General features: G+C 53.3%; 3 protein-coding genes across 3 annotated transcripts; 2 read left to right on the forward strand and 1 right to left on the reverse strand.

The window, feature by feature from the left end:
* Window positions 1-34,775: 34,775 nt before the first annotated feature.
* On the forward strand, window positions 34,776-91,875 carry ARHGAP35 (Rho GTPase activating protein 35). The gene is made up of 6 exons (XM_004597039.3): window positions 34,776-38,514; window positions 52,505-52,649; window positions 86,017-86,094; window positions 86,599-86,730; window positions 89,780-89,885; window positions 90,158-91,875. Exons 1-6 carry the CDS (start codon window positions 34,831-34,833, stop codon window positions 90,513-90,515), a joined length of 4,503 nt encoding a protein of 1,500 aa, XP_004597096.2. The 5' UTR covers window positions 34,776-34,830; the 3' UTR covers window positions 90,516-91,875.
* A 7,370-nt stretch (window positions 91,876-99,245) lies between these two features.
* NPAS1 (neuronal PAS domain protein 1) lies at window positions 99,246-108,439 on the forward strand. Its single transcript, XM_004597038.2, has 11 exons — window positions 99,246-99,367; window positions 99,663-99,898; window positions 104,309-104,382; window positions 104,623-104,712; window positions 105,537-105,702; window positions 106,378-106,493; window positions 106,581-106,738; window positions 106,919-107,025; window positions 107,263-107,410; window positions 107,620-107,744; window positions 107,948-108,439. Exons 1-11 carry the CDS (start codon window positions 99,246-99,248, stop codon window positions 108,388-108,390), a joined length of 1,785 nt encoding a protein of 594 aa, XP_004597095.2. The 3' UTR covers window positions 108,391-108,439.
* A 118-nt stretch (window positions 108,440-108,557) lies between these two features.
* TMEM160 (transmembrane protein 160) lies at window positions 108,558-110,369 on the reverse strand. Its single transcript, XM_004597037.2, has 3 exons — window positions 110,117-110,369; window positions 109,099-109,191; window positions 108,558-108,884 (listed from the first exon to the last, which is right to left on the reverse strand). The coding sequence occupies exons 1-3, from the start codon at window positions 110,322-110,324 to the stop codon at window positions 108,619-108,621; spliced, it is 567 nt and encodes a 188-aa protein (XP_004597094.1). The 5' UTR covers window positions 110,325-110,369; the 3' UTR covers window positions 108,558-108,618.
* Window positions 110,370-118,660: the final 8,291 nt, after the last annotated feature.

Consider the following 118,660-nt stretch of genomic DNA (forward strand, 5'->3'; position numbering starts at 1 on the left):
CTCGGGCCACGCTCTGTGCATTCTCCAGTCCCGGGTCACAGGCCAAAGTGGAACCACCACTTCCTGTGCTGTTTAGATGCCCCCAGCCCAACTCCCAGCCCAGCCAGTCCAGGAACCCAGACCCAGCGGAGGGACTCTCCCTGGGGGATATCCTATAATATGTGTCTAGTACCTTTGTTGTACGCTAAAATAAACATTGCCTGTTTTCAGCCATTCACGTGTAAATTATTTTATAATTTGGGGAGGAAGGGGCTGTCCCCTGGCCCGTGAGCTGCAGCCATAGGATGGTGCACTTCTTTTAAAAACAGTGCGGAATTTTTCAAGCTGAGTCATTGTTGACCTAGGCTCTTGAGCAGCAGTGGTTTGAATAGCACTTGAGTTGCTGGTATTAAGAAAAGCAAACAAATCATTCATGTTCATCTTCCCAAAAGTTTATTTCTTTTTAACATTTGGTACAATGCTTTTATCAAGCTTTATCTATGTTGAGTTCTTGAAGATAACTTTTATCATCTGTGGATCTGATATTCCTTCTTTGGCTTCTGTGGTGTGGAGAGACCCCAGCAGGCTGCTGCTTCAGTAGAGGACCAGAGCTTTGAGGCATGAAGTGGCATTACAGGAAAGGAATATTTATTTTAATTGAAAATAGTCAGACTGACCTAACTCCTTCATTTTCGCTTAGTGAAATGAACGTTACTGTTTTATGAAATTTGCTGTGGTTTGTGGCTGTTGTATTATATGTATTCATAGCTATCTCATGCCACTTGGGCGCTCCTAGAGTGTCTCCGTCATTTGCATGCTATTATTTGTCTGTTACTGTATCAGATTGAATTTGACCAATTGAGAGGCAGCATCCTGTAGTGTTAAGAAAATTGAAGAAGGGGCCAGGCCTGATGGTTCAATGGCTAAATCCTCACTTTGTAAGCATCGGGATCCTATATGGCTCATGTTCCGGCAGCCCCACTTCCCATCCAGCTCCTGCATATGGCCTGAAAGCAGTGGCCTGGAAGCTGGGCTGAAAGCAGTCGAGGGTGGCCCAAAGCCTTGGGACCCTGCACCTGCATGGGAAACCTGGAAGAAGCTCCTGGTTCCCGGCTTCCCGTCAGCTCAGCTCAGCTCTGGCCATTGTGGCCACTTGGGAAATGAGCCAATGGATGGAAGATCTTTGTCTTTCCTCCTTTCTGTAAATCTGCCTTTCCAATAAAAATGAATAAATTTTTTTAAAAAGTTGGAGAAGCTCTGGTGTTGGACCTAGCTCTGTGTGAACTAGCTGTGTGACTTTGGCCAACTCATACTCCCATCTGGGTTGTGTTTTTTCATTTGAAAATTGAAGGGGTTATGGTAGCTGTTTTCCCATTCTGCTGTATTCATGCATAAGTGGTACTTGATTTTTTTTTTTCTCTCTGGAAAACTCTGAGGATGGAAAACTGTTTGAGATGGATACTTGGTGGGCCCCCACAACTTATATAGTGATTGAACTGGAAACAAGCATCAGTGCACTTGCAAAAAAGAAGTGTATTTTTACTTATTTGGAAGACAGAGAGAGACAAGAGATTGTTCATCTGTTAACTAACTGCCCGAATGCCTGTGGCAGGCGGGGAGCTGGTAGGGACCGTGGCCTTAGCCAGGCCTTCCTGCCTCCCTGAGTGCACGTCCGCAGGAAGCTGGGCTGAGAAGCTGAGCCAGAGCAGAACTGGTTCCCAGCAGTTCGGGTGTGGGAGGCAGGTGTGCCAAGGAGCCTCTTAACCCCTTTGGGCTTCACTGAGCCGTGTGTGGTCAGCACTGAATCCGCCTGCTTCCACAATGTCCGTGTCCTGACCAGGGTGACACAGCTAGTAAAGTGGTGAAGCAGAATCATGAATCCAAATCTGTCCGATTTCAAAGTTTATGTTTATTTTTATTAGGCTGTCTTGCCTGTGGACCATAAGAGTAAGCTGTGGTTCATACCCGTAAGGAATTTATGGTCAGTAGTGAATAGTTAACTCTGTGTGATGCAGTGATGGAGGGAAGAGAATGACTGGCTGGGCCTGATGCCTGTGGCTGCTTGGCTCAGGCCTGTGCGAAGAACCAGTGTGCGCAGTAGGCGTCTGTCAGAATACTAGCGTCTGCCTGCTCCTTCTAGCTAGTATATTTTAATTTATTTTTGAAAAGACTTAGTTATCTAAAAGAGTTACAGAGAGTGGGAATGAGGGATTCCCCAATAGCCACAAAGGCTGAAGCTGGGCCAGTCTAAAGCTAGGAGCTTTATCCGGTCTCCAGCATGGGTGCAGGGACCCAAGGGAGTTGGGCCAAACTCCACTGCTTTCTCAGGTGTATCAGCAGGGAGCTGAATCGGAAGTAGAGCAGCCTGACCTTGAACCAGCACTGATGTTGGAGGCTGGTGTCATGGGTTGCATCTTGACCTGTGACACATGCTGACCCCAGGCATATTTTTTTTTCTTTTGTTCACTTGGATTCAAACTGAGATATAACAAAACTCTGGCATTGTGTCACCGTAGGTTAAGCTGCCATCTGCAACACTGGTGTCCCCTAGGAGTAGCTGCTTGAGTCCCAGCCACGGCAGCTCCTGGTAACGAGCCTGGGAAGGCAGCTGCCGAAGGCTCACAGGCTTGATCGGGGAGGCCCGAATGGTGCTGGACTTGCTGGCCCAGCCTGCCTGCGGCATCATCCGGGGTGTGAAATAGTAGATGCAAGTTCCTTCTTTCCCTCCACTTCTCTCTTCCCTATGGACTTTGTGTTTTAAATAGACGATGAATTTAAAAAGAATAATAAGATTTATTTATTTTGGGCCCGGCGGCGTGGCCTAGCGGCTAAAGTCCTCGCCTTGAAAGCCCCGGGATCCCATATGGGCGCCGGTTCTAATCCCAGCAGCTCCACTTCCCATCCAGCTCCCTGCTTGTGGCCTGGGGAAGCAGTCAAGGACAGCCCAATGCATTGGGACACTGCACCTGCGTGGGAGACCTGGAAGAGGTTCCAGGTTCCCGGCTTCAGATCGGTGCGCACCGGCCCGTTGCGGCTCACTTGGGGAGTGAATCATTGGATGGAAGATCTTCCTCTCTGTCTGTCCTCCTCTGTGTATATCTGGCTGTAATAAAATGAATAAATCTTTAAAAAAATAAAGATTTATTTATTTTCATTGGTAAGAGAGATTTAAAGAGAGAAGGAGAGACAGAAAGATCTTTCCAACAGCTGGTTCACTCCCAAAGCCACCACAACGGCCAGACCTGAGCCAATCCGAAGCCAGGAGCTTCTTCCGGTCTCCCACATGGGTGCAGGGTCCCAAGGCTTTGGGCCGTCCTCCACTGCTTTCCCAGGCCACAAGCAGGGAGCTGGATGGGAAGTGGAGCAGCCAGGACATGAACCAGCACTCATGGGATCCTGACACTTGCAGAGTAAGACTTTAACTGCTGGGCTATCATGCCGAGCCCAAGTTGCCTTTTTTTTTTTTTTAATGTTGAGATGAATGCATGTTAGCCGGCCACAGTTATTAGCCTCTCAGAGTGTAAAAAAATTAAAAATATATAGTGGGATTTTATTTCTCCTAATCTCCATTTAAAAGAAAGGTCAAAACTCTGGCTTCATCTTTCTTAGCTGCACTACTTACCAGTAAGACAAAAGAAAATGATTACCGTTAATTGCTAGAGGCAAGTAAAAAGGGTTCTTTGTTCAGTAACAAATTGATTGTGTACAAATGAAAGTCGGCAGTGCATTAATACGAGATTATTAGATGCTTGGAATCTGCATCTTCAGCTAGAGCAGCTTGTGCTGAGGGGACAACCTCCCTGTGAAATGCTGGCTGCCCTGGGTCGGTGGGTGGACAGCTGGGTGACACTTGGTGATAGCCTCTTGGTGGCCTCCGATCACTGCGTATGAGACTCTTCCTGCTGCGTCCATCCCTCAGCTGAGAAAACTGACAAACCGACAAATGAGGGAAGGAGGGAAGGGCTTCTGCCTTCCGTGGGGGTGGGGAGCAGCAGCCGTGGGGCTTCACGGGGCAGTTTGGGCCATATTATGTGTGTATGAAAAAAATGTGTACTTTTTAAATTTTGAGAACATTTCAGTGCAGTTTAAAGTTTTGATACAATTTGATCATTTTTTTTCTATTTTTTTTAAGAGTCACTTTTTTTTTTTTTTAATTGGAAAGGTAGATTTACAGAGAGAAGGAAATACAGAGAAAAAGATCTTCCATCTGCTGGTTCACTCCCTACGTGACTGCAATGGCCAGAGCTGAGCTGATCTGAAGCCAGGAGCCAGGAGCTTCTTCTGGGTCTCCCACGCGGGTGCGGGGTCCCAAGGCTTTGGGCCATCCTCAACTGCTTTCCCAGGCCACAAGCAGGGAGCTGGATGGGAAGTGGAGCTGCCGGGATTAGAACTGGTGCCTGTATGGGATCCTGGGGCACACAAGCTGAAAATTTAGGCCACTAGGCTACTGCGAGCCAGACCCACCTCTTAATTTTTTATAAGATTGTTTGAAAGAATCAGAGAATCTTCCATCTTTTGCTTTAATCCCCAAATAATGTCAGTGGCTGGGGGTGGTGGGCGTTATCTGGCCATGGAAGCTGTGGCCCAAATTTCGGCCATCCTCTGCTTTCCCAGTTCCTTACCTAGCATGTTGTGGAGCAGTGAGGCCGCCAACTGGCACCCACATGGATACAGGCTTCAGGCAGTGGCTATCATGCCAGCACCTCTTTTTGTTTGTTAAGATTTATTAAATTAGCTGAATGTGGAGAAGCATATCAATCTTAAATGTATACTTCTGAATTTTTATATGTTAGGCATGTTTTCTATGTTGTGCAAATCCCCTTTTTTTATATAATTCCCTGCTTCCATATAAGGCCTCTGATTTTCTTTTCTGCATAATTCAAATTAAGAAGTGAGGTTGTTTGAGGGCGTATGTGAGGCATTTCACTCATTATTTAACGTGCAGCCGTGAACATGTAGGCTAATGTCTGGTCAGTGTCCTGTCTTCTAAAGCTGAGAATAGGATGGTAGTGAGCTCATTGTGCAATTAACCACCCATCAAAGCATATTCTTTTTTGAATATTTTGCTTGGTTGAGAAGTCAGGCAAAGACAGAAAAAGCCTGTGGAGCGGGCTGGTGAGTTAGAGCGCTCTGTCGCCTGCTGCCAGCCCAGAGAGCCTCCAACTCGGGAATGATAGGGACCCAACTGCCGGTGCCATCACTCAGCACCTGCCACCTCACAGGGGCTGCCACGGCAGCAGGCAAGAACCCAAGTGGAGCTGGCAGTGAGGATTGGATGCAGGGGCACCCGTGCGGTGTCTTCTCATGTGTGCTATGCTTTGAACTTATATTGTTAATTCCAGATTACTTTGGCGTCTCTGCTGGGGATTAAAAAGAAGTTGTTGTTGGTGCTGGCAGGAGCACATTAGAGCAGCTCCTCGGCCTTTTGGGCCTGCACACTGGTGGGAGCTAGGTGGGAGCAATGTGCTTTGAGAGGCAGGTGGCCCTTGTTCTACTTGTAAGAATCTGTATGGGGCCCGGCGGCGTGGCCTAGCAGCTAAAGTCCTCGCCTTGAAAGCCCCAGGATCCCATATGGGCGCCGGTTCTAATCCCGGCAGCTCCACTTCCCATCCAGCTCCCTGCTTGTGGCCTGGGGAAGCAGTCGAGGACGGCCCAAAGCTTTGGGACCCTGCACCTGCGTGGGAGACCTGGAAGAGGTTCCTGGTTCCCAGCTTCGGATCGGCGTGCACCGGCCCTTTGCGGCTCACTTGGGGAGTGAATCAGTGGATGGAAGATCTTCCTCTCTGTCTCTCCTCCTGTCTGTATATCCGGCTTTCCAATAATAATAATAAAATCTTAAAAAAAAAAAAAAAAAAGAATCTGTATGGACTGGGCCCAGTACGGGGCCCTAACGGCTAAAGTCCTCATGTTGTGCACACTTGGGGAGTGAACCATTGGACGAAAAATCTTCCTCTCTGTCTCTCCTCCTCTCTGTATATTTGTAATAAAAATAAATAAATCTTAAAAAATATATATTGCAAATATATTGTACAGTCCTCGCCCCACAGTGACCCTCTTGAGTTCTGTGGTGTTTTCACCTGCTAGACAGGAGCCAAGGCTGCAGATGGTGATGGCTCAGCAGGGTGATACTCCACCTGCAAATGCTGGAGTCCCTTATGGGCACCACTTTGTGTCCCATCTGGCTCCTGGCTTTGCATCAGCTCAGTTCTAGCCATTGCGGCCACTTGGGGAGTGAACCAGCAGGTGGAAGATCTTTTTCTCTGTCTTTCTTTGTCTCTAAATCTGACTTTCCAAGAAAAATAAATACACATTTTTTTAAAAAAAGTTCTTCCATTCATTTAGTCACTCCCCAAGTGCCTACAACAACTGGAGCTGAGCCAATGCAATGCCAGGAGCCAGGAGCTTCTTCTGGGTCTATGTGGATGCAAGGTCCCAAGGCTTTGGGCCGTCCTTGACTGCTTTCCCAGGCCGCAAGCAGGGAGCTGGACGGGAAGTGGAGCAGCTGGGACAGGAACCAGTGCCCATGTGGGATCCTGGTGTGTGCTAGGCTAGGATTTAGCTACTAGGCTATCGCATGGGCCCTAGATATATATTTCTGATTTGCATTGTATGTAGGTTGGGGAACTTTGCTGTAGGCCCACACCAAACCTGTGCACACAGGTACAGAGACAATCAGACGTGGGTTACATCTGGTTCCTCTGTTTCTGTTGCTCCCTGAAGCTGTTACCCAGTTGAGTACTCGTTTTCTTTAAAATTAGGGTACTGCTGTTGCACAGATTTGTGGTGGGCAGCCTAGGCTGTTCCATCCAGTGAATGATGAGTTGATGGATCTGTTACTGTCAGAGCCATGTGGCTGTGGCCGTGGCCGTGCTGTGAAATGCTCTCTGCTTACTGTGGTGCTCCTGAGGCCCCCAGGGAGTACGTGTGTGGCTCCACAGACCCCTCGAGTCACTAGAACAAGAGCTGCTACCATCCCTGCTTGTGGAACCCTGGCCCTGTGAGCTGTCTGCGAGACCAAGTCCACACACATGCACGCAAATTGCAGCCCCTGGAATCCTTGTCAGGCCCGGCCAGGCATTTGGACCTTGTACATGTCCCACCTGCCTACCTCCCCAGCAGTGAGGAGAGCCAGCTCGCTGCCAGGCTTGTAGTGCTGGTTCGTTTGTCCTTCAGCATCGCCTCAGTTGTCCTCTGTGCCTTGAGGTGGTGTGTGCCAGGAGCTTTTTGGTGCTGTTCCATTAGCATTTTGCTGGTGTAGCCTGCATAGGAGCTGCTTCTGCGTAATGATATGGTCCCAGGGCTCTGCCTCAGGCGTCCTGAGGCCCCACGTGCTGTGCCCTCTTCTGTTTCTAGCCCGAGCTGGCCTTCTCAGGGGCCGTAGCGGTTGCACCAGGGTCTTTCTCTTCTCCTTTTAGAAAGAGGTGTTAGGCACTTACAGTGGACAAATGTGGATATGTACAAAGTGCCCCTTCTTTTACATGAGGAGGAACCTGCTTTTGCTTGGTCCCTCTCGGGTATAGTGGGGCCTCCTCCCCTTTCACAGCCAGCCTCCTGGTGTTCCCTCGGGCAGGTAGAGCATCACTGACTTGGCCAGCCTTGGTACTCCACCTTAGGTAGGTTTTCAGCCCTTTGAATTTGCTGTCAGTGCTGTAGAGAAAACTTAAATGGGATCCTTATGCATGTGTGAGATGCCACCTGGAGGACTCCAGGCAGGAGAATCTCATCTCCCACAGCTGGAAGCTGCAGGTGTGTGCTTCTGTTCCCTGTTGCCTGGGTTATCATGGGTGCTTGCGGGGGGCTCGTGTTGGAGGAGGTGGATCCCGGCTCTCCTTGGGCAGTGTCTCGGGACTCTGCAGTGAAGTCCTGCAATGGAGGAGCTTTTTTTTTTTTTTTTTCAGATTTATTTATTTATACAGATATACAGAGAGGAGGAGAGACAGAGAGGAAGATGTTCTGTCCACTGACTCACCCCCCAAATGGCTGGAGCTGAGCCAACTGAAGCCTTGTCGGTGCAGGGTCCCAAGGCTTTGGGCCGTCCTTGACTGCTTTCCCAGGCCACAAGCAGGAAGCTGGACAGGAAGCGGGGCTGCCAGGACATGAATGGTGCTTATATGGGATTCCAGCACATGCAAGGCGGGCCAGAGGAGAGGACCTTGCAGCTGCCCCCTTGATTTTGGGCATTATGAATAATGGCCAAAGGTTGTGGTTGAAAGGCCTGGGATTGGGCTGGACTTTTCAGACCCACTCTTAGCATAGTAGCGCAACATCCCTTTCCCCTGTGAGCCGACCTTAGGAAAATGCCTTTATTTCCCAGCAAGTGAACTAGATCTTCAGAGACAGCCACTCCTCACGTGGCAATAACCAGAGCTTCCTTAATCCTGTCTGCACTCCCGGCACTGAGTTCTGGACTTCTGGTTTGTAATAAGAAATAGCAATTGTCCTTGTACCCATTACTTAGATGAGGAAACCAAGGCAGCCCTTGCTAGATGATGCAGGTGGAAGCTTCCAAGCAAGGAGAATAGAAAATTCTCCCTTTCCTCTTAGTATCAGGCTTGGAGCAGTGGCATGGCACAGCAGGTTAAAGCTGCCGTTGGACACACATTCTGGGTTCGAGCGCTCGGTCAAGCCCTGCCTCTTTGGCTTTCAGTACAGCTTCTCACTCCTGTGCCTGGGAAAGCAGTGAGTGGTGGCCCGCGTGCTTGGGTTCTGTGTGGGAGCCCTGCATGCTGTTCCTCACTCCCAGCTTTGCCAACCCCCGTGCTGACTGTTGAGGGCACCTGGGGATGAGCCACAGACGGGGGCACCCCCTGCCCCTCCTCTTCTGTCTTCTCTGTCTCTCGTGCTGCCTTCACAGTAAGTAAACACAGAAGTGAATCTTAGAGGAAGTCCCAGGCTGGTCTTGTATGGCCACATTCCCCCCTCGCTGCTCGCTTCCTTCTTTTTATTGATGTGCACCTAGTCCCCTGTGATTTCATGTTCTGACCTTGATCATTGGGAAATGTTTCTCCTACTGAAAGGTATTTGGTTGGCCATAGTGCATTCTTTGGTTTGTTCCCTTGTTAAATATTTCCAGAATGATCCAACAGTGAATTCCAGTTCCAGTTCCCCTCCTCCTTTTAAGTGAGATCCTAATTGGACTTTGTAGCATAATTTTTTTCATTTTGCAATACTTTCTCTAGGCTGCTTTCAGCAAAGAACACTAAAGCGTGCCACCCATTCATTTCTTTAGTGCCCTGAGGTGTTTTTCTGCTTCGGCGTTGGAGAAGTGTTCTGGAAGTTGGGTGCTGTGATGGTACACGGTGGCCCAAGTGCCACTTGGTGCCTGTCTCTGGTGCCCCTCGGTTTGCAGGTTGAGCGAGTGGAGAGGGTGCGTGCTGCAGCCCCGTCTCTCAGAGCCGCTCCGTCTCCACTCTGATAGCCACTAGCTGCATGGCACTATTTGAACTGTGAAACAGAATTCCTAATTTTATTCAATTTTGATTATTTTTTGATTTATTTTTATTGAAAAGTCAGATATACAGAGAGAAGGAGAGACAGAAAGATCTTCCGTTTGCTGATTTATTCCCCAAGTGGCCACAATGGCCAGAGCTGAGCCAACAGAAGCCTGGAGCTTCTTCTGGGTCTCCCATGCGGGGAGAAGACTTTGGGTCGTCCTCGGCTGCTTTCCCAGGCCACAAGCAGGGAGCTGGATGGGAAGTGGAGCAGCTGGGATTTGAACCTGTGCCCATGTGGAATCCAGCTTGTGCAAAGTGTGGACTTTAGCCACTAGGCTAGTGCACTGGGCCCACAATTTTCTTTTAAGTTTAAGTGGCTGAAGGACTGGAGAGTGTAGCGCAAATCTCAACTGTGTATTTTCACAAGAGAGAAAGAGGTTTTCTCTTGTTTCTTTCTTTCTTTTTTTTTTTTTTCTTTCCTTATTCTGGTATAAGGCTGTGCTCCTTGTGTGTTTGAGTCCATTGGATAAAGAGCTTGCAGCAGCTGGGAAGGTGGAGCAGCCCTTGGTGCCCGTCCCTCAGGGCTAATTGTCACTGCCAGTTGTGTGTGTGCTTTTTCAAGGTTTACTTACTTACTTACTTGAAAGGTAGGGTGACGGAGGCAGAGGGAGGGATAGTGTTTCCATCCTCTGCTGCCTCGGATGGCAACTGGGGAGGGGGCCAGACCAAACCCAGGAGCCAGGAGCTCCATCCTGCTTTCCCAAGGGGGGGCAGAACCCCAGTAGACAGGCCATCGTTTGCTGCCAGCCAGGCACATGGCCAGGCAGCCTAGCTGCCCTCAGACTGGCATGCTGCTGGGCTGCAGCTGTCCTGAGCAGGAGTAGTCACTGCACTGCAAGGCTTGCTTGCGCATTTGGGGTTTGAATCCTAAAAAGAGCCATTTTTTTTGGCAGACAGAAAAGTTTATTTGGGAAGGGACCAGGTGAGGAGGGAAGGGGAAGGCACTTCTGGAGAGAAAGCCGGGAGGTGGGGTGCTTTTCAAAACAGGAGGGAGAGAGAGACACCCTAAAGATTTATTTTATTTTTATCACAAAGTCAGATATACAGAGAGGAGCAGAGACAGAGAGGAAGATCTTCCATCTGATGGTTCACTCCCCAAGTGACTACCATGGCTGGTGCTACGCCGATCTGAAGCCAGGAGCCAGGAACTTCTTTTAGGTCTCCCACACGGTACAGGGTCCCAATGCATTGGGCCGCCCTCAACTGCTTTCTCAGGCAACAAACAGGGAGCTGGATTAGAACTGGCGCCCAGATGGGATCCCGGTGCTTTCAAGGTGAGGACTTTAGCCACTATGCGATCGCACTGGGCCCAAGAGCCATGTTCTTGAGCATTGCAGGGATTTCTGTGCAGGCCCCGTCCTAGGTTCTAGAAAGGAAACCTTCCTCAGGGCTGCTGTAAGTTGGGAGTTTCTGGAGGAGTCATAAATGTAACAGAAAGAAGAATGACTGTTTAGCTGTAAAGTTGCTTCCTGATGATTGCTGGGGTGGCCAAGTCTGGGAGGAGGCCCCTTCCTGGGGACCTGGCCGAGTTGCACTTCTCCCCTCCAAGCTCCCAGAGGTTTGCCCATGGACTGGGGATTCAGGTGATTTTGTTTTGACTGTGTGGCATGGGTAGGGTGTTTGCAGACATGGGCTCTGCTACTTCCCAGCGAAATGAAGGAACAGAAGCAGGTCTGCTTGGATTTTTGTGCCCCATGATGGACAGCCCTCCCCCCTTAATGTAAACTTGGGAATGATGTTACACATTGGCAAATCAAGATACTTTCCACTTAATCTGCTAAGGTTAGTTTTGAAAAGGGTGTTTGTCCTTATGTGCACATTTTGCCTGTTCTATATTTCCTGGATCCTGAATAGTTTCTGTAATCCAGATACCTGTTTTGATAACTCCTGCTCCATAATGAAAGGTTTTATTTCTCGTCTGAGGATAGAAAGGCGCAGATGGAGCGTGATGTGGAAAAGCTGGGATGCTCAGGACATGTTGCCTGGGGAGGAAGACAGCTTGGTCCCGGGTTCCCCCAGCTCCTGACCGCTTCCTGGTGATGCTCTGGGGACTGGGTTCCTCCCACTCATGTGAGGGTTGGTGATTGAATCAGACTCCTGGCTATTGCGGGCATATGCAGAGGAAACCGGCCGATGGGAACCCCTGTGTGTTGATCTCTCTGCCTGTCAACATTTTTAAAGATTTATTTATTGATGTGAGAGGCAGTTATATATAAAGAGAAGGCAAGATGCGTGCACACCACACAGGGTTCTTCCATCAGTGGTTCACTCCCAAATGACTGCAGGGGTGAGGGCTGCGCCGGGCTGAGGCGCGAAACTTCTTTCAGGTCTCCCACACGGGCAGTAAGGGCCCAGGACTTCGGCCATCCTCCATTGCTTTCCCAGTTGTCTTCCCAAGCGTGTCAGCAGGAGCTGGATTTACAAGTGGAGCAATCAGGATTTGAACTGTTGCCCACCTGCAGTGAAGGCAGCAGCTTAACGTGGACCCCACAGTGCCAGCCCTGGTCCTCAAGTGTGTGTGTGTGTGTGTGTGTCTGTGTGTCTGTGTGTGTTTTGGGTGTTGTTTTTAAGATTTATTTATTTACTTACTTACTTTTAAAGATTTATTTTTACTGGAAAGTCAGATATATGGAGAGGAAAATCTTCCATCTGATAGTTCACTCCCCAAGTTGCCATAATGGCCAGAACTAAGTTGATCCAAAGCCAGGAACCTCTTCCAGGTGTCTCCCACACTGGTGCAGGGTCCCAAGGCTTTGGGCCGTCCTCGACTGCTTTCCCAGGCCACAGGCAGGGAGCTGGATGGGAAGTAGGGCCTCTCGGACATGAACTGGCACTCATACAAGATCCCAGTACATGCAAGGCAAGGACTTCAGCCACTAGGTTACTGTGCTGGGCCCTATTTATTTATTTTTATTAGGCAGATTTACAGAGAAGGAGAGACAGAAAAATCTTCCATCTACTGGTTCATTCCCCAAATGGCCACAACAGCTGGAGCTGAGATGCTAAGCCAGTATCCAGGAGCTTCTTCTGGGTCTCCCATGAGGATGCAGGGTTCCAAGACTTGGGGCCATCCTTTGCTGCTGTTCCAGATCATAAGCAGGGAGCTAGAAAGGAAATGGAGCAGCCGGGACACAAATTGGCTCCCATATGGGATGTTGGACCTGGAAGATGGAGGATTAGCTTATTGAGTCATGGTGGCTGTTTCTGTAAATTTTTAAAGAAAACACACTGGGGGGCCTGGCACGGTGGCCTAGTGGCTTAAGTCCTTGCCTTGAACACACTGGGATCCCATATGGACGTTGGTTCTGATCCCTTCTGCCCTGCTTCCCATCCAGCCCCCTGCTTGTGGCCTGGGAAAGCAGTCGAGGGCGGCCCAAAGCCTTGAGACCCTATGCTCACGTGGGAGACTTGGATGAAGTTCCTAGCTCCTGGTTTCGGATTGGCTCAGCGCCTTTGTGATCACTTGGGGAGTAAAAGAATGGATGAAAGATTTTCCTCTCTATCTCCTCATCCTCTCTTTATATCTGACTTTGCAAAATAAATAAATAAATAACTTTATTTTTTACAATCTTTAGGTAGTTGATTAGGGCACAAAGGGTCAAGGGCTACAGGAAAGTCGGTAAGACCATTGTTTCCAGATTAATATTATTATTTTTTTTCTGTATCTGGAGATAAAGGGGGAGATAAAGGGAGAAGCCCCACCCAGCATCCCACCCATCCCAGGCTCCCAGTGGGGGGCATGAAGGTCCTGCATAGGTGGTTTTGATAGTTCATCAGTTCTGAATTGCTGCCAGTTTTGCCTTTCGAAGCACAATGAACTCTCTCCAGAATCCACTGGTTGACGTAGTCCACCTTAGAGTCTCTGTTTGCCCAGAATTTCACTGCCAGCACATGGCTGGGGTAGTTGATTGATTTCTTCTGTCCTCCGTCCTCTGTTGTGGTACCAGGTGTCCTCTGCAGGTTCCGATGCACTGCCATATCCTCCGTGTGCACCTGGGTTAAGCTGCCACCTGCAACCCCAGCATCCCTGTGAGCACTGTGGGCCGCTGTTTGAGTCCCAGCTGCTCCACTACTGGTGTGGTTTACAATAAAAATAATAAAAAATAAATAAATAAATCAGCACTTAATTTCATTTTTTTTAACAAAATACAACAGTTAAAAGTACTATGGTTGTGTTGTCATTAGCAGAAGCTGAGTGAAAGGAATATAGCAACCCTGTAATACCTACAGGTTTTCAAGGGACCTCAGATGATGACCAACAGAAAGATGAAAGCCGTGACGAGAAGCAGGCTGTGACTGCGCTGAGGGCTTGTGTAGTTGGGTAAGGCTTGGGGAGGGTTTGTAGTGACCGGCCTGCCCTCCAAACCGCAGCGCTCTAGCTGCCCTGCCAGAATGTGGTTCTCTCAGAGACCCTGCTTTGGGCCTTTTGAAATCGGGGTGCTCTCCAGTCCCTAGCCTCCCAGCTGGACTTATGTGACCTAAAATCCCAAAACATACACTGAGCAGTTCCTTTTCTTTCCTGAGGCCTGATCAGGACTCCAGCCTTCTCTGACCGCTGTCAGCAGGTCCGGGGGACCCATTTTGCATCTTGGGCCCCGTGGTGCACTCCCGGAGGGCAGGGCTGTGCTGCTCCCTGTGGCACGCAGAGCAAGGGGTGCAAGCCTTCTCCAACTTCCCCCCAACCCGTGGGCAGCAGTGGCGGCTGTGTGCTGTATGTGTACAGGTGTGCCATGAACGGCCACATTGCTTCCAGAGAGAGTGTAGCATTGTGGGTACTGAGATGATGTGATGGGCCCCCAGGGGACCCACTTAGGAAAGCATGCTGTTTTAAAAAAAAATGTGCTTAACTATGTAGCATTTATAGTCACTGGACTATTTTAAGCCTAGTATTTATAAACCAGTTAATAATTACTAGTATCTAAACCCTAAATGCAATATATAACACTATCAGCCCTGGTTCCTGCTTTTGAAACCGTTATGTTGTAGCAAGGAGGATATAACACCCACAGCCCATGATGTGTTTCTGTGGTTTAATGACATGGATGAGGTGGCAGGAGAAGGAGGGCTGTCGTGGTGGGTGGCAAGATGAGTTGGCAAAGCCATTTCCTCCTTGGTGTTGGTGTGGCCTGTGGAGACCTAAATGGTTGGTACATGTGGGTGGCCACTCGTGTGACATGGTTAGAAAGACAGGGTCTAAGTGGAGGGTATGGATTTGGGGTGCTGTGGGTCCTTAGGGGTTCAGGCGGAGGACATCTTTAATGCGCTCAGATTTTGCAGTGAATTGTGGCTCTGTCTGTGCTGAGAAAGGATCTGTAGTTTTCCTCAAATTCTCAAAGGAATCCGTGACCCAAAAAAGACGAGAGCTGCTGGTATGGGGTATCAGCGAGCCCCAGTGGCCTCGTTTGGGAGTCCCGTAGCTGTGCCCTGAGGGGCTGGCCTGTGCTTTGCTTGTCCCCGGCACTCGTTTGGAGCAGGTGCCTGCTTTTGCGCAGAACTCGGCTGCTGAGCTCGGGAGAAGAAGGGTGTAAGTTGCTGAGGAACTGGTGCGCTGGCTCTTAAACCTGCCTCTCTCTCTCTCTCTGATGCAATAAACATTTTGGCTTTTTGTTGGAACTAGTGGCTGTTGCCTTCGTATGATCACTCGTCCAAGGTTTCTAGCCGGGTGTTGGTCACGGGGAGAGTGTTGGAGCGCTGGCTCCTGGAGGCTGTGCTTTTCTGTGCATGTTTAGAGGAAAGTGTGAACTGTTCATCTCCTTACAGTGGCTTGGCTACTGCCATCGTTGCCAGCAGGCAGGACGTGCAGGGGAGAAGAGGAAGGAAGGAGCTTCCTGGGCTTACTCTGGGCTTTATTGGAATGTCACTGTTGATTTGTCTCATTACCACATTGGTGTGTTGGAAACCTTTGTCCGATTGGAAGCATGACGGTGGCTGAGGCCCTCGCTGTGACCCCAGGTCTTCTTAGAACAGGTCACATGGGATGCTTTTAAAGCTATTGACTCCATTCTGTGCTTCCCTGTGGCCACGAATGTAAGGTTTTCTTTGCCCTTTGTCACTCAGCAGGTATTTATTGGACGCGCAGAGGGTGTGTTGCGCCACGCGGGACCCTTGCACTAGGCTGTTTACTTCCCAGTAGAGTAGGTGGAGGTGGCTGCCTGTGGTTCTTTGGCAATATATTTTGATCTCTCCCAGGGATCAATATGGTGACAAGGTTCTCTCTGGTGGGAGGGGAGGAGATGGCTTTGCACTTCCAGGTGGGTGGTGTTGCTCAGCTCACGGGACACCCTTGAGCCCCAGGTTCCCCGTGTGTACGCTGGGAGGGAGCTGTTACCCTACAGGACCTATACGTCTTAGAAGACACTGTGTGGCAGCTGCTTGGCCTGCCCTGTGCCAGGCCCCGTCAGTGAAAGCTGTGTTGTTACTAGCTTGCGAGGATTATAAATCTGAAAGATCTTACTTATTCATTAAAGGTAATTATTCTGACACTCAAAAAAGAAAGGGGTGTTTTACTTAAAGTGAATGATTGAATTGGGTACTCTAAGCTAGAAAGTACTTTATTCTTTTTCTCACTCTTTTTTTTTTTAAGAATTTAAAATTTTTCATTTATTTGTTTGAAAAACAGAGTAAGAAATAGAGATCTTCCATCTGCTGATTCACTCCCCAAGTGGCTAGTGATTTAAATTGGGTCAGACCAAAGTCAGAAGTCCAGAGCTCCGTTCAGGTCTCCCACATGGGTGGCAGGGACCCAAATACTTGGGACATCCTCTTCCGCCTTCCCAGGAGCATTAGGAGGGACAGGAAGTGGAACAGCCAGGATTCAAACTGGTGCCCATATGGGATGCTGTTGTCACAGGCCATGATTTAACCCATTGTGCCACAGTGCTGGTCCTTGTGAGTGCATGTTTTCTGGGATAATAGTCCCAGATTTGATCAGATTGTCACTAGCAGCATGCTGGGAATTGGTCCCTGGATCTGTCGTGTGCTGTGCACCCACAGTTAGTACCTGGGTCCTGAAAGTGTCATTTGTGGTGAGATCTTGCCGAGATAACTTGGCTAGATTCAAAAGAACATAGTGACGATATGGAAGCAATGTTGCGGTTGTTGTGTGCCCCTTCTCCCTCTTTTTCCCTTTTGGCAAAAGTGGGGGCACAAACAGAAAGGAGAGCTGTCAGAGAGGGCGAAGCTGCTGCAGCCCCAGGGCCAGCCTCTTGCCCTCCTAGGTCCTCCCAGAGCACCCTGGAGCTTTAGCTGGGCGGCCCCGCAGAGTGCTGGCAGGTAGATGGCCATTTGCCTACTCGCACCTGTGTCGGGTTTGTCGGCCTGTGAGGACCCTCTGCCTACTAAGGTCCTTGTGCCATCATGTAGAGTAGCGCTAAACAAAGGGTTGTAGAGCCGGAGTGATGAGTGATGTGCGTGAAAGCCGAATACCTGTGAAAGCAAGGATTATCTGAGTTAGAATTACGGGAAGTCTCCAAGGTTCTCAGATGTCCAGGTGAACTCTGACAGAGAACTCGGGAAATCTGTAGAGGCTCCGTGAGAGCCTGGAGAGGGCAGGAGGACCTGCCGTAGCTGGGAAGCAGGCGTGTGGGAACATCACACCCCTGCACAGGCTGCTGTCCCACAGCTGCTTGGGACAGGCCCGTGGAGCTTGCGGCAGAGGTGATGGCACGGAGCGTTTGTCCGGGTCGGGCTGGGGTGCCTTAGCGGCCGTGGGAGGCCAGGCCTCTGGTGGGTGGAGCCCCGGCGTGAGTGGTTGGTCCTTTCCTGCCTTCAGCTGGAGAGATTCTGTGACCCACAGAGTGGGATGTGTGAGGATTAAATGAGCAGACATCTTAAAAGTTATAAAATGGACTTCTCATTAATTATGAATACTTCCTCCCTCCTTGTTTGGACTTAACACTTAAAACAGGCTAAAAATGTTTAAAATGAAGCAGAAGCTAGCATTTAGCACAGCAGCTGAAGGTGCCTGTATCCCTTAGCGGAGTCTGGTTTAAGTTTTGGCTTTGTGCTTCCTGCTGTGTGCTCAGGAAGACAGTAGAAGATGGCTCAGTCCTGGGGTCCCTGCCCCTGCCTGGGAGAGCTGAAAAGGAGGCCTAGCTCCAAGATGGAAAAATAAACCTGTCTGTTTCTCTCTCTGTCTTTCAAATTAAAGGAAAATAAATGCATATATTTAGAGAAAACTAAAATTGAATATATTTTTTAAGATTTTACAGAGGAGAAGCAGTTCTTCCTGTTAGTTATTTAAAAAGATGGCAGAGTTCTAGTCCATAGGATATTACGATATTATTACGCGCAGCTAATTCCCACAACCTGGTTCTTTACCGTGAGCTAAAACACACCAGACGCAACGAGGTATCTTAGAAGGTTTATTCCAACGGGGCAGGAACAGCAAGAAAGGGGGGGGGGGTAAGAGCGGGATAAGAGCAGGGTAAGAGCGGGAGGGATAAGAGAGCAAGCCGCACTTGGGGGGCCTTTTTGTCGGCCAGGTGTAGGGGGTGGGGATTGGGAGGGATTGAGGCCAGGCCCCCAGGGGATTGGTGCCTGCAGGTGAATGCCTAGGGATGATTGGCGAGTGGGCGGAGTTGGGGAGGGGGCTGGAAGATTGGGGTGGGATTCTCAGGTGGAATGCCAGGTTACATCTGATTGGTGGACGGCTGGACCGGCGCGAACTTCATGAGCTGTGAGGAAGGAATGGCACCAGGTATTGGAATAACTCCTTACACTTCCAACTGCTGATTGAGTCACCAAAGACCGCAATGACCAGAGCTGGGTTGGTCTAAAACTGTTTTTAAGTAAGAATAACTGTGAAAGATAGAATGTCAGAGAGAGCGTCCATCCTCTGGGTCCCCAGATGACCACAGTGGCTGGAACTGGGCAAGACCAAAGCCAGGAGCCTAGAACCCCGTCCTGGTCCCCCGTGTGGGTCATCAGGCAGAGTCCGTGGGCCGACTGTCTCCTCTTCTGGTTGCATGAGCAGGGAGCTGGATCGGAGGTGAGGCCGTGAGGACTTGTGCAGGTGCTCCAGTGCGAGCTGCTGGGGTTTCAGGCCACAGCTGAGTACAGGAGCACAGCTCTCGGGCCCTTAGAATTGTCCCCAGGACTTTGAAAACAAAAGCAGATGATGCAACCAAGCTGCAACCCATTGCCTGTGGGCTTCAAAAAAGGTTGCATTCCACACAGCTTGTAAGCTCCCAGTCAGGTCATGTTTTCATGAGATCTGATGGTTTGTATCAGATTGATTTGACAAGGTGTGATTCTTACCTTCAGATTAGTTTTGAATGTGTAACACTGATGTGAAGTTTCTAAGATAGTCTTTATGAACAGCATGTCACTTATTTTCCAAGCAGTTTTTCAAAAATTTGTTTTGAAACTTTAAAAGGAATCGGTTTTGTCTACACTGTATCCTGGGGTTCTTTTTGTGTGTGAAAGGCATGCATTTTTTCTTGCTGTCTCTTGTCTTAATCTGCTATTTTATGAGCGGTTATTCCTAAAATTGAGATAATAGAGACAGACTTTCGTCAACTTAATTATTTTTCTACATGTATTTTCTTTTTATTTTTTTTAAGATTTATTTGGGGGCCCAGTGCAGTAGCCTAGTGGCTGAAGTCCTCACCCTGCACCCACCAGGATCCCATATGTGCACCAGTTCTTTTTTTTTTTTTTTTTTTCAAAATCAGATATACAGAGAGGAGGAGAGACAGACAGGAAGATCTTCCATCCGATGGTTCATTCCCCAAGTGACCGCAATAGCCGGTGCTGTGCCGATCCAAAGCCGGGAACCAGGAACCTCTTCCGGGTCTCCCATGTGGGTGCAGGGTCCCAAAGCTTGGGCCGTCCTCGGCTGCTTTCCCAGGCCACAAGCAGGGAGCTGGATGTGAAGTGGAGCTGCCGGGATTAGAACCAGCGCCCATATGGGATCCTGGGGCGTTCAAGGCTAGGACTTTAGCTGCTAGGCCACGCCGCCGGGCCCTTGAGCACCAGTTCTAATCCGTGCAGCTCCACTTCCCATCCAGCTCTCTGCCTGTGGCCTGGGAAAGCAGTCAAGGATGGCCCAAAGCCTTGGGACCCTGCACCCGCGTGGGAGACCTGGAAGAAGCTCCTGGCTCCTGGCTTTGGATTGGCTCAGCTCTGGCCATTGCAGCCACTTGAAGAGTGAACCAGCAGATGAAAAATCATTCTCTCTGTCTCTCCTTCTCTGTAAGTCTGACTTTCCAATAAAAAGATAAATAAATACAATCTTAAAAAAATATTTACTTGAAAGGCAGATTTTGTAGAGAGAGAGGTGTTCTATCCTCTGGTTCACCTCCCAAGTAGCTGCAGCAGCCAGGCCAAAGCCAGGAGCTTCACCATGGTCTCCACATAGGTGCAGGGCCAAGGCCTGTGCTTCCGGGGGAGCTGGGTGGGAAGTGGAGCTGCTGGGTCTTAAACTGGCTCCCATCTGGGATGCTGGTGTTGCAAGCAGCGGCTTAACTCGCTCACATCACAATGGATTCTGGTAGTTTTTCTACATAGAGGGAGTTTATGAATTGCTGTGTGCTCTTAGGTTCCTTCCTTCCTTCCTTCCTTCCTTCCTTCCTTCCTTCCTTCCTTCCTCTTTCTCGCTACTGTTTGAAGTTTTACCTCTTCCTGATTTCTTGATGAGTTGGCTTCTTTATGCTACTTTTAGGATATCTCTTGAGGGGGCACAAAAATTTCCTCTGATTATAACAGTTACTAATGCATTTGAAACTTTTGTAGCCTCTGCAGACCCACTGATGCTAGAGGTAATAGTTTTGTTACAGGGGAGTATCATTTTGTTTCTTTAGATACAAAGTTGATGTTTGACTTGACCTGTGTTTGAGCCAGGTGCTCTGCTCATGCTGGAGCGGAACAGATGGGATACCAGGGCCTCCGTTTCTTGGAGTTCATGAGAAACACATTAAAACAAAAAATAAAGCCCAGCCTAGGGCCTGTGGAGACCCACACTGCAGCCCCGTTGCACCTCCTCAGAGGACCCCTTGTCCAGTAGTGTTTATATCCTGCTTCACCTTGTCCTCCTCCTAATTATTCCTTTCCCTGAGTGTGTTTTATACTTTAAAAAAAATACTTATTTATTCTTGTTGGAAAGTCAGATATATGAAGAGGAAGAAAGACGGAGAGAAAGATCTTCTGTCCACCGATTCACTCCCCAAGTGGCTGTAACAGGCAGGAGCTTCTTCCAGGTCTCCCATGCGGATGCAGGGTCCCAAGGCTTTGGGCCATTCTAGACTGCCTTCCCAGGCCACAAGCAGGGAGCTGGAAGGGAAGTGGAGCAGCCAGCTGGGAGCACGAACTGGCGCCCATATAGGATTTCCAGTGTGTGCTAGGCGAGGACTTCAGCCACTAGGCTACTGTGCTGAGCCCTGTTTATACTTTTTTTTTTTAGATGATTTGTTTAGTTTTATTTGAGAGGCAAGAGTTAAGAGACAAAGAAACAGACAGATGTTCCATTTGATCCACTCCCCAAATGACCTCAGTAGCTGGAGCTGAGTGGGTATAAAACCAGGAGTCAGGAGCTCCTTCCAGGTTTCCCCAATGGGTGCAGGGGTCCGAGTACTTGGGCCGTCCTCCACTGCTTTCCCAGGCCATTAACAGGGAGCTGAATTGAAAGTGGAGCAGCTAGAACTCAAACTGGTGCCAATATGGGTTGCCTACACCAAAGACACAGGCATGGCTTGCTAGCCACTGTGATGGCTCCTAGTCTATGCTTGTTTGTTTGCCTCTCCTGTAGTGTGAGCCCCAGGGAGGGACATTATTGGCTGGTGCACAATGTGGCACAGTATCACATTTGCTTAGGGTTTTTTGTTTTTGTTTCATTTTTGTCTAGTATTGTTTTTGTGAATGACAAAGGATGCTGCCCGGCTGGTAAAGCTTCCCCAGCGCTGCCGACATCGCTTATACGCACTGATGAGTCCTGGCTGCCCCACTTGCGCTCCAGCTCCCTCCTGCTAAAGGCCTGGGAGAAGCAATGGAAGGTGGCCCCAGTCACCACATGGGAGACCCCGAGGAAGGGTCTGACTTTGGCCTGGCCCAATCCTGACCACTGCAGAGTGGAGAGTGAATCAGGATGGAAGAGCCGTTTTTGTAATTCTGATGTTCAAATAAATGAACCTTTAAAAAGAAGAAGAAGGAATTTCATCCTGGAGCCAAAGGAAGCCCTGAGTTGCTTTAGACAGAGGTGGACAAGGTCAGGTTTGTTCGGCAGATTTGGTGCTGAGCCGAGAGTGGATTGTGGAGAGCAGGAGGGGCGTGGGTCCACGAGAGGCAGTGGGGCCGGGCGTGCCACTCCCCTGGCAGCTGGTGTGCTGTGTGTCTCAGGGTAGGGCCTGGTTGGTGTCAGTGTGGTTATAATGGCATGCACTTAGGTTATCGTCAGCCACGATCGGCCTGTCTCCTTGAAGAGCATCGCTGTCCACGTTCCTGCTGACAGATGAGAGCTGTCAGGATAGCTTGGCTGTGAGATGCCATTGAACTGGTTCTTATCTACCTGTGCTGCCCTTCAGCTGCAAGACTGGCTAGGGGCAGTGCAGCGCCTCTGGCTACTCTCCAAGGGTCTTACCATGACCTTGTTAATATTACCCTTCTCAGAATTCCTCTAGATCATGTGCCGGCATGGTGGGGGACTTTTTAAACTTTAATTTTGCCATTTTGAGCCAGCTTGTACTGGTGCATCTTGCTGGAGGAATGTGAGCGCCTTTCATTTCTTGTAGAAGGTGTTTGCACTTGCGTGTGCACTCTGCAGGAGAGTTGCGTGTGTTAGGGATGCGTGCCCTTCTTTGCCCTCAGGAGAGCTCACGCTTCAGGAGTGTTAGCTGGGCAGCTAGCATTCTTGTGGACTGATACTGGCTTAGGGCTCTTTTAAAAAAAATTATTAAATTTTTCTTAAAATTAGATGGTCTTTTGTAAGAAGCAAGACAGACAGAACTTCGTGCCTCTAGACTCCACTGACCTTACCATGTTAGATTACTGGAGTGGGCTTCACACCTTTCAAAATGCTGGTTTGGCTGAAGCAGATGGAGACGGGGTGTGGAAGAGCTGTCTGCGTGTGTTGAACCACACCCCTGCCATCTGCCCGCTGCCACCTTGCCAGTGTGGCATGCGGACACACAGCTTTCCTGCTCAGCTGACTGTGGAGTGCCCCGATTGGACTCTGAGCTCTCAGGATTCGACTGGTTGGGGTTGGGTTTTCTATTACATAGTCAGCAAGGAGCGCGAAGCTGAGTCACCTCTGTTTTCTGAACTCCTGTGATGTTGTTACAGCACATACATCTCTTGCCATTTTTTGAAATGGTTCACCTTGCTGTTTTAAATAAGGCGGTGAGCAGAACAACTCTTTACGCCAGAACAACTCTTTACGCCAGAACTCAGGCCTGGGCAGACCTCCCTTGGCTTGTCTGTGTGACTCTTCACGGGATGGAAGCGGTCAGTTCAGTGTGTGTCTTCCTTTGGTGAGACTCATGACATCTTTTTTTTTTTAAGATTTATTTATTTTTATTGGAAAGACGGATATACAGAGAGGAAGAGAGACAGAGAGGAAGATCTTCCATCTGATGGTTCACTCCCCAAGTGACCACAATGGGCAGAGCTGAGCCAATCCAAAGCCAGAAGCCGGGAACCTGTTCCCGGTCTCCCACGCGGGTGCAGGGTCCCAAGGCTTTGGGCCGTCCTTGGCTGCTTTCCCAGGCCATAAGTAGGGAGCTGGATGGGAAGTGGGGCTGCCAGGATTAGAACCAGCTCCCATATGGGACCCCAGCCTGTGCAAGGCAAGGCTTTAACCACTACGCTATCATGCCAGGCCCAACTCATGACATCTTTAATGTCGAGGACTGAAGGGTTATGGTGTCTAACATGGCATTTGACTACAAACATGTTGTAAGTTCACATGCCCACACTTGTTCTTTACTCGTAATTGACATGCCCACACATGTGATCTCGAGTTAATAGCCAAAAGGAATTGGAGTGTTTAGATGACAAGATTAACCACCTGACAGGCTCTCTCATGTAGAGGGTTTTATGGACGTCCCAAAGAAAACGGCTGTGCTGGTCCCAGGGCCGTGTGCTGTACCTTGGGGGTTGGGGAGAAATGAGATCCCTGAGGCTCCGTGTGCGTGTGTGCCTGAGCGGCTTGCCCTGTGGCCCAGCGGGGGCCTGGTCTTGATCGTTGAGACCTGGAGATGTGGAGTTCCGAGTGGCAGCCAGATAGCCGAGGTCAAGGCGATTTCCTGTGGCAGGTGGAGCAACCGTGCGGAAAGAGGAGGCCCTGCCGGAGGGCTGAGGCAGTGAGACGGGATGACTCACTGATCTTTATGAAATTACTGGCCAAGCACTTTCGAAGGAATGGCGGCTGATAAGGAGGAACTAGTTACTATTCTGGTCTGTTATCTAAAGAAAAATCATGAAGCTAGCATTTAGCATAAGATGTCATTTATTAAATTCCTTGTACGATCACAAGTGTTTTCTTAGTTCCCTTTGGACTCGCTGGCAGGACATGTCCATTTTTTTTTAAAGGTTTATTTATTTTTAATGAAAGATTTATAGAGAGAAAGGTCTTCCATCTTTTGGTTCACTCCCCAAGTGAAGACTGCTTTCCCAGGCCACAAGCAGGAGCCAGATGGGAAGTGGAGCAGCTGGGACACGAACAGGCGCCCATGTGGGATCCTGGTGCATGCAAGATGAGGGTTTAGCTACTAGACCATCGTGCCAGGCCCAGGACATGTACGTTTGTAGCTTGAATGTGTCTTGGGTGGTGGATAGGCATTGTGCAGAACAGAATCTCATCAGGGAGCACGTGTGGGGAAGGGTGGGGCTGGACGTGCTGACAGGTCGCTTGTTTTGTCCCCTTCTCAGTCATTCTGATTCTAGAATGGGCCCCACTTAATTTGTGTTGTTGTTTACTCATTTTCTTTTTCTTCCTGTGTCTGGGGGAGGGAAGGAAACAATGGAAGAGACCTCGCCCAGCTTCCCCAGTGCCCGACGGCATCCAGCCCCACTTAATTTTATCTGTCTCCCCCCAGCAGTAGACAGGGATTGGCCGATAGGTGAGGCTCTTTACTGAATCATCTCTTGGTAAGAGCTGGGGAATTAGCCAACTGTTGCCTGAACTTTATTTATTTTATTTTATTTTTTATTTTTATTTTTATTGGAAATTCAGATATACAGAGAGGAAGATCTTCCATCCGTTGATTTACTCCCCAAGCAGCCGCTGTGTGGATCCGGAGTCAGGAGCTTCTTCCGGGTCTCACACGCAGGTGCAGGGTCCCAAGGATTTGGGCCATCCTCGACTGCTTTCCCAGGCCACAAGCAGGAAGCTGGATGGGAAGTGGAGCTGTCGGCACTCATGGGATCCCGGTATGTTCGAGGTGAGGACTTTAGCTGCTAGGCTACCGCGCTGGGCCCAAATAAGTTTTTAAAGAAAAACAATGTTTTTTTTTTTTTTATCTAAATATTAAAGACTATAACCATTTTATGTTAGGATCCCCATCATATTATATAGATAAAGTTGAACTTGCTTCTGTGACGCCACCTGGCCCAGCATGTCACCACCCCTTGACCCTTGACAGTAGCCCTGTGACTTCAGGGCTCCCCACCCTAAAGATGTTAAATCACCTGTTTGGCCGCAAGCACAGGCCTCCCGTGGAAAGAGGGAAATGCTTTGCAGTGCTTGCTTCCACGCCCAGCTCTGCTTTCAGCTGTGTGAATTAGTCTGGATTTCGTTTAGCTGTGCTAGTTCTGTGTTCAGCTGCCTGGGAGAAGCTAGGACAGCCCTGGGGCTTTCGGACGCCGAGCGGCCCTGCCGTGCCCACATTCACCTGCTTGTTCTATTTATACCTGTCCTTTTTTTTTTTGGGGGGGGGGGTCTTCCTTGTTTTCAACTTCATTTGAAACAAAGCAGTTATGTGAGTAAATGTGGAGTCCAGAAAGTGGGAAGGGTTAGTGTGAGTGTTTATTTTGCAGTGTGAATCTTTAGTTCTTCATTCTGTAAAGCGGTTGCGTCTCTTTGTGAAACTGTTGTTAGCTTTGGTTCCAGGTCATTGTAAAATAAAAGCAGACTTTTTTTTTGTTAGCGATTGTGCATGTACTATAAGTTATTACATGTAGCAGCCTATTTTTGGACTGACAATTTGTAGTATAATGCAAATGAATAGTGAAGAGTAATTTGAAATAATGAGCTGAAATGCTCACGTCATCTTGAAGTGCCGCCTGGGGACTTGCGCTGTGCACTGTGAGACTTGACGTGCGGCCGGCCAATTTTTCCCAATCTGCAGAAATACCCGTCTCCGCAGCTCGGTGGGCTGGATGGGACCTCACTCTTCTCGCATATTCCATGGCATTTTCAGAGAACATGCTTTCAAAAGGAACTTTTTTTCCTATTGAGAAGTTTTAAAGAAAAAACCTGAGTAGGTCATGGGTGCTCAGAAGCACCTGCCATTTTAATTGCAGGTATTTTAAATTTAAGTAATCATAAGTTTGAGCGATGATGTATGTTTCAAAACTCAGTGTGAAGTTGGCCTTAATGCCGGGGGTGGTGGAAGCAGAGCTTGCCTGGGTTTTGGTGTGTTGCTTGGAGAACCTGGACTCGCTGCAGTAGCAGCTACTTGCATGCTGAGGCAGCGAAGCTTGTTGGAGTGCCTCCACTTCGGACCGTGCCTTGGCGGGCTTCTGACTGTTCTGTAGGTGCAAGGGTTTCTCCCTGTTCGTCCCCCCTTTCCCTGCCCACCATTTTCCTCAGTATTGTCACAGTAGTACCTTTAGTAACAGTTGCAGGTTTAACATTCTGCACATTGATGTGTGTGGTATAGGCAAAAGTATAAAACCTGTTATCATACTGTCAAGGTGTGTTTAACTCACCTTGGATTCGCATTTCTTTTGGCATGGAATATTTTTACAGGTTATCAGAAATTGTGAGTTTTTGTTCTTTAAGGCAGGAATAAACAAACTCAGCTGGCCATTTAACACCCTTACAGACAGATGCTTTTGCAAATCACTGTCCAGGTCTGCAGGGTGTGGTTCAGCTTTCTCAGCTGGGCTGAGATGGCAGGAGCACCTTCCCAGTGGGCTGCGGCCAGGCCCAGCATGGTTGCCTAGTGGCTAAATCCTCGCCTTGCCTGTGCTGGGATCCCGTAAGGGTACCAGTTCAGGCACAGGCTGCTCCGCTTACCATCCACCTCCCTTCTTGGGAAAGCAGTGGAGGATGACCCAAAGCCTTGGAACTCTGCACCCACATGGGAGACCAAGAAGCTCCTGGCTTCAGATTAGCTTAATTCCAGTCATTGCAAACTTTTGGAGAGTGAACCAGCATTTGGATGGAAGATCTTTCTGTCTCTCCTTCTCCATAAATCCTGTCTGCCTTCCCAATAAAAAGCAAATCTTGGGCCTGGCACCATGGCCTAGTGGCTAAAGTGCTTACCTTGAATGCGCTGGGATACCATATGGGTGCAGGTTCTAATACCATCCAGCTCCCTGCCTGTAGCCTGGGAAAGCATTCAAGGACAGCCCAAAGCTTTGGGACCCTGCACCCATGTGGGAGACCTGGATGAAGTTCCTGGCTCCTGGCTTCGGATCGGCACAGCACCGGCCGTTGTGGTCACTTGGGGAGTGAATCATTGGACGAAAAAATATTCCTGTCTGTATATCTGATTTTGCAATAAAAATAAATAAAACTGTAAAAAAAAAAAAAAAGAAGTAAATCTTAAAATAAATAAATAAGGCCAGACAGGCTGTGGCTAATTAACTGGGAGCAGCCATCCACGCCCCCAGCGGCCTGTTGGTTGGGTAGAGCCATTGACCTGCCCTGTGAAGCTGAGGCCAGGGCCCAGCCATCAGAGAAAAAGGGGGCTGCTGGTGTCTCCTGCTCACTTCTCCAGGCAACAGGATCCACAGAAAGCGTTTCCCCTTCCGCTGGCCTCCCCGGACGCTGCTCCCCCACCACCGTGTGCGCTTGTGGTCTCAGCGTCACAGTGTGTCCTCTGTCCAGGGTCACTCTGGTTGTGCGTGCAATGGGAAGTGTCCCCTGCACCAGGGCAGCTCAGCCCTCAGCGCCGAGGCCCTTCCTGAGAGGTCCATGGAGAGTCCACACGGAGCTGTGCTGGGGGCTAGTCCCACTGGCAGCCCGGCTTCTCTCCACCTGCGCGGACTCAGGCTGTGCTGCTCACGCCTGTTAGCATGTCCACGGCCTGTTGCTGGAAGCAGTGTGCTTACACAACTTGTATTCTGCGTCGCTAGGTGGGCCCACGCCAGGTCAGGTAAGGATGTACAACTGAGCACCGGAAGCATGTGGAAGAAACTCCTTTTTATTTTTTAAAGATTTATTTATTTTTATTGAAAGGCATATTAATAGAGAGGATGAGAGAGAGGAAGATCTTTCATCCGCTGGTTCTCTCCCCAAGTGGCCACAATAGCCAGAGCTGAGCTGATCTGAAGCCAGGAGCCAGGAGCTTCTTTGGGTCTCCCACGTGGGTGCAGGGTCCCAAGGCTTTGGGCCATCCTTGACTGCTTTCCCGGGCCACAAGCAGGGAGCCTAATAGGAAGTGGAACTGCTCGGGTTAGAACCAGCACCCATATGGGATCCCGGTGTGTTCAGAGTGAGAATTTTAACCGCTGTGCTGTCACGCCGGGCCCAACGGTCATTTTCTTATGGCTATTTTCTTAACATATATTTGCTGTATCAGGTTGGTGGTAAGATACTTGTTAACTCCACTCCTAATTATTTAATTTTCTTGTTTGCCTTAGAAATGTGTATTGATACAGCTGGTGAATGCATAGTTCAGTTCTCGATTTTCTGTATATTAGAATAATACAGAGCCGTTTTATTGTCAGCCCTTGGAAGTGGGAAGTCAGGTGGGAGGTCAGCTGCCCTGTGGACGGGGCCGTCAGGTGTGACCTTGCTCTCTGGAGTTAGGGGCTGTGTCGTGCTGGTGGCGTCTGCAGACATTCCTGAGGCGGTCATATGAGAAGGCAGTGAGTAGGATGAGAGTATTGCTGCAGGTTCCAGCAGAAGTCTGGCTCAGAGACAACGAAGACGTCTTCAGTGTCACAGTCGGGTTCAACAAGGTGGTAACTCCTGATGTGTCATTTCTGAATATCACAGTTTCTAATGTTCTCTCAGGTCATCTGGATTTTGCAGAATTAGTTGGTAAAATAAGAACTTGGATACATCTAATTTTTTTTCTCTAGTCAGAAGAGAAAACAATCTTTCAAATCAGACTTCATTTTTTCTTTGGCATGAAAATGAAAGTATTGGGTTTGGAAAAAACTGTTCTGTTGCAATTGCGAGATTCAATAGACTGGAGATGAGTGTCTCTTCTCACTGGAGCTTTCATATCCCTTCCTAGTCCACTTGGAAAATGAATTCTGGGGCCCGGCGGCGTGGCCTAGCGGCTAAAGTCCTCGCCTTGAATGCGCCAGGATCCCATATGGGCGCCGGTTCTAATCCCAGCAGCTCCACTTCCCATCCAGCTCCCTGCTTGTGGCCTGGGAAAGCAGTCCAAGACAACCCAAAGCTTTGGGACCCTGCACTCGCGTGGGAGACCTGGAAGAGGTTCCTGGTTCCCGGCTTCGGATCGGCACAGCACCGGCCCGTTGCGGCTCACTTGGGGAGTGAATCATCGGACTGAAGATCTTCCTCTCTGTCTCTCCTCCTCTCTGTATATCTGACTTTGTAATAAAATAAATAAATCTTTAAAAAAAAAAAACAAAGAAAATGAATTCTGGAAAATTCTTTGAGGAGTTCCAGAGAGGGTGCTTCTTTAAAGGGAGGCAATAGGTGCACTGGTCCATGATTTTTCTTTTCCTTATCCCCAGCAACATCTTATCCCACATCTGCGTATTGCAGACACTCGGGAACAAGGGATGTGATAGTACTCCATAGCTTTGAAAACTCAGAAATTTAAGGTATCAAAATACTACGGACATTTAGAAAATGCTTTTTGTGTTAGCTAGAATGGTTTTCATTCCTTCCCGCTATTGGAATTAAGGACAGTTATGGTAATAGGTATTTTACTGCGTTTGCTGGTGCTCCTATAAATGATTTCCTTATGGTGGTGTTAGTTGGTGGTGTTCTGTGCATGACTGTGTGTGCTTTGGAAGGTGTTGAATATTCTCATGGTGGGAACAGTGACTTTGCTTGTGCATGTGCGAGGCCCATGCCTCACGAGGCATTGCTGATCACTGTTTGCTGCAGCATGGGAGGGCGCCGCCCCCCTCCAGGCATGGTGTGAGCCCTGACAGGCATGGTAACCTGGGATCCCAGTGGTTTTTCTGTGTCCTCGGAAGTATGTGCTTCCTTCGGAATGTGTCCTCCTCTTGCCCCTGGTGTCTTCTGTGGGTGCTATAAAAAGACAGCACTCCATGCCCTGTGTGGTAGCCTAGTGGCTAAAGTCCTCACCTTGCACTCCCAGAATCCCACATGGGCACCGGTTCTAATCCCTGCAGCTCCACTTCCCATCCAGCTCCCTGCTTGTGGCCTGGGAAAGCAGTGGAGGACGGCCCAAAGCCTTGGGACCCTGCACCTGCATGGGAGACCTGGAGGAAATTCCTGTCTTCTAGCTTCGGGTCAGCCCAGCTCTGGCTTTTGTGGCCGCTTGGGGAGTGAATCAACAAAAGGAAGATCTTCCTCTCTGTCTGTCCTCCTGCATGTTTATCTGACTTTCCAATAAAAAATTAAAAATGAATCTCACAAATAAAACAGACCATAAATAAATAAATAAATAGCAGCACTCCTTCTGCCTTCCAACTAAAACTACTCTAGTAGGGAGCCTGAGCCTTAGTTAAACAATTCATAATCCACTCTGGGTGTCTGGTGATAACTTTTTTTTTTTTAAAGACATTATTTTTTTTTTTAAAGATTTATTTTATTTTTATTACCAAGTCAGATATACTGAGAGGAGGAGAGATAGAGAGGAAGTGGAGCTGCCGGGATTAGAACCAGCGGCCATATGGGATCAAGGCAAGGACCTTAGCCACTAGGCCACGCTGCCGAGCCCCAAAGACATTATGTTTTGTTACAGCAGGTATTTTGACAAAGAATTTAAAATATTCCTTAAGTAGTTGACTGGCATGAAATGTGAAACTGTTCTTTATTTTCCAGATGTGCAAAACTATAAAACTTGGAGACACAGGACGCTGCTGTTTTAGTTTTAGCTGTTGTACCTTTTCAGTTTTCAGTGGGTTAGTATTGGGAAGTGATTGGAGACAGTGGTCAGAGCTCCACGAGGCCCTCTTGTTCCGTCAGGTCTCAGCACTGAAGACATCGCGGTCTCCCACATGTCCTGTCTCCCGCTGGCTCTGTGGTCTTCAGGTCACTCCATTAGCGACTCAGCTGATTTTTTTACCCACTTCTTCAAAAAGTTGAACCTGTTTGTGACCAAGTGCTCGGAGTTATTTCCTTTAAACCAAGTGTTTGAGACATTTTAAGATTTATAACAGCCTTTGTTCATCATGCGGCTCTGTTCTGGTGAAGAACCAGCAAAATGGCATTATCCAGACATCCAAGCTGGAGAGGCCGAGACCTGAGGAGCTGGGAGGAGAGTTATCAGGTGCCCGCAGGTTGACTGCGCTCGTGCCAGCTGATTCTTACATGTTGCCGAGTTTTCATTTGCCAGCAGCACTCTGGGTTTGCCAGTTAGATTCTTCATGTTTCGGTGTCCTTCAGATAGCTGTCATACCATTAAAAGAATTGTAATTGCATAAGGATAACATATTTCAGTTTATTTCAGACTTTAGCCAGTCTTCTTTATAATTAATTTTCAGAGAGACAGACCAAACTCCTGTCTATCCACTTACTCCCCCTATGCCCGCAGTAGGCCTGGCTGGATGAAGCCAGGAACCAGGAAGCCATCCCAGGTCTCCCACGTGGTGCTGGTGAGTCATCACCGGGGCTTGCAGTGGCACGAAGCTGGGCCCTGCGTCCAGGTTCCGGAGGCGACACTGACCGCTCCCCAAGCCATTATTTTTATTTCTTGAGTTTCCAGAGCAGCCTGGCTATTTTGCTTATTTCCTTGAAATTTCTGAGAAGTTGCTAGGTTATTATTTTTTTTTAAGATTTATTTTCATTACAAAGTCAGATATACAGAGAGGAGGAGAGACAGAGAGGAAGATCTTCCATCCGATGATTCACTCCCCAAGTGAGCGCAACGGCCAGTGCTGCGCCGATCCAAAGCCAGGAGCCAGGAACCTCTTCCAGGTCTCCTACACGGGTGCAGGGTCCCAAGGTTTTGGGTTGTCTTGGACTGCTTTCCCAGGCCACAAGCAGGGAGCTGGATGGGAAGTGGAGTGCCAGGATTAGAACCGGCGCCCATATGCCACTTCTAAGTTAGTCAAGTGGTGGGTGACCTTGAGAGCTGGCAGACCCCTGATGAGCAGTGGATCAGGAAGGGCTCTGTCAGCTGGGCACCCTTGGCTTCCTTAGGCCTGCGGCAGCAGTCCTGTCTGAGCCTGCAAAACCTTGGTGTTCCCACCGGTTGAGCAAAATGTTCCATGTCTACTGTAGAGTAGTAGTAGGAGTGCTTTGATTCTGTACTCATATTTCCTGTGCAGCTACTTGGTAGGATGCATGCAGGCACGCTTTGGACAGTTCATAAGCATCTTTTCGTTTTGCTTCTATAACCTCACCTGGGCAGTGGAGGCGTAGGAAGGCTGGCGTTCCCTCTTTCCTGTGCTCCTGCTCTGTCCCTGGGCTGCCTTAGGAGGTGGGGGTGACTGGGGGTGATGGCCTGTGGTCAAGGTTTCTCTCTTCCGATAGTCAAGTCTTACCCACTGCAGGCAGGCACGAGGTGTTTCTGCTTGGTTTGAGGTTGTGGGTCACTGGGGAAGGTATGGATGTTTGGAAGCTTTGAGGTCATGACAGGGATACTTGTGCCCTTCCAGTTACTGATCCGCTGTGTCACTCGAAATCCCATGTCACAATCCAATTGCTGGTGACGTTTCTGAAAGGCTCGTGAAAGCAGGTGAAGTTGTGGAGGTTCTAGTTTCTGCCAGACGTAATGACATTCAGAAGAAAACTGTTGATTTTCACTTCTCCTTGGGACCGCCTCGGGAGAGCATCCACGTGGCTGCAGGTGCAGCGGCAGCACAAGTGTGCTTGGGTGTGTGAGTCACGCACAGCCCGGCCGTGGGAAAGGCCCTGGCCGGGAAGCTGTTTACACGGAAGTAGTCAGATGGTTTATTTTCCTTGTTTCAGCTCAAAGGTTGCTAAAGACTTTGTTAAACATCATGACAACCTGTGGGTGCTTCAGCTGTCAGATCCCCATGTGCCACATCTGGATTGCCCTTAGCCTTGGGGGAAGAACCTTGGTTCTCAGAGTGGCTTCATCCAATCTCTGCTTACCTGCTAGAGCTTCTATCTGGTCCTCTCTGTCCACACACTTCCAGCTGCTTTCCCCAGCAATGGCCAGACGGTTCGGGGGAGGAGGATCTGTGCACATTCCTCCCCACCCCCATTCCCTACCCCCGCCCCAAGTCTAGCCTCGCACATTTCCACCCTCCACCCCCAGCCTAAGACATGATCCTTCCAGGTTTCACCCGAGACAGAACTTCCTCCACAGGCTTTGCGTTGTTTTTAAGGCTGGGCTGGGCGGCCTCTTAGGATGTCCCATACTTCCCTTCCTTCCTCCCTCCCTCTCCTATTTCTTTCCTTCCAGCTGTCCGTAGACCTAGGACAAAGAGGTAAACTCCAACAGGGCTGAACCTTTTCCTCTCTGAGCTCAGTTATATTCTTGTCCAGGGAAAAAACCGCACAGTCACATCCTTCAGTGTTATTTTTATTTATGAAGAAGTCAGAAGTAGCAAGGAGGAATGTCCTGTACTCTGCCCAGCTTCTCCGAGTAGTGACGTCTGTCTGTACTCTTACTCTGAATATACTAGTATGTAAATATTAACTTTACTTCTAGGTTAGCTGCATTATAGCCCTTTCCCCAGAAATGCTTCAGTGTGTATTTCCTGAAAGTTTCCAGATATCCTTATATGATCAATTTCATCAGCTTTGTAAATTTGCACTGATAAGACATCCTTTCTGGCCCGTTCTTTTGATATTATTAATGATATCAAATTACTCAAAGTAACTGAATTTAATATACTGAAATTATTTATTGATTTGAAAGAGAACATCCATCTTATATCACTGCTAAAGTGACTTGGGCTAGGCTGGAGAGAAGCCTGTAGCCAGAGGCTGCTTCTGAGACTCCCACTCGGGTGCAGGGACCCAAGGACTCCAGCCATCCTCCCCTATTTTCCCAGGTCATAAGCAGGCAGCTGGATCTGAAGTGGAGCAGCTGGGACTAGAACCAGTGCCCATGTGGGATGCTGGTGCTTGAAGGTGGAGGGATTAGCTGCTCAACCACCTTACCAATCCCAATTGTGTGGACTTAATTTTTTTTTTTTTTTTTTTTTTTGCAAAGGGTTGTCGTTCATCACTAATATCACAAGTATTTTGGTGCCCTGATTGTTCCCACCTTGGCCAGTGGGAGCCCTCTCAAGATGGTAGCAGTGTACTCAGACAACCCGTTGCTTTTTCTTGTACAAGGCGTTTCTGGCCTTTGACCTACCTTGGCCTAGTCTGGAAACCGCCCTTCTCCCAAGGCACTCCCTGCCCTTAATTAGCATTCAGTACACTCTGTCAGGCGAGATCTCTGCTTCTTTATAAGCATATTTAGGTCTCAGTCTTGCTTTGCAGTTGGGGGGAGAGAGAGAGAGAGAGGGAGAGCGAGCTTCCATCTACTGGTTCACTCTCCAAATGGCTGTAGTAGCTGAGCTGGGCCACTCTGAAGCTAAGAGTTAGGATCTTCTGAGTGGGTCAAGGGCCTAAACATTTGGGCTATCTTCTTCTTCTTCTTCTTTTTTTTTTTTTTTTTCCATTTTGAGCTATCTTCTGTTGCTTTCCATGGCACATTAGCAGGGAGTTGGATCGGAAGCGGAATAAACAGCCCAGCCTTGAGCCGGAGCCCACCTGGGATGCCAGGGCCACAGGCAGCAGCTTTACCATCTGTGCCACAGCGATGGCCCCCTTGCTGCTATATCTTTGCCCTTATACTGGTATACATTAGACATATGCTTAATATTTATTGGTTTAAAAAAAAGATATTTTTGTTGTAGTTTAGTGATTAAAATTGGGTTCCAAAATTATACTGATACCTTTTCTTTTTCCCCCTCATCCAGGAAGAAATGGTGGCTGTTCAGCCATGAGAAGTGGTGAAAAGTGACCTCATCCTGGTACACAGCCACCATGGGACCTGGCCTTTCCGCTGCTCGGGCAGCCAGCCCCCACTGATGAGGTCCGGAGGCTGTGAGGCCCAGTGGAGAACACTAACCTGATCTCGGACGTGGCTGATTGTGGCAGGATGTGTCGACGATGATGATGGCAAGAAAGCAAGATGTCCGCATTCCCACCTACAACATCAGTGTGGTGGGATTGTCCGGGACGGAGAAGGAGAAAGGCCAGTGCGGCATTGGGAAGTCCTGTCTGTGCAACCGCTTTGTGCGCCCCAGCGCCGACGAGTTTCACCTGGACCACACCTCCGTCCTCAGCACCAGCGACTTTGGGGGGCGAGTGGTCAACAATGACCACTTTCTGTACTGGGGAGAAGTTAGCCGCTCCCTGGAGGACTGTGTGGAGTGCAAGATGCACATTGTGGAGCAGACTGAGTTTATTGATGATCAGACTTTCCAGCCTCATCGGAGCACGGCCCTGCAGCCCTATATCAAGAGAGCTGCAGCGACCAAGCTCGCCTCCGCCGAGAAACTCATGTACTTTTGCACTGACCAGCTGGGGCTGGAGCAGGACTTTGAGCAGAAACAGATGCCCGACGGAAAGCTGCTGGTGGACGGCTTCCTGCTTGGTATCGATGTGAGCCGGGGCATGAACAGGAACTTTGATGACCAGCTCAAATTTGTTTCCAATCTCTACAATCAGCTTGCAAAAACAAAAAAGCCCATAGTCGTGGTCCTGACCAAGTGTGACGAGGGTGTCGAGCGGTACATTCGGGACGCACACACTTTTGCCTTAAGCAAAAAGAACCTCCAGGTTGTGGAGACCTCAGCAAGATCCAATGTCAACGTGGACCTGGCTTTCAGCACCTTAGTGCAACTGATCGATAAAAGTCGGGGGAAGACCAAAATCATTCCCTACTTTGAAGCTCTCAAGCAGCAGAGTCAACAGATAGCCACGGCAAAGGACAAGTATGAGTGGCTGGTGAGTCGCATTGTGAAGAACCACAATGAGAACTGGCTGAGCGTGAGCCGCAGGATGCAGGCCTCCCCGGAGTACCAGGACTACGTGTACCTGGAGGGTACCCAGAAGGCCAAGAAGCTCTTCCAGCAGCACATCCACCGCCTCAAGCAGGAGCACATCGAACGCAGGCGGAAGCTGTACCTGGCAGCCCTGCCTCTGGCCTTCGAAGCCCTCATCCCCAGTCTCGACGAGGTGGATCACCTGAGCTGCAGCAAGGCCAAGAAACTCTTAGAAACCAAGCCGGAATTCCTCAAGTGGTTCGTTGTACTCGAGGAGACCCCGTGGGACGCCACCAGCCACATTGACAACATGGAAAACGAGCGGATTCCCTTTGACTTGCTGGACACCGGGCCAGCAGAGCAGCTGTACGAGGCCCACCTGGAGAAGCTGAGGAACGAGAGGAAGCGGGCTGAGATGCGAAGGGCCTTCAAGGAAAACCTGGAGAGTTCGCCTTTCGTAACTCCTGGCAAGCCATGGGAGGAGGCCCGCAGCTTCATCATGAACGAGGACTTCTACCAGTGGCTGGAAGAGTCTGTGTACATGGAGATTTACGGCAAACACCAAAAGCAAATTATTGACAAAGCAAAGGAAGACTTTCAGGAGTTGCTGTTGGAATACTCGGAACTGTTCTACGAGCTGGAGCTGGATGCCAAGCCCAGCAAGGAGAAGATGGGCGTCATCCAGGACGTGCTGGGCGAGGAGCAGCGCTTCAAGGCACTGCAGAAGCTGCAGGCAGAGCGCGACGCCCTCATCTTGAAGCACATTCATTTTGTGTACCACCCGACCAAGGAGACCTGCCCCTGCTGCCCGGCTTGTGTCGATGCCAAGATCGAGCACTTGGTTAGCTCTCGGTTTATCCGACCCTCAGACCGCAATCAGAAAAATTCCCTCTCTGACCCCAACATTGATAGGATCAACTTGGTTATTCTGGGCAAGGATGGCCTTGCCCGGGAACTGGCCAATGAAATTCGAGCTCTTTGTACAAATGATGACAAGTACGTAATTGATGGCAAAATGTATGAGCTGTCCCTGAGGCCCATCGAGGGGAACGTGAGGCTCCCTGTGAACTCCTTCCAGACGCCAACATTTCAGCCCCACGGCTGTCTCTGCCTTTACAACTCCAAGGAGTCATTGTCCTATGTCGTGGAGAGCATAGAGAAGGGCAGGGAGTCCACACTTGGCAGGCGGGACAGCCACCTGGTCCATCTGCCCCTGACGCTCATTTTGGTCAACAAGAGGGGCGACCCCAGTGGGGAGACCCTGCACAGTTTAGTCCAACAGGGCCAGCAGATTGCCAGCAAGCTGCAGTGTGTCTTTCTCGACCCTGCTTCTGCTGGCATTGGGTACGGACGCAACATCAATGAAAAGCAAATCAGCCAAGTTTTGAAGGGCCTGCTGGACTCTAAACGCAACTTGAACCTGGTCAGCTCTACTGCCAGCATCAAAGACTTGGCTGACATTGACCTGCGGATTGTCATGTGTCTGATGTGTGGGGATCCTTTCAGTGCCGATGACATACTGTTTCCTGTCCTTCAGTCTCAAACCTGTAAGTCTTCCCATTGTGGAAGCAGCAACTCCGTGTTACTTGAACTCCCAGTCGGATTGCACAAGAAGCGCATTGAACTGTCCATGCTCTCATACCATTCCTCCTTTAGCATCAGAAAGAGCCGGCTGGTTCATGGCTACATTGTTTTTTATTCAGCCAAAAGGAAGGCCTCCTTGGCTATGCTACGTGCCTTTCTCTGTGAAGTGCAGGACATTATCCCCGTGCAGCTGGTAGCACTCACTGATGGCGCTATCGATGTCCTGGACAATGACTTAAGTCGCGAGCAGCTGACCGAGGGGGAGGAGATTGCGCAGGAAATTGACGGAAAATTCACAAGCATCCCCTGTAGCCAACCCCAGCATAAACTTGACATCTTTCACCCATTCTTTAAAGATGTGGTTGAGAAAAAGAACATAATTGAGGCCACTCACATGTATGACAATGTCGCCGAGGCCTGCAGCACCACGGAAGAAGTGTTCAACTCCCCCCGGGCAGGCTCGCCACTCTGCAACTCCAACCTGCAGGATTCGGAAGAGGACATCGACCCCCCATCTTACGGCCTGTTTCGAGAAGACACTTCCCTGCCCTCCCTGACCAAGGACCACTCCAAGCTCTCCATGGAGCTGGAGGGGAACGACGGGCTGTCGTTCATCATGAGCAGCTTGGAAAGCAAGCTCAACAACAAGGTACCTCCGCCAGTCAAGCCAAAGCCACCTGTCCATTTTGAAATGACAAAGGGGGAGCTGTCCTACTTAGATCAAGGCCATCGGGATGGACAGAGGAGGTCTGTGTCTTCCAGCCCCTGGCTGCCTCAGGATGGCTTTGACCCATCTGACTACGCTGAGCCCATGGATGCCGTGGTGAAGCCTAGAAACGAGGAAGAAAACATCTACTCGGTGCCCCACGACAGCACCCAGGGCAAGATCATCACCATCCGTAACATCAACAAGGCCCAGTCCAACGGCAGCGGGAACGGCTCCGACAGCGAGATGGACACCAGTTCTCTGGAGCGAGGCCGCAAGATGTCGATGGTGAGCAAGCCCGTGTTGTACAGGACCAGATGCAGCCGGCTGGGCAGGTTTGCGAGCTACCGCACCAGCTTCAGCGTCGGGAGTGATGATGAGCTGGGGCCCATTCGGAAGAAAGAAGAGGACCAGGCGTCCCAGGGCTACAAAGGGGACAGTGCTGTCATTCCGTACGAGACAGATGAAGACCCGAGGAGGAGGAATATTCTCCGCAGCCTGAGGAGGAACACTAAGGTAAGGCACCTCGCGGGAGAACCGCACGGCGTTTCCCGAGAGTTGGTTGATATTAGTGTTTAGTTTTTGTTTTTAAAGATATATTTGTTTTTATTGGAAAGGCAGATTTACAGAGAGAATGAGAGACAGAGAAGAAGATCCTCTGTCTGCTGCTTCACTCCCCAAGGGGCCGCAACAGCCAGCGCTGAGCTGGTCAGGAGCCAGGAGCTTCTTCCAGGTCTCCCACGTGGGTGCAGGGAGCTGGATGGGAAGCAGAGCAGCCAAACCGGCTTCCGTATGGGATCCCAGTGGATGCAAGGCGAGGATTTTAGCCACCAGGCTACTGTGTCAGACCCTTATTTTGGTTTTAAAGAAAAAGCTTGTATGGACTTTCTGTGCTGGCGTAGAAGTGCTAAGCAGTATCTCCGATGCTTCACTGACAGCCTTCAGATAGTTAGGGCCTTAGGTGGGATGGATAGCCTGGTTTGTCCTTGTCTAAACAGTAGTTATTCATTACCAAAGTGCACATAGTTCAGAACTTGCCAGCATCCTGACACGTGGCTGAGTCAGTGGCAACACATTTGCTCTTCCTTCCTCTGAGCCCCAAAGTGCACGCCTCACTCTCTTCCTGCTGAATTTGCGTTTCCCCATCTGTCTCTGAAATGCCTCTTTCCCCTTGCTCTGTAAAGGTGCTTGAATGATGATGATTATTGACATGCACAAATCAGAAAAGTCTTTGAGTCCATGGATGAAAAAGAGCCCTGCCACTGAGTTATAAACCGGTTTATGAATTTGGATTGCCATCAGCTGCACCATTTTCTCCTGACATGACTCATGCCTGCTGTCACTGGGAGGCCAGATTTTATTTAGGAGATTCCCAGATTAAGAGACAAGAGGAGCAAATAAAGTGTCTCGTAGCGTTACATTGTACAGGGGCCATCCCGCACCAGCAACACTGGCATTGTGTATCACAGTGCAGTCCTGTCCCGAGTGGAGCTTCCTGCTTAGTGAGCTCAGAAGGCAGCGGGTGGTGGCCCAGGGGGCTCAGGACCCTGCCACCCACATGAGACCAGGATAGAGCTCCTGGCTTCAACCTGGCCCATGCCTAGCTATTTCTCTGTCTCTAACTCTACTGTTAAAGGAAACAGGTAAGTCTTTAAGGAAAAAAACAATTACTTCCTAAATCTTTTCTCCCTATTTGGAATAGGGGACAAATACTGTTTGTTTACAGAGAAGGACTTCCTGGTGAGACACCCCCCCAGAACTATGCTCCTTCAGTGATTGCTTCATGTTGCAGCGTGCCTCTCCCTCCCAGGAATCCCTTGGACACACAGTTGCCAGAAACTAGGCAATTACCAGACATACCCAGCTTGAATCAAGAATACGGAGTGCAGGTTATCTTGAGAGCTGACACTTTCGGTGTAAAATACCCACCATGATGGAAGGATGTGGTGTCCTAGAAAGTCCAGTGCGTCCCCTTCGCATTCCCTCCTAGTGCAGAGTGTTCCCCAAGGGTGTGCTTCCCGGTGCCGGGGCAGGCAGGTCCCAGAGCTTCTGTCCCCTTTCCTTCTCCCTGATCATCAGCTGTTGCAGGCGAGCTCCTGTTTGCCCCGCATGGGTTCTCCACGTGAAGGCCTTCATAAGCTCCAGTGCTTTGTTCTCCAAAGCTTGGTAGGGCGCAGACCGGTCAAAAGCAGCTTTTTGTTAGAAGCCAGGGAATCACCTCACCTACCTCCCAGTATTTCCCCACCTCTCCCCTGTGTGGTGATGCTAGAATGTAAACATTTGAACATTTGGGGTTTCTCTTCCTCCTCCTCCACTTGCAGGGAGGACTGTTGTCAGGACAGCACGTCTCAGCACCGCCAGCCCTCTGATGGTCGTGGCGTCTGCTCCGGGGAGCTCAAAACAGGGTGTAACAGTGCACTGCACTACAGTTTTTTTCCTGACTTCTGGCTCCATTTTTCATCCTTACTAAAAATGGTGCTTTTAAAGCACATGCCTGAACAAACCTTGCTGTAGAGCGCAGACGCTGCGATGCAGACTCAGCAGGACAGGCCGTGGGCACACACCTGTGAGGTGGCCTGTCCGCGCTGCAGTACGCACAGCCTGACCAAGGACCTCCCTTTGCTGGCCTGCTGGATCAGAGTATTCCATTCGGGCTTCAGTTCAGCAGGCCACACCTGTTTGAGTCAGATACAAATGACGCTTGTGGCCCAGGCACAACTGAATGCCACAAGTCACTTCAGAGGTTTCCTTTGGAAAGAGTGAAAATGGTGCTGGGAGAGGCGCGAGGCTGCTGTGTCATCCCAGCAGCGAGGAGCGCAGCCGCTGCTGCCAGAGCATTCCTGTTCACACTGCTGTGGCTAACACAGACAGCACTTGCTTCACCGGAAAAGCAGGATACCATCAGGGCCGAGAACGCCAGGCCAACCCCACCAGGGGATTTGGCCTTTGATTTTTATTAGCATGACAAAGCAATTCAGTGTTTGTTGGAAGGGGGCGTGGCTAGGCACTCTGATTTCAGTTGGTCGTAGAGAATGTTCCCTGCCGGGCACCACCCAAAACACAGCCCGTGTCCTTGTGCAGCCCTCGGCGCCCGGACGGGCATCAGACCCACACAGCCCGTGTCCTTGCACAGATCTACGAGGCTGTCTGGGGAGCCTGTGGGTAGACGGCAGAACTGCTTGTGTGCCCTGTGGCAAGAGCCCTCAGGCCATGGGAAACTAGGGGCTGCAGTTGGACCAGGGCCACTCTGCTTCCTCACTGTGGCCTTGGAGATGTGCAGTAGCAGTGCAGGCTGGGTGAACCCTGGCAGCGGTTACCATGAAGCTAGCCCTGGGAGGGAGGAGCGGAACAGCAGCATGAGGTGAGGGAAGACCTGCAGGCCCAAGCTGCGTGCTGCCTTCAAGAAAGGAGAAGCTGGTCCAGCTGGAGCTAGGGAGCTGGGAGACCGACATGGTCCCTCTGCTTGTGTGGCCGTTTTAACCCTGTGTGTTACTAAGCTCCTTTATCAGGACTTGCCCTAGCAACCACCAGGACAAGAAAGAAAAAAAAAGCTGTGCTCTGGGTACTGATGGGAAGAAGAAAAACGCGCCCAACACCCTTGGCTGACTCGCTGGACGAGTTGTTTCCTGTACAGTTGGAGTCGGCGTGAGGCACTGACTGGCTTTCATGTCTCCTGATGAAAGTGCGGACTGTAACCCTGGCTCTCACCCGGGCCCTTTCCCAGCTGAACCATTCAGCGCCCTCTCTCAGAGGGGGAGCCTTCCGCACTCGGCTGAATGAGACTGAAAATCTCCGATTGCACTTCAGTGGGGCTGTGAATAGCTGCTTTGTCTGGAAGGAGTTGTTGTTGCACATGGTCTCTGTCTCCCAGTGCCATGCGTTTGCGAAGACGAGATCGGGATCCGCCAGAAAACGGGCCTGGGCGCTGTGCCTCACAGACCGCGCCTGGGGCACCTCAGCTGGCTAAACCCGCTGGGTCCGACCTCAGGCTGCCAGAGATGATATTATTGCCTGTTTACCCTTCGAACGGACATGCTCTTATTTTTATGTTAAAAAAGGATGATAAAGAATATCTTTCACTCACTGTATCTACCACGTGACAAGACCACCTATTGAAAGCTAACCAGTTCAATCACGCATTGTTTGGTCTATAAGGCACCAAGTAACCAGTTTGACAGTTCATGTCCCCCTCTGCATCCAGTGAATTGGCCTGTTTCATTGGATTCAGTGAATTGGCTGGTTGTTGTGGCTTTGTGTGGACACAGCTCTTATTTTGTGAGGTCTGAGGCAGAGTCGGAGTTTCTGGTGTGAATAAAAGCCAGCTGGGGGATCGCGCTGCCCGCTCCCCTGGGAGAGACATAGCTTTTGACAGGCACACTGAATGCTGAGAGATGGGCTCTTTGTCACCTGTCCCTGGAAGGACTCGGTCTGTGCACCCAAGAGGCTGGCCCCACCCACTGAGCCTCACGGCCACAGGCCGGGGCCGATGTACCAACCTGACCTCAGGCATCTGATTTTTGAAACATTTTTATGTTTTACAAGAAGCACTTTGGTGGCAAGCTCGTTCATTCTTCCTGAAAGGAAAAATTTACATCATGGTGTTTAATGATCACTTGTTTTGGCCTGGTATTGTACTAGGTGCCATAGGTGTAGTAGTTCATTATAGTTTACAGTCTTCCAGATAATGGGGCTTGACATGTGCTTGCAATTTGAAAACTAGCAGATGGTAGGCTCAGGGTACTAAGACACTGCTTTCCCAGGAAATATAACCTTTTCCTTGGATATCCGGGAAAGCTCCCTGAGGATGTGTTATTTAAGGCTGGGACTTTTGAAGGAGGAGGGGGAGACAGGTGGGATTACGAAGAAAAAGGCTTCCTTGGGATACCTTGCAGGAAACTGCAGGGAACTGGACACTGAGAAAAGTCGACCTTCAAGGAGTGGTCAGTGTGGCACTGTGTGAGGTGAGGGAGAGACGGAGTGGGCAATGGAGGCTGCAGACAGCTCGGCAGGGCTCCTGTGCGGATGCATGGGGCAGCACCAGGCCCTCCCACGGCAGGTTCTCCCTGGTGACTCTTCGTCATCCTCATTTTAGGTCGTCCTCATGAGGTTCCAAGAGGTGGACGCTTTGCCCAAGTTGGCAGAGCAACCGAGGGGAAGAGCCGCACTGTGTGAACCCCCGGCCTCTCACTTCCTGTGCAGTGGGGTTTATAGTTGCTGTCTGCAGGGAAGAGGCTCATACTCCAGCTCGTGGTGAGACCTCCGTGTGTGTGTAGTGGGTGGAGTCACTAGACAGATGATTGAGGGTATCTAAAAAAGCCCGTTGCCCCACATGGCCCCCCAGGAAAAGCTGTCTGTGACTGCAGACAGAAGAGGCGTGAGGACACTGCTGTAGCCGCCAGAACTGGGAGAGATGGTTGCGGACTGGTGTCACTGGAGTCTCAGTTATTTTAAGCCGGAAGAACTTTTAGTGTGTTTTGGGGGATAAAAATACACTATCTGCCTTAGCTTACAGTACACCTGTTCCTCAAAAATAAATAAGTAACAACAGACAGCTCAGATCTGGTTTTCAAAGAACAGAGAATTCTCTGGTGCTTCCCTAAGCCAGTGTTTTCTGCCACAGCCTGGTGACGTTGGAATGTCTTGTGGAATGGAAACTCAGGGTTGTTTTAGCTCTCATGAGGACCACCTGTGCTGTCCAGGGGCCCTGCCTGCTGGTGTGTGCGGGGTAGAAACTGACCCAAGGTAGGGGGAGTCCTGATTCCATGTGAGGGGTGTTTTAGGCAGTTATCAAAGTGTACCTGACCTGTTGCCTGCGGCAGCACTTCTTGACCAAGACCAGCCATATTCCAGGCATTTCTTTGTTCCCCATGATTTCAGCAGGATTAGGGATGGTAGGGAAACCACGACTTGATGATCCGAAGTGCTGAGTGGCTGGGTCAGGCTAGTCTGATGGGAGACCTGACGGTCAGGTCAGGCTGAAGGAAGCCAAATCTAAGCATTTGTGCTTTAACACTAGACTTTGCCTGCAAGAATAAATCTGCCTTCAAGTTTTTTGCTGAAATGTGGGCTTGTGTTGTTTTGTTTTTTTTCCAGCCTAAAGAGGGAGTACCAGTTAGTTTAGAATACATTTGCAACATAGCCTAGTAACTTCATAGGGAAGACCTTACTGAAGCTCTGTTGAAAACAAAAAGTAGTAATTGGGCTGTTGCTATGGCTCAACTGGCTAATCTTCCATGTTTAAGCGCCAGCATCCCTTATGGGCACCGATTCGTGTCCTGACTGGTTTACTTCCCATCCAACTCCTTGCTTATGGCCTGGGAATACAGTGGAGGACGGCCTAAAGCCTTGCAACCCTGTACCATGTGGCCAACCAGGAAGAAACTCCTGACTCCTGATCAGCTCAGCCCCAGCCGTTGCAACCATTTAGGGAGTAAACCAGCAGATAGAAAATCTTTCTCTCTGTAAATCTTACTTTCCTAAAAATAAATATATCTTTTTTTTTAATGAAAGAAAAGAAAAGAAGATAATTGGCAATTAGAAAGGTGCAGAAACCTGGGGGGCGACTCAGAATGTCCACTGTGGAGTGTGTCAGTATCCCTGGGGCTCCTACGAGACAGTGTCACCCACAGTTCATGTGACCCTCTTGGCTTGGCTGACAACAGTTTCACTCTTGTCCTCATCCAGATGACACTCTCCCTGTTCCAGGCCACATTCTGTGACTGGGGTTCCCCTTCTCTGTGTCTCATTCACAGTGTATTCAGAAGCCTGAATTCTGCCTTTTGTGTCCTTTATTAGATGTGTGACCAAGCATTTCAAAGACTCTGTTTAGTGCTGCAGCTCGAGTGACCATGTTTTCCAATCGTGAAATGTGGAGAAAGGATGTGACCTGTACCAGGGCATGTGTGGACACTAGAAGACCCTGTGGACACTGACTTGTGCTCAGTGAGGGGCTGTCCCTGCAGTTCCTCCCAAGTACTTGGTCTCTGGGGAGCTGGACCACCCCACGTGCGCCTGGCACGTCCCCAGGTGCTGCCTGCAGCAGTGTGGTTGTCCCTGTCTCTCCTTTGACCAGTTCATTGAGAGTCCTTTGATCCTATATTAGCTTGGCTGCTAGCTCGCTGTTTTTGCCTTGGGTAATTAATTTTTTTAAAAAAGCCAGAATTCTTGCCTTCTAGGAACTTAACCCAGTCTAAAATAGTTGTTTGTAGAAACATGACTGTGGTGATTTCAGTGGTGTAGAATGGCAACAGGCTGGCAGTATATTTAAGGAGTCCGTGGTACAGTAGCTGTCCTGTGACAGCAAGGGCTTCACAGCCTCAGACAGTGTGAGATGAGAGCAACTTTTTTCTTTTAAAGACTCATTTTATTCAAAAGTCAGTCCCAGAGAGCACGAGCGAGCAGGTGGGTGGTTGATCTTTCATCTGCTGGTTTGTTCCCCAAACGGCTGCAGCAGCCATAGTGGGGCATGTGGAAACCAATAGCCAGCAGCTTCATATGGGGCCCAGGTACTTGCACCATCCTCTGCTGCCCTCCCAGGCACCTTAGCGGACAGATCCATTGCAAGTGGAGCAGCTGGGACTTGAACTGGAGCCCCTATAGGATGCTGTGTCTGCTGTTGGAGGCTTAACCCACTTTGTGCAGTGCTGGCCCTGAAGAGATCATCTTTATCCCAGCTACGTTTGGAAACATAGAAAGGCACACTGGCCAAGTGTGTGCTGGAACGTGTGTTCTCAAATGTTGACGAGTCTTTACTGCACTGCAGCCTCTGAATGCAGCTGTCCACGCGTGATTACTAGCACCAGCCTCCTCCTGGCTTAGGTGGACTTGTGGGGCTGGAGAGGGGCTCCCACCCAGAAGGAGCGGAGTAGGAGGTGGCTGTCCCTGCGGGCCAGAGTCGGGCACTGGCTCTTTAGGCCCTTGTCTGTGAAAAGCCCTGAGGACAGTGGTCGATGCCTGTCACCACTTCTCCCCAGGGCAACACGTACCTCAGCTGTTTGTGAACTTTTCCACGTGCTTAGTAACAAGACTAAGAATTACTTTTTTGGAAACTTACCATAATTTTTCATTGTCTTAAAAAAAAGTTTTTGTTGGGCCCGGCGGCGTGGCCTAGCGGCTAAAGTCCTCGCCTTGAACGCACCGGGATCCCATATGGGTGCCGGTTCTAATCCCGGCAGCTCCACTTCCCGTCCAGCTCCCTGCTTGTGGCCTGGGAAAGCAGTTGAGGACGGCCCAATGCCTTGGGACCCTGCACCCGTGTGGGAGACCTGGAGGAGGTTCCTGGTTCCCAGCATCGGATCGGCGCGCATCGGCCTGTTGCGGCTCACTTGGGGAGTGAATCATTGGACGGAAGATCTTCCTCTCTGTCTCTCCTCCTCTCTGTATATCTGACTTTGTAATAAAAATAAATCTTTTAAAAAAAAAGTTTTTGTTAAAAGTGAGGAAGACAGGAGCCAGCACCATGATGTAGTAGACTTTTGCCTGTGTTCCTGGCATCCTATGCGGGTGCTGGTTTGAGTCCTGGCTGCTCCATTTATAATTCAACTCCTGCTCATGGCCTGGAAAAGTAACAGAGGATGGCCCAAGTTCTTAGGATCCTGCATCCACACGGGCGGCATGAATAGAGCTCCCAGCTTGGAACCAGTCCAGCTCCGGCCATTGTGGCTGTTTGGGAGGTAAACCACCAGATGGAAAACATCTCTAGCTCTCCTGTTTCTGTAACTGCCTACCTTTCAAGTAAAAATAAATATTCCCACTCCTGGTTCACCCTCCATATGCCTGCACTATCTAGGGCTAAGCCAGGCTGAAGCCAGAAACTGGGACCCACATATTTGAACCGTCAGTTTTTGCTTCCCAGGATGTGCTTTAGTAAGAATCTAGAATCAGAAACAGAGCAAGGTTCTGACCGTAGACACTCCGAGATCAGATGTAGACATCGTAAATAATCAACCATGGCAGCAAAGGCCCACCTCTCCGGGGTTTCCTGACTAGCAGGCCCCTGCAACCACCAAGGGGGTGAGGCGATGGTGTGCAGCCACAGCAAGAACCACGGGAGACAGTCTGATCAAGCATGTCCACTTATTGTAATGTGAGCACAAATGTACATAGACTAAGAAAGGGGAAGGCAGGGAGGCCTCTGCTACAGTCCTGCCACCCAACAATGGCACTGTAGTTGGCTAGAAGGCACACCTGTTTAAACCCTCCTCTAGTGATGTCATAGGTCACATACAACACTCATGGCTGGCAGGTAGGCTGTGGATCATGTATACCAGGTAGGCTGGCAGGTAGCGTGGAACACACCTGATTTCTTAGAATTGCTTGTCAAGGAAGCCAGCACAGCTCGTCCAAGGACAGAGAAGAGAGACCGGGGTGCAGCCCACCGCTCTTGCCTGTGTGACCAGGTTGAGGTCTCAGCTGAGACCGTTGTCAGGGATTCCCCCGGGGACATGGTGTGCTATGTGCCTATGGCCTCCCATGTGGGCCAAGCAGGCAGATATCCAGGGGTGATCTCCCATACCCCAGAGTCAGGCTTGTGTTCAGGAAACCATGTGGAACACAGCAATGCAGTGTTACTTATTAAATATATATGTATATAAAAGGACCGAGTGAAGGTGCTGCTGGCTGTGCAGGCCCTTGTCTGTGTCCAAGCCTGTCCTTCCAGTCGCTCTTTTCAGGGAATGCGAAGGCTTTGGCATTCCCAGAACACAGCTCCCTTGAAACGGTGGGACTCCGAACCTCCATTTTCTGGAGTGTGAAATGGGGCTCAACCCCTCCTGGTGCAGGGTGGTTGTAAGCTGGGGGGAGTGTGTGGAGCACCCGCCCCTTGGAACCAGTGGGCTGGGCGGATGTGGCCGCTGCTTTGAGGCCCAGTCTCCTCCGGCTGGAAGCCCTTTTCAGCAACGTGCCAAGCGAGTGCCCCCAGAAGAAGGCAGACGTGGGGTAGTGCTGCTTCCTCCTCTGTGGGGGCCCGCCACAGAGAGTGCTCCGGGGCACGCTAATGAGTGACACATGTCTGACAGGGGACACGAGACATCTGGTGAGGCACTCAGGAGATGGCATTTCCATCTGGAATGTGCCCAGTGGCCCTTCAGAGGCCTAAAGTATTGGTAGTTACATCAGCAGTCTGGCGCAACTCTTGGCATGCACCACAAATTGATTTTCTTACTGGGAAGGTTTAGAATTAGTTGTGCAAGAATTCGCTGCCTAATTTTGTGACACCCTAGGGAGGCTTCAGCTATTTCAAGAAGGAACTCTGTAAACTGGAATTTGTTGAAATCTTAGCATGAGCAAGATCACATCCCTATCACTCAGCAAGGGCAGGGCGGGGGGAGGTGGGTTGCTGCCCCCACTTTTCCTGCTTTTTAAATTTAAAAGGGTTGGACTAGACTGGGAGGTCTTTAAGGTGAAAAAGGTGCTGAGCTGAGCCTGATCCCCCGTAGCTGCTATCCTCCCTCCTCACCTGACCCTCGGAGCCATACCAGCCATACCGAGAAAGCACTGTGGGGCACCCCAACAGGGTAGGTACCCAGCAAAAGTGGCCTGGGTGGGTGCGTGTGCATTGCATGTGGAAGTCATGATCACTGCACCCTCATTTATTCAAGCAGCCATGCAGTGGTTCTGAACATCCTGAAAGCTTTCATAGGTGGCAAAGGCCAAAATCCTCCATCCAACAACCCTGACTTGGCAAGCTATTGAACTTCTGGGAGTCAGTGTCCCCATGTGTAACATGGCATTCTTTTTTAAAAGATTTGTTTATTTTTATTTGAAAGATTTTCAAAGAGGAAACACAGATCTTCCGTCACTGATTCACTCCCAAATGGCTTCAGCATCTAGAGCTAAGCCAATCTGAAACCAGCATCTCGAGCTAGGCCAATCTGAAACCAGCATCTAGAGCTAAGCCAATCTGAAACCAGCATCTAGAGCTAAGCCAATCTGAAACCAGCATCTCGAGCTAAGCCAATCTGAAACCAGCATCTCGAGCTAAGCCAATCTGAAACCAGCATCTCGAGCTAAGCCAATCTGAAACCAGCATCTCGAGCTAGGCCAATCTGAAACCAGCATCTCGAGCTAAGCCAATCTGAAACCAGGAATTTCTCGATCCTCCCACATGGGTGCAGGGACACGAGGGCTTATGCTTCCCAGGCCAAAGGCAGAGGGATGAATAGGAAGTGGACAAGCCAGGAAAAGAACCAATGTCCACCTGAGTGTCAGCATCATTGGCAAAGAATTAGCCTGTTGAACCACTGTGCTGACCTCTAATTGACACCTACCCTGCAAATCAGTTGTGACTCTGTAGTGAAATGAATCATAGAGAAAAATAAGCGAAGATCTGGGCCCAACGCGATAGCGTAGTGGTTTAAGTTCTCGCCTTGCATGCGCTGGGATTCCATTTGGGCGCCCGCTTTCCTGCCTATGGCCTGGGAAAGCAGTCAAGGACAGCCCAAAGCTGTGGGACCCTGCACCCGCGTGGGAAACCTGTAAGAGCTCCTGGCTCCTGCCTTTGGATTGACTCAGCTCCAGCTGTTGCGGCTGCTCAGGGAGTGAACCATCAATGGAAGATCTTGCTCTCTGTGTCTCCTCTCTGTATACCCACCTTTCCAATAAAAATAAATCTTTAAAAAAGAATAATAAGCAAAGATCTGGGAGATTCCCTCGAGGGAAGCTGTGTTTTCCAGCTCCCCGAGATGGGTAGAACACTCCTGCCTCGCCTCATCTCGTCTGGTTCTAGCAGAGACATGCCCAGCTGAAGCCTAGGCACTACAAGACCTCCTAGCACTTCCCTTTTAGCTCAGCTTGTATGGCTTAGCAGCTGGTGTTTGGACGTCTCAGTTTAATCATAGAACAAAGTTTTTATGTTAATTTTGACAGGCACGTTCTGCAGAAGTAGGACTGTTGCATCATACCTTGATGGAAGAATGTGTGACCGTCAACAGTCTCTGCGCGTCCTGTCCCTCAGCTCTCAGCACCCCCAAGAGCAGGGAGCTGGCTCTGAGGCCCTGTCACACACCTTGGCAGGCCAGTCCACACAACACCTGTCAGATCTCGAGACTGTAAAAAGGCTTACATTCTTTTATTTAGTTATTTTAAAATTTTATTTCAAAAGGCAAAGTGACAGAAATACCTCCCATCCCACTGGCTGTCTCTCCCAGTGCTCACAACAGCCATGGCTGGGCCAGGCCAAAGCCAGAGCTCCATGTGGGTTCCTATGTGGGTAGCAGAAATGCACATCCTTGGCTTTTTTTTTTTAATTTAAAGATTTATTTATTTTTGTTGCAAAGTCAGATAAACAGAGAATGGAGACAGAGAGGAAGATCTTCCATCCAATGATTCACTCCCCGAGTGAGCGCAACAATCAGTGCCAGGAGCCTCTTCCAGGTCTCCCACGCGGATGCAGGGTCCCAAGACTTTGGGCCATCTTCGGCTGCTTTCCCAGGCCACAGGCAGGGAGCTGGATGGAAAGCGGAGCCACTGGGATTAGAACCGGCGTCCATATGGGATCCCAGCACGCTCAAGGCAAGGACTTCAGCTGCTACGCCACAGTGCTGGGCCCACATACTTGGCTTTTTAAGCCAATGCCTCTCCATTGTATTAATAGGAAGCTGAATCAGAAATTGGGATTATCCAGGAATTGGAGAGACACTCTAACATGGCATCCAAGAGGCTGCTTGACCCACTGCACCGTGACACCCACCTCTTGGGCATTACGTGTTTCTGTGGGAGGCGATCCCAGAGAGATAGCCTAGATTGGTTCCGTTGCCTTGGCCCTGTTGGCCTCAGCAGTGTGTCCAGTCAGCCGAGCAGTCAGGCATGCTGTGAAAGATCAGCCTCCCTGCCCTGGCTTGTTAGCCAGTAGGTACAAGTGGACTTGATGTTTTCTTTGGTGTGCGTCTTCCTCTCCACGGGTCCCCCACCCTCACCCCGCCCCCCTCCACTGAGTTGCACAGGAAGTCCTCAAGGAATCTCCGACAGAACAGGAAATGATGTTTCCCCTATGATGGGTGCTGCGAGGAAGGAGGAGGGGCAGGAGAAGGAAGGGGTAAATGACTTGTGATTTGGCAGTTTGCTTCCTTCAGTGAATTTGATGTAAATAAAAGTCTGTGAATCCCTCAGAGCCATAGGCTGTGCGCGTTTCCAAGCACACCTGCCCTTCTGAGCTGGCCTCACCAACGCAGAGGTGAGACCTGGCCGCTGAGATCCGCCTGAGGCTGTGTACCATGATTCTGCTTGTTAACCTTCTCCTTGGACTAAATATTCTCACCAAAGATCAAAACTTCTTTTTTTATATATATATTTATTGTATTTTTATTGAAAAGGCGGATATACAGAGGAGAGGAGAGACAGAGAGGAAGATCTTCCATCTGCTAATTCACTCCCCAAGTGGCTGCAACAGCTGGAGCTGAGCCATTCCAAAACCAGGAACCAGGATCCTCTTTTGGCTCCCACAAGGGTGCGAGAACCCAAGACCTTGGGCCATCCTTGACTGCCTTCCCAGGCTACAAGCAGGGTGTGCAAGGCCACCAGGATTAGAACAGTGCTCATTTGGGATCCTGGAGTGCAAGGCGAGGACTTTAGCCAGTAGGCTACTGCGCTGGGCCCAAGATCAAAATTTCAAATTCAGTTGTTTGACTTCAGGAAATTCATTTGTTTAGAGCATGTATTTTTCCCCCGTGTGAATTCCAAAATACAATGGCTGGCTGCATGTGGAGCAGAAACCCCGAGTGGTGGTAGGGTAAATGCAACTGCACCATGATGACAGCTCGGCTGGGGTTGAACAGAAGGATTCTGACTCACTAATCACGTCACTTAGGTACTGCAGACTGTCCTTGGGGTTTGAAAGAAATGGCAGCCATAGCTCGTGGGTGCCTGGGAAGATCTCACACAGTGCTGCCGCTGCCTGAGGATGGTAGCTCCGGGGAAAGAAAAGACAAAGCTGTTTTATTTACGTGGTCTGGTGAGTGGGCCTTGCCCTTGGCCTGTGTGGGACCAGTGGGAAATAACCGCCCACTAGTGTATCCAAGAGGACCCTCACTGGGGCTGGTGGGCTTGGGGAATGCATGTTCTTTTCTGGAAAGAAGCAGATACTAATTTTACTTTCCTCCTTTTTACCTCTGTAGGGTTTTAACCATCTTTCTGTCTGTAGCATCTGTCACGCGTGTGGCGTGTTTGGAAGGGTTCCCGCTTAGCCTCGTGTATGCCTGATAACGGATGTGGATAGCCATCTCATTGTTGGTGATTACATAAACATGGCTTGCTGCTTATAAACATCTTTGTTCTGACAGTGCAGCCTCGCACCCAAGGTGTGACTGTGGCCAGTTTCTGGCATCTTATGTGATACTCGGAGGCCAGCAAATATAAAATCAGTGAGACGAACAAGTGAAGCTCTCTTTATTCAGCCAAAGAGCGGGAAGTGTTTCCAGCAGTGTGCACAGCGCTGAGCTCCCTGCCGGGAGCCGAACTGGCCCATGTTGATACTCACTTGCTTTTGTGCTTCCTTCTCTCTTCTGTGCAGAAACCAAAGCCCAAGTCCAGGCCATCCATCACCAAGGCAACCTGGGAGAGTAACTATTTTGGGGTACCCCTAACAACCGTCGTGACTCCAGAGAAGCCAATCCCCATTTTTATTGAAAGATGCATTGAGTACATCGAAGCCACAGGTAAGAGCGCGTTGGCGGGTCTGTGCTTTCTGGAGTCAGTGCGGTTGATTGGTTGTGTGGTGGAAGACTCTTCTCGGGGAAGGAGCTGGGGACAGGACAGCTGTCACACTGGTGACTGCTCTGTCCTGAGGCCATCTTGTGGCGTTGATTGAAGGTCTGGGGGCAATCCAGCCTTTGGAGCCATAGCTGTTGTGGGTCAGGCACCGCCTTGAGCTCACAGCAACCTGCCTGCCTGTGCTGCAGCCCTAGAAGCAGCCTGAGGGCACGTAGAGGGCACACGAGAGCCCTGGCCTGGGTCCTGATGCCCTGGATTTCTTAGAGCACGTGTGCAGTTGGGCCTGCGCCAGTGCTTGCTGTGGGACAAGTGCTGGAGACCAACGTGTTGATGGAGTTTTCCCTGTGGTAATAAAGCGGCTACAGTGATCAGACATCTGGTTATGCCACTGAATTTCAGCTCCACTGTCAGTGTGGTTTTACCACAAAGCCAGACTGTTGAAAATTTTCTGCTGTGTTCCTAAAACGACAAAGTGCTGTTTGTGTTAAAAACTTCTGTTTCAGTCACTTAGAACTCCATTGTATGTCTTTGTTTCTGGTTTCGTGCTGTTGTTTCCCGTGGTTATCTGCTAACTCCTTCCATGGGTATTTGAGAAGGTGCTGTAACAAGCAGATCCTAATGTGGAGTCCTGAGCATCAAAAGCTCGGCTTAGGAATGTAGGCCTGTGGGCCTGTGTCGTGGCAGAGTGGGGAAAGCCACGGCCTGTGACACCAGCATCCCGTATGAGCACTGGTTCGTGTTCCAGCTGCTTCACTTACCATCCAACCCAAGCTAACAATGAAAGACGGTCCAAGTGCTCGGACCACTGCACCTGTGTAGGAGACCCAGAAGAAATTCCTGGTTCCTGGTTTCAGCCTGGCCTGTCCGTCGCCGTTGTGGCCATCTAGGGAGTGAAACACTGGATAGGAGATGAGTCAGTCCCGCTCTGGAACTTCCAGCCTGGGCTGGGTTGAGGCGGTGGTAGATGGCAGCCTCCCCGCGTGCTCCAAACTGCAGTGGCACCTGCGGGGGCACTAGTGCCAGGTGCTGTGGGCAGCTTGCTGTCAGGATCACCGCAGCAGCAGCAGCATAGAGCTGATAGCAGCACTAGCGTGTGCTGAGGATATCCACTCCAGGGAGGAGGGCTCCCAGGCTGAAGCCCCCAACCACCCCCACCCCCACCCCCAACGGCTGCCGTGCCAGCGGGGTATTTGGGTGGCGGTCGGGGATCGAGTGAGGAGAGACCCTTGCTGTGCTCCCTGCGGCTCTGGATGCCACTCTGTGCTGAGCACCCTGCTTTCCTCCCCGCTTCATTCTGGCCCCTCTCCCTGCCAACCCCATGCCTGGAGAGGTGGTGCCGCTTTCGTGGGAGGCAGGCCTAGAGAGGCGTGTCCTTGGTGTTCATTTTAAAGTCATTTCAGAGTTGTAGGGAGGTTGCAGAGACTCCGTCTCGCCTCAGTGTTAGCGTGTGACCACGGCGGCTCTTCGGTGTCTCCTGTTCGGGTGTGTGCTCTCTGCGCAGCAAATGGAAGCTGCCGATGCCGGGTACCTTTGCATCCAAGATCACTCTCGCAGCAGCACTACAGGAATTAGTATGGATCTCTGTCATCTCGTCAACATTTTCATTTTGCCAGTTGTTCCACTGATAGTGTTTTTCGCCACAGACAGAACATTTTTGGTCCAGACCTAATCCCAGATCATATGTCCGTCGGGGGAGTTTGCTGTATGCTCTTCAGGCCCTCACGAGCTTAGTATAACACATTTTGGAGCATGCCGTCTGGCCTAGCAGTTGAGACAGCCCTCATAGGAGGGCCTGGTTCAGGGCCTGCCTCTGTTTCCAATCTGGCTTCCCTGCTGATGTGCCTAAGAAAGCCCGAGTGCTGAGGTCCCGACACCCACGTGGGAGACCAAGAAGTCCCTGGCTCCTGGAGTAGACTGGCCTAGCTCCAAGCATCGCAGCCGGTTTGGGAAATCCACCATCTCTCTCTCAACTCTGCTTTTCAAATCAAGAAGTAAATGTTAAGGGGAAAAAAAGGAAATTAGGGGAGGGGATTTAAATTTAAGAGCTGTGTGTATGTAAGGAAATGTCTTAATAATACTTCGTAAAACTTTCTTTTCCCTCTTCCTAATGTGAAACTATGTTCTAGAAATTCAACAGAAGGCAAAACCTACTTTTTTTTAAAGATTCTGCTCTTTCATTTAGTGAAAACCACAGTTAATGATTGTGCTATGTACCTTATTCTTAGCTCTCCAAATATGCACACTTTATTTTTACATAATTCATGATATGCAGTATGATCCATCTCGGAGGTTTTGCAAAGTAGCCTGCTTTGGTGAGGCAGAAGGGCCTGGAATTGACCAGCTTACCTACTCTTCTGTTTTTTTTCCAGTTGAATACAACTTAAGGACAGTAGCTTTGTGGCCCAGTAGATGAGGTCGCCCCTTGCAGTTTGGCATTCTCTGTTGGAACGAACTGCACTTCCAGTCCAGGCTCTGCTAATACATTTGGGAAAGCAGTGGAAGATGACCTGAGTGCTTGGGGCCTTGCTGTTGCTACAGGAGATTAGTTCTGGGCTCCTGGTCTTGGCCTGGCCCAGCCTCGGCACTGGACTCACCTGCGCTCAGGAGAGCTCCGTGCCTTCCAGATAAACAGGTCTAGAGAAGGACTCACTAACCATGAGTTCGGTTGGAGGACCATTTTTTTGAGAACTACTGCAACAGAGGAAGAGATTGTCTATCCTTTGATTCTCTCCCCACATGGACATAAAATGTGACTAAATTGCCAACTCCCTTTAAACACAAATCACGAGAAAAGAAGATCCTTATTTTCTCACTCGGCCTTTGCTGCTCCTGATATTTATAACCGAGGCCGTCTGCTCAGGCTCCTGCGTGGGTGTTCCCTTTTTAGGGTAGCTGATGACACCAAGTGAGATTGTTTTTTCCTTGCACCTGTCATTTTCTTGAGTTTCCTGGCCAGTTCCTTGGCTCTTTGTTTAGTATTTGTAAAGTTGGAATGTGTTCAAGAAATGGCCAAGAGGTAGCCCAGCTTGCAGACTGCTCCGCGGGTGCTGCCCCAGGCCCTGCGGTGGCTGCTGTGCTGCTGTGCTCTGGGACGCGAGGCCTGCACAGTCGGCAAGGCTGGGGGAAGGTGCGTCCCTCGCAGGGACCCTCCCAGGGACCGCCACAGAGAGCACAGTCGGGGAGGGGAGAACTGACTGAGTATTGCTGGCTCCAGTTACCGTCTATGTGGAAAATTAGCCAAGGCCATGGAGTCACCGCTCGCTTCTGTGGCAGAATGATTCCTAAGTGACAGCAAACAGCGGCCAAGCTAATTTGAGCTCTCTGGTGCATGACAGGAAGTAGCAATATTTGATTCTGCATGTTTTATCTTCCTGGAGTGCAGCCAAGGAGTGGCTCTGAGAGCCTGCCCCCAGCCTCCTGAGAAGTGATGAGGGACCTTGTCTTCACAGCTCCCAGTGACCACAGGCCCCAGCTGTGCATCCGGGCTCAGGGAGGACTGGGCCTGATGGTTAACCATGCTGGTTGGGACGCGGAGCCCACATTGGAGAGCTGCTCCACTCCCAGTTCTAGCTTCCTGCTAATATGCAACTTGGGGGCAGCAGGTGAGAACTCAGACACTGGGCCACTGCCGCCCTCAGGCAGACCTGGTCCTGCTCCTAAACTCAGCCTGGTCCAGCCCTGGCTGTTCTCCTTCATATTCTCTTTCTATTCTCTCTCTGTCTCTTCTTCCCTTCTTCCCTTCCTTCCCCCCTCCTTTTCAAATAAATTAGCAGTAAATAAATAACTATGAATCAGGACCACATTTTTTTTTTAAGATTGATTTTATTTTTATTGGGAAGTCAGATATACAGAGAGGAAGATCTTTCATCTGTTGATTCACTCCCCAAGTGAACATAATGGCCGGAGCTGAGCCAATCACAAACCAAGAGCCAGGAGCCTCTTCCAGGTCTCTCACGCAGATGCAGGATCCCAAGAATTTGGGGTGTTCTCAACAGCCTTACCAGACCAGAAGCAGGGAGCTGGACAGCGGTGTACTTTTGGGAACCCAGCCTATGGAAAGTGAGGACTTCAGCTGCTAGGCTCCTGTGCTGGGCCCTTGAAAGGCAGAGTTACAGAAATAGATCTTTTGAAACATATCCACTGGTTCATTCCCTAACTGGCCACAGTAGTTGGAGTTGGGCCAGTCATGAGCCAGGAGTTTCTTCCGGGTCTCCCATAAGGGTGCCAGAACCCAAGCACTTGGGACATCTTCCACTGCTTTCCCAAACCGTTAGCAGGGAGCTGTATCAGAAGTGGAGCATCAGGGACTCAAGCTAGTGCCCAGATAAGATGCCAACACCGCAAATTCTGGCTTTTCTCACTGCACCATGGCACAATCCCATCAGGGCCAGATTTCAGTCAGGGCTTTTTACAGCTAAGAAATGCTCATGTTCTACCGGAAGAATGCCCAGGTCAGGCCTGAGCGCCTATCCCCAGTGGATTGGGATCTTGAACCCTCTCAGGGCGCAACATGCCCGAGTATCCCTCTTCGACGCTACACATCTCAGTGTCTTGTGGCCTGGTAAGGCTGTTGAGAACTGCCCAAAGCCTTGGGATCCTACACCCGCCTGGGAGACCCGAAGAGGCTCTGAGCTCTAGACTTCAAGTCAACCTTGGCTCCGTCCACCGTGGCCACTTGGGGAGTGAATCATAAGAAGGAAGATCATCCTCTCTGTCTCTCTGTATATGTGACTTTCCAAAAAAATTAAAATAAATCTTAGGCATGGTGCCCTAGTGGCAAAAGTCTTCACTTTCAACACGCCAGGATCCCATAGGGGCACCGGTTCTAATCCCGGCAGCTCTACTTCCCATCCAGCTCCCTGCTTGTGGCCTGGGAAAGCAGTCGAGGACGGCCCAGAGCCTTGTGATCCTGCATCCGCGTGGGAGACCCAGAAAAGGCTCCTGGTTCCCGGCTTCGGATTAGCGCAGCACTGGCTGTTGCGGCTCACTTGGGGACTGAATCATTGGATGGAAGATCTTCCTCTCTGTATATCTGCCTTTCCAATAAAAATAAATAAATCTTTTTATTTTATTTTTTTTAGATTTATTTATTTTTATTACAAAGTCAGATATACAGAGAGGAGGAGAGACAGAGAGGAAGATCTTCCGTCCGATGATTCACTCCCCAAGTGAGCGCAACGGCCGGTGCGATGCCAATCTGAAGCCCTAGGAACCAGGAACCTCTTCTGGGTCTCCCATATGGGATCTCCCACATGGGTCTCCCACACTGGTGCAGGGTCCCAAGGCTTTGGACCGTCCTCGACTGCTTTCCCAGGCCACAGGCAGGGAGCTGGATGGGAAGTGGAGCTGCTGTGATTAGAACTGGCGCCCATATGGGATCCCGGTGCGTTCAAGGCGAGGACTTTAGCTGCTAGACCATGGTGCTGGGCCCAAAATAAATAAATCTTAAAAAAATTATCTGCCATCACATCTACTAGACTACTTCCCACTCCTCTTGCACAGTTACGGAGCAGTCCTGTGCTCTGGCTTTACTCAAGCGCCTGGCACTCGAGGGGTCACAGCATGGCTCGGTGTGGCTATGTGCAGGGCTGGCCTTGCTCTCCGGGCAGCACCTCACTGTGCCTCCTGCTGTAGCCACGTGTCCTTTATTTTATTTTATTTTATTTCATTTCATTTATTTTTTAATTTTTTTATTTTTTTAAAGATTTTATTATTATTGGAAAGCCGGATATACAGAGAGGAGGAGAGACAGGAAGATCTTCCATCCGATGTTTCACTCCCCAAGTGAGCTGCAACGGGCCGGTGCGCGCCGATCCGATGCCGGGACCAGGAACCTCTTCCGGGTCTCCCATGCGGGTGCAGGGTCCCAAAGCTTTGGGCCATCCTTGACTGCTTTCCCAGGCCACAAGCAGGGAGCTGGATGGGAAGTGGAGCTGCCGGGATTAGAACCGGCGCCCACATGGGATCCTGGTGCGTTCAAGGCGAGGACTTTAGCCGCTAGGCCACGCCGCCGAGCCCTTCATTTTTATTTTTATTTTTATTAACTTTTGTTGGAAAGGCGGATATACAGAGAGGAGGAGAAGAGACAGAGAAGAAGATCTTCTGTCCTATGATTCACTCCCTGAGCGGCAGCAACGGCTGGAGCTGAGCCAATCCAAAGGCAGGAGCCAGGAGCTTCCCCCAGGTCTCCCACTTGGGGGTAGGGTCCCAAAGCTCTGGGCCTTCCTCAGCTGCTTTCCCAGGCCACAAGCAGGGAGCTGGATGGGAAGCAGGGGGCCACCGGAACTAGTACAGGCACCCATATGGAATCCCGGTGCGCTCAAGGTGATTACCCCAACTGCTACACCATTGCGCCAGGCCCAGGTCCTTTATTTTTTTCTTTTCTTTTTTTTTTTTTTAAGATTTATTTATTTACTTTTATTACAAAGTCAGATATACAGAGAGAAGGAGAGACAGAGAGGAAGATCTTCCATCCGATAACTCACTCCCCAAGTAATTGCAATGACCGGTTTTGTGCTGATCCAAAGCCGGGAACCAGGAACCTCTTCCAGGTCTCCCACACGGGTGCAGGGTCCCAAAGCTTTGGGCCGTCCTCAACTGCTTTCCCAGGCCACAAGCAGGGAGCTGGATGAGAAGTGGAGCTGCCGGGATTAGAACCGGCACCCATATGGGATCCCGGTGCATTCAAGGCAAGGACTTTTAGCTGCTAGGCCATGGTGCTGGGCCTGGGTCCTTTATTTTCTTTTCTTTTTTTTTTTTAAGATTTATTCATTTTTTATTACAGCCAGATATACACAGAGGAGGAGAGACAGAGAGGAAGATCTCCACCCGATGATTCACTCCCCAAGTGAGCCGCAACGGGCCGGTGCGCGCCTATCCAAAGCCAGGAACCTGGAACCTCTTCCGGGTCTCCCACGCAGGTGCAGTGTCCCAATGTATTGGGCCGTCCGCAACTGCTTTCCCAGGCCACAAGCAGGGAGCTGGACGGGAAGTGGAGCTGCCGGGATTAGAACCGGCACCCATATGGGATCCCAGTGCGTTCAAGGCGAGGACTTTAGCTGCTAGGCCACGCCGCCGGGCCCCGGATCCTTTATTTTCAAACCCTTTGCTGCAGATTCTGCAATGGAGCGGTGACCCGCCTGGGACCGCAGTGCTTCCACTCAGCAGGTAGTGTGTGTAAACAGAGCAGGGACTTTGGATAGGCCTTTCCACGACAGGAAGCATGGCCAGGTCCGGCCTGACCTCCCCACGTCAACGGCGTGGGGTTCTGAAACCCTGGGTTCAGAAAGACATAATGTTCCTGACACTCATGAAGCAGTGATTGCTGGGATGGGCATTGTAGCCCCGCACGTTAAGCTGCCTCTTCCAACATCGGCATCCTGTGTCAGAGTGCTGGTTCAAGTGTGGCTGCTTTCAGTCCAGCTGCTTACTGTTGTTCTGGGTACGCAGAGCGTGTGGGCCCCTGCCGTCTTCGTGGGAGACCCATGTGCAGTGCATGGCTCCTAGCTACAGCCTGGCGCAGATCAGGTGTACAGATCATTTAGGGAGTAAACTAGTAAATAGAAGATTTCTGTCACTTTCCCTTCAAATACATATATCTTTGAATTTTTTTAAATTAAAATAATTAGCTATCATCTTGCTGTGCAGCGGGGAGGGTGGCACACGTTGTTGAGCTGTTACTGAACGTCCTGAGCTCCCTCGGTGTGTGAGGCACCGTGTGTAGCGCAGGTTGCCCTCCTGACACCTGATGTCCAAGGGTGGCGGAGACATTCACACCAGCGCATAAGTCATCAGGCAACCAACATTACTGGATTTTGAAATCCTTGGAGATGAAATGGCTGATACTACCAAGTATGGGTGAGGGTGGGGGCCAGTTAGCACACTCACACACTGCACGCAGGAAGAATCAGCTTGGCAGTCTGCAGCAATGTATCCCATTTGCTGCGTGTTGTGTATTCACTCAGCAAAACCCTTCCAGGTTTTGCCTCAGAGCGGTGAGGACAAGGGCACACCGACATGCAATCTACTGTTTGTAGCCACGTTCGAGAGGGCCTCCAACTGGAAGCTGCAGGTGCCTGGACAAATGATGGTGTCTGCCCACTGGACTAGGGCTCAGTGATCAGTGTGTCCACTGAGAGTGAGCGCAGCCGGATGTGCAAGACCGCCAGCTGTGGTCCTATTTCCATAAAGCCCCAGGAAGTGCAAACATCCCTAACAAGAGGAAGCAGATCACTGGGGACCTGAAGATTGGTGGCAGAAGAATTGTTTTTAAGAGGCCTAAGAAAACTTTGCAGGCGTCTGTTGTTCTGGCAGATAGAACCTCCACTTGGGTGCTGGTGTACCATTTGGGTGCTAGTTCAAGTTCCAGCTGCTTCACTTCCCATCCAGTTTCCTGTCAGTGCTTCTGGGAAAGCAACAGAAGATGGCCCAAATCCTTGGGCCCTGACATCCCCAAGGGGGACCTGGAAGAAGCTCCTGCCTCCTGACTTGGGTCTAGCTCAGGGGACAGATGATCTCTCACTCTCTGTAACTGCTTTTCAGGTAAATAAGTTAAATCTTTAAAACAACAACAACAAAAAAAAACTTTGAGGGGGTATGATGAGAATATTTCCTTTCTTTATTATAGAATTAACTTTGCTCATGTTTACACATTTCAAGATGATGTAATTATATACTTTAAATATAGTTTGTATAGATAAAGTATGCCTTAATAGCACTTATTCTTTAAAAATTAATTATTTAGGCCCGGCGGCGTGGCCTAGCGGCGAAAGTCCTCGCCTTGAAAGCCCCAGGATCCCATATGGGCGCCGGTTCTAATCCCAACAGCTCCACTTCCCATCCAGCTCCCTGCTTGTGGCCTGGGAAAGCAGTTGAGGATGGCCCAAAGCTTTGGGACCCTGCACCCGTGTGGGAGACCCGGAAGAGGTTCCTGGCTCCTGGCTTTGGATCGGCGCAGCACCAGCCATTGCGCTCACTTGGGGAGTGAATCATTGGATGGAAGATCTTCTTGTCTCTCCTCCTCTCTGTATATCTGACTTTGTAATAAAAATAAATAAATCTTTAAAAAACACATACAAAAAGCAAAAAGAAAGGAGAAGATAGCCCAACTGCTTGAACTCTGCCACCTGCATGGACTAGACCATTGCAAACTTGGAGGAGTGAGCCAGCAGACAGAAGATAGTTGTCAGTGTGTCTCTGTGCTCTCTTTCAAATATATGTACACAGACACTATAGAGAGATAATCACCTAGCACATTAATTGCTACTTGCCAAGTGGAGGCTATAACTTTACAGTTTAGAGGGGTGGGAGTCACTGCCTGGACAGAGGAATCAGAGTTGGCATCCGCCCTGGCAGTTATTCCTGATGTCCCATGCCTCCTTGCTGAGGGTCATCGTGCAGAAAATCAGGCAAATCCACAGTGTAGCATATCACAAGATGGCTGGGCTGGAGCAGTGGGAAAGTCAGTGTCATGAAGAAGAGAAGTTAGGGGTCCTACTGTGACTGCTGTATCTAGTGTTACGCCTCTTTCCTGTTAGTAGAGCCGGGGTAACTCCCTCGGCCCTGGAGCTGCACCTTGGCCAAGCCGCAAGGCCTGATGAGCTGTAGGCAAGAAGCGCCCATTCTCTCAGAGGGAGTTGTGGTAAGTCAATGGAATACTGCATGTGAAGTTAGCACGGTGCTGCTGCCCAGCGTTCAGTGTGTTGGCTGTGGCTTCAGTGGATCTTGTCACTGGCTTAGCAGCCGTGGCCTAATCAGGATACTTGTCAGATTACTAGTAAGTGAGATTAGTTCACAGGTTTCTTTCTTTCTTTGTTTCTTTCTCTCTTTCTCTCTTCCTTCCTTCCTTTCTTTTTTTGAGATTTATTTTATTATTATTGGAAAGTCAGATATACAAAGAGGAGGAGAGACAGGAAGATCTTCCATATGACGATTCATTCCCCAAGCGGCCAGAACCATGCCAATCCGAAGCCAGGTGCCTGGAGCCTCCTCCGGGCCTCCCATGCAGGTGCAGGGTCCCAAGGCTTTGGGCCGTCCTCGACTGCTTTCCCAGGCTGCAAGCAGGGAGCTGGATGGGATTAGAACCGGCGCCTGTTTGGAATCCCAGCATGTTCAAGGCGAGGACTTTAGCCGCTAGGCTATTGCGCCGGGCCACACGAGTTCATTTCTTAAATTTGTCATTGACATGTACCGTATATTCACAAAAGCACAGGGTCAGCAGTGTGGTACAGCCAGTTACGCTGCGCTTTGTAGTGCCGCCATCCCATGTAAGTGCCAGTTCAAGTCAGGGCTGTGCCTGTTCTGATTTAACTAATATCCCTGGAGAAGCAACAGAGATGCTTGAGCCCCTGATACTCGTGTTCAAGACCCCACTGGATTCCACCTGGCACAGCAAGTGGGAGGTCACTTCCTCTTTCTGCCTCTCTCTCTGATTGCTCTACCTTTTAATGAGAAAATGAATAGCTTCTCTCTGCTTTGTGCTCTCTTCCTTTCCACCTTGGGTGGGGGACACTCTGCCATCAGTGCAGGGATGACCCAAGAGGACATCACCCGTCACAATGGCGTGCACTGTGTGGACTTCAACAGGTGCACCCCTTGGCCCCTCGGAGACCTGGAAGTTGGCTGTGAAAGAGACAGTGACTTCAGATGTGTGTGTGTTGATGCCCGGTTGGGCAGAGCTGATGGGCCAAAGGGAAAGGGAACGTCCGTACCATATTCAAAGGGGGGGGAATTCACCAACAAGCTCTGCACTTCGGTTACCTGTGCACCCGTCACAGCTTGCACAGATCTAGTCAGTATGCATGAAAACTGGAAAAAATACCTTTTTAAAATTTTTTTCTTTTACTTATTTGGAAGCCAGCATTACAAAGAAATAGATTTTCTGTGCAGTTGTTGACTTCCCAGATAGCTGCAGCAGCCAGGACCGGGCCCAGCCAAGCCAGGAACCAGAAGCTGTGGCTGGGTCTCCATGTGGATGCAGGGGCCCAAGGAGTTGAGTCATTTTTCACTGCTTTTTCCAAGCACTTTAGCAGGGAGCTGGATCAGAAATGAAGTACCTTGGCTTCCCGTTTGGTCATTACATAGAATGTCAGCATTGTAGGCAGTGGCTTAACCCATTACATTGCAATACCAGCTCCTAAATAGATTTTTTTTTTTTTTAAAGATTTACTCATTTTATTACAGCCAGATATACACGGAGGAGGAGAGACAGAGAGGAAGATCTTCAGTCCGATGATTCACTCCCCAAGTGAGCCGCAACGGGCCGATGCACGCCGATCCAAAGCCAGGAACCAGGAACCTCTTCTGGGTCTCCCACGCGGGTGCAGTGTCACAATGCATTGGGCTGTCCTCAACTGCCTTCCCAGGCCACAAGCAGGGAGCTGGATGGGAAGTGGAGCCGCCGGGATTAGAACCGGCACCCATATGGGATCCCGGGGCTTTCAAGGCGAGGACTTTAGCTGCTAGGCCACGCCGCCGGGCCCCTAAATAGATCTTTAAGGAAAGAAAAACGTGGCCATCATCAGGTGCAGCTTAGTGAATTGCCACAGTGTGAGTGGCCCGTGTAAGCAGCAGCCATCTGGAGCAGCAGAGTGACCAGCCTCCAGAGGCGTTCAAAGCAACAGCCTTAATCCTTTGTGCATCCTACCTCCTGACATCATGAAAATTGTACCTGCTTTCTGCTTTAAAAACTCAGTCATGGGCCCGGTGCGATAGTGTAACAGCTAAAGTCCTCGCCTTGAACGCGCCAGGATCCCATATAGGCGCTGGTTCTAATCCCAGCGGCCCCACTTCCCATCCAGCTTCCTGCTTGTGGCCTGAGAAAGCAGTCGAGGACGGTCTAAAGCCTTGGGATCCTGCGCCTGTGTGGGAGACCCAGAAGAGGTTCCTTGCTCCTGGCTTCGGATTGGCACAGCACCGGCCGTTGTGGCTGCTTAGGGAGTGAATCATCGGATGGGAGATCTTCCTGTCTCTCCTCCTCTCTGTATATCTGACTTTCCAATAAAAATAAATAAATCTTTAAAAAAAAAAAAAGCCTCAGACATTCCAAATGCAGTCTTCTGTCTGACTTCTTTCATTGAGCATTTTGGGAGCTTCCGCTGTGGATGCAGCCATTCATCCGGATGGTTGTGGATTGTTCCTTCTCATTACTGTGTGTAGCTCACTGGGTGTAGATTCCATTTATTTATTTATTGCTTCTGCTTTAGCTGGGCGTTTGGGTACTTTCCTGTTTGGAACAGTTACTCTGAGGGCCACTGTGAGCATGGGTGCACATGTTAGTATGCACCTATGGGGCAGTTTTGTGTTTTTGTTTTGTTTTGTTTATCATAGTATCAGTTCTGAAAAGGCAGTGATCCATGGCCTGGCACCCCTGTGCTCCTGGCTAGGAATTTATGATCTTGTATCTCAGGAGTGAGGTGACAGTGCTGGACGGGGTCATTGTGGCTATTCTAAAGCTGTGTCACTTTGTGTTAGCAACTGGATATCTCTCTCTCTCTCTCTCTCTCTCACTCACTCACGCACACACACACACACAGCCTAGTCATAGTCTCCATTGCCTTGTGGTGTCACCCTTGTCTGTTGTGGTATGCACCTAGCCTGCTCAGCTGCCAGGGGGTGTGTGCTCTGAATGGCTCAGGTGAGTGACTGTTTCTACAGCCTTGGGCCGTGACCAGAGCGCTGCAGAGTGGTCTGTGAGGAGACCAGGCGGAGCAGAGCCAGGATCAGGGTAAGCCAGGGCTTGTGGCTGTCACTGTCGCTGAGCTGTGTGCGTCATCCCCGGGTCAGAGGTGACCCTTGGCTCCACAGCTGCAAATAGAGGCCTCTCTAAAAAGGGCCTTTGACGAGTACTTAGCTCGGTGACCTCCCTCCTGATTTAGCTTGTTGGCCTGGGTAAATGTGCAGAGTGCTTTCTGCTCTGCAGATTTCAATTTCACCACTAATTGATGGCAGCATCTTTAGGGAAAAGCATTTACCATTAGATCAGAGGCCTCTGGGAGACAGGCTCGCAGCCAGCCAGCATGTCCAGGGTAGAGTCAGATTGGCGGGGGTGGGGAAGAGGGATGGGACAACCAATTAGTAACTGTGGGAGTGCAGTGGAGAAGCCACAAGCCCTGGGGACCTTGTGCGTGGGCAGGGGCGTGCTGTGCTTTCCCTCCACACTAGGGAGTAGCTGCACAGTGTACACCAAATTGCCGGGCTCCAAATGTGGGCCCTGCTGTTTACCAGGAAGTGTTTGTCGTGTCCACGCCTTGTCCGGTACTAGCAAACAAGGGTAATGACAGCACTTGGCATCCTGCAGGTGGTTCAGTGTGCCAGCGACCTCCTGGCGGCATGTGGCAGCCAGCAAGTCCTCAGTCTGTTGCTGCCATCATCCTAGGTGTGCCTTTTGCTCTGGCCGGGACTGCTGCTGGCTGGATCCCCCTCCTGCTGAGGCACCTGATCAGGGTGGCCTTGGTGACCAGGGATTCCTAAGGGCCACCTTGGGGTGAGTCACACATGGACTTCGCTGCCACTTGTCTTGGCTGAGTGCTCTGAGTGTGTGTCCATCCTTTGCAGAGGGTGGCTGGTGTTCCCACCCACCCTGAGTCAGGATTGCGAGGACTGGTCAGAGTGCAGCTGAGATATGGGAGCTGGGCCCTTGTTCACCTTGTAGTTCTGTTGTAACTTCTGGCTTGCCCTCTGCCTCTGATCCAGGCTGGTTTTGAACCCTCACCGTGCTGTGCATTTCTGTGTCCAGGAACTTCCTTTCACGTCCCTCAATCTCCCTGCTTGCTGGGCCTGGCCATAGACTCCTCTTCCACGGAGTTCCCCCTTGCCCCCAGAGGACACCCCTTAATGAGGTCCTTTTGTGTTTTTCATCGCTTGCTTTCAGAATGCCAGAGGACTGGAGCCCAAGTGGATTGTTTTCGCTCAGTCAGCGAGTACAGGCCAAGTACCTTGTGTCACACACCATGTGCCTTCAGGATGGTGGTGGGGTGGTAGTGCACAAACAGACGGAAATCCTTACCCTTGGGGCTGCCTGTGTGGCATAGAGGGCTAAACTGTCACCTTCAGAGCTGGCATCGTGTGGGTGCTGATGAGAGTCCCGGCCACTCCATTTCCAGTCCAGCTCCCTAGGAAGGCAGCAGAGGATGGTCCAGCTGCTTGGGCCCTGCACTCCTCTGGAAGACCCACAAGAAGCTCCTGGCTTTGGCTTTGCCTCACTCTCTCTCTGCCTTTCAAATACATGAAAGACTTCTTTGAAAAGAGAAAAGGAAGCCCTTGCGCTCCAAAGCATCTGGTGCAGTGGAAGAGGGGAGGAAGCAGGTAACGCGGGTGAAGCTGAGCACTTTCACTGGGGAGCTTCTGGGCCCCTGTTGGGGGAGGGGTCGTAGATGGCTGGGAACTGAGAGGGAGCCCTGCTGGTTTCTTGGGGAGCGTTGGGGGGTTGAGTGCCTGGGACTGCAAATCCCTTCATTTTTGCTCTGGATTAAGATGCCAGCGGAGAATATGAGTGGAAGGGAGGCTTTGCCCTTGGCTCCTCCGCAGTGACTGCAGCACTTTGGGGGGGCGGGGGGAGGACCTGGGGGTCTGTGCAGATCTTCCTCGAGCCTGCATACATTCCCCACAGGGCAGGAACTAGGCGGTTACTGGCTTGGCTTTCCAAACAACCTGTCCACACAGGATTCCTTAGTACAGCCACCTTTACTGTCATGCTCCTAACAGGTGTGCGTCCGCCTCAGTCCCTGACCACTCTTCCAGAATCTGCCTTGCTCTCAGCAGGCCTCTGGTGTGCATCTCCCTGCTTGGGCTGTTTACCTGTGTGAACCCCTTAGAAGAGACACAGAACGCACCCACTCTCACTCTCCTCTGTCTCGGCCATGTGAGGACATGGCGAGGAAGCAGTGGTCTGTGAGCCAAGAGGAAGGCCCTCTCGAGAAACCAAACCCACTGGCACCTACATCTTGGGATGTTCCAGGCTCTGGAGCTGTGAAGCTCTTTCAGGCCCCAGGCTGGGGTGTTTGCTTGTGGCAGCCTGAGCCCCTGGAGGCTGTGGTCAGAACACCTGAGAGCCCCGGGCGGCCAGTCCTTTCTTCATCTTGCATCCCATGGGGCCTGGCTCTCAGAGGACTCAGCCAGGGGTCTTTGTGTCTGCCTGAGAAGAACAGAGCAATTGGGTCAGTAGGAGTGGGAAGGGAGGCAACACAAAGTCAAAAGGACTGAGGCAGGTGGCTGAAGACGTGGAAGAAAACCACTTGAGAACCCTGGTCTGAACAGATAAGCTGACTCCTTTGTGTGACACCTGGCACTGGGCTTGCTGGCTTGAAATGCAAGAGGACTTGCGTATCAGTCCGTGGGGTCTCACTTTTTCAAAAAGGGCAAGGGAGGCCTTGTGGTTTCACCCCACTTTGTGTTCTTTTACTCCTGGCCGTAATTCTTTGGTTGTTTAAATTCAGTAGCCTCCCTACAGTTTAATAGATACACAAAAAATAAACTCACAGAATTTATCTTTTCACAGAAGTTGAATTTGATTGAAACAAAATCTTGCTAGTTTATAGTCCAGAGCTCCGATAACTGAAACTACAATCAGGGCTTCTGCTGTGTGATCTGTTTTGTGTTTCTGATCTTCTGTTGTGGTTGTCAGGGTCAGCACTTAGGCTGCGACAGGGAAAGCATTTTCTGGAAAGGCTCACTCCAGAAGAGCTCCGCTCCTGGGCAAGTCTTCTGTGGGGAGCATGGCCCCCTGCAGAGCTGGAAGGGGCGAAAGTCTGGGCTTGGGACACCAGCCCAGTCCTGGAGGCTCTGAGTTGAAAACAGAAGTTGCATAGTAGTTGTTTTATCACTGAGACTAAAGAAAGAAAAATAAGGTAAAATTAGCTAGGTTAAACTGAACTGTAGTAGAAAGGTAGTTACGTGATCATAGAGAGTAGATTAAAAATCAGTTTATTCTGGTAGAGGAAACAGTCCATATGAGGGATCTCTACATAGGAAAAATAGCATGGATTTCCAAAAGGAGTTGTTGTTGTTGTTGTTGTTGTTGTTAAAGATTTATGTACTTTTATTGGAAAGTCAGATTTATAGGGAGAAGAGACAGAACGGTCTTCCATCTGCTGGTTTGCTTCTTAAGTGGCCGCACTGGCCAAAGCTGAGTGGATCCAGAGCCAGAAGCTTCTTCCGGTTCTCCCATATGGGTGCAGGGTCCCAAGGATTTGGATGGTCCTTGACTGCTTTCCCAGGCCACAAGCAGGGAGCTGGGTAGGAAGTGGAACAGCTGGGATACAAACCAGCACCCATATGGGATCCAAGCACATGCAAGGCGAGAACTTTAACCACTAAGCTATCTTGCCAGGCCCCCGGTGAGTTTTGACACTGCTTCATGCAGTTCTTGTTTCTGAGCGCCCATCGTTGTGAGAACAGCCCGTTACTACTGGCATTGTGGGAGGTGGGTACCCGACTGCAAGAGGGGCTGTCATGATGAGTGGTCTCGTCTGGGAAACGTATCAGTGGCAGAGCTGAACATGGCTGGGTGGCAAGAATGTGGTCGTGGCAGTTTTAATAATGAGAATGTTGAGGATAATTAACGTGTGGAAGGCTGGTTCTCAGCTCTCTGTAAATACTGTTTGATCTCTTCCTCCCGGTGAGGGATGGAGCCTCAGCGAGGCCTTCTCTGCCCACACACGGCCTTCTACAGTGAGGCGAGGCTGCCAAGGTCTTCCTAATCTGGACATCGCCATGTCGCATTTCCTGCACAGGAGCTGAGGAAGCTTCATCTTCAACATGATCTTTGAACGGAAGGACTTATTCAGCACTTGAATAATATCACAAGATGACCTGGGAGCCCTGTAGATTAGTTAAGGAAAAGGTGGTTTGCTTTTTTAGAGAGTGGAAATTGCTATTATTGTCGTACTTTTACCTCTTCAGAGAGATTAAGAGATAGACAGAGCCTTGGTGCTCCACCTGGCTGGACCCATTGCTTCTCAGGAGAGGTGTCCAGCAGGGGGAGTCCTGGCCCCAGGAGGAGGCCTGCCGCTGGGCTGCTCAGGAGCCCTGGGATGGGGGGCGAGAGCCTTGTCCCTCGGAAGCTTCGCTGGCCTTAGCTCCTTAGCTCAGTGCGGGGATGATGGTACAAGGGAGGTGTTTGTTTTTGTTTTTGTTTTTTTGTTTTAAGATTTATTTTCATTACAAAGTCAGATATACAGAGAGGAGGAGAGACACAGAGGAAGATCCTCCGTCCAGTGATTCACTCCCCAAGTAAGTGCAACAGCCAGTGCTGCGCCGATCCGAAGCCAGGAGCCAGGAAACTCTTTTAGGTCTCCCACACAGGTGCAGGGTCCCAAGGCTTTGGACCGTCCTCGACTGCTTTCCCAGGCCACAAGCAGGGAGCTGGATGGGAAGTGGAGCTGCCGGGATTAGAACCGGCGCCCATAGGGGCTCCCGGCGTGTTCCAGGCGAGGACTCTAGCCGCTAGGCCACGCGGCCGGGCCCAAGGGAGGTGTTTTATTCCACGTGCATCTGCCTGGATTCTCCAGCTGCCATTGGAGAAGTTCTTGTTCACAGCTGTCCGGGTGCTGTCCCCAGCCTCCTCACTCAGACTCCATGTGTCTGTGCTACACGGTGAGGGGGTCTTAGTTTATGTTTGCCTTTATTTATAATCTTTGATATAGCACTAATTCATTGCTGTTTGTTTTTTCTATTTTAAACAAGGGTTTGTTCAATACTGTAAGAGAGCTCCGATCCGTTGGTTTATCCGCTCAGTGCCGCAGTAGCAAAGGCTGGGTCAGCTCAAAGCGCAGGAGCCCAGAACCCAGTCCAGGTCTCCCATGTGGTGACAAGGGCCCACTTACTGAGTCCCTGCCGCCTTAGGTGCACATTAGCAGGAGGCTGGAGTCAGGAATTGAATGTGGAAGTCTTTGTTAGGTACAGAGCCGCTCTCCAACCCCCCTCTTTTTTAAGATTTATTTATTTATGTTTTAATTGGAAATATAGATATATACAGAGAGGAAAGTCTTCATTTACTGGTTCACTCTGCAACAGCTGGAACTGAGCGGATCCAGAGCCAGGAGCTTCTTCCAGGTCTCCCACACTGGTGCAGGGTCCCAAGGCTTTGGGCCGTGCTCGACTGCTTTCCCAGGCCACAAGCAGGGAGCTGGATGGGAAATGGAGATGCTAAGACATGAACTGATGCCTGTATGTGATCCTAGCATTTGCACGGGGAGGGCTAACCAGTTGAACCATCGTGCCAGCCTGTTTTATTATTCTTACATCTCTGTTTTACTCTATCCACTTTGTACTGTTTCAGCTAAAATACAAATCTCCAGACTTGTCCTGCTGAAACCATTATCCAAACATGTAACAACACCTCCTAAGCATATTCAACCTGTTGAAAACAGCAAAGATAGAATCTCTTTCTCTTTATTGGACTTGCCATGAACTTAGTGTGTAATTTTTACTGCCTGCCTTCAGCTTAACTACTCTGAAACTTAACAGCATAGTATATTTTGGGTCTTCTTAAAATTATCATTTTGAGTTCTTCCTAATTAAGCAATTTGTAGAAAAGTTGTGAGGGAGGAGCCTTACTCACCAAGGGTTTTCCTTAAGTATTAGTTATGCATGGGTTTACTGGTATATCTTATCCTCAGACTGTGTCACTGCCTGCGGGTGGCCTGCTTCCTGCTGATTGCACATGCGTGTGTGTGTGTGTGTGTGTGTGTGTGAGAGAGAGAGAGAGAGAGATAGTAGGTGAGACCCGTCCAACAAGCTTGCTCCAAGGGAGCTGTCCCCAGCCCCGACCCAGTTCCCCGCCGTTTGAGTGCTCATGTGCAGGCTTTTCTCCCAGCTGCTGAAGTGATTCCTTGGCTGGACGGAACTGTGCACAGAGGGAGAAGGCAGGGCGTGTGTGATGGTGAGGGCTGTAGCAGGCCTGCAGCATCACAGTGGGGACAGATGTCCTGTGTTCCTCTTTGGCAGGGAGTGCACGTCTGGAGGATAGGGAATGGGTGAGGAACTCTGAGGTAGATTTTGATACTCGTGGGCCTGGGAAGCGGAGCTGGGGCTGGCCAGGCACAAATTCAAATCTACATTTTGGAGGTAAAGGAGGCCTGTAAGTCACTTCAGAAGTTAAGACTCAGATTGCAGTGGAAACCACACCACTTCTAAAAGCTGAGAAGTATAAGCAGCCGAGTGTCCAACTGATAGATGACTAACAAAATGTCATTTGTTCATCTGGTCGAATATTATTCATGGAGGTGAGGAAATGAAAGGCCGAGACACACCCTTAGGTGGACAAGTCTTGAAAACTTCAAGTTGAGAGCAGTAAGCTAATCACAGAAGTCCACGTGGATGTTCCACGCACACACAGTGTCCAGGCTAGGGCCAACACAGTGTTCTGACAGTAGAGCCATCGTCCTGCAGCATCGGCATCCCACATGGGTGCTGCTTCAGGTCCCAGCTTCTCCACTTCCCATCCAACTCCCTGCTTCTGGCCTGAGAAAAGCAGCAGGAGGTGGCCCAAGTGCTTGACTCTTGCTACCCTTGTAGGGAAACTCCTGGCTCCCCCTTGGCCCAGGACTGGCCATTGTGACCATCTGTTAAAAAGGAAAAAATCCCAGACTAGGCAGCTCTATAAGACAGAAACTTGATAGGTTGTCAGAGCTGTAAGGAGGGGGAATTTGGAGTGGTTGCTTTTTGTGTTTCTTTTGTTTTGTTTTTGTTTTTGTTTTTGTTTTTTTTTGATTGACCAGAAGTTTGTAAAACTGATTGTAGTAAACATTGCATACCTGAGTATGCTAAAAAGCTGTTAGGGTGGGTATTTGGCACAAGGTTAAGAGACACCGTGCAAGACTCCTGCATCAGCGTGGCCTAGTGGCTAAGGTCCTCGCCTTAATCCCATATGGCCGCTGGTTCTAATCCCGGCAGCTCCACTTCCTCTCTATGTCTCCTCCTCTCAGTATATCTGACTTTGTAATAAAAATAAAATAAATCTTTAAAAAAAAAAAAAAAGAAAGACTCCTGCATCTCTGTCAGAGTGCCGGAGACCAGGTTCTGTTCGGCTACCAAGCCAGCTTCCTGCAGACTTGTGTCCAGAAGGCAGCAGGTGGCGGCCCAAGTGCTGAGTCCCTGCCACGCGTGTGGGCTCTGGACTGAGGACTGCACTCCTGGTTTGGCCTAGCCCCACCCTTGCTGTTGGAGGCAGTAGGGGAGTGAACCACCAGTTAGATCGATACACATAAGTTTATTTATACATACAAAATTTTTTGAAGATTTATTTATTTTTATTGGAAAGGCAGATGCACAGAAAGGAGGAGAGACAGTGAGAAAGATCTTCCGTAGGATGATTCACTCCCCATGTGAGTGCAACGGCCAATGCCATGCCGATCCAAAGCCAGGAGCAAGGAACTTCTTCCCGGTCTCCCACGCGGGTGCAGGGTCCCAAGGCTTTGGGCCATCCTTGACTGCTTTCCCAGGCCACAAGCAGGGAGCTGGATGGGAAGTGGAGCTGCCGGGATTAGAACTGGCGCCCATATGGGATCCCGGGATGTTCAAGGCAAGGACTTTAGCCGCTAGGCCACGCCGCCGGGCCCAAATTTAATGTATATTTTAACAAGAAGCTACAGGACAGGCATTGTGACACAGCACATTAGGCCTTTGCTTGGGATACCCACCGCCCATAGTGCTGGCTTGGGTCCAGGCTGGTCCACTTTTCCTTGAGCCACTTGCTCAGTGTTCTCTGAGAGGCAGCAGTGAATGAGTCAGGTGCGTAGGCCTCTGCCACCTATTCCCAGAGACCCCGACGGAGGCTCAGACTCCTGATTTCAGCCTGCCCAGCCGGCTGATGTGGGATCGGAAGAGGGAAGCAGTGGTTGGAAGATCCCAACAGTCTCTCCTACCACACCAGTGCTGTCTGCCTTTCAAGTAGAGGAAAATGAGTATTTCTTTAAAACTTTTTTTTTTAAGATTTTATTTATTTTTATTGAAAAGTCGGATTATACAGAGTGGAAGAAACAGAGAGGAATATCTTTCATCCGATGATTTACTCCCCAAGTGGCCGCAGCAACCAGAGCTGAGCCAATCAGAAGCCAGAAGCTTCTTCCAGGTCTCCCACGCGGGTGCAGGGTCCCAAGGCTTTGGACCATCCTCGACTGCTTTCCCAGGCCACAGGCAGAGAGCTAGATGGGAAGTGGAGCAGCTGAGATACAAACCAGTGCCCATATGGGATCCCAGCGCATGCAGAGCTAGGGCTTTACCCACTAGGCTACTGTGCAGGGCCCTAAAACTTTTTTTTTTTTTAAGATTTCTTTTTCTTGCAAAGTAAGATATATAGAGAGAGGGGAGGAGAGACTGAGAGGAAGATCTTCTGTCTGATGGTTCACTCCCCATCAAGTGACCGCAACAGCCAGAGCTGCACTGATCTGAAGCCAGGAGCCAGGAGCTCTTCTGGGTTTCCCACATGGATGCACGGTCCCAAAGCTTTGGGCTGTCCTCAACTGCTTTCCCAGGCCACAAGCAAGGGGCTGGTTAGGAAGTGGAGCTGCCAAGATTAGCACCAGGCCCTAAAACATGTTTTTAAAAGCCATTGAGTTGTGGGCCCGGCACGATAGCATAGTGGTTAAGGTCATCGCATTGACGTGCCGGGATCCCATATGGGTGCTGATTCTAATCCTGGCAGCTCCACTTCCCATCCAGCTCCGTGCTTGTGGCCTGGGAAAGCAGTTGAGGACGGCCCAGAGCCTTGGGACTCTGCACCCATGTGGGAGACCCGGAAGAAATTCCTGGCTCCTGGGCTTTGTGGTCACTTGGGTAGTGAATCATCGGACAGTCGATCTTCCTCTCTGTCTCTCTTCCTCTCTGTACATCTGCCTTTCCAATTAAATAAATAAATCTTTTTCGAAATAAATAAATAAATGCCATTGAGTTGTATATTCTAAATAGATGAATTGTGGTATGTAAATTACATCTCTATAAAACTGTTCTAAAATATTAAAACATGGAAAATAGATTTTTTTTTTAAATTCCCAATTTGGCAGTTAGATTTTCCACTGAGTCTGGAGCAGCCTGCATTAATTGCCACGTGGATCCTTAGAGAGGATGGAGTCCACTTCCACGCATTGGTGTACGCACTTCTGTAAGATGCGGCCTCGGTGAAGCTGCCATGGTACGAAGCATGAGACCCAGCGGGCGGGAGACACTGTCCGTCCTGAGTGTGTGTGGCCCCCTCTCCGTGGAGCCGCAGCCGGCACAGGGCACGCAACCAAGACCCAGGAGCCTGAGCTCCTCTCGGAGAGCCCCCGGGAGGCAGTCCTGGGCACCTGACAGGGGAGTGCCGTGGCAGAGGTGAAGCCCAGACGAAGTGGTTTCCTTTTCGCCGCTCTCCAGTGATCGCACAGGCCCGGCCAGGCTACAGTCGCCCTCCAGCTTTCCAGGCATCCAGGCCAGACGGCGAAGGGTCAAATACACATTCTTATGACAATGAGTGTAGCAAGTAGTAACAGAGCTGTTTCCATGTTGTCAGATATTAGCCGTGGTGCCGTGCTACAGAAGGAAACCAACCATGGTAGCCTGAGGTGTGTCTGCATGTCTGCAGTGTCGCCATGGATCTGTGGGTGTCTGGGTGATGTGACTCCCTCGGGTCCGCCCTTCCCCATGGTGACCAGCAGCACACACCTCATGGAGGGAACACTTGCTGGCGGTGCACGATGCTGAGGAAGTATCGGCCCAGTCTTTGCTAATCGCCTTTCAGAGTCTAGTCAGAGGGAAATGCCAGTCAGTATGCAAAATCAATCATGGGCATGAGTTTCCAGGTTTCGTTGAGAGCGAGCCGGGACAGAACCCTGACGGAGGGAGACCAGGGGCTGAGGGCTGCACTTCTTTCCCAGCCTACAGCTGTTGGGGAATTTCTGCTCGCTCGCCCGCCCGCCCGCCCGCTGTAACCGGCAGGCAGCACCGGGTCCTTGGGAAGAGGTGCCCAGGGCAAGATCTCCGTGCAGCCCTGGTCCTGCAGGGGTGGGGTGTATGCAAGGAGAGGACATGCAGATTCACCTTGGCACACAGGTTACCAAGTCCTGTCTCCGATTGTTGTGCCAGCCCTGAGGTAGGTGTCACTTCCAGTTTCCTGAGAAGGAGGAGATTAAGAAAGATCAAAACAGGGCTGCAGTTTGAACCAGAGCCATTACTCCCTCAGTCATGTCCCTCCCTCCACGGGGTAATTTGAAGCAGGTACAAGACAGATTGGGTGGGGCCTGAGGACTTCCAGAGATGTGAGACCAGACCAGAGGTCTGCACTCTGTCGGCTAGGCCAGAAGCTCCCGACTGCCCAGGAGGGAGGTCCTGTCCTGCCCTTACCTGCAGGTGGGCTTCGCAACCCCACTCCCCAGCCCCTGCTTCCCCCATGAGCAACTGTTGGCCAGTTCCAGCAGCAGCCCCGGGAGGGCTCTGACTGCCACACTTGTCCTGACTTGCCTGCCGCAGTCTCCTGTCCCCAGTTTTGCTGATACACTACACACCAAACTCTACAAGGCCTTTGCTGCTGTGTACTGGTGTAGGCTCCGAATCAGCCAGATGGGCAGCTCCCCAGGATGAAGGACGGGGAGGAGGATGTGCTGCGTCCATGCCCCGGCTCACCGCCCTCTCAAACCTTAGCAAGTTAGTTCGGGAACTGTCTAGGCCAGCAGCAGGAGGGGGGTTCAGACAGAGTTTCCATTACACGGACATGGTCGCCTGAATCATTGGCCAGAGACGTTCCTGCCACTCAGGAAACTGCAAGGACTTTAGACGCTCCATACAAGGAAGCCAGGAGAAGTACCATTTCCTGTAATGCCACCCTTGTCCCTTCCACTGCGCCTGAGTCCCTCCTTTTGCATCCCTGCCATGTCTTCCGGGGCCAAGCAGGCAGGTGAGCAAGGCTGGAAGGCCAGCCCAGCACTGACCCAGGGTCTGGGTGTGGCTTTCTCTCCCCAGAGGCCCTCTCCGCGCCTTCCCACCGCCAGCGCTGCAGTAGTTTTCTCTGATCCCTTTCACGAGGGAAAGCCGAGATCTCGGGCGCCTGTGGGCATAGGCTTTGGCTGATGGAACTGTGTGTGGCATCAGAAGAGCTGGCTCAGAATTTTACCAAATTCTTTCCCACTTGGGAAAGACATATCCTGCAAAAAATCCCCATGTTGCCGGCCACACTGATCACAAACTGCCAGGAAAGAGGAGGGGCAAGGCAAGAGCTTCTAGCTGTCGCGCCTCGCCCCTGCAGAAAGCCCAGGGGACAGTAGTTTCTTCACAACAAAGCAGCTGGCTTCAGTCCAGATCCTGCTGCCTGCCCTTGAGACCAGGGAGCAGCAGGTGCAGGCATGGATGCCTGGCAGGCCTTAGGGACGACGGTGCCATATTGTGTTGCTTTGGATTTGTGATGAAGTGCTGAACTTTAAGGTCTGTGGCTTTGATTCACTGTGATTTTCATGAGGGTTTTGTGTTACTTAATCCCTCTCTCCTCCTTTAATTTTAGGTTTATTAACAAGTTGCTTTCTCACAGACACATAGTCTTTTAAAGCTTCCCCTGTTTTATTTACGGCCCCCCATGTTTCTTCTTGGAGATTGAGCACAAGCCACTTACATTCCAGAAATTCCCCATTGCCACGAAGGCCGGCAGTTAGCTCGCCAGCCCTTGCCTGTTCCAGATCAGCAGAGTTCATTTAGCTTGTGACTCGGCATGGCAAGCGGATTTCCTCCAGCCCCGTGCACTGGCAGACCGCCCCGGAGCCCCGCAGCCAGAGAAGTAGGGCTTGTCAGTGGCCCTGCCTTCCATCCAAAACAGAAATAGTCTGGGTGGCAGCCCAAGTCTTCGACACAGTTCCCACAGGCTTTCCTTGCCCTGAGCCAGCTCAGGGGAGGAGACTGCTGGCCCCAGCTGGACCGGCGGGACGCTCCAGAGGGGCAGCAGCCTGCCGCCTCCCAGCAGCGTGCCTAGGCCGTCAGACTGCATGCCTGGAGAGACCCTGTAGTCCTTGCTCTTGCATTCTGTCTATATTGTCTGTCCCGCTGATACCACTGTGCACACACGGACACACTCCCTTTGGTGTGTGGAGTGCCTTGCTGGTGCAGTTTACACTTTGACTCCTGCTGCTGCACTCTGAGAGGTGTGAGAAGGAAGAGGTCCTGAAAGCCTGAGGGCGCTGGCAGGTGCTGAGCCCAGCTGAGCTCAGTGCTGCATGCTGCTGGACAGGAATTTCTGACCTCACCACAGCTCTGGGCTCTGTCACTCCCATTTGTCAAATGCAGCAGTTTGCCAGTGGCTTAGTGGCTGTTCAGCAGGATGCTGGAGTTGAGCATCCGGGTTCCCAGCATCTGCCTCCTCCCCCAGCCCTGCCCTGGCAGGTGCACGAGTGTCTCCCAGCCCGCTCACCAGTGAAGTCTGCTGCGTTGATGAGTGCAGGAAGACAGTGCTGGGAGAGGGGACCAGTGAGCCCAGCAGCAGAACTTGGGCCAGCTTCAGGGAGAGGGTCCGCTCTGAGACTCACTGGCTACCAATGGCTGGCAGTCATAGACTAGTGAGTTCACCAGGGAAGAGAGGCAGAGGCTTTGTGGGGAAAGGGCACCTCGATACCCACAACAAGCGAGGCAGGAGCACAGGCCACCAGGCAGCTGGAAAGCGACTCCTGGAGCCCGCTTCATTTCCTGCAGCTGTGAAAGTGTGTGCTTCGCTCTGGACACCTTCGCGAAAGGAATCTGAGGTGCAGCCCACCCTCTGTTTGCTTAGACTTGGCGTCTCCAGGGGCACTGACATTCAGCACATGATCCCACAATCAGCCCAGAGCCACGCAGAGTCCAGGAGGAGTGTGTGCTGCTGAAACTCAGTTCTGGGATCAGATCACCTGGGCCAGACCCGGCCCTGTCGGCGGTGGAAATGGCGCTGTGGCCGTGCCTGGCCCAGCCGTCACGACTGCCGCAAAGGGGGCAGCCCCAAGGCAGGATGGGGTGTGCACTTCGAGACCCCGCAGGGCCATCGGGTACAAGTGAGGTGGGCAGGCGCAGGAGGCGGGCTTGAGCATGGTGACAAAATCCCCAGGGCCACATTCTGTCACGTGTGTTTTGTACTAAGCATTAGGTCAGAGAACTGCTTTGCTGCCCAACGTTTGTGGTATTCTAACAGTGAGAGTTCTTTCTCAGGGGAGAGGGAGGCCAGGACCGTAAGGGCCTGAGCCTGCCATGGACGGCCCCTGGCTGTGCTCACTGCAGGAAGTTAGCCTCTGTCCTTAGTTGTACCTGTGCAGGAGCAACCAGTGGCACCCAGCCTGTGAGGGGACGTGGTGGTGTCCGTGTGGCGTGGGCCCTGCATGCTGGCCAGCAGTTGCTCTGTCGTCCTCTTTGTGCAGCCAGGGGCGCCCTAAGTGTGGTGCTGCACCCCAGCTCCCCACAGCGTTGCGCTGGACTCCTTTCTCCAGCCCCTCCCGGGGCCGTGGCACACAAACGGGGGACGCTATATGCTGACAGGACAGGCTGCCCCTGCTCACCTTGACAGCGGCTCCCAGTGCTGTCCCTCCTGAGTAGGCACAGAACCAGCCAGGGTCGGCTCAGGTAGCAGGGTTTCTTAATTATGGCGTGAGGGTGGACATTTTCTTGGAAGTCAGGGAAAACGCAGACATGTGTTTGGCTCAGAGAGGAGTGCAGAAGCCCCATTCCCTAGTGGTCAGCAGTAAAGACTGGAGCAGCTTAGGGGGATGGGCCACCTGCCAGGGCCACATGTTGCCCCAGACTTAGTGTGAGACCTTGGTCACCCCTCCTTAGCCGTCTGATAATGGGCTTGGCCTGTGCTCCATGTGCCAAGGCTGTGGTGGCACAAGAGTACATTCCATCATGGGGAAAGTGGTTGGGCCTTGGCAGAAGCCATCCATTGGAATTCCCAGGGAAGGCCACTGACGGGGAGACGACAGGGGACCCTGGTATTGCAGAGAGAAGAGTCAGGGCAGGGAAGCCGCAGGCCGCAGGCTGCAAGCGTGAGGTGCAGTGCAGTGCATGAAGCCTTGCTGGTGGGGTGGGCAGGGTGCCATCCACTACTGCCACTCCCACGGGGCTCCCCGCCCCCCTCCCTGCAACCCCACAGCTCGCTGATGAGAAACCTGAGACGTGCATCTGCCTGGGTCAACAGAATGGGAATTGCCTGTGAACCGTGCGGAAGCAGGCCTTAATGCAGTGTCCTCCGTGGGGTGTTTAAGGGAGCTAGCCTGGGCGGGCAGGGCGTGTCCTCGCTCTGTCACTGGAGTCAGATTTCAGTGAGCAGAGGCCTGAGATGCTGCCTGCCGAGTTCACCTCCCTGTCACACTGCCTGGGAGATAGCAGCCTTAGGCCCTGCCGCCCACAAGGCCTCCTGGTGTCCTTTGGTCTGGCCCAGCCCTGACTGGCATCTTGGGATTGAGCCAGCAAATGGAAGAACTTTTCTCTGTCTCTGTACCTTGAAATAAAATGAAAAAATAAGTAAAATTTAGAGAAAAATCCTGGCTGTCAGTTAGCAGCTCCAGGGCAGTGGCAGTGCATCTTGGCATCTCTAGGCCGCCTTTGCTGTCCGCAGATGAGAAAAGGAGCTCTGTTCCCCTCAGAATCCTGGGACGAGACACTGACCCTTCCAGCAGCGAAGCTGTAGCAGTGCCCGCAGCAGCCAGACCTCAGGGGAGGGTTGGCTGGCATCGTTGCTGTTCTGCTGTTGTCATTGCCGCATCGTGCACTTGTGGTGCTGCGTGCTTTCACTTGCGTGAGCTTCCCTTCCTCTCGCAGCATCTGCACAGGGTCCTGATGGATGCTGCTCACCTGGCTTTGAGAGGACCAAGGCCCCTTGGTCCCCAGGCCCAGTGTGTCTGCAGACTGTTGCGTCATGGCTCAGCTCTCAGCACAGGCGTGCCTACAGGCAGACATCAGTGCTGAGGCTGTGGGTGCAGAGAAAAGGGAGAAAAGCTGCAGACCTTGCCCCGTGGGCCCGCCTCGTTGATGCCATCCTGTGATGATCAGATGAGCAAAGCACTCCCAGGCCTGCCCGCCTTCACTTCGCTCATCAGTAGAGTGGCCACTCCCTGTGTGCTACGCTAAGATCTATCCATGCATTTACCGCCACGGAGAAGGAATTGGAGGCACGGTGGTGAGGACTGTCACTCCTGTCCTCCCGCTTCCCATCAGCCCATTTGGAGGTGGCCAAGGGCTGCAGAGGTGTGCAGCGGTCGGGGGAGACTGCAGTCACTTGGCCCGCCGAGAGCTCAGGCCTGGGACTTGCTGGCGTTTGAGGCCCAGGCGAGCTTACTGGCCTCTGAGTTCCCAGCACCTTCCAGATACATCAAGAGAAGGGGCTGGTGTACTGAATGCTTTCAGCTTCCAGAAAAGCCTACAGAAGTTGTTTTTAGTTAAGTCCTGTCTGGCGTGGAGCATTGTAGAGCACCAGTTACATTTTTTTAAAGGACAAAGTGCTGAGGTTTTGTATCTAAATTTAGAAAGTAAAAATAAGCAAGTCTGAGTTTGTCTTGGAGGAAGTATTGGTTTGTTGCTAGAAAGGAAACTTTAGAGGAACCAGCCCCAGGGGTGAGCGAGCAGAGGAAAGCCTCAGCCGGCCACTGCAGATAGACTTCCGGCCAGCAGCAGAGCGAGAAAGGGCTTCCGGGGCTCCAGGAGGGAGAGCTGCGTGGACATCTCGGGAAGCCAGGCTCCGCCAGGTACCCCTACCAGAGAGCCAGGGCTGATCCTAGCCTGTGCGGAAGGCCACACTACCAGGCTCCTTGGTCTCCTGCGTGAGACCAAGCTTGGAAATGTCCTGCCATGCAGTGTTCGATAAATGCTCGCTGAAGGAACACTGGACCCTCGTGCGTCTGTCTGTCTGTCTGCCGTGTGTAGGTGCATAGTGACGTCTCTGGGCACAGGCAGTGCCCACCTGCATTGCATATCCGAGTGCCCGGGCTTGGGTGTGGGCTCTGCTGTTGGTTCCAGCTTCCTGCTTGTGCCCACCCTGGGAGACAGCACTGAGAGCAGGCAGTGTTTGATCCCTGCCACCCACCTGGGCAACCAGAATTGAGTTCCCAGTTCTAGAGCATTTGGGGAGTGAACAGGAGTCCTCTGTCTGCCTCTCAGAAAAGTATCATTATTGTTATTTAGACTTGCTTACACATAAGCAGCATCTTTAGTACTTTGTAGAAATATTTTATCCCTAAAGGAACTGGTCTAGTGTCTGTGTGCTCTGCCTTGGCCCTGCCCTTAGAGCACCTGCTGTCCAGGAGTCAGGCAGCCTGGAGGGCCAGGGCGCCTGCCCTGTGGCAGTCCTCCTTCCTCCCCAGCAGCACCAGCCCCGCTCGTGCACGTGCTAGAGACGCAGGTCCTGAGGCTGTACTCAAACCAACTGCATGTTGGCCTCGGGACACAGGCCTCAGCGTCAGGGTTCATATCCCGCTGTGCGGTGTTCTGCCCTTGTGATTTTGAGCTCCCTGTTCCCGTCTGTAAAATGGGATTCAAGAGTTATCTAAGAACTGATGTGAGAACACGTGGCAGGCATCCATCACATGCCCCAGACACGGTATGCATTCAGCATGTTTATCAGTGTTACTGCTGTTAGCTGCCTTCCCCGGCCAGATACTGATCTCTAAACAGCAGCCCCATCACGTGATTGCTCACTGACCAGGGGCTTCCAGAGTTCAGGCTCAGGCTGGTGAACGAGGGCCGGCTGCAGCTAGGAAGAGTTACATGGAGAAGGGTGTCTGCAGGCCTGTCGTTTCCGGTCTTCCCCTGGCTGTTCCCGAGCACCCCTGGGACAGGGCTTTGGCATGTGGAGGTGACTGAGCTGTTTGAAGATGGTAACCTTGGCCAGCGTGAACTGCTGCTTGTTCTGTTCCCAAAGAGCAGCTTAGACGTAGAGCACATTGGAAACCAATGGGGCTCGGAAAGAGACCTCACTTTGGTGACGTCATTCTTTGAAGATATCTGGGGGTTGGGGTGTGACTGAGTTTGGTGTCAGCTTTCTTTCTCAGGTGACTTGGGAGCCTGGAGCGACCAGGGCAGAATTGGTCTAAGAATTCTGCCTTGTGCCAGCAGCCATGGGGCAGTGCCTGCAGGAGCGTTGTGGTGGAGTGCAGTGCCTTGGCCACGGCCCGACCCGGCCCCCGGGCACACACATGACCCGCATCGCACCATGTTGCCAGCAGCCTGCGTGGGGTTTGCCGTCTGCTCTTGGGTTTGCTTATGTTGTAATTGAGGTCTAATTAGTAGTTGGGGTGAATTGTGCTGGCCAAGCCAATGATACCTTTCCTAAATTATGCCGTGGTGTTGTGTGCAACAGTGGTGGAATTGTTATTTTAAAGGCAGTTTTGTGAAATAAACATACACTGCAGTGACAGGAAATGCTGGATTGGTGATTACTGATGCTCAGGAGCTGCCTCGGGTGTGCACGTGCCTGCCCCTGGAGGCCCTGCCCAGGTGCAGAGGGCTGTGCTGCCCCGCACCAAGGGTCAGGGTTGCCAGGGAAGAGCAGAGTTAGAGGGACCTGTCCAGATTGCTCCGTTCCCAAACTGTTTAAGCGCTTGGCATTTGTATGAGAGTAATTCAAGAAGTTTATGGCAAATGAAAAGAGAGGTTCGGGGACAGGCAGTCAGCATGGAGACCCTGCTAGCAGAGACCCTGCTCGGGACGCCCACACCCCATATTGAAGTGCCTGATCCCAAGTCAGCTCCGCTGCTACACCAGCTTCCTGCTGCAGTCTCCCCAGGAACCGCCTGGGTCCTCACCGCTTGCTGTGAGAGAACTCAGCCCCAGCAGTTGGCAGCATTTAGATGTTTCTTCTTTTAAAAATTGATTTTTTTTTTAAATTGCAAAGGCAGATATACAGAGAGAAAAATCTTCTGTCTACTGGTTCACTCCCCAAGCAGCCGCAATGGCCGGAGGTGAGCCAATTAGAAGTCAGGAGCTTCTTCTGGCTCTCCCACGTGAGCACAGGGTCCCAAGGCTTTGGGCTATCCTTGACTGCTTTCCCAGGCCACAAGCAGGGAGCTGGATGAGAAGTGGAGCAGCTGGGATTAGAACTGGCGCTACTGTGCCGGGCCCAAGATGTTTTGTTTTGTTTTGCTTTGCTAAAGATTTATTTATTTTTATTGCAAAGTCAGACATGTAGAGAGAGGAGGAGAGACTGAGAAGAAGATCTTCCATCTGATGATTCACTCCCCAGGTGACTGCAACAGCTGGAGCTGTGCCGATAGGAAGCCAGGAGCCAGGAGCTCTTCTGGGTTTCCCACATGGGTGCAGGGTCGTAAGGTTTTGGGCCATCCTTGACTGTTTTCCCAGGCCACAAGCAGGGAGCTGGTTGGGAAGTGGAACTGCCAGGATTGGAACCTGCACCCATGGGCCAGGCACTGTGGCCTAGCAGTTAAAATACTCGCCTTGAACGTACCAGGATCCCATCTGGGCACCAGTTCTAATCCCAGCAGCTCCAGGACACCCCAGCCAGGCACTCACTGCTCTCAGGGCAAGGCTTGTACTTGTCCAAGCCTCGTTTCTCTCTCGATTCTCTTCCTGCGGCAGCTCCTCCCAGGCGGTGTAGAAGAGGCCGCGGAGTCATCCATCTCCTGAACAAGAGTACTTGGGGCTGGGCCCACGCGCGGGGACGGCTCTGGGCTGGGCTCATACGGGGGGACGGCTCCGGGCTGGGCTCACACGCGGGGACGGCTCCGGGCTGGGCTCACGCGCGGGGACGGCTCCAGGCTGGGCTCACATGCAGAGCCTGTTCCGGCCTGACACCAACACCCTCAGCTGCTCCAGCAAACAACTGGGTGCAGTTTCCAGCTTGGAGGCCCAGAGGCATGATGGCTTCTGCTCTGATGTCCTACAGAGGTTCCCTGACCCAGCATAGGACTCAGGGAACCCAGACCCACAGCTTTTCTATCTCCTGAGGGCAGGCAGCTGCCCCAATAACCGCACTGCCGAGAGCCAGGCCCGCAGGAGCCCACCAGCTTCTGGGCCCCATCAGCTGGGTACTGCCCACAGTGTTGCTGGTGTCTGTGGGTCATGGGGGCACACCCCTGGGGCAGCCTGCAGTCTTGCTTTGCCCACGAGGCCCACACTCAGTTTTCCCCTTGGCGTCACCGCCCTGTTGCCCTGAGATCTCCGTGCTGCGCAGTGGGCTTTGCTTCGTGGGGGTGGAGAACGGACTCGGCAAACACTGCCCTGCACCCCCCGCAGCTGAGCTCCCGCCCCAGACCTGGCGAGAGCTGGATGTGCAGCCTGGGAAGTGGGTCTCTGGCTTAACTGTATATTCATCCAGGTTATTGACGTCATTGACTGGTGCCTGGTGTTGTCCCTACCTCAAGCTGTTTCAAGAAAACCACAGAGAAGACATTGTAAAAAGTGGTAAAAGGGGCAGGTGCTTTGCACTGGACCAGCATCCATGTGGGACGGCAGCACCGCGAGCTGAGGGGTGGTGTGCTGCACCACTGCACCAGCCAAGGGAAGACTTTTTAAATTATTGTATTCTTTGTGGCCTTTAAAACATGTTACAAGTCAATTGGGGGCCAGTTAGCATCCAGTGAGCTCTGCTTTTTCAAGTCTGGGCTGCTCCATTTCCAGCCTAGCTCCTGCTGATGCACCTGGGAAAGCAGCAGAATACAGTGCAAGTCCTCGGGTCCCTGCACCTGCGTGGGAGGCCAGGAGAAACTGGGCTCTCGGTTCTGGCCTGGCTAAGCGCTGGTCACTGTGGCCATCCGAGAAGTGAGCCAGCAGGCGGAGACCTTTGTCTCTGTGTGTGTCTGTCTTCCCATCTCTAATTCTTAACTTCCAAATAAAGTTCTTTTTTAATTTAAAAAATTATCATATGAAGTGATTTTGATAATGTTACAGCTTTAGTCAGAGTTACAGAATGAGAGGGAAGATAAGGACCCACTGGTTCATCTACTGGCTCATTCCCCAGATGAGCACAAAGACCAGGGCTCGGCCAGGCTGAAGCCAGGAGCTTCTTCTCACTCTTCCACAGGGGTGGCAAGGGCCCGAGCACTTGGGCCGTCCTCTGCTGCTTCTCCCAGGCCGTTAGGTGGAAGGGAAGTGGAGCAGCCAAGATTTGAACGAGAGCCCATATGTGACGCTGGTGTCTGAGACAGTGGCCCTACCCACTACAGCACAGTGCCAGCCTCAGTCACGTGTGTATCAGAATGTATAGAGACAGAGGTGACTGTTAGCTCCTATGTATCTGTGCTATTCTAATTTTTACCATGGAACAAGTACTTTTGAAGTTACTAGTGAGATCAGGAGGGGAGGAGTTGAGCCCCTGGGTCAGCCACAGGACCCCTCAGAGCCTCTAACCGGAGCCTGCACCCCAAGGCTTGACACCTGTGCTGTCTCCTGCAGGGCTGAGCACGGAGGGGATCTACCGGGTCAGCGGCAACAAGTCAGAGATGGAGAGTCTGCAGAGGCAGTTCGACCAGGGTAAGGCGAAGGCGTGGCCAAGGGTGCTGGCAATGCCATGAGAGGTGCTGGGCCACAGGGATGGGGAGGTCTGTGAGGGAGCTAGAGTCCGAGGGGACAGCTGGGGAGCGCGTTATGGCGGCTGAGCTGCGGCCTGGAGACTGCCGGGTGCCTTGCAAGGGCCTCCTCCCCCCATTAGCTTGGCGCAAAGGTTCTGGGCCCTGGGGGTGAAGGGGGGCAGGCAGCAGGGCACAGGAGGGGCAGCAGTGACAGACTGCAAGAGCACATCAGGGCCAGGGCGGGCCAGCAGCCACACTCTTAGTTGTCCTCACTCTTCCGGAAGTGGGCCAGCTGGCACCTTTGTCCCTGATGGGGATTACGGGGGGATGACCAGCGCAGAAAGCAGGGGTCGGGGTGCTGGAGGGACAGCTCCAGGATCCCAGTTGCTCGCCTGTCTGTGCTGGTTCCAAGCTCCGCATGTTCCTGCGGTGCCCGCCTGGCCTCACCCCTCCACCCTTCTTTCAGACCACAACCTGGACTTGGCAGAGAAAGACTTCACTGTGAACACTGTGGCCGGGGCCATGAAGAGCTTCTTCTCGGAGCTGCCAGACCCACTGGTCCCGTACAACATGCAGAGCGACCTGGTAGAGGCGCACAGTGAGTGCTGGGCTGCAGGGGGTTTGCGGGGAACAGGAGCTGCAGCCCCCCAGAACCCTGTCTTCAGCACCATCCACCCCACTGCAGCGGCGTGGCTGTGCCCAGTGCTCCCCTCAGCCAGAGCCATGCTCTCCCTCTGCCCACCCGGGACGGGGACGGGCCCGGGGACCTTGCCCTGCAGCCCATGAGCCACAGGATCGCTGGGTGCTGCTGCAGGTTGACGCTGTATGTGCCCCCGCCCGTGTCCCTCGGCTGGCCCCACCCGAGTGGCATTCACTACTTGTTAGCCAAAGGCTACTACCCAACTTGGCACCTCTGGTGGGCACAGACCCGCTCCTGCGCAGTGGCAGAAGCGGTGGCCCTGCTGGCTGTCCAGGGTCTTAGCAACCTGGTGATCCTGCCAGCAGGGGTGAGGAAGAGGAGAGGCAGGCTCCAGCAGGCTTCAGCGGCTCTCCAGTCCTGGGGCTGCCCTCTGAGTGACCTTTGGGGCAGCGCACCCTGAACCCCCCCCTCGTGGTGGCCTCTCTGCATAGCACTTCCTGTGATGGTTGTTTCCACAACCCGAAGCCGCCTTCCCCTTTCTCTGCCCACACTGCCCTGCACTACCCATGGTGCCTGACCTCAGACTGGGTGGGAGCGTGGGGTACCGGCCCCACTGCTATGTGACCTGATGATGGAGGTAGGGCTGCTGCCTAGTCCTGCCACCCGGAGAGGCTCTCCCAGCAGCAGGGCACCCTGGGGTACTCCCTCTAGAACTCTGAGCAGTGGGCGGGCGGGCAGCCTTTCCCGCGTGCGTTTGACTTGACTTGGCGCCATCTAGAGGCCTGTCATGTCCTAGCACCCGAGCACCTCCCATTGTTTGCACTGGAGCAGCTGACACCGCACCTTTGGGGACTTAGAGGGGAAGATGCTGGCCTTCTTAAGGGGCTTCCGCAGCTGCTGCTACCCTGGAGGCAGCTTGCCGCGGCTGCTACAGCCTGGAAAAGGGTGGAGGCGCTCCACTTCCTCTTCCCATCCTGTGTTTCCCATGCCCCGCATGGTCAGCTAGGGCTTCTTCAACATGGGGGAGGGGGTTAGACCAGGCCGAGAAGAGTGGGCTGGACCAGAGATGCCAGGAGGGGCAAAAGGCGTGGTCAGGACATTGTGGAACAAACAGGGTCATGCCCCAGAGTAACGGCCCCAGCCAGGACCGCCCCGTCACTATCTTCGGGCCTGGGATTCACAGGAGTCAGCATTGCTGAGTGCCGTGGAGGCCAGCAGCTGCCCTCAGGGCTCAGAGGGACCTGTGGTCATTTGGCAGAGGACACAGCTCAGACTGCAGTCCCTAGGCAACTGAGTGCCAAGATCAGCATGGGACAGACCTAGCTGCATGATGGTGGGCTCTCACTCTCCTGGGGCAATCCTCACATCTGTCTAGGGGGCTGTTTGGGGGTGTTTCCTGTACCCACGTCTGTGCCAGGCCCTGTGTACACCAAGACAGATGGCAGGGGTAGGGCAGGAAATATGGGGCAGGTTGTTCCAAGGTTATGTCTCAGGAGAACAGCCTGAATTGTCCAGGCCAGACCCCTCCTGTGCTTGGGGTTCAGGTGTGCAGGTAGTCAGGGGCCCTGTGGGAGTTCCGCCCCCCAGGTCCATGGTGAGAGCCCGCCTAGCCCCAGCCCCCCAAGCCCTGGGCTGTGTGTGCTGGCAGAGGGCGAGAAGGTTCCTCCTCAGGTTTCCAGGAGCCACTGGCCCTCTTTTCCCAAAATTCTTAGGGTCTCAGTTGTTCTAAATTGCCTGGTCTGTGTCCAGATTTTGTCTTGGTTCAGTTAGCCCCAAAATGCCCCTGTGGACTTTCTGTGCCAGGTGTCCACCCCATACGCCCCCAGTACAGTGTTGCTGTCACACCTAGTTGGTCTCCCACAGGAGTACCAGGGGTCCCCTGCCTTCCCAGGTGCATTGGCAGGGAGCTGGAAGGAAGCAGAGCTGCCAGAACTCGAACTGATACCCCGGTGTGGGACACTGGCATCATAGGCAGCAGTGTGTTGTACCACATCACTGACCTCCAAACAAACTTTGTAACTGTTCTTAATGAGTAGCGCTCGGTTTTTTCAGCCATGTTTTACGAGGCAAGTAAGACTCAAACCCACTCTCCCGACTTCATCCTCATGCACCTGCCAGGAGCACTTCTGAGCTGGGTCTCTGCCACCGGCTCCCTCAGCCCCGCCTGGGCTCCCTCCAGTACCGGGTCATGCAGCTGCCCGGGTTGTACTCAGATCTGTGCCCATGCCCACCTGGGGGCTGGGCTGGAGCCCGCGTCCCTTGAGGCTACGGCCCCAGGCTCCCCACATGTGCCACACACCAGTGGGCAATCCTCAGGCTGCTGCCGTGACCACCTGCTGTTGGCTCCCAGAGATGGCTGTGCCCAGGGAGGCATGCGCTGGCCACTGACCAGGCCAGCCAGGCCCTCTTGGGCCAGGAAGCCAGGATGTCATGTCTCTTGGCACCCCAGATGGCTCATCAGCAAGGCGACTGTCCCTGCCTGCGCTGGACCTGAGGAGGAGTAGACATTCCCTCTGATCTCCCTTCTACTGGAACCTCAGGAGCTCCGATGGGCACAGCCTGGGCTGGGTGGCAGTGAGGACAGGGCCAGGACTCCAGGGGGCTCCCCGTGGGCTATGTGTGGGCCACTGAGCTGGCCAGGAAGTGGGCAGCTTTCTGCATCACGATGCCTATCTCCAGGGGCAACCGGATGAGTGAAGAATGGGTTCTTTATGGCGGCATGTCTGCATGGCTCCATCTGGGGGCCAGGAAGCACTGGGTACACAGTGCCGCCCTTCAGCAGGGCCTGGGGATGCAGAGGTTGGCCTGGCCCCTGGGCCCATGCCACCACCAGGTGCGCCAGCCTTGGGCATTGACTTTGAGGAGAGAGCAGGGAGGGCCCAGTGTGTTTCTAGGGCTGCCCACCTATACCAGCCACCAGCAGTCCATCTCCGGCTCCCCACTGCCCAGTGCCAGCTTGGAACCCAGAAGCCCCACAGACTTAACTAATGAAAGTCTTTCTCCTCAGAAATCAACGACCGGGAGCAGAAGTTACACGCCCTTAAGGAGGTGTTAAAGAAATTTCCAAAGGAAAACCATGAAGTCTTCAAATACGTCATCTCTCACCTGAACAAGTAGGTCTCTTGCTTTCTGGCTGATTCCTCCTCCGAGGAATTGGCAGCTGGGGTCAGAGACGCAGGGCGGGCTGAGCGAGGCTGGCGGGCTCCCACCTGACTGTGCACTCACCTGGGGAGGCAGGCCCGGCAGTACCAGACCTCACAAGGGCCTCTGCACCATGTGGCCATGTCCCCACTGTCAGGGAGGGCACGGGGGAGCTTCTCCAGCCACAGCCCAAGCAAGTCAGCCCCGGGCGTGGGGCTCTGACTGGGGCTGTTGTCACCCGCAGGGTGAGCCACAACAACAAGGTGAACCTCATGACCAGCGAGAACCTGTCCATCTGCTTCTGGCCCACACTGATGCGGCCGGACTTCAGCACCATGGACGCGCTCACGGCCACGCGCACCTACCAGACCATCATGGAGCTCTTCATCCAGCAGTGCCCCTTCTTCTTCTACAATCGGCCCATCAGCGAGCCGCCCGGGGCACTGCCCGGCTCGCCCGCCGCCACGGCGCCCACCGGCCCCTTTCTCACCTCCACACCCATTGCCAGTCCACCGTCACCCCCCCAGTCGCCCCCGCCTACCCCCCAGTCCCCTCTGCAGCCCCTGCTCCCATCCCAGCTCCAGGCTGAACACACGCTCTGAGCCCCCCGGGCCAGGGTGCTGGAGCAGCGGGCTTCTCTGTGCCGGGGTGGGCATCCGGCCTTGAACAAGACCAAGTCCCCTGGGGCAGGGCCAAGGGCCCTTGTCCTCCTCCCCAGCTCCGCAAGACCTCAGTGGGAGCAGCAGTCCCCAGAGCTGGGCTGTCGGGCACCAAGCCCAGTACCCAAGTCTGGGTGCTGAGTGGAGCCCTGTGAGGAGCAGCGAAGGGGCAGCCCAGGTGCCTGCGCTTTGCAGGGGGTGCCCCCTGACCCTGGGCCTGTGGAGCCCCTGCCCCAAGGGGCTGGGGCACTTCCCGTCCTTCCCTGTGCTCGCTGCCCCCACAGGAAGGGCCCCGGGGACCCCTCAAGGTACAGGCTGGCAGCCCCACCCAGCGGACAAGAGCAGCGGGGCACAGCTGGACCAGGGTGCAGCTCCCTGTCACAGGCTTCCTTCTGGAGACATTCCTGGGCAACCACGGAAACTGGAAGCAAAACAGAAGCCCTCCAGTGACTAAAAGAGAAAAAAAGGAACCAACTGTACACCACTGGCCTCTCCACTTGTGCTGGGAGGCCAACAGGTGGAGGGGGGCTGTCTGACAGCACTACGGGGTACCCTGTCACCAAAGCTCCCTCCCATAGAAGGTGGTGTAGGGGCATGAGTGGGACAGGCAGAGCAGCCTGGGTGCTGGGTGCCAGCCTCCCAACACACTACATGGTTATGGAAACACTACATGGACTGTGCGCATGCACACAGGATGCAGACAGCCGAAGGGGTCCAATGGGGTGATCAAGTGGGTTCCTTTGATCCAGGCCCTGGAGGCCACCTGAGGGTGCATGGGGACACCTTTCATGGTCCTAGGGCCAGCAAGCCCACCTCTGTCCCCAGTGCCACCGCTTGGATGGCCTGCTGCCCACACTAAGGTACCCTGGGAGGGGTAGCGAGCGCCCCGCCACAGCTTCAGTCTCGTTGCACTTTAAGACTCTGCATCTGTGGTTTGCTCCGGCTGGGCCGGCCCTGTGGACGACCCCCAGCTCCCTGAGCCCCTTTGTGCAAGCTGGCTGTCTCCCCAAAACACGGTGCTTGGCCACACTGTCACCCCTCGGAACATGATGTCCCAGTGCATCCTGGGCCGGGGAGGTGTTGGGTGGGGCTCTCTCTTGCCTCCTCGGGGGCTGCTGCAGGCTGAGGTTGGTAGGCGGGCCTCCAGATCCCATGGTCCACAAGGCCCAGCCGCTGGGCGGCCAGCAAATGCCTCTTGTTCTGCCTGCCTGGTCAGCCTTTCCGGGAAGCGAGGGAGACGCGGAGAGTGAGGAGCAGCAGGGGAGAGGGGACAGCTGCGCTTCCCACCCTCACCCTGCACAACTTCCCAGCACCTCCTACCAGCCCTGGCTGGCCACATCACCCCTCATCAGCTGCAGCATGGCCAGGGGTGAGGGTGGACGGGCCTCGTTTCTGTTGCATCTGCAAGCTCTGCAGCCCCTGTGCTGCTCTAGCCTGAGGTGGGGAGACCCGCAGTTCTAAGTTGGCAATGGTGGAAGGGGGCGCACCTGGGGGGCATGGGGATGCCACATACTGTGGGATTGTGCAGCCCAATGGCAAGGGTCTGAGACTGACAGCAGCCCTGGGACATCTGATGGTGGCAGAGGCAAGCCCAGGGGTGCAGGCTTGTGACCTGGCTGGGAATCCCAGGCAGGTGGTTCTCCCATCACTGGCTGTTTCCAACAGGGAGATGGGCCCCACAACTCTGGGAGCCCCTGCATCCGTCCTGCTTGAAATAGGAGGCGCAGGGGCAGGTTTCTGGTTTGTCCCAGTGAGGAGCACTGAGCTTGACACAGGTGCAGCGCCCTGCCAGGAGGGACCAAAACAAATCCCTTGAGACCAGCACCCCCTTGGTTGCCAGCCTATTGGTCACAGGCTGCCCCATCCAGTGAGAAGTGTGCGCCTGAGGGCAGTGGCCAGCTCCGCACCTGCTTTTCAGGAGGGGATTCAGCAGGGCTTTGCCAATGGGCTTGTGGCGTGGAGACACCCAGAGCCCATGGTCTGTGCAGGACGGAGCCCACACGGGGCAGCTTGCCAAGTTGCTGGTGCACACCTGTGGTGCCCCTTGAGGCGCCCCGCCGCTGCCTGTGTCACCCCGCTCCATTCCCATGCGGTCAAGACAGGGCGTAAGTTATTGTTTGCATTAAAAAAGTCATGTTCCCTGTGTACATTTTAAAGGAAACAAATGTCTCAGCATTGTATGGGAATAAAATGTGTTGGAAAATTTGGAACAGCGCTGCTGCCAGCTTATTTTTCTGGTACTTGTATTTTCACATGTCAAATGATCTTTATATATGTTGAATTAACAGATATTTTGAGTTTCCTGAGAAAAAAAACTTATGAATGGTATTGAGATGTGTCGTCGTCTGGCCGTGTGCCCACAGTTCTGTCGTGCCGCAGAAGTGGAGCTGCTGTGTGTAGGAAGGCAGCCCTGGCCCCTGCGGGCGCCTGCCAGGGCGGCCTCTAGTCGGTGTAGGAACGTGGCTCCGTGTCGGCTCCCGAGGCCCGTTAGTGCATGGTCAGCCTCATGCGGCTGAAGCATCTCGAACAGAGGTGTTTTTGTTTGGTTTTGTTTTTTAAAATCATGTATTTGCTACGGAGTATTGTACTTGTCTCAATGGGAATGGTGTAAAAAAAAATCCTGAAAAGGCCTTATGTGATATGTATCATAGTTAATAAATCGATCTTGTAAAAAAAGCAAAGCTGAGCGAGCTGAAGGGGCCCCCAGTCCCGGGGCCCCGGGGCCATCCCCTTGCCTCCCTCCAGCTTGTCTCCCACAACTCCACATTTCTAACCCCTCTGCCCCCAAGCTTTCCTATCACAGCACTTCCCGCAAGCCCCAGGGACCAGGCCCCCCAGCTTCCAGCTAAAGCCACCTTGTCAGCGGTGCTAGGGGTGCCCGGCAAGGTGGTGGGCAGGGGGAAGGAGGCTGAGTACGAGGGCAGGTGCCACACCAATGTTCAGAAGCAAGACTGAAAGCCACACTTGGCCTTGCTGGTGGAGGACCCGCGCCTTGGAGCCAAGGGGTGTAGTACATGCAGCCCCGTGCCGGGACGGGCCATCTGCCAACTGCCCAAGACAGCCCCTCGGCGAAGCCTCGTCAACACCAGCCCCCAAGGAAGACCCCATTTGTTGAGGCACTGCCGGTCCCCATGCCCTCCTTACTCCTTGGGCTTCTGGGCTCCTGGTGTCTACTCCCAAGCAGTACCTTGAGCCATGACCTGGGTATCGCAGCTGAAGTCCAGCTGCCCTGCACCCTGGCTGCCTGCTGCCCCTCGTAGCACCTGAGCCTGTACTGGGAGCAGGGGCTGCTGCAGTTTCAAGGCACCTGTGCCCGGCTGGTCCTGGAGAAGCCACGCCCCTCAGGTGCCTGTTGGCCTGTGAAGTCTTGGCCAGGCAGACAAAGGCCCCCACTGCACTGCATCCTCATCCTCTGAAAACTGCCCATTCCTGCGTGCTTCCAGAACCACGCAGATCCCCCACGTGGGTGCAGGGACCAAGTCCTTAGGCTGTTTACCTGCTGCCTTCCCAGGTGCATTAAGTAGGGAACTGGACCGGAAGTAGAACAGCTGGGCTACGAACTGGCACCCATGTGGGATGCCAGCATTGCAGGCAGAAGCTTTGCCCACTGCCCGCAGTGCTGGGGCCTAACTTGTTGCTTATTTTTCAAAGCTGATACGCAGCTGGAACTCAGTGTGCTTCTGCCTTGAGCTCTCACCATTCCTGTCTCGGGTGCCTTAGCCAGCATCACTTGGTGCAGAGCTGGGGAGGGGGTTCCTGCAGGGAGGGTGGGTCCGTTTGCAGAGCTTTTGTGGGCCTCACCCTTGACAATGCCCCATGGATAAACCAAGCTCTCCTCCATGCTCTCTGCTCCAACACCTGCCTCCTGGCCCCTCCAAGCCAACCCCTCCCCCAACCTGGTTCCCCACAAACCAGAGACCTCTGGGGGGTGCTCCCCCTCCCACCCAGAGGCTGCTCTTCCCTAGGGCTCCCACCCTACAGATGCACGCCCCAAATGGCCACAACATTCAGGACTGGGCTGATCTGAATCCAGGAGCTTCTTCCACGTCTCCCAGGTGGGTGCAGGGGCCCAAGCACTTGAGCCTTCCTTCACTGCTTTCTCAGGCACATTAGCAGGAAGCTGGGTCAGAAGTAGAGTAGCTGGGGCTTGAACCAGCATCCGTAAGGGATACTGGCACTACAGGTGGAAGCTTAACTAAGCTACAGCACTGGCCCCTGGATGCAGTATCTTGACACCTGGCTGCAGCCTGGCCCAGCTTTAGCTAAATCGGTACATGGATTTTTTTTTAGGTTAAACCAAGTACGGTTTCTAACTCCATGAGAGGTAAAACATCACTCTTTAAAAGGTGCTGAGCCAGGTCCAGCATTGTATGAGCATGCTCAAGCCTGAAGCCAGGACGGAGACACGGGGCAGGGGGCATTTACTTAATGACCCCAGGGTGAGCCCCCCAACTCTGCCAAGCCAGGGGCCGCACTCTTCCCGGCGGCCACCAGGGGTCAGCAGAGCGCCGCAGCCCTGCATGCAGCAGCAGGTGCTGACAAACCTAGCCGGGGGCGGCGTGAGTTCAAGCCTTTCGCCTGCCGGGACCCGTCAGCCCCAGGACATCAGGGAGGGGAATGGGGAGCCTGGGCCAGTTTTGCAGCAGTCAAGTGGAGAGGGGGAGCAAGAAGGGCTTCCCAAAGTTAAGTTCTAGAAAACTTACAGGAGAGACCTGAAGGGGCTTCCGGAAACACCAATAATCTAAAATCCACCAATCAGAGGACCTCAGTTTTAGTCCGTTTGCATCCACCAACTTAGCTCACTGTCACCATTTTACAGAAGACTGGCTTACCCCAGCCAGGAGGTATGACCTTGCAGCCATGCCCCAGGGAGGATCCAGGGGCATGGGGAACAGACCCAAGGGTTCTGTGTATCCCCTGGGGTTCCACACCTGACCCCACCTGCTCCTACCTCCCACCCCTGCACACCTGAGCCAGCCACCTCCCCAGGGTCTTCCTTCTCTGACTTCTGCCACCATGTGTCAGGACCCCCATCATCTGACCTTTGGCCGTGGCCACCTCTTCACCTGAACTCTCCCTTCCACAGTTCCTACTCTGCCCAGTAGCCAGCTAGGGCACGTGCTGTGGTGTGGTGGGTTAAATCATCACCTGCAATGTTGGCATCCCATATGGGTGCTAGTTCAGGTCCCGATTGCTCCAATTCTGACCCAGCTCCTTGCTAATGCGCTCGGGAGGGCAGCACAACATGCCAAGTGCTTGGGTCCCTGCACCCACGTGGAAGACCCTGATGGGCTTTCAGGCTCCGGTCAGGCCTGGATCTTGCAGCCATCTGGGGAGTTAACCAGTGGATGGAAGATGTCTCGTGCTCCCTCCCTCCCTCTCTCTAACTCTGCCTTTCAGATAAGTGTATAAATCTTAAGAAAAATTAAATAAGGGCCTGACGCTATAGCCTAGCAGCTAAAGTCCTCGCCTTCAATGCGCTAGGATCCCATATGGTTGCTGGTTTTAATTCCAGCCACCCCGCTTCCCATCCAGCTCCCTGCTTGTGGCCTGGGAAAGCAGTCAAGGATGGCTCAAAGCCTTGGAGCCCTGCACCCACATGGCAAACCCAGAAGAGGCTCTGGGCTTCTGGTTTTGGATTGGCTCAGCACCAGCTGTGAATCAACGGACGGAAGATCTTCCTCTCTGTCTTCCTCCTCTCTATATGTCTGACTTTGCAATAAAAATAAATAAATCTTTCAAAAATAGAATAAAATCAAGCTCCTACCAAATTGGACTCTGCAGCACACTGTAGACATTCAGGCATGGGGGAACTGTAATGTGTTATGACTGAAAGAACCCCAGAGGGGACCAAACGCTGGGGCACAGTTGCAGTTGCTTGGAGAGGCAGCACAGCTAAGGCATCAGGTGGTGGTCCAAGGACAGGGGCCTCTGCTACCCACCGGGGAGACCCAGCTGAAGCTCCTGGTGCCTGGCTTCAGGCTGACCCAGGCTCCTGCTGTCATCTTGGACAGATGGAAGACTGGTGTATGGACAGGGCCCTGCTGCTGGAGTTGAGCACAAAGGCGGCCGCCCCAGCCAGGGAGCGGGGGACCCTGCCCCCCACCAGCACAGCTGAGTACCATCATGGTTGTCCCCACATTCCACCACCTGCACCTCCCATCCTAGGCCCTGACGTAACTCCCAACTACCTTTGCCGGGCTCGCTCCCAGCCCCACCTGCGCCTGATCACCTTCTAACAGCCCCTTTGGGCCCACCTGCTGGAGAGGAGTGAGCTTGGGCCTCCTCTCCGAGGTCACCGGCCATGAGTAGTGGAACCTCTCCCAAGACCAGCTGGGTTGTCGCCATGTCCCCTAACCGGTAGGTGGGAGCTCTTGTTGTGCGCCACGTGGGACCCCACGGGCACCTGCAAAGCTGGGAATGTGTTCCGCTCCGCTTGGGGGGTCATCATGCTGCACTTCTGTAGGCTGGGGCTGTGAGGTGGGGGAGTTCGCAGCGCCAGCACTGGGGGAGAAAAGGGCGAGGCAGGGGGCAGGTGTCTGCATCTGCCCACCTCAGGTGGGTCGAGGGTGTGGACAGGGCACATGGTGCATGACGAGGCAAGGATGGCAGCTTCCCACACGGAAGGAGGGGAGAGAGGAGGAGGAGGAGGCCTACAACTTCCCACCAAGCTCCCCCCAGCCCTTCCCAGTGCCACTTGAGGGACCAGGATTACTACGGGGGACCCCCCTTCTTGCCACCTGAAAGGCTTGGCTCGCCTTTCAGGGCGCACTCCAGCCGCACTGGCCCGAGAGGCCTGGAATTTCTATCCCTGTTTCAGAGCTCAGCGAGTAGTCGAAGCCCAGTAAGCTTTTATTGCATTTATTCCTTTCATGCGGACAGCAAGCCTGTATGGGACGTCCTGATTTGTTTATTTGACAGCCAAAGTGATGAAGAAAGATCCTCCATCCACTGCTTCACTCCCACAAATGACAGCAATGGCTGGAGCTGAACTGATCCAAGGCCAGGAGCCAGGAGCTTCCCCCAGGTCTCCCATGTGGCAGCAGGGTCCCAAGGCTTTGGGCCGCCCTCCTCTGCTTTCCCAGGCCACAAGCAGGGAGCTGGATGGGAAGCGGGGCCGCCAGGACACAAACGGCAACCACCGGAGCCTGGAGCCTGGAGCCCCACCTGCGTCTCCCACGTGGGTGGCAGGCGCCCGAGCGCTGGAACCACCCTTCACTGCTTTCTGAGTCACACTAGTCAGGAGCTGGATGGGAAGTGGAGCAGCAGGGACTGGAACAGGCAGCCATCCTGGATGCCATTGTTGCAAGCCGCTTACCCCCAGGTGCCACAGTACAGCGCATTTCAATGAGTAAATAAATTAAAGGTGCTAGAGTAGGAGAACTCTGATGTCCTTGGAAACATACACACACACACACACACACTTTCCCAGCGTTGAGTGCTTGCTTGATTTCCCCTGGGGACAGGGAGCTCATTGCCACCACACCAGGCCACGAGATGGGTCACTCCCTGGTCCTTCCCTGGGACCGCTTTGGGGTTAGTCTTAAAGTTCCTGCTGGGGACCCCGGTTCCCACTCCGGCTCTCTGGGGGCGCTCCAGACCCTGCCTGTGGTGGACAGTCGGGAGGGGCAGGTGCCAGGCGGGGCGCCGGGAGTGGGACGGAGGGCGGGGCTCTGGAAGACACCACCCACCTACCCGCCACCTGCGCCTCCCCAGTCCGTGAGGGCCCGGGGTGGCCACGCGCCACCCGCCAGAGGCTGGGCGCTGGACTGTGTTCCTGAGCCCTGGGGCCTATGGAGCGCCCCCTCCTCGGCACCTCCAGGCCAGCCCCACACCACCGCACCCGCGCCTGGAGCCAACCATACGGCCAGGTAACCCACGGGGCATCAGCTGGTGGGGGTACTCCTGCGTCCTGGAGGAGTGAGAGGTGGGGGGCGACCAGTTTGCGGCTGTCCGTGGGCGGGCGGGGAGCAAAGCGAAGACCGAAACAAACATGTCCCGGGTCCAAGGGCTACCAGGACCCCGGGGCACAGGGTCCCTCCAGGGATGGCCTCGGGCAGAGGCCAGGATCTCCAGGGATAAAGTCGTACTGGCGTCCAGGACTTGTGGTGCCTCCCCAAGGGGCTGGGGTGGGGTCGCTGCCCTGTGCCCCTGCGCCACTTCCTCCCCAACCTCACCAGCCCAGCCAGGAAAACGGGCTCATGGCTGATGCGGGGGGAGTAGGACGATGGGGTGGGCTTGGTGGGAGTGGGGGGCTGGCGCCGGACGAGGAGGACGCACCTGCCCCCCGCCCGGCTTGGGCATGCTTGGCACGCAACGCGCGGGCCGGTCCGATCCGTATGCGCGCCGCGTGCGCCCATTGGTATGCGGGAGCCGGCCCGGCGCGGGCGTGAGGCGGGCGCGCTGGCGGGCGGCGCGGGGGAGGCGGCGGCGGCAGCGGCGGGGCACGTCCACACCGGGAACACCAGCCCAGCCCGGGCAGGGTGGGAGCTGCGGTCTGTGCGAGCAACGGGAAACTGAGTCCCCATCCCACAACTGCCCTTCGTGGTGACCCGGCTTCATCCCCACCCCACCTCCACACGAGGCCTCAGTTTACCTGCAAAGTCTGCCAGCGGTTCCCTCACGCTGCAGGGGGCGCGGGCCTCTGCGTTCACCTGAAGCAGCCCCGCCGAGATGTCGACCCCCTACTCCAGCCGTGGCAGCGGGGTCGAGGGCAGATGCGGGGGAGGCCGTGGCGCCAGCATCCCGTGGGACTTTCTGCCTGGGCTGATGGTCAAGGCCCCGCCCGGACCCTGGTGAGCACAGCCCCGCCCCCCTGGCCATGGCCCCGCCCCATGGAGACGTCCCCCCCACCCCTCCCCAGGCGGAGACCCCAGGGATCATCCAGTCCCCATCCCTGGGGAGGGAGAATGTGGTACCCAGGCATCCTGTCCCCCCCACTGCTCTTCCCTGTTCCCCTCCCAAACAAGGACCCGGGGACCTAGCCCCAAGGCCATAGAACTCAGGTGGGCATCCACCTGCAGGGGGCGGGGTCCACCCCTACCTCTTCACTGCCCCTCCACTGACGCCTCCTCCGCATCGCCCGCCCAGCCTGCAGGCGCAGCGCAAGGAAAAGTCGCGCAATGCTGCGCGCTCCAGGCGCGGGAAGGAAAACCTGGAGTTTTTCGAGCTGGCCAAGTTGCTCCCGTTGCCCGGCGCCATCTCCAGCCAGCTGGACAAGGCGTCCATCGTGCGCCTCAGCGTCACCTACCTCCGCCTGCGGCGCTTTGCCGCCCTGGGGGCGCCGCCCTGGGGGCTGCGGTCCGTAGCGCCACCGGGCAGCCTGGGTGAGTGCGCAGGCCTGGGCCGGGAGGGCCGGGGGTCCTGGCGCCCTCTGAGATGAGGGGGATGTGGGCAGGGGCGTGGTGGGGTGCGCGGGCGGGCGACCCTGGAGCCAGGATCGGGGCTGCCGGTGCCCCTTGGCCCAGCCTTGTCCGTGAGGGCGCCTGGGGTTCAGGGTGCCCCATCGGGCGGTTTTTGCTCTCCTACTCTGAGTATATAACATCACTCTGTTGGAAGGGGCGCAAGAGGCGGGGATGATTTCATGGGTTTTGATTTCAGCAAGACCTTGGCAACCGGAGGGGTTGGGTGGACTGGATACAGGGGTCGCACAAGCTGCCTGGAGCTCACTGTTAAGAGCCACAGGCCCTCAGGCCTAGGGGTACCCCAGAGAGCCAGGGGCAGGTCAGGTGGGTGAGGCGGGGCGAGGCATGGTTAGCAGCGCCGCCCTTGCTGGGTTGTTGTTAGGCTGGCTGGCATTTAGCTAAGTACCTGCTGTTTTGAGTGGGGCGCTGGCCCTGGGAAAGGTGAAGCACACGGAGCAGCAACGCGCTGCGTGGCCGGTTGTCACTCAGGCCCCGTTATCCCTGCGGCCACCTGAGGTCGCCAGGTGAGAGGGTCACCCACAGCAAAGAGGTTGCTTTGCCCTGAGCTTGAGGCTGGGGTCCCATTAGCTGTCCCAGCTCCAGGGCAGGAGGGGGCAGAGAAAATAGCATTGATTAAACTCGCAATAAATCACCATTTAAATTTAAATAATGCGGCTTCCCAGGCGGTAATTAGGCGAATTGACTGGCGGGGAGAGAATGCAGCATTGGCGCCCGCTGATTGCTGTTATTACTGAACAACATGTGCTGGGGTGGGGGCTGGAACAGCCGCTCCTATTGTCCCCTGCTAGAGCAAGGGGAGAAGAGGGTTTGAGTGAGAACCCCTCCTCGTCCCCACGTCTAGTCCCCTATTACCTGGCTGGACCCCCAAGGCTGCCCGAGGTAGCAGGGGTGGTCTCCAGCGCACACCTGCTGGGGAAGGCCAGCGGACTTGAGATGCAGCCCCAGCAACCAAACTGGGGCAGCGGGGTGCAGGCCCCTCCCCCAGAGCGCGGCGCTGCACCTGCCTATGCGGGTGCCAGGGGAGACCCTGGACAATGTCTTAGCTGGAGTCCCCACCCGTGGCAGCAGGGGCCGCACCTGCAGCCCCAGCGAACAGCCAGAGCCTCGCCCTGTTCCAGGGATGGAGCTTCGCAACCCTACCTGCAAGCCCCCATCTCCTCTGCTGGGGACCTCTCCTCTCTGCCCTCCACTCAGTGGCAGCCCCCACTTTGGCCTTCCCACAGGCTGTCCCCATCCCAGGATCCCCGTTCCTAGCACCTTAGCCCTTCCAGGGCACCTGCCTGTCCCCACTCTCCCTCCACATTCACACCTTCCTCCTCTCCCCAGCGCATAGACCACCCCCACACACACTTACTTCCCATCACCAACACAGCCTGCTACCTGGGGCCACCCCAGGCTCAGGGCCTCTGCAGAGGTGTGGGTGGGTCATGGGTGCCAGAGACAAGGCTGCCAGCAATCTGGGATATGTACTGAGACCTGCTGATGGCCCTTTGGGAGTGGGTGCCAGATGGGGGATGTGACAGAACTTTCTGGAAGGACAGAGGCACCCCAGTTATTGGCAGTAGTACCAGGAACAGCTGCAGGATGCATGGATTAGGCACCTACTGTGTACCACACATGTACCCATTCTGCAGATGCAGCCGAGAAGTGCCCCTCCCCGTCATGCCCAGCTCCCCACCCTCAGGCCTGCACCTGAGGGGGATTCCTCCTCCAAACTCCACCCCTTAGGTGTCTGGGCTCAGGGGTAGAGCTGGGAGTGCCTGGAACCTTGGATGAGGCCTTGCCCCCCACTTTTGCCCTCTCCCTGCTGGGATGAAGCCCTTGGCCAGTGTTTGTTGAATGAATGAGTGATGGTTTGGGATTGGAAAGAGAGAAGGGGCCACTCTAGGGTGGGACAGAGTCTACTGCTGACTGGCAGTGACAGGAGACACAGCCTGTGGTCCCTGGCACTAGGGTCAGGCTCCTGATCCCTCGATGCCTGCCACCCCCGGAACCACATGCCCATGAATGCCACTCACTGCCACGGCTCTGTCTGACCCGGGCTGATCCTGTGAGTGGGAAAATGAAGGAATTAGCAGAAATGACAAGGGAAAATTGCAACAATTAGCTGGCGGCATTGTTCCTGCCTGTCATGGGGCTGGTGGGTCCCCATCACTCCCCCCAGTTATTGTTGCTAGAGCTGCAAGTGGGGTGGAGGCAGCCAAGGGATGGGGTGCTTATGGAGAAAGAAGGTCTGGGCTCGAGATGGGGCCCTAGTGGGGCGGGAGCGGCTTGTCGCAGGCCCGCTGGTGACCGCAGTGGTCATCCGAATCCACCGCTGCCTTGGCTGTGGCTGCACCTGCTGGCTGCCTCCGCCAGCCCTGTACGTGCCAGTTGCCCGGGTGCTTAGCCTGCCAGGGGGTGACACTTCCTGCAAACCCACCTGACAGGAGGAAACTGAGGCACTTAGAGGGGCAGGCACGCAGCCAGGGAAGGACTGGTGCCATGCCTCGTGGGGGGCCTGGAGTCCTCTAAGCCCTCTCGTCCCCCAGAGCACCTGGCACCCACTTGCCGTGCCAGACTGGGTCTCCCTGAGAAGGGAGGCCCATTTTCTGCAGATCTGGGGTTACAGAAGCCCCAGGGGGGTCTCTGCCCGCCCCAGCCTGAGGCCCAGCTCCTGTCGGGGGTCTGGAGGGGCTCTGCCACCCCACCTCGAGGCCTGACTCTGTCTCTCCTCTCTGCTCACCCACCTGGCCTGACTCTCAGCCTCACTGACACTCTACCTGGCTCTCGCTGGTGCTCCACATTTTATATATGCCCAACCCATCCCATTTTGCTAACTGAGGTTAATTCATTTGAAAACGTGCAATTGGCGTTGTGTAAGCCATCCACCTTGATCTAGGCCTGAATATTCCCGTCCCCCAAGAATGTTGCCCTCCCACCCTACCCCGGGACCCACAGGACAATGACCCAGTCCCGTGTCCTGGCGATCACAGCAGTTGGCCCTGAAACGCACCTGGTTTGATGGTCACGGGTTACCCTGCAGCTCCCTACAGGCCCACGCCCCTGGTTTGTGTCTGACTGTGGCCGCCAGGCATGTGCAGGGCCCTACCACGTGCCTGTTTTAAATTCTCTTCCTAACAAACAAAAATAACTAACAAACAAAAGTTTAATACCAGACTCCTGAAAGTTAAGTGGCATTTCATTAGGACTAAATTTCTTTTAAGCATTTTTATTTGTGAAGTATATATGGAGATATTCCTTCTGCCAATACACTTCCCCAATGACCACAGTTGAGCCAGGTGGAAGCCAGGCACTCTATCCAGGGTTCCCACAAAGGTGCAGGGACCCCAAGTAGTCTTCCACTGCTTTTCCAGGCACATTAGCAGGGAACTGGTCTGAAAGTGGAGCAGCTGAGACTTGAACTGGTGCCCATATGGGATGCTGGTGCAGCAGGCAGCTGCTTTACCTGCTATGCCACAGCAGTGGCCCCTTGTCAGGGTTTTGGCTTTTGTTTCTCCAAGACCTCATGCCATGAGCATCTTGTCATGTGCTTATCAGCCTCCTGGGTGGCTTCTTTGGGAAAAAAAGTATCTATTTAAGTCTTTTTAAAATTATTATTAGAAAGGCAGATATACAGAAAGAAGTTCAGACAGAAAGATCTTCTATTTGCTGATTCATTCAAATGGCCACGATGGCTGGAGCTGAACCAGAAGCCAGGAACTTCTTCCAGGTCTCCCATGTGGGTGCAGGACCCCAAGGCTTTGGGCTGTCTTCAACTGCTTTCCCAGGCCACCGCACGGAGCCAGATGGGAAGTGGAGCAGCGGGGACATGAACCAGCACCCATATGGGATCCTAACATTTGCAAGGGGAGGATTAGCCAATGGAGCATCCTGCTGGGCCCCCTATTTCTTTCTTAATTCTTTAATGTATGAAGAGTCTTCAGAGAATTCAGAAAAAAAAAAAAAAAACAACCAAACTACATCCAAAAGCTCCTGTGTACCAAAACAGACTTGTTTATTTGATGAGAGACAGATTTTGCACCCACTGGCTTACTCCTCAGCTGGCTGGGGCACGCTGATGCTGGGAGCCAGGAACTCCACGTGGAGCTCTCTGGCGGCTGGCAGGAGCCCAAGCACTCAGCCATCGTGTGCTGCCACCGCGGTGCGTTAGCAAGAAGCTGGCTAGGAAGCTGAAGTGGGGTTCTGCCTAGAGCAGCTGGACACGGGTATGCCCAGCCGCAGCTTAAGCCACTGCACCAAGACAGCCCTGCAGCTCCTGGCATGCCCGAGGAGCATGCCCAAGCCTCCTCTCTTTCCCTCTGCCCGCAGCCCCAGGCCGCCGGGGCCCTGCCGCGCTGGCCTCGGAAGTCTTCGAGCAGCAGCTGGGAGGACACATCCTACAGGTGAGCAGCTGGGGGGCACATCCTACAGGTGAGCAGCTGGGGGGCACATCCTACAGGTGAGGCCCTTGCCTGCTGCTCTCTGCTGCCACCCGGTGGCCGCCTCTGGGAGCAGCAGCCCCCTCTCGCCCAACCCTGGGAGCAGGCGAGGGCGCCCCTTTGGCTTCCCCTCCTCAGAGCCTGGGGGAGACAGACTCCCCAAGATCTCTTAACACCAGCTCCCCCGCCCCGCCCACTCTCTAGTCCTTGGACGGCTTCGTGTTCGCCTTGAACCAGGATGGGAAATTCCTGTACATTTCAGAAACAGTGTCCATCTATCTGGGCCTGTCACAGGTAAGGGGTCTCCCTGGGTTCACGGGTGCCCCTTCTCTCCCCTGGCCGTGCCATCCCAGCATGAAGAACAGACTGGATCGGAAGGGTCCCACCTAGCCCCCCAATATAGTCCATGTGCAGGGTCAGTTTGCTAGCGAGGGGTTGACCAGAAGTCCACTCATTTTCCCCTAAACCATTGCAAGGTCCCCGGCTGTTGCTACAAGTAGCTGAGGCTTGCTGACTTGGTTCAGCTGGCAGGCCTGCACCATGCCCTCGGCCTCAGCCCCTGACCCCGCCCTAGCTTCTGCGGCTGGAGGGCAGCGCAAGGCTGGGGGTGCGGAGCCTGGAGCTTCAGACACCCTCGGCCCAGAGGGCCACCTCGGCAGACACGGAATCTCCGGCCTCGGTCTTTTGGCCTCTGGCAACGCAGAGACTTGGAAAAACCGGTGGGCAGGGCATGAGACCGGGATGGGCAGAGCGTGTGGTGAGGAGGGGCCCTGGAAGTGACCGTTAGCCACTAGATCAGACAGGAAGGCTGGGCGGGACTGCATCCTTGGGGAGAGAACCCGTGTGAACCCGACCTGGAGGCCTGAGCGAAGGTTCCAACTAAGGAGTTTGAAATTGTCTACTGCGTGTTTTCAGAGCTGCCTGCCTGCTGGGACACCCTGTACGCCTGCCCAGGAGAGGGGAGTGGAGGAGGGGGTCTGGCACCCCCCGCCCCTTTAAAGCATAGACAGGGGCGTTGGGATGAAGTGCGGGCAGCATTCTCTTTAAAGACGTTTACAAATGCAGCCTGCGGGTGGGCCCCAGGGTGCACCTGACAGCCCAGCGTCTATGAACGGCAGGTGGAGCTGACCGGCAGCAGCGTCTTCGACTACATCCACCCAGGCGACCACTCGGAGGTGCTGGAGCAGCTGGGGCTGCGCGCCCCGACGCCTGGGCCTCCCACTCCCCCCTCCGTCTCCTCTTCCTCCTCGTCTTCCTCCTCGCTGGCCGACGCGCCAGAGACCGGTACGCTGGAGAGGTCTGGTTCCCATAGAAGCCCCCCGTGCGAGGGTTGCTCCAGGTGGGCTCCTTCTGGCGACACGGCTCAGGGCTCAGACGAGCTCGCCTCCCACCCCCTCAGCTGCTTTAGTGCAGGCTGGTCCTGGGGCGCAGCTGGGCTCCCCGCAAGCCCTCAGCCCCCACTCTGCGCGAGCGCCTGGCCTCCTGGCCCCGGGCCACACAGCCTCGCTCTGGATTGCAGAACCCTGGGCTGCGAACCCTTCTTTCCTGTGGAAATTTCCACTCCCCGCAGTAGGATTTCCACTCCGCAGGATTTTTCCTGCCTGGGGTTTGTTCCACAGCACAACTCCCTGAGCTGTGAACCTGCTGTAGGGAATCCCGCCCACCTGTGGGGGCGGGGCCTCTACCTGCTGCTCTTCCCTGTACTGTGGACACAGGGGTGACCACGACAGATCCAGCTCTGCCCGAGACTCCAAGAGGCAGGGCTGGGGAACCCCACGTAGGGACGCCACTCCGGCTGAGTGGTCAGGGAGGCCTTCCTAGAGGAGGGGCTGTCGCCAGGTGCAGGCCAGGGTTAGGGTACCAGGCAGTGAGCCTGCGGGGAGCGCGGCCAGTCCCCTGGCTCTGCAGGCGCGAGGTGTCTGAGTATGTGCAGCCTGAGCGGTCCTTGTGTCCACCCAGAGCCCAGCCCCGCGGAGGCGGCCCCCTCCAGCCGCGCGCAGGAGCGCTCCTTCTTCGTCCGCATGAAGTCCACTCTCACCAAAAGGGGGCTACACGTCAAGGCCTCGGGGTACAAGGTGGGTGTGGTGAGCCCCTCATAGCCCCCGGCACCCCCACTCCTGCTGGCCCCGCCTTGCCCCTCCAACCATGCCCACCGCCAGCAGGTCATCCACGTGACGGGGCGCCTCCGGGCACGCGCCCTGGGCCTGGTGGCCCTCGGCCACACGTTGCCCCCAGCACCGCTGTCCGAGCTCCCCCTGCATGGACACATGATAGTCTTCCGCCTCAGCCTGGGCCTCACCATCCTTGCCTGTGAGAGCAGGTACCGGGGCAGGGGGCTGGGCCAGTGGAGGGCAGAAATGGGGCGACCCCTGGACAGTGACAGTGACCAGTCAGGAGGAGGGGCAGGGCCCTGAACCCCAGGTGGCCATGGGGCCAACCCTGCTTTCTGGGGTCGGGTGGCGGCATCTGGGACTCCTCTCCCACACCCAACCGCCCCCAGAGTCAGCGACCACATGGACCTGGGGCCTTCAGAGCTGGTGGGCCGTAGCTGCTACCAGTTCGTGCACGGCCAGGACGTGACGAGGATCCGCCAAAGCCACCTGGAGCGTGAGACCCCTCCACCAGCCACCCCTGCACCCCTGGCGCCTCCCCCGGGGCCTCGTGCAGCCCAGCATGAGCAGCAGGGAGTCCGAGCAGGGAGGGGTTCTCGCGTGTGCGTGTGTCGAACAGGGCTCCCCAAATCCTCCCTGTGCCTCTGCCTTTGCCCTCCCCCACTGCCTCCTCTCCCTGACCTCTCACCCCTGCCCCTCCTGTCTCTTTCCTGCTCCGGGCTGCTGCGCCCAGTGCTGGACAAGGGCCAGGTGGTGACCGGCTACTACCGCTGGCTGCAGCGTGCTGGGGGCTTTGTGTGGCTGCAGTCAGTGGCCACTGTGGCCGGGAGTGGCAAGAGCCCCGGGGAGCACCACGTGCTATGGGTCAGCCACGTGCTCAGGTGAGGGGTGTGGGGGGACAGGCCAAGCCCGGGAGGCTCTGAGAACGCGAGAGGGCTGGGGTGGGACAATGGCCTGGCTGACCAGAGGCTGGAAGTGCCTGCTCAGGTGTGGGCACACCATGGTGGGCTCTTCCCCTGCCCAAAGAGGCGGGGTGGCTGCCACACACACACACACACACCACATTCCCAACCCATCATCTTGTCCCCAGCCAAGCGGAGGGTGACCAAGCCCCCCTGGACGCCTTCCAGCTTCCGGCCACCCACGAGGACATGTCCAGCCCAAGGCCAGAGCCCACAGGTGAGCCCCATCCCACCTCAGCCAGGGAAACCCACCGAAGGAGCTGCCAGAGTGGTGTGCATGTCTGGAGGCCACCAGGGGGTGGTGTGGGCAAGGGGGGGTGCTGACTGTGCCAGTAAACCCCACCCCCCCATCCTACTGGCCTCATTTCAAGGACATCAGAAGCTGCGGCTCTAGAACATTCGCTCCATTCTGGGAAGGTCTGTACAGCACCCTTTGGGTTCTTTCTCTCCCAGGGTCGGCTCCCCAAGACAAAGAGGAGGCCTCCCAGTCCCAGAGCAAATGCATCAAGACGGAGGAAAGCCCCAAGGAGGTGACCACGGGGTCCGAGGACAGTGGAGATGAGGAGGCCGCGGGCAGCCCCGCCCTGCTGCCACGCCCCGAGTTCACATCCGTCATCCGTGCAGGGGCCCTGAAGCAGGTCCCCATGCGGCCCTGGGGCTTGGCTCCACCAGGGGACCCAGCACCTACCCTCCTGCACGCGGGCTTCCTGCCGCCGCCCGTGATGCGGAGTTTGTGCGCGCCCGGCGCCATCCGCTACGGCCCCGCAGAGCTGGGGCTCGTGTACCCGCATCTGCAGCGGCTGGGCCCGGGGCCTGGGCTCCCGGAAGCTTTCTACCCGACCCTGGGCCTGCCATACCCAGGGCCCGCGACTGCCAGGCTGCAGCGGAAGGGGGACTGAGGCCTGGCAGAGCAGCCCCGGGCACGGGCGGGACCTCCGAGGGCATTAAAGGCCGCGTGCGCCACGGCTCCATCTCCAGGGCTGCCGCCTCGTCCCTGCGCCGCTGTGGCCCCGCGGGCCCGGCCTCCCCCGCTCGCAGCAAGTACCATGGGAAGTCTGGAGCGCACAGAGTCAGGTTTTAATGTCCCAGTCCTCGTCCTCAAGGGGGTCCACGCTCGGGGTGGGGGGCTACTCCGGCGGCGGCCGGCCGGCTTCATCGGGGCCCTCGGCGGTGGCCGTCCCGTCGTCCTCCGGCACCAGTTCCACGTCCAGCTCCAGCTGGCCCATGTAGAGGCCCACGGCGCAGGCCCACAGCAGGCTGGCGGCTAGCACGGCGCCCACGCCCGCCGCCGCGCCCCCCAACGACAGCTGCATGGGGCCCCGCAGCGCGGCCAGGCCCACGGCGTAGGAGGCGCCGCCCCACACCACGCACAGGCCGCCCAGCAGGAAGAAACCTGCGGGAGAGGCAGGGGGTCAGGGGACGCCCGGGGCCAGGGGCTTGAGGAGGCATGGGGGTGAGGCAGGGCGCCCACAGACTGGGGATCCGCCCAGCGGGGTCAGGTGTCCATAGGAAGGAGGGGACACGAGGGACAACCCTGCATTTAGGGGTGGGGCAGGGCAGGGGGTTCCGCCTCCCCCATGAGCGGAGGTGAGTCCCCACACACTCACCATAAGCAGCTTCCCGGCCCATGTCGCTCTGCATGAAGGAGATGACCCCGATCCCGGACGCCAGGAGGCCATTGCGGAACCAAGAGAGGAAGGCTGGGGGCCGGGGGCCGGGAGGGGAGTCAGCACCGGCCCACCCCGGCACCCCAGGCCCGCTCGGCTTCCCCGCACCGGGCCTCCACCCCACCCCACCGCACTGAACCCCATCCTGCCAAATCCTTTCTCCTCCATCCCGGAACCCTCTAGGGGCATCCCGTGCGCCACAATTCACCCCAGCCACGATCCAAAAGGTCAGCACGTCCTTTCCCAGGTGTGGGTCCCCAGGATCTCCCTCCCGCTTTTTGGGGGGGGACACTGTCCCCCCACCACCACCCCAAGAATCTCTCCAGCCTCCACGTTGCCTTTCCACCCCCGTGTCCTATTCGGATGGCCGTTCCATGCCATCCACGTCTTGGCCCAGAACACAAAACACCCGTCAGTGGCCAAGTGGTGGTGGTGGTGGGCGTCTGTCCCCCGAAACACCCTACGTGCGCGCCTGACCTCCTACAATCCAGGACCCCCACACTCGGGCCCCGCCCCCCAGTCTCCGATGCCAATCAGCGGAGAGCTTCCCCTCCATTGGCTGCGGGCTCTTCCAATCCCGGGGTTCTCCCCACCCCCCACACTTAGGAGGGGAGCAACACTCCGGATTTTGTTTTTCCAAGAGTGGTCGCCTCTGCACTCCGACCCGACCCCCTGGCAAGCAGCCCTGACACACCGAGTTCTCCCTGGGAGCCTCTCCCTGCAGGCGGGCGCACCGGCCCGGGCCGCCTCTCCGGACCCTGCTGCTCCCTGCGCGCCCCGCGAGCCCGGACCCCAGTCCTCTCCCCTAGGTCCCCCAGCAGCCGGCGCTTCCCTGCGCCTTGGACCGCGGCCCCGCTCCCGGTCCAGCTCGTTGCATCAGGCGCACCCCACTGCTCACGAACGCGCCGGCAGCCGGGCTGTCCCTGAGCCCCCCTCGCACCCGCCCCAGCCCCCAGACCTGTTTCATGCGCTTTTCGGAGGAGCCAAGCGTCCGCACGGTCCAGCTCGGACACCGGGGGCGGCGAAGCCCCGGCGCGAGGCCCATGGCCCGGGGCGAAGGACCCCCGGGCGCCCCCGCTCCGGGGCCGCTGAGGCGGCAACAACGACCCCCGGAAGCGGAGTCGGGCCAGGCGGGCAGCCCGAGCCCACCACCAGCTGCCTCCCATGGTTCGCACTACGGCCACTGCGCGCCGCCCTGCCCCACAAACCCCTTGTAGGCTGCAACCCTCGTCACTCAAGCCGAGGGCTTAGTCCATTGGCTTTACGTCCGCCATTCAGGCCAGGCTCGCACTGCCCATTGGTCAGAATGGCAGCGATTCCCTCCTCTGTTATTTATGCCGGTAGTGCGCGTCCCACCTTACTATCTCCGTTAGACTACAAATCCCAGAGATCATTTCGCCCGGGACAGTGCAGTCCTGGGCAACCGGCAGCGTGCCGTCTTCTGGAACTTGTAGTCTTAATTCCAAAGACTTGAAAAGTCGAAACTCCGGCTGCAAAATCTCGGATAGCTCAGAAGGGAAAGTCAAACTCACGAATAACCCACGAACGAACGGTTCCTTCCAACATTTTGATGCATTTCTGACCAGTCTTTTTCCTAGGCAGTTATACCATATTACTTATGGTATAGACGTAGAATCTAATTAAAAAAAAAAATCCCCTTGTCTCCCAGCCAGTTCCCTCGCCCCACGCCACAGCCTTGGGCTGGATGACACGCTGTAAGGACACACCACAGCGACTGAACTGGACTCCCCTCGTAGGACACCTCAGTCGTGTCCAAGGTCCAGGGGCATTGACAACCCTTCAGGCCTCTGTTCTTAGGGACGCACCTGCGGGACCGGACCCCTGCTCTACGGGGTCCTCCGGCTCACCGTGTCTTTGTCACCTGCCGATGAGCGACTATGGAGCCTGTCCTTCACCTTCCCTCCCAGGACAGGTGGGAAGCGCTCTTACCAACCACCACCACCAACACCTCCTGCAGGCTTTCCCTGTAGCCAAAGGGCCATGCCAGGTGCAGTGCCCACGTGAAAGTCATTTAATCCATGAGGAAGCCCCAGGAATTAGGGATAAAAATAATTTTCTGCTTCAACAGATGGGAAAAGTGAAGCTCTCAGAAGCGAAATCCTAAGAAAGCTAATGTTTGTTCAGCACTGACCACGTACCAGACCCTGCTCTCTGGCCTTCTATGGACAATCTACGAAGTACAAACCAAGAGCAGGAAAACACAGAGATTCCCCAGCTGTAGGCAGTGGCCCAGGTTGCATGGTACCTAGGCAACTGTTCGTTGCTGGGAAAAAGCAGCTAATAGTTGGCAGGCATGCTGGGCCTAGTTAATGCCAAATTTGTGTTAATTATACCAGTGTGCCAGCCTGTCAACCATTCTATTTTTTTTTTTTTTTTTTTTTAAGATATGTGGGGAGCAGATGCTGTTACACCAACAAACAAGGTCCAGGGCCCTGGGGCCCAGGATAGGCAGGCAGGGCGTCTGGCTGGTACAGCAAACAGCCCAAGGATCAAGCTCAGGGGGGCCATGGATTGCTCAGGGAATGAGATCTGGAGACATGTGGGAGAGGACTGCTGGGAGAGAACGTGACAGGTGAGGAGTGACTTTGGGGAGACTTCCCCCAACCTGGCTCTGGCTACTGGTAAACAAGGGGGCTGAGACCGGGTGGTTTAGAAGAGGGAAAAGGGGACCATTCAGGGTCAAACCAATACACCTGCCCACGTGGGAGACCTAAGGTAGAAGTGTTGGTATTAAACACTGACTCCAAGTGTACATAGAAGCCATGCCTGGGGGCGCTGCCTGGCAGGACTCAACCTCAGTACCTGCCAGTGAGTGCTGGCACAGGGGGTAGACAATGTTAGGTTGGGCCATAACATTAACCAACTCACAAAAGAATTGGGTCTGGGAGCAGATTGTGCGTGGGATTGTGGGCTCACCCCTGTGGGACTGTCATTCCAGCTGGCCTGCTCAAGAGCTGCAGTGGTGACGGGCTAAGCCAGGCATGACCATGGAACTCAGCAACAATCCTGGGTACTGGGGTTGGGAACAGGACAGGTTGGTTCAGGCTGTAGCACCCACAGGCACACTCAAGGATTGGGTATGGTACAGGCCAGGCCACAACATTCACCAGCACAAAGACCAACCTGGGGGGCAGGTTGCTGGATAAGGACCTATACCTGCTGGCTCGCGTGAGATCTGAGTCCGGGAGTCACTGGCATGTGTGGGAGCCAGGCTGGGGTGCAGGCCATGCTAACCTAGGCTAGGCTATCACGCTTACCAGTTTACATGAAAGCCAAGGATGGGGCAGGCTGGGCAGGGCTAAGCTGCAGCATCAACCAGTGAAAGGTTGGGATTGCAACAGCCGTTGGTTCCAGTGGAAGACAGGGCTGGAAACAGAACCGACCCAACAATTGCAACCACCAGCTGATTGAGGCGATGGACTATACCATGCCCCGTACTTGCAAATACACACAAGAACCTGGTCTGAGATCACCTCAGACAAAGTTTTTTTAGGGATCCCCTCAATCGATCTGCTGGACTCAGATTCCTAATCATGAAAAGACAAGGACAGAACAAATCAATCAACTACCCCAGCCATATGTTAGCAGTAAAAACAGGGCGAATGGAGATTCTAAGATGGACTATGTCAACCAGTGGACTTCGCAGCGATTTCTTCATGCTTGGAATGGTGAGAATGACAGCGATTCATAACTGTTGAACTATCAGAACCACTTGAGCAAGACCCTCAGAGCACGCCCCACATCAGGGATCTGGGATGGGTGGGAGACTGGGTGGGGCTTCTCTCTTTATCTCCCCTTTACCCCAGATACAGAAAAAAAGAGAGAAAAGAAAAAAATGTGTGGAAATGATAGTCTTACCCACTTTCCTGTAGCCCTTGAACCTTCATACCCTAATTAACAATGTAAAGATTGTCCAAAATATAATAAAAAATAGAAAAAAAAAATAAAGTTGGGACTAAGGCAGGCCACGCCAGGCCATGCTGCAGCATCCGATGGCAAAGGCCAAGCTAGGTGATGGGTTATGGCGGGCTGGGTTAGAGTAACCACTGGAATGCTCAGACCTGTGGCTGGGAGAGAGCTTGGTTGGGGGAGCTAAGAGGACACCCCAGCTTGGCTGTGGTTCCCCTAGTGAGCATGAGTTGGAATGGGGATGGCTGGACACGGCTGGACATCCCTGGCCATGGACGTAGGCTGGGTCTGTAATGTGCCAGACTGAGCTAGGTTCAAGCACTCATTGGTGCTCACAGAGCTGGAGTGGGTGTAGGACATGCTGGGCTAGATCTCAGTACCTGCTAGATCATGCAAGAGCTAGGTCTGCGAGTAGACAGGGAGGGCTGGGCTGTAGCACACAACAGTACGAGCCAGAATGGGTGTGGGCTGGTTGGGCAAGAGCATTGTACTTGATAGGACAGGAAGTGGGCCAAGTCAGGTTGGCCCAAGAACCCACCAGAATGTGCGACATCTGTGAGAGGGAAGTGACCAGAGGAGCTTGGAGAATTCCTCTGTTAGGACATAGTCCCTGCAGGTGAGCAACCCAAACCAAACCAGGTCACATTACCCACTGGTCAGGTCTGGGGGCAAGCCAGACTGGGCCAGTTTATACCAACCACTGGCAGATGTGAGAACAAGGATGGAGTACAGGATGGGTTAGATTGGGCTACAATGCCAGCCAGTTCAAATTAAGGCCATGGGGCCCGGCAGCATGGCCTAGCGGCTATAGTCCTCGCCTTGAAAGCCCCGGGATCCCATATGGGCACCGGTTCTAATCCCGGCAGCTCCACTTCCCATCCAGCTCCCTGATTGTGGCCTGGGAAAGCAGTTAAGGACGGCCCAATGCCTTGCAACTCTGCACCCGTGTGGGAGACCTGGAAGAAGTTCCAGGTTCCCAGCTTCGGATCGGCACAGCACCAGCCGTTGTGGTCACTTGTATCTCTGTGTGTCTGACTTTGTAATAAAAATAAATATAAATAATAAAAATAAATAAATCTTTAAAAAAAATTAAGGCCATGACTAGGAGGTAGTTCAGGCTGGGCTAGGCTGCTGCAACTTCCAGCATGAGCTGGAATTTGAGGGAAGTCAGGCCAAGTCAGGCTACAGCTCATGCTGGTGGATGCCGGGGTGAGGTGAGCCCTGCCAGGTTGGGTTGCAGCTCCCACCAGCACACGTAAGACCCAGGATGGGGTGCAAGCCCAGTAGGAGAGCTGTGGGGGATCTGCTGCTGGACCACTGCTCCTGCTGGTGAGCGTGAGACTGGGGGCAAACCAGGCTAGGTAGGGCTACAACACTCGGTGGCTTGCGTGTGAGCTGGGTTAGGGTGAGAGCCAGGTTGGGATGACTGACTATACCCACTGGTACATGCATGAGCCAGAGTAAGGACAGGCTGGTTGGGCTTTGCGGCAGCATCAGCTGGCAATGAAATCAGCAGCATCTCAGACTTTTCAAAACCACACAAGCAGGGCCTGACGTGATAGCTAACAGATAAGGTCCTCGCCTTGAATGCTCCAGGATCCCATATGGGTGCCAGTTCTAATGCCAGCGACCCTGCTTCCCATCCAGCTCCCTGCTTGTGGCTTGGGAAAGCAGTTGAGGGCGGCCCGAGGGCTTGGGACCCTGCACCGGCTTCCAGGGAGACCTGGAAGCACCTCTGAGGTCCTGGCTTTGGATCAGCTCAGCTTCAGCCATTATGACCACTTGGGGAGTGAATCAGCGGATGGAAGATCTTTGTCTCTCCTTTTCTGTTAATCTGACCTTCCAATAAAAGAAAATAATAATAAATCTAAAAAAAAAAACATAGGCCACTGTGCTGGCACACTATGCTGGTATGGTTACAGAGAGGTAGCCTGAACCAAGCCCAGAATGCCGGTCAGCTAGAAGCTGCTTTTCTCCAGTGTCACACCTGTCTAGCACAGGGCAACCTAGGCCGTTCTCCACAGCTGGGATGAGGTTTCTTGTCCAGGAAACTCAGCCCCTAAGGCAAAAGGCAGCACCATTAGACCGAGGGAGACCAATTGACCAACACGGAAGGTCTGGAAAGAATACTGACCAATCAAAGGAGGGCCACACGCACAGCGATGGACCAACCAGGGACCTGCCTGTGGAAGGCACACACCCAGCTCAGCCCAACTTCCTCTCCATAGGAATTTGCACTCAGAACCTCTGGGCTGGGCGTGCTGGGTACCTTCAGGGGGAGCCAGTTTCTGGCTTCTCTACCATGGTGGGGACTTGGTGCTTTAATTTCACTGTGACCAGAGCCAATGGGAAATTCTGACCTGGCAGCCAGTGTATTTGGAAGAGCATGCACAACTGGTGGGGGCGGGGCGAGCACAGACCGGGGCCTGGTGAGGTTGCCCATTGGCTTTGACCTAAGGCACACCCCTCCAAGCCCCCCTCCCGCCTTCCTTTCTCTCCAATGGGCCAGAGCTTGGGTTTGGGGTTTGGTGGAGCTGGAAAAAAGGAGAGGAGTGAGGGCCAGTTCCAAGCACGCAATGGGATTCACTGGGACGAATCATATTTGAGATGCATTTTTCAAATTCTTGGCTAGTGAAACGGTTTGTACCAGAAAGTGGAAAAAAATCAGAAGCCAAAAGAGGTCAAATCAAAGCAAACAAATCCTTCTTCAAGACACGGATGCTCAGGCCAAGCTCAGTGGCCCAGCGGCTATGTGCTCATCCTGCAAGTGCCAGGATCCCAGATGGGCACCGGTTCTAATCCCAGCTGCTCCACTTCTCATCCAGCTCCCTGCCTGTGGCCTGGGAAAGCAGTCAAGGACGGCCCAAAGCCTTGGGACCCTGCACCCATATGGGAGACCTGGAGGAAGATCCTGGCTCCTGGCTTCAGATCGGCACAGCTCTGGCAGTTGCAGTCATTTGGGGAGTGAATCATCGGACAGAAGATCTTCCTCTCTGTCTCTCCTCCTCTCTGTATCTGACTTTGCAATAAAAAAAAAAAAAAGGTAAAGAAAAAAGTCGGTGATTTAAAAAAATGTTAAAAGTAAAGTATACCCCCTGATAAAAACAATCTCATACCTAGTTTTTGACCCTGGAGAATTTCATAGCTACATCCATACAAGAAATCTACATGTCTTTCTCTAGGGCTGTTTCATTCACCATCACCCCAAATTGGGAGTGGTTCCAGCGCCCCTCAGCGGCCGGTCTATCCAGTGGGGTATTGCCCAGTGAAGACAGCACCCAGCTGTTGGCCCACACACCAATCCGAACGCAGACGTGATGCTGAGAGGGAAACCCTAGGGAAGAGTTTGTCCCTGGGAATTGGGTGGACGGGGGGGCTTGGATCTCAGGTGCACACACGTCTTAGAACCCACCCAAGGCATGGGAAAGGTTTCACAATATGGAAACCCTGTCAGAAAAACAGGTGAAGGGAACTGTGGCTACTGACCTCCACGCAATGATGCAGTTGCTGAGAGCAGGCCTGCCATCTGGTGCCTGAGGCTTACTTGGAACATCAGTGACTGTGACGGCTAGGCTGGCAGAGGGCTGCAGCTGGCTGTGTGTCCGGGTGCCAGGCAAGGGGCCTCCCTTACCAGCTGATGCCCAGGGCCACTCTGTCCTCCATCAGTCTCTGTGTGTCTTCCTTGAGGTTCCATGAACATCCTGAGTGACACGTACTCCTCTCCTTGCTGGCTTCAATGATAAACTTTCTGAAAGACACCTCCCACCCTGGTGTCCAGGGCTCTGGGTCTCAAGCCACCCTTCCTACATCACTCCTGTTTGTGCCCATTCAGCCAGGGAATTGGCCCCTGCTATCTCCAGCCCTACAACCAAGCTCCTGTCCTCTGCACCCCTGCCCAGCTCTTCATCCCACCAGGCTCCCTGTCCCCCATCTTGCTCTGGCCGCAAAGGTTTTGGACTCCACCCAGTGAGCTTTATCACCACCCTACTCTAACCCAAGCTCGACCCAGACCCCCAACATGTCCTGCAAGTCTTACCAGACCCTGCCCTCCCTCCTCTTGTGCCTCATCCCAGCCAATAGCTCTCCGCTGGGACTCGGTGCTTCACAGTACTTACGCCAAGTGCTCCGTGACGCTGGTGAGGCCAGTGCTCATTGCTGCCAACCCTGCCGGCTTCCCTCAGGGCTTAGCTGTCCGTGGCCCAAGTAGCTTGGCTCCAAGCCTGTTTTTGTTGGCCGCAGGACTGTACCATGAGCATTTGCCAGGGTCCAAGGCAGATGGGGCCGAGGGAGTCTGTCAGGGGCTTCTGGGAGGTGCCTCCTGGCTCAGAGGCTAGAGTAGGCAACGCTGTCTGCTCTTGGCTTGGCAGCAGGATATGGCCCTCACACCGCGGCAGTTCTGACCTCCATAACCACATCCCAGTCACTCCATTCATGGTAATGAGTACAGCAGCCGCAACAGCCAGAGCTGAGCCGATCTGAAGCAAGGAGCTTCTTCCAGGTCTCCCACATAGGTGCAGGGTCCCAAGGTCTTGGCCTTCCTCTACTGCTTTCCCAGGATTCAAGCAGAAGCTGGATGGAAAGTGGAGCAGCCGTGATATGTACTGGCACTCAGATGGGATCCTGACACATGCAAGGCAAAGACTTCAGCTGCTGGGCTACTGTTAAACACGGAGGTCAAAATAGGCCAAGACCCATACGTACCCTCCCCACCCGGCGCCCTGGACTGGGTCCTGCAGCACGTCCCTCAACCCGCAGAGAGCCCTGAGCTGCCAGGTGGGAAGGGGGCCCGCTGCTCTGTCCATCATGAGCTCATGGGTGGACACAGCTGCCAGGGGTGCTCCTTGGGGCAGCCACAGGAAGTGGGGTCCCAGTCCCCTCTTGTTAACCCCGGGACAGGAGATGGTAGGAATGGCGCAGGCACCGAGCAACAGGCTTTTTAAAATAACTGCATCCTTTAATGGCAGTAATACAATTATTGGATTAAGAGACCACAGGAGAAAAGGCAGGTGACATTTCTGGAAGACAGATACGGAGTACAAAAAGGGGGTGGAGAGGGTCATGCGACAATCATTGTAAAAATACAGTACGTTATATACATATTTGCACCATCAACTTCAACTCTGAAATAGTATTTACACTTTTGTTACAATCCTGGTTAGAGAACAAATTTTTTTTTTCTTTAAAAGCTCGGCCTGATGGCAAAAGAGAATTTGGGGGAAATTCATGTCCCATGAGGTTCTTAGGCTGAACATTCCAAGAGGAGGGTTCCAGCTTTTATTTATTTCATCCAAAGATTTTGGTTTTAAAAAAGTTTTTTTTTTTAACCAAAAAAAAAAAAATCTCAAAAAGAGGGAAAAAAACCCGCAAACATTGCTACACCATGTATTCTTACTTATCTCATAAACCCATGGCTGTGGCCCAGCTGGGGGCTGGAGAACCACCTCACTGATGATTCTTCAAAAGAAAACGAAACAGTCCAGGCGGGTAGATCACGCAGACCCAACCCCCACACACTGACCCTGCTTGCTAGCTTTCCCTACCCAGCTTCTCACTCCCAAACGACTCAGGATCT

Source organism: Ochotona princeps, chromosome 16 (assembly GCF_030435755.1).
Source record: "Ochotona princeps isolate mOchPri1 chromosome 16, mOchPri1.hap1, whole genome shotgun sequence".
NCBI classification, from domain to species: Eukaryota; Metazoa; Chordata; class Mammalia; order Lagomorpha; family Ochotonidae; genus Ochotona; species Ochotona princeps.

Excerpts from the sequence above, each read along its gene's own strand:
- NPAS1 (XM_004597038.2), top strand. The coding sequence starts at position 99,246 with ATGTCGACCCCCTACTCCAGCCGTGGCAGCGGGGTCGAGGGCAGATGC. Across the intron at positions 104,383-104,622 it reads TGGGAGGACACATCCTACAG|TCCTTGGACGGCTTCGTGTT; the intron begins GTGAGCAGCTGG and ends CCCACTCTCTAG. Across the intron at positions 105,703-106,377 it reads GGCCGACGCGCCAGAGACCG|AGCCCAGCCCCGCGGAGGCG; the intron begins GTACGCTGGAGA and ends GTGTCCACCCAG.
- TMEM160 (XM_004597037.2), bottom strand. The coding sequence starts at position 110,324 with ATGGGAGGCAGCTGGTGGTGGGCTCGGGCTGCCCGCCTGGCCCGACTC. Across the intron at positions 109,192-110,116 it reads CCGAAAAGCGCATGAAACAG|CCTTCCTCTCTTGGTTCCGC; the intron begins GTCTGGGGGCTG and ends CCCGGCCCCCAG. Across the intron at positions 108,885-109,098 it reads GGGCCGGGAAGCTGCTTATG|GTTTCTTCCTGCTGGGCGGC; the intron begins GTGAGTGTGTGG and ends CCTCTCCCGCAG.
- ARHGAP35 (XM_004597039.3), top strand. The coding sequence starts at position 34,831 with ATGATGATGGCAAGAAAGCAAGATGTCCGCATTCCCACCTACAACATC. Across the intron at positions 52,650-86,016 it reads TGAGTACATCGAAGCCACAG|GGCTGAGCACGGAGGGGATC; the intron begins GTAAGAGCGCGT and ends TGTCTCCTGCAG. Across the intron at positions 86,731-89,779 it reads CGACCTGGTAGAGGCGCACA|AAATCAACGACCGGGAGCAG; the intron begins GTGAGTGCTGGG and ends CTTTCTCCTCAG.